The sequence below is a fragment of the Ichthyophthirius multifiliis genome (genome assembly GCF_000220395.1).
Source record: "Ichthyophthirius multifiliis unplaced genomic scaffold scaff_1120509251175, whole genome shotgun sequence".
Taxonomy (NCBI): Eukaryota; Ciliophora; class Oligohymenophorea; order Hymenostomatida; genus Ichthyophthirius; species Ichthyophthirius multifiliis.
The window spans coordinates 1-140173 of NW_004086132.1; the positions used below are offsets into that span (position 1 = coordinate 1).

The 140173-nt window shown below is 17.4% G+C and overlaps 19 protein-coding genes across 19 annotated transcripts, besides 157 other annotated features; 8 read left to right on the forward strand and 11 right to left on the reverse strand. All coding sequences in view use genetic code 6, as the record gives it.

Moving 5' to 3' along the window:
* The first annotated feature begins 10 nt into the window (after nucleotides 1-10).
* Nucleotides 11-48: a microsatellite.
* A 13-nt stretch (nucleotides 49-61) lies between these two features.
* IMG5_154020 (PAS domain S-box family protein) lies at nucleotides 62-5087 on the reverse strand (the record flags this gene model as incomplete). Its single annotated transcript, XM_004030702.1, has 4 exons — nucleotides 62-450; nucleotides 497-2700; nucleotides 2756-4307; nucleotides 4391-5087. 4 exons carry the CDS (start codon nucleotides 5085-5087, stop codon nucleotides 62-64), a joined length of 4842 nt encoding a protein of 1613 aa, XP_004030750.1.
* Nucleotides 271-312: a microsatellite.
* Nucleotides 1072-1129: a microsatellite.
* Nucleotides 1561-1609: a microsatellite.
* Nucleotides 1574-1606: a microsatellite.
* Nucleotides 4313-4362: a microsatellite.
* Nucleotides 4315-4385: a microsatellite.
* Nucleotides 4335-4394: a microsatellite.
* A 911-nt stretch (nucleotides 5088-5998) lies between the features above and the next one.
* Nucleotides 5999-6037: a microsatellite.
* A 555-nt stretch (nucleotides 6038-6592) lies between these two features.
* Nucleotides 6593-11738, forward strand: IMG5_154030 (hypothetical protein; the record flags this gene model as incomplete). The annotated part of the gene is made up of 7 exons (XM_004030703.1): nucleotides 6593-8053; nucleotides 8096-8705; nucleotides 8756-9387; nucleotides 9430-9838; nucleotides 9905-10880; nucleotides 10942-11434; nucleotides 11481-11738. 7 exons carry the CDS (start codon nucleotides 6593-6595, stop codon nucleotides 11736-11738), a joined length of 4839 nt encoding a protein of 1612 aa, XP_004030751.1.
* Nucleotides 8049-8080: a microsatellite.
* Nucleotides 11739-11772: a microsatellite.
* Nucleotides 11739-11786: a microsatellite.
* Nucleotides 11780-11817: a microsatellite.
* Nucleotides 11818-11922: 105 nt separating this feature from the next.
* Nucleotides 11923-11947: a microsatellite.
* Nucleotides 11923-11956: a microsatellite.
* Nucleotides 11957-12005: 49 nt separating this feature from the next.
* IMG5_154040 (oxoglutarate malate translocator protein, putative) lies at nucleotides 12006-13254 on the reverse strand (the record flags this gene model as incomplete). Its single annotated transcript, XM_004030704.1, has 4 exons — nucleotides 12006-12017; nucleotides 12064-12375; nucleotides 12489-13122; nucleotides 13175-13254. 4 exons carry the CDS (start codon nucleotides 13252-13254, stop codon nucleotides 12006-12008), a joined length of 1038 nt encoding a protein of 345 aa, XP_004030752.1.
* Nucleotides 12390-12474: a microsatellite.
* Nucleotides 12404-12472: a microsatellite.
* Nucleotides 12445-12483: a microsatellite.
* A 52-nt stretch (nucleotides 13255-13306) lies between the features above and the next one.
* Nucleotides 13307-13350: a microsatellite.
* Nucleotides 13351-13373: 23 nt separating this feature from the next.
* Nucleotides 13374-13469: a microsatellite.
* Nucleotides 13388-13469: a microsatellite.
* Nucleotides 13470-15493: 2024 nt separating this feature from the next.
* IMG5_154050 (hypothetical protein) lies at nucleotides 15494-15904 on the reverse strand (the record flags this gene model as incomplete). The annotated part of the gene is made up of 1 exon (XM_004030705.1): nucleotides 15494-15904. The coding sequence occupies one exon, from the start codon at nucleotides 15902-15904 to the stop codon at nucleotides 15494-15496; it is 411 nt and encodes a 136-aa protein (XP_004030753.1).
* Nucleotides 15905-17165: 1261 nt separating this feature from the next.
* Nucleotides 17166-17241: a microsatellite.
* Nucleotides 17176-17233: a microsatellite.
* Nucleotides 17182-17242: a microsatellite.
* A 1340-nt stretch (nucleotides 17243-18582) lies between these two features.
* Nucleotides 18583-18644: a microsatellite.
* Nucleotides 18645-19056: 412 nt separating this feature from the next.
* IMG5_154060 (PH domain protein) lies at nucleotides 19057-30053 on the reverse strand (the record flags this gene model as incomplete). Its single annotated transcript, XM_004030706.1, has 17 exons — nucleotides 19057-19355; nucleotides 19396-19681; nucleotides 20152-20319; nucleotides 20364-20454; nucleotides 20498-20987; nucleotides 21048-21470; nucleotides 21517-21668; nucleotides 21710-22265; nucleotides 22320-22571; nucleotides 22631-23322; nucleotides 23449-23867; nucleotides 23927-25793; nucleotides 25996-26830; nucleotides 26978-28311; nucleotides 29128-29385; nucleotides 29437-29555; nucleotides 29610-30053. 17 exons carry the CDS (start codon nucleotides 30051-30053, stop codon nucleotides 19057-19059), a joined length of 8685 nt encoding a protein of 2894 aa, XP_004030754.1.
* Nucleotides 23155-23203: a microsatellite.
* Nucleotides 25366-25398: a microsatellite.
* Nucleotides 30054-31174: 1121 nt separating the features above from the next.
* Nucleotides 31175-31226: a microsatellite.
* Nucleotides 31227-33646: 2420 nt separating this feature from the next.
* Nucleotides 33647-33691: a microsatellite.
* Nucleotides 33692-37413: 3722 nt separating this feature from the next.
* Nucleotides 37414-37448: a microsatellite.
* A 1405-nt stretch (nucleotides 37449-38853) lies between these two features.
* Nucleotides 38854-38903: a microsatellite.
* Nucleotides 38891-38956: a microsatellite.
* Nucleotides 38901-38943: a microsatellite.
* Nucleotides 38957-39102: 146 nt separating the features above from the next.
* IMG5_154070 (leucine rich repeat protein) lies at nucleotides 39103-39617 on the reverse strand (the record flags this gene model as incomplete). Its single annotated transcript, XM_004030707.1, has 2 exons — nucleotides 39103-39159; nucleotides 39204-39617. The coding sequence occupies 2 exons, from the start codon at nucleotides 39615-39617 to the stop codon at nucleotides 39103-39105; spliced, it is 471 nt and encodes a 156-aa protein (XP_004030755.1).
* A 2068-nt stretch (nucleotides 39618-41685) lies between these two features.
* Nucleotides 41686-41732: a microsatellite.
* Nucleotides 41733-42061: 329 nt separating this feature from the next.
* Nucleotides 42062-42118: a microsatellite.
* Nucleotides 42092-42155: a microsatellite.
* Nucleotides 42092-42180: a microsatellite.
* Nucleotides 42096-42180: a microsatellite.
* A 640-nt stretch (nucleotides 42181-42820) lies between these two features.
* Nucleotides 42821-42925: a microsatellite.
* Nucleotides 42834-42912: a microsatellite.
* Nucleotides 42926-44231: 1306 nt separating the features above from the next.
* Nucleotides 44232-44275: a microsatellite.
* A 1260-nt stretch (nucleotides 44276-45535) lies between these two features.
* On the reverse strand, nucleotides 45536-46186 carry IMG5_154080 (n-terminal domain protein; the record flags this gene model as incomplete). Its single annotated transcript, XM_004030708.1, has 1 exon — nucleotides 45536-46186. One exon carries the CDS (start codon nucleotides 46184-46186, stop codon nucleotides 45536-45538), a length of 651 nt encoding a protein of 216 aa, XP_004030756.1.
* Nucleotides 46187-46284: 98 nt separating this feature from the next.
* Nucleotides 46285-46361: a microsatellite.
* Nucleotides 46286-46363: a microsatellite.
* Nucleotides 46307-46339: a microsatellite.
* Nucleotides 46364-47231: 868 nt separating the features above from the next.
* On the forward strand, nucleotides 47232-50624 carry IMG5_154090 (hypothetical protein; the record flags this gene model as incomplete). Its single annotated transcript, XM_004030709.1, has 10 exons — nucleotides 47232-47399; nucleotides 47685-48341; nucleotides 49146-49213; nucleotides 49457-49502; nucleotides 49599-49689; nucleotides 49789-50085; nucleotides 50132-50190; nucleotides 50236-50383; nucleotides 50431-50517; nucleotides 50587-50624. 10 exons carry the CDS (start codon nucleotides 47232-47234, stop codon nucleotides 50622-50624), a joined length of 1659 nt encoding a protein of 552 aa, XP_004030757.1.
* Nucleotides 48497-48554: a microsatellite.
* Nucleotides 49387-49426: a microsatellite.
* Nucleotides 50625-50908: 284 nt separating the features above from the next.
* Nucleotides 50909-50958: a microsatellite.
* A 150-nt stretch (nucleotides 50959-51108) lies between these two features.
* Nucleotides 51109-51150: a microsatellite.
* A 450-nt stretch (nucleotides 51151-51600) lies between these two features.
* Nucleotides 51601-51653: a microsatellite.
* Nucleotides 51650-51729: a microsatellite.
* Nucleotides 51730-51765: 36 nt separating this feature from the next.
* Nucleotides 51766-51807: a microsatellite.
* A 76-nt stretch (nucleotides 51808-51883) lies between these two features.
* Nucleotides 51884-51915: a microsatellite.
* A 4837-nt stretch (nucleotides 51916-56752) lies between these two features.
* Nucleotides 56753-56809: a microsatellite.
* A 946-nt stretch (nucleotides 56810-57755) lies between these two features.
* Nucleotides 57756-57803: a microsatellite.
* Nucleotides 57765-57810: a microsatellite.
* A 1272-nt stretch (nucleotides 57811-59082) lies between these two features.
* Nucleotides 59083-59135: a microsatellite.
* Nucleotides 59136-62038: 2903 nt separating this feature from the next.
* Nucleotides 62039-62086: a microsatellite.
* A 746-nt stretch (nucleotides 62087-62832) lies between these two features.
* IMG5_154100 (hypothetical protein) lies at nucleotides 62833-64617 on the reverse strand (the record flags this gene model as incomplete). Its single annotated transcript, XM_004030710.1, has 3 exons — nucleotides 62833-63101; nucleotides 63312-63426; nucleotides 64615-64617. 3 exons carry the CDS (start codon nucleotides 64615-64617, stop codon nucleotides 62833-62835), a joined length of 387 nt encoding a protein of 128 aa, XP_004030758.1.
* Nucleotides 63783-63819: a microsatellite.
* Nucleotides 64618-64956: 339 nt separating the features above from the next.
* Nucleotides 64957-70650, forward strand: IMG5_154110 (importin 9, putative; the record flags this gene model as incomplete). The annotated part of the gene is made up of 11 exons (XM_004030711.1): nucleotides 64957-64994; nucleotides 66020-66041; nucleotides 66091-66117; nucleotides 67018-67269; nucleotides 67361-67558; nucleotides 67608-68009; nucleotides 68056-69371; nucleotides 69419-69536; nucleotides 69576-70202; nucleotides 70274-70438; nucleotides 70501-70650. The coding sequence occupies 11 exons, from the start codon at nucleotides 64957-64959 to the stop codon at nucleotides 70648-70650; spliced, it is 3315 nt and encodes a 1104-aa protein (XP_004030759.1).
* Nucleotides 66063-66125: a microsatellite.
* Nucleotides 66074-66131: a microsatellite.
* Nucleotides 66859-66907: a microsatellite.
* Nucleotides 70177-70202: a microsatellite.
* Nucleotides 70238-70271: a microsatellite.
* Nucleotides 70651-72033: 1383 nt separating the features above from the next.
* Nucleotides 72034-73172, forward strand: IMG5_154120 (protein kinase domain protein; the record flags this gene model as incomplete). Its single annotated transcript, XM_004030712.1, has 2 exons — nucleotides 72034-72427; nucleotides 72794-73172. 2 exons carry the CDS (start codon nucleotides 72034-72036, stop codon nucleotides 73156-73158), a joined length of 759 nt encoding a protein of 252 aa, XP_004030760.1. The 3' UTR covers nucleotides 73159-73172.
* A 39-nt stretch (nucleotides 73173-73211) lies between these two features.
* Nucleotides 73212-73277: a microsatellite.
* Nucleotides 73278-73481: 204 nt separating this feature from the next.
* Nucleotides 73482-74839, reverse strand: IMG5_154130 (hypothetical protein; the record flags this gene model as incomplete). Its single annotated transcript, XM_004030713.1, has 5 exons — nucleotides 73482-73564; nucleotides 73838-73901; nucleotides 73952-74365; nucleotides 74502-74611; nucleotides 74650-74839. The coding sequence occupies 5 exons, from the start codon at nucleotides 74837-74839 to the stop codon at nucleotides 73482-73484; spliced, it is 861 nt and encodes a 286-aa protein (XP_004030761.1).
* A 991-nt stretch (nucleotides 74840-75830) lies between these two features.
* On the forward strand, nucleotides 75831-80309 carry IMG5_154140 (hypothetical protein; the record flags this gene model as incomplete). The annotated part of the gene is made up of 7 exons (XM_004030714.1): nucleotides 75831-75854; nucleotides 76150-76579; nucleotides 76930-77169; nucleotides 77228-77296; nucleotides 77381-77986; nucleotides 78335-78887; nucleotides 78947-80309. 7 exons carry the CDS (start codon nucleotides 75831-75833, stop codon nucleotides 80307-80309), a joined length of 3285 nt encoding a protein of 1094 aa, XP_004030762.1.
* Nucleotides 75857-75919: a microsatellite.
* Nucleotides 75860-75946: a microsatellite.
* Nucleotides 75861-75902: a microsatellite.
* Nucleotides 75867-75983: a microsatellite.
* Nucleotides 75885-75964: a microsatellite.
* Nucleotides 75960-75994: a microsatellite.
* Nucleotides 80310-80620: 311 nt separating the features above from the next.
* Nucleotides 80621-80657: a microsatellite.
* Nucleotides 80624-80661: a microsatellite.
* Nucleotides 80662-80704: 43 nt separating this feature from the next.
* On the reverse strand, nucleotides 80705-81041 carry IMG5_154150 (hypothetical protein; the record flags this gene model as incomplete). The annotated part of the gene is made up of 1 exon (XM_004030715.1): nucleotides 80705-81041. A coding segment is annotated over one exon (337 nt), but the record flags the coding sequence as incomplete, so codon positions are not given.
* A 293-nt stretch (nucleotides 81042-81334) lies between these two features.
* Nucleotides 81335-81369: a microsatellite.
* Nucleotides 81370-82005: 636 nt separating this feature from the next.
* Nucleotides 82006-82063: a microsatellite.
* Nucleotides 82064-82128: 65 nt separating this feature from the next.
* Nucleotides 82129-82160: a microsatellite.
* Nucleotides 82161-82596: 436 nt separating this feature from the next.
* Nucleotides 82597-82639: a microsatellite.
* Nucleotides 82616-82660: a microsatellite.
* A 664-nt stretch (nucleotides 82661-83324) lies between these two features.
* Nucleotides 83325-83366: a microsatellite.
* Nucleotides 83367-84465: 1099 nt separating this feature from the next.
* Nucleotides 84466-84500: a microsatellite.
* A 201-nt stretch (nucleotides 84501-84701) lies between these two features.
* Nucleotides 84702-84754: a microsatellite.
* Nucleotides 84755-85530: 776 nt separating this feature from the next.
* Nucleotides 85531-85580: a microsatellite.
* Nucleotides 85556-85595: a microsatellite.
* A 6-nt stretch (nucleotides 85596-85601) lies between these two features.
* Nucleotides 85602-86153: a microsatellite.
* Nucleotides 86115-86165: a microsatellite.
* Nucleotides 86166-86429: 264 nt separating this feature from the next.
* Nucleotides 86430-86476: a microsatellite.
* Nucleotides 86435-86484: a microsatellite.
* A 1778-nt stretch (nucleotides 86485-88262) lies between these two features.
* Nucleotides 88263-88320: a microsatellite.
* Nucleotides 88321-88610: 290 nt separating this feature from the next.
* Nucleotides 88611-88829: a microsatellite.
* Nucleotides 88640-88829: a microsatellite.
* Nucleotides 88830-88940: 111 nt separating this feature from the next.
* Nucleotides 88941-88975: a microsatellite.
* Nucleotides 88976-89368: 393 nt separating this feature from the next.
* Nucleotides 89369-89416: a microsatellite.
* Nucleotides 89374-89419: a microsatellite.
* Nucleotides 89420-94134: 4715 nt separating this feature from the next.
* Nucleotides 94135-94206: a microsatellite.
* Nucleotides 94136-94209: a microsatellite.
* Nucleotides 94144-94209: a microsatellite.
* A 3110-nt stretch (nucleotides 94210-97319) lies between these two features.
* Nucleotides 97320-97396: a microsatellite.
* Nucleotides 97397-98898: 1502 nt separating this feature from the next.
* Nucleotides 98899-98950: a microsatellite.
* Nucleotides 98951-99069: 119 nt separating this feature from the next.
* Nucleotides 99070-99108: a microsatellite.
* A 215-nt stretch (nucleotides 99109-99323) lies between these two features.
* Nucleotides 99324-99374: a microsatellite.
* Nucleotides 99327-99382: a microsatellite.
* Nucleotides 99383-99476: 94 nt separating this feature from the next.
* Nucleotides 99477-99533: a microsatellite.
* Nucleotides 99477-99534: a microsatellite.
* Nucleotides 99493-99532: a microsatellite.
* Nucleotides 99535-99634: 100 nt separating the features above from the next.
* Nucleotides 99635-99717: a microsatellite.
* Nucleotides 99649-99713: a microsatellite.
* A 770-nt stretch (nucleotides 99718-100487) lies between the features above and the next one.
* Nucleotides 100488-100522: a microsatellite.
* A 764-nt stretch (nucleotides 100523-101286) lies between these two features.
* On the forward strand, nucleotides 101287-102155 carry IMG5_154160 (short chain dehydrogenase reductase family protein, putative; the record flags this gene model as incomplete). Its single annotated transcript, XM_004030716.1, has 1 exon — nucleotides 101287-102155. A coding segment is annotated over one exon (858 nt), but the record flags the coding sequence as incomplete, so codon positions are not given.
* Nucleotides 102156-103195: 1040 nt separating this feature from the next.
* Nucleotides 103196-103229: a microsatellite.
* Nucleotides 103230-104017: 788 nt separating this feature from the next.
* Nucleotides 104018-104068: a microsatellite.
* Nucleotides 104069-104139: 71 nt separating this feature from the next.
* Nucleotides 104140-104194: a microsatellite.
* Nucleotides 104141-104202: a microsatellite.
* Nucleotides 104157-104200: a microsatellite.
* Nucleotides 104158-104196: a microsatellite.
* A 743-nt stretch (nucleotides 104203-104945) lies between the features above and the next one.
* Nucleotides 104946-104983: a microsatellite.
* A 408-nt stretch (nucleotides 104984-105391) lies between these two features.
* Nucleotides 105392-105418: a microsatellite.
* Nucleotides 105419-109483: 4065 nt separating this feature from the next.
* Nucleotides 109484-109536: a microsatellite.
* Nucleotides 109537-109718: 182 nt separating this feature from the next.
* Nucleotides 109719-109763: a microsatellite.
* Nucleotides 109738-109767: a microsatellite.
* A 1475-nt stretch (nucleotides 109768-111242) lies between these two features.
* Nucleotides 111243-111309: a microsatellite.
* Nucleotides 111267-111309: a microsatellite.
* Nucleotides 111268-111310: a microsatellite.
* A 1501-nt stretch (nucleotides 111311-112811) lies between these two features.
* Nucleotides 112812-112861: a microsatellite.
* A 65-nt stretch (nucleotides 112862-112926) lies between these two features.
* Nucleotides 112927-112965: a microsatellite.
* On the forward strand, nucleotides 112952-115375 carry IMG5_154170 (hypothetical protein; the record flags this gene model as incomplete). The annotated part of the gene is made up of 6 exons (XM_004030717.1): nucleotides 112952-113102; nucleotides 113238-113301; nucleotides 113580-114003; nucleotides 114048-114284; nucleotides 114340-115250; nucleotides 115300-115375. 6 exons carry the CDS (start codon nucleotides 112952-112954, stop codon nucleotides 115373-115375), a joined length of 1863 nt encoding a protein of 620 aa, XP_004030765.1.
* Nucleotides 113211-113251: a microsatellite.
* Nucleotides 115254-115297: a microsatellite.
* Nucleotides 115376-116178: 803 nt separating the features above from the next.
* Nucleotides 116179-116218: a microsatellite.
* A 383-nt stretch (nucleotides 116219-116601) lies between these two features.
* Nucleotides 116602-116660: a microsatellite.
* A 1430-nt stretch (nucleotides 116661-118090) lies between these two features.
* Nucleotides 118091-118208: a microsatellite.
* Nucleotides 118184-120557, reverse strand: IMG5_154180 (hypothetical protein; the record flags this gene model as incomplete). The annotated part of the gene is made up of 2 exons (XM_004030718.1): nucleotides 118184-120018; nucleotides 120122-120557. The coding sequence occupies 2 exons, from the start codon at nucleotides 120555-120557 to the stop codon at nucleotides 118184-118186; spliced, it is 2271 nt and encodes a 756-aa protein (XP_004030766.1).
* A 438-nt stretch (nucleotides 120558-120995) lies between these two features.
* Nucleotides 120996-121047: a microsatellite.
* A 356-nt stretch (nucleotides 121048-121403) lies between these two features.
* Nucleotides 121404-121465: a microsatellite.
* Nucleotides 121421-121474: a microsatellite.
* Nucleotides 121475-126999: 5525 nt separating this feature from the next.
* Nucleotides 127000-127043: a microsatellite.
* Nucleotides 127044-127368: 325 nt separating this feature from the next.
* IMG5_154190 (zinc-binding dehydrogenase family protein, putative) lies at nucleotides 127369-129676 on the reverse strand (the record flags this gene model as incomplete). Its single annotated transcript, XM_004030719.1, has 3 exons — nucleotides 127369-128124; nucleotides 128215-128234; nucleotides 129025-129676. 3 exons carry the CDS (start codon nucleotides 129674-129676, stop codon nucleotides 127369-127371), a joined length of 1428 nt encoding a protein of 475 aa, XP_004030767.1.
* Nucleotides 128386-128498: a microsatellite.
* A 467-nt stretch (nucleotides 129677-130143) lies between the features above and the next one.
* Nucleotides 130144-130248: a microsatellite.
* Nucleotides 130157-130248: a microsatellite.
* Nucleotides 130249-130496: 248 nt separating this feature from the next.
* On the forward strand, nucleotides 130497-131739 carry IMG5_154200 (protein kinase domain protein; the record flags this gene model as incomplete). The annotated part of the gene is made up of 2 exons (XM_004030720.1): nucleotides 130497-130784; nucleotides 130828-131739. Coding segments are annotated over 2 exons (1200 nt in total), but the record flags the coding sequence as incomplete, so codon positions are not given.
* Nucleotides 131609-131708: a microsatellite.
* Nucleotides 131609-131715: a microsatellite.
* Nucleotides 131740-131943: 204 nt separating the features above from the next.
* Nucleotides 131944-131984: a microsatellite.
* Nucleotides 131985-132871: 887 nt separating this feature from the next.
* Nucleotides 132872-132984: a microsatellite.
* A 180-nt stretch (nucleotides 132985-133164) lies between these two features.
* Nucleotides 133165-133210: a microsatellite.
* Nucleotides 133172-133238: a microsatellite.
* Nucleotides 133239-133476: 238 nt separating this feature from the next.
* Nucleotides 133477-133533: a microsatellite.
* Nucleotides 133478-133528: a microsatellite.
* A 508-nt stretch (nucleotides 133534-134041) lies between the features above and the next one.
* Nucleotides 134042-134066: a microsatellite.
* A 389-nt stretch (nucleotides 134067-134455) lies between these two features.
* Nucleotides 134456-134512: a microsatellite.
* A 2064-nt stretch (nucleotides 134513-136576) lies between these two features.
* Nucleotides 136577-136651: a microsatellite.
* A 391-nt stretch (nucleotides 136652-137042) lies between these two features.
* Nucleotides 137043-137079: a microsatellite.
* Nucleotides 137080-137287: 208 nt separating this feature from the next.
* Nucleotides 137288-137343: a microsatellite.
* A 491-nt stretch (nucleotides 137344-137834) lies between these two features.
* Nucleotides 137835-137880: a microsatellite.
* Nucleotides 137842-137882: a microsatellite.
* A 175-nt stretch (nucleotides 137883-138057) lies between these two features.
* Nucleotides 138058-138091: a microsatellite.
* A 497-nt stretch (nucleotides 138092-138588) lies between these two features.
* Nucleotides 138589-138638: a microsatellite.
* Nucleotides 138639-138879: 241 nt separating this feature from the next.
* Nucleotides 138880-138937: a microsatellite.
* A 414-nt stretch (nucleotides 138938-139351) lies between these two features.
* Nucleotides 139352-139406: a microsatellite.
* Nucleotides 139407-139708: 302 nt separating this feature from the next.
* Nucleotides 139709-139748: a microsatellite.
* Nucleotides 139710-139753: a microsatellite.
* Nucleotides 139724-139821: a microsatellite.
* A 214-nt stretch (nucleotides 139822-140035) lies between these two features.
* Nucleotides 140036-140148: a microsatellite.
* The last annotated feature ends 25 nt before the right edge of the window (nucleotides 140149-140173 follow it).

Consider the following 140173-nt stretch of genomic DNA (forward strand, 5'->3'; position numbering starts at 1 on the left):
TATATATATATATATATATATTTATTTATTTATATAAATATTATTTATCTAAATTTTTTTATCATTTAATAGCATTCATAATTTCTTTAGATAAAAATGCATTTTTTAAAAATGTATATTTTATTATAATATTCATTGGTATCATGTTAAGCATTCCTTTAGTTCTCCATAAAATAATTGTTAACTTTCTTATATATGGAATCCATAAATAAATAAAAATAAAAACTAAAAAAAATATGAAAGTACCAAAATATATAAAATAAGTCTCTTTATATTTTTCCAAATATAGATATGATTATTCCAAATATAGATCATTTAATTCAACCATTGAAGGAATAACGAAATACATTTCTTCTATAATCATTGTAATATCTTCATTATTCATGATATCTATTATACTTTCTAATGATTTTTACATACTATCTATTTCAGTATTATTATCTCTTAATGCTAATATAATTTTTTTTTTTTTTTAATTTCTTATTAATAAAATTACTTTCGATTATTAAAACTATTGCTGCCCTTAATCCTTTCGTTAATATATTTGATATAATTTATGTACATTATTAGATCTTATCTTTTAAAGCAATAATATTTGTACATATATCTGAAGAATCAACTAAATCAAATTTTGTAACATAATTATCAAATTACTTAGGAAATTTTTAACCGAATGTAGAAAAAACATTTCTTTCATTAGTATAAGTAAGTTAAATAAATTACAATCTTTAATCTATTCCTTAGCTATCAATTTATTTTTTCAATTAAATTATTTCTTCAAAAGAGAAGAGTAATATATTTTATAGATAGGTAGGTCTTTATGAAATAAATTTTTCATGAATTATTATTTTTTATAACGAATCAATAAATTATATCTAAAATATATAACTAGCAATAAAAAATATATTAAAAAGTGCGAAAAAAAATCCAAATTAAATAACTATCAAAGCTTTGAAATTATTTTTTTAATTTAATAATTTAATACTTCTTTGTTACTAAAATTCAGCAAAATAATCTTCTTTCATATTTTTAGAGTTAGATAATTATTAATTTTATAAAAAATTGTTATCATATTATTATTATTATTATTATTATTATTATTATTATTATTATTATTATTTTATATATTTCTCTTATAAATATAACTAGTTAAATTTCGTACATTTTATTTCTAGATTGCTTATACTTTCTAATGGAATCTATACAAAAAGAGACAACACTTTAAAGTTAGTTTATATAATTTTAAAAATAAACGGAATTACATATGATAACCATAAAAAGTATATTATTATATTCAATATTAATATAATATTATATTTAAAATAAAATCCTTTTATTAACTATTAATAAAATGTATAAAATTCTTAAGCAATCTCTTCAGAAGCTTATCTGAGTGTATAAAGTCCATTTTATTGTATATAATAAAAATATTTTTTTGTATTTTTGTCTATTATTTACATTTTTTCATCTATTTAGAAAAGAGATAGTGTTGAATTCTTTATATAAGATGCACATTGTATATATGTGAATAAAGCATCATTAAATGATTTTTAATCTGTAATTTATTATTCATTATATTATATTTATTATATATTATATTTTTTATTATCTAAATATTGCTAAGAAGTTTTTTCGTTTATTTATAATTAAAATTTAATTACTTTAAATTAAACTTCTTAAAGATTTTCAAGATAATTTTCCATTTATTCTTTATAGAATATGTGTTTTTTGATCTTTTAATTTTAAGATGATTACTTAAGTATATTATTTGATAACATCCAGATATTTGTTGAATAATAATTCACTTCGTTTAATATTTTAGGTCTTAAAAAAACTGTATATATAGCATCTATAGCTTCTTAAGCATTATTTTTATCATTTTAATTAAAGAAAAGACTAGAAATAGATAAAAAAGTGAGAGAAATAAATAATAAAATGCCAAATCTTTACAAAAAAATAACTGACTTTGGCATATTTTTTTCTGAAATTAAAGACCTAAATTCATTTAAAAGCCTCATTTACTCATTTTGTAAATTATTTTCGTCAGCAGAATTATCTACAATTTATTCATTTGAATTGTTCTCATTTTTATTATATATGGTTTTAAATGATTTTTTTTACCCTTTATCGTTTTCGTTTTCATCATCTTTTTGAAACTTTTCAAGATTTTCGTACGTATTTAATTATTTTTAATCTTTTTACATTATGCTTTTTTCTTTATTAATTTCATCTTCTTCTTATTTTATTAATTTAAACTTTATTGTGCTTACATTTATATTCTTCAAATATAATTAGTCTATTAAAAATACCATTATTTTTGATTTTGTGAATTATTTTTTTTCATATATTTTTGTTTATGAGCTACTGAATTTTTATTTTTTTCTTTCTGAATTTAATCTGCTTCTATCTTAATTTAATAAATTATTAAATTCATCATTAGATAAATTGTTTTCATTTTCATCTTCTTCCTCTTCATCTTCTTCAGTTTATTCTATCATAAAATTATTTTCTATGAATATTGTATCCAACTCAAAATCTTTCCCTGTAAAAGAATTTAATTGCCCACTTTTTTCACTATCAATTAAACCAGGAATTATTTAATCTATAAAAAGTTCGGATGATCCTCTGAAAATAGATAAAGGAATTCCTAATTCTGTTTTACATCCATTACTTATTCCTAATATGCTTCTTGTTTAACTACTATTTTTTTAAATATAATTAATTAAAAAGAGATATATTTTTTAAAAAAATTTACTTATAGGATATATAATGATAATTCTTTTCTGCTGCTTTGCTCAAAAAACCTATAAACTAAATTCCATAGTCTAAATTCGGAAATTATTTAATGATTAAATGACACATTGTTATATATCCTTCAGAATTTAAACATGAAGCAATTCTTTCATTACCTATAACTTTTTTTTATGAAGTATTTAAATAATCTTATATATATTCATCGTGAGATTCTCTATATGATTTAGGTATAATTTTACCTATATTTTAATTTAATATTTCTTTTTTTTCATAACCAAGTAAACTTAAAAATAAATAAAAAATATATATAAAGAAAAAAAAAAACTTTTTTATTTAATTATTAATTTTTGTTATTATTCCTGTCTGATCAATATTACCTGAAACTTATATAACACAAGCTTTACTATTTTCTCCATAAATATGCTTATCAACCCCATCATATTAATTTATGCTTTTTATAATATTTTCAGCTTTATCTATTAAATAAGTACTTTAATTTTACTCATTAATAATATCTTTGAGATAGTTTCCGTAAATAAGAAGACATAGCACATTATTTGAGTTAATATTTTATAATTATTTGTATTGTTTTTTAATTTATTTAACATTATTTGAAATATTTTCGCCTAATTTTAATATTTCTTTAATATCAGGAGAATCTTACATTAACATTTACCAAAATATTGTATGTAATTTGACAGAATAGCTAATATTATCTAAAAAAGGAACAAACTAATTTTAAAAAGCAATAATTTTATTAAAATCTTAATTTTTAGAATCCTAATTCCTTGAATCAAATTCCTAAAGTTCATTTTCAACAATATTTTTTTAACAATAAATAGAAAATAATAGTTAATTATTATTTTGTTTAGTTTCACAATTTATTAATTCGATTATTGAACGCATTTTATTTCCTAACTTTTCATACAAAATATAAGAAAGTAATAAATGAAAATACGCCTAACTTTTTATTTAAAATTTATCCATAGTTGTTTCAAATATACTAAATATTAATAAATACCATTTATTTATGTTTTTTTCAAAGGATTCACCTCTTTTGGATATTATTTTAATACAAAATCCTTTAGTTCTATTTTATGAATCATCTAAATGATTTTTCTAAAAGCTTAATAATTGTAAAAAATTTAAGGGCTAGTTAATATTCTAAACTAAAAATAATAGATAAATTAAATATTATTATAATTAATGCTCATGCTTAATATTATCATCCTTAAGAAAGATAATGTTATTTTAATAATTATAATATAGTCGATATAATGCATATAAAAGCAAAGGTATATATAATATTATATATATTAAATATATATTGCTATTAATAACAAATGTAATCAAACAAAAGTAAAAAGAAAACGAAAAACATATAAAGTCAAGAAATATCTAAAATATTTATAATTAAAAATCATAATATGATTAAGAGAAAAATCTCTATAATAAAATAACCATCTAAGAAATTACCAATATAATAAGAAAAGGCTTCTAAAGATATCCATCTACATCGATTATAGAATATATAGGAAGAATTATTTTATAAACTTAAAAATATATAAATATATAAAAAATATATATATTTATATATATAAATATATATATACATATATATTATTATATATTTTACTATAACGAATTAATTTTAAATTTTAAAGTGGAGATGCAAAAGGTTTTTTTGAGAATATATTTAAATCAATAAAAAAATATATTAACAATAAAGTAATTATTAAAAAGTTTATAAATCCTATTATTGATATAAAAAAATTTACTAAATGATACCCTTTATAACATTATATATCTGTGTTTTATTTACAATATATTGATCCTATGTATATTTCAACAAAAGGAATTATTCCGAAAGTGTTTGTTAGAATTCCTTTTCCAAAAAGTAAAGTTGTTAAATATTTACTTAAATTATTTATTTTATTCTAAGATATTTTATGGCTTATTTTTTATTTATATTTTTATCTTATTAAATAAATAAATATAATTAAGATTAAAATATGTAAAGTTGAAAACGAATAGAGAAATGCATAATAAATAATTTTTTGATTATTATTTTAAATTATTAAATTATAAAAAGAAAAATATCTAAAAATCGAGACAATAATATCTTTGTATTATGCTTCTCCTTAAAATTTGAATTGAGGTAAAGTGGCAAAATAAGATAATTAAAATGTTTCAATTATTAATGAAATAAAATAAAATGTTTTTGAAATTTCATTTGAATATATCATTTAATATAGTATATCAAAAATACAAATTTATATATCATTTCTAAACTTTCTCAAACCTTATTGTTAATTTTCATATTGTAGTAACATTTTTATTATTATTAGATTTTCTAATTAATTTTTAATTGTTTATATAAAATTACTTTTAAATATTTTAAATTTTTAAAATAAAATATTTAATCAAATTTATATTTTTTTATTATTAATTATTGTATTTAATGTTAATATTTCCCTTCTCCGAATTAAAAAATATTGCTATTTTATTTACTCTCGTTTAAAGTATAAAAATTATTTAAATATTTTATTATTAAAATCAAAAAAATATTATTAAAGTATACATTATTATTTAAAATATTTAGTTTAAACATTTTCTATAACTGATTTTATAAGAATCTTAATAATTTTAATTTTTTAAACCTAAAAAAACATCAAAAATTTTTTTTTTAGAGAATCAAATATCAAATAATAATGTATTATAAATAAATTTTTAACTACAAAAAACTGGCAATATAATAAAATTTTACTATATTTTTTAATATTATTTGTTATTAAATTGAATTTAAGAATATTCTTTATTTGAAATTAGTTTTAATTTTTATATATTTTTTACATATTCAAAAATTAATTATTATATAAAATAAATTTTTTATATATTGAATATAAATAGTATAGAAATTAAGGAAATATTATATTTATAATTAATAAAATAATTTTAAAAATAAAAGGATTTTATAATTATTTTTATTCACAAAAATAAACTTTTATTTCATATATAATGTATCTTTATATAAAATAAATTATTATATAATATTTTGAAAAATCATATATTTATTTGACTTATAATATAAATTATTCAACTAATATAATCAGTTAAATAGTTAACTTTCTGATTTAAAGTTAAGATTTATTAATTTAATTAAATATTTTATGTAGTTAATTATTAAATACAATCTATAAAATGATTATTTTATTACTTATGTATTTATTATTATTATATAAAATTACAACATAATTTTTCTATTTACAAAGATAATTTTTCTTCAGAAAATTGGATTTGTTTCTCGTTTTCAAATTTAAATATTTTATAAGTATTTTTACAATTTTCAATTTAAAGCTTTGATCTTTTTAATTCATTTTTTAATTACTTTTTTATTAATAAAAAAATTAAAGTAAAATATTTAGAAATTATAGTTTACATATAATTATTCATATAATTTATCTGTTTAAAGGTTATCATTTGAATTTTCTTATTATATACTTAAACTATTCTTTGTTTATAATTAATTAATTTATGTTATCATATTTAATATTATTATAATAATTGTTATTCGATATATTTTTATTAATGTAAAATGATTATAATTGTATTTGCAATTAATATAATAATATTTTATTTTAACTTTTATTTTTTCTTTAATACAAATAGTTTATATAATACATTTTATAATATTTTTTCAAATAAAGCGCGATATTTACAATAATTTATATAAAAAGAAATCAAATATATTATTTTAATATAGATATGATTTATAATAATTATAAACAAAAAAAATTAATAAAAACTAAAATATAAACAAGATTTTTTTTTTTTAAATATGAATAAATACTTAGTAAATCTTGAATAAGATGGATCTTTTCCTGATACTCATGATAAAGTATATTGCTTAAATTCAAATGATTACCTAACGATAGTTCTAAACTCAGTAAAGTTTCTTAAATTCACTCCATTACTATTGACAAATTACCCATCTATGAATCCTCACAAAAACTCATATCAACACCCAAAAGCCCCAGAAATAACTTAATTTACAACCAATGAACTAAAGAAAGAAGACTTATAGAAATAATATAAGGTGTTTTCTGGATTTTTTAACACAGAGGGTTAATGGTAAGTAGATTTGCACATATAAGATTTTGATGGCTCGCTATATTTATAAGTTATATTTTTAGAAGATAGATTTGAAGATAAAAAAGAAAATATAAAACTTGCATCTTTTGGTAAACCTGAATGGATAATGGTATAACCAATAAGCACTATGGACTCTTCTCTTTTGAAAATCGATGAATTGATAATTTAAACTGTACTTCCTTACAGTCTTGGCCCTAGCTCTAAATGGCTTGAAATTCTAAAAAATCAAACTTAATTAGGATATAATGGATTCCATTTCCCTCCAATCTAATAGTTAGGATATTCAGGTTCTTATTATTCGATTAATGACTAATTAAAAAGCAATTCTACGCTTTTTGAAGATAACGGAAGCTTTGATTAAATCAAATAAATAATATAAGATCTCCAAAAATAGACTAAAGCCGTTTGTTTTGTGGATATTTTACTTAACCATACTTCGTTTGATAGTGAATGGCTTTTAGAATGTCCTGATGCTGTTTACAGCAATTTGAATACACCATGTTTGTGCTCTGCTATTGAATTAGATGAAGCTATTGCATAATTTAGTGATGCTTTATCAAGAAAAGAAGTAAAGGAATATTACAATGGATCTAATAGAATAGAAAACGAAGATCAATTAAACGCAGTAATGGAAATTATGAAAGAAAGAATATTTTATGGATTAAAATTAGTTGAATTCTTTTTGTTTGATAATGAAGTTATTATTAAATAATTAAGAGATACACTCAATAGGCATAATATTTAAATTTTCTAAAAAGAAATAGAAGTTGATGAAGATGAAAATATATTTGCAAGATCTGGATTTGATATTATTAATAATTATATTTAATAAAATGTATTTAATATAGGCGCAAAAAGATTCGGCGTTTCAGTTGATTTTGAAAAATTAATTATTGAAAATATTAAAGAAAAACCTTAATAGTATTGCATTTAAGCATTTGTAAGATCTATTGATTTATGGAATAATTAATGGAGAGAAAAAATTTCTTCATATATAGAATAAGCTATTTCTTCTACATATGGATAAATTAGATATTGGCATATAGAATTATAGAAACATCAAGTAACTTTAAACTATACACTTGTTCCGAGATATTTTACTAAACTTAAAAATGGAACATTTGCTGCTAATAATGGATGGATTTAAGTTTTTTTTAATTTTTTTTTAATTTTTATATTAATATATTAGGATTATGATCCTTTAAAAATTTTTACAGATGATGGGGAATACCATTATTTAAGAAGAACCATTAATATTTGGGGAGATTTAGTTAAATTAAGATATGGTAATTCAAAGAAAGATTCACCTGGATTATGGAAAAGAATGAAATAATATGTATAATTAATGGCTCGAATATTCCATGGATTCAGATTAGATAATGCGCACTCAACTGCTTTAAATGTAGGAGAATATTTTATGAGAAAAGCAAGAAATTAAAATAAAAATTTGATGATTTTTGCAGAATTATTTACCGGAAATGTTACTAAAGATGCAATTTTTTGCAAAAAAATAGGTATTAATGCACTGGTAAGAGAAACAAATCATAATAAAAGCTCTTTAGATATTTTCGGATAATTTTGCTATTTATCTAGAGTATCAAAATATGGTGTAGGATCTTTAGATAAATTAATATAAATTAATTTATAAAATGGAGAAAAGAAAGAAATTTTAGTGCCTACATAACCTAAAAGTATTGTCTATGATCAAACACACGACAATTAATCTATATTATCATAATTTTCTTTGTAATAAACTTTATCTTTAATTGCTTTAACTTCTTTTTGTCCTTTTATAAAAGGTATTTGCTTGTTTATATCTTAATTAATGAATATATTTAAATAAAAAAAGGTACAGTAAGAGGATTTGATGAACTTTATCCAGAAAAATTAAGTGTAGTAGATGAAAGGAGAAAATATTTAGCATAATTAGATTGTACTGAAGTTCATTTAAAAGATTCGCCAATTGAAGTTATTTTAACGTTAAAATTACATAGCTTAACTGAAAATGCAGAAGTTAGAGGCGATTGGGATAATTGGGCAGATGGTGTAAAAATGAATTTACTTTCTTCTAATGAATGTAATTATATATATTTCGCTAAAGTTTTGGTTTCTTAATGTGATAAGGTATATGAATACAAATATAATATAAATGGAGAATGGCATGTAGATCAAAATAAAGAGATTAGAAATGGGAATAATTTTTTTTAAACAGGTGGAAAAGCAAATACTTTAAGTTACTCAGATAATTTATGTGTTGCTAGAAGAGAATTTATTAAATATAATAATGTTTTATGCGATTAATATCCTTTTACTTTCTTATCTCATCATGCTTACGGATTTGTTTGTATTATGAGGGAAAATTAAACTAAAGATAGCTTCTATTTCTTAATTTCTAGAACTGCTTATAATGAAAATGATCATAAAGTTGATGTCGAAATTGAATGTCCTGGGATTATTGAAAATATAGAAGCTATATTCTAAGTAATTATTATTTATATATATAAATATATATATCTTTTTTAGATGAATGAGTTTGTTGAAGGTCATTAAAGTGCAAATTGTTAAAAAAATTAAGAATTTTTGTAAGGATTGAAAACTAAAGTTTTTTAAGAATTCAATATTTTAAAATATGCAGAAATTAGATTCTGTTCTTTAAGAAAAAAATCAGTTTTACATTTTTTTAATGCTCCCCCTTCATTATCTGTTGTTATTAAATGCACCCTTGATAAATCTTAGAAACAAGCGATTTAAAGCTTAAATAAACTCTTAGATGAAGAAAATTAAAAGTAAGCATTTAAATTATTTTAAGATTTATCCTCTAGCGAAATAAATTTCTTATTATTTTCTTGTTAAAGTGAAGAAAGAGAAACAACTGGTTTTGGAATGTATCATATTGCTAATCAAGGAGATTTATTATTTGGAGGATTAGCAGGTATATATATATAGAAAAAAATTATAATATTTGAAAAAAGAAATATTTAATTTTTATAATAAAAAGCTATTTTCCATGAAGTCGATTAGGCGTTAATATATAATGATTTAGGAAAGAACTTGTTCCATAATTTGAGAGAAGGATATTGGTATTTAGATTATATAATAAATAGATTAGTAAAACAAGCAGGAAATCTAACCAAAGTAGCCAATTATTTTAAACAATATTTTGATTTGTTAAAAACTATTCCAAAATATTTAATACCAACATATTTTTGTAAATTTATCAATACTTTCAAATCCCATATCCATGCAAAAATTTAACACAGAATGAAAGAAAACAAAGTAAAATTAAACTCTCGTTTTCACAGCGATCTTTTATTAGCAAGCTACTAATTTTTAGCAGAGATACCCTCTTCTAGTTTTTAAAACTATAAAATTTCAATGTCTGCTGGGCTTCCTCATTTTACCACTGGATGGACACGTTGTTGGGGAAGAGACACTTTTATTTCTTTTAGAGGTCTTTTGTTAATATCTGGACTTTATGAAGATGCTAAATCGATTATCTGTATGTTTGGAAGTACTTTAAGACATGGATTAATTCCCAATTTACTTGATGGAGGAAAAAGTCCTCGATATAATTGCAGAGATGGATGCTGGTGGTGGATTAAAGCAGTTAAAGATTATGTTGAATTCACTAATGATACTGCCTTTTTGAAATAAGAAATTAATATGTAATTCCTAAGTGATGATATGCTGGAAGATTAGAAACTTAAAGCTGAACATAAAACTAAAAAAATGACTATTTAGGATATTATTCAAGAGATCTTCACTAAGCATGCTTAAGGTATAAAATTTAGAGAATGGAGAGCTGGTTGTGAAATAGACTCTAATATGGAAACTGAAGGGTTCAATATAGCATTAAAAATGGAAGAGACTAATGGGTTTATCTTTGGCGGAAACATGAAAAATTGTCTCACTTGGATGGATAAAATGGGTTCTTCAGTTAAGGCTGGTAATAAAGGTGTTCCAGGAACTAGCAGGTGAATATTTAATATAAAATCATTTATATTTTTTTAATTTTTTATTTATTCCTAAAAAAAGAGATGGAGCTCCTGTAGAAATGACTGCTTTACTAAAATGCTGCTTGAACTTTTTAATTAACTGTAAAGATTATCCTTATGCATATGTATAAATTTCAAAAGATAGAAAAATTACATTTGTTGAATGGGCATAACTTATTTAATTGAATTTCGAAAAATTTTATTGGATTCCAGAAGAAAATATTAATCCTCTTCATGAAAAATACATTCTTAGAAAAGGTATTTATATGGACACTTATAAATCTCATAATATAAGGTGTGATTATTTGTTAAGGCCTAATGCTTGTATCGCTATTGCTGTGGCTCCTGAACTTTTTGATTTAAAACATGCCGAACATTATTTAGATATTGTAGAAAAAAATCTTTTAGAATAAAACAGTATTGGAATTAAAACCTTAGATCCATTGGCTCCTGAATATGTTCCTTATTATGATAATGCTGATGATACTGTATAACCTAAAACTGCTCATGGATTTAGTTACCATAATGGTCCTGTATTATTTTATATTTTATTTGTATATTTATTTATTTTATTTTGAGGAATGGGTATGGTTGTATGGATATTTTGTTAAAGCCATTTTGGAAGTAAGAAAGAAATAAAATGGATTTACTAAATAAAAATTAATGGGTCATTTAGCTAATCATAAAAGACATATATAAACTAGTCCTTGGCTGTCTTTGCCTGAGTTAACTAATCAAAATGGAAGTTATTGCCCTTTTTCATGTTAAAGCTAAGCCTGGTCAATTGCTACTTTAATAGAAGTTTGCTTTGATAGCGAATAACTATAAAATAATTGATTTTTATTTTATTTTATTTTTTATTTATTTTATTATTAAACTTTTTTAAAAATTAAATTTTTTTTTATTAAATTAAATTATAGTTATTTATTTAAGTATTTTTATTTAAGACAAAATATTATTTTTATAAATACTAGTAATAATTTTTTTATGTTTAATTTAAAAAAAGAAAAATTAAATATCCAAAAAAAAAAAATAAAAAAAAAAAAACTAAAAAATCAAAACATACATTATTTTAATCTAATTTATAGATAATAAAAAAAAATTTCAAACGAAGGTCTTAAAAAATAAAAAAGATAAAAATAAAATAATAAATAAATTTTACATCTTCCCATGAGTTGTTACCAGCTCCGCTAAACATATCAACAACAGTATATTCAAATATACCAAATTTATCAGCTAACATTAAAGAAATGAACATAGAAGGGGCTACCTTAAAGAAATAATTAGAAAACATACCAGCAAATATATTGCTTGATAATTCATGATAGTAAATCCATACAGAAGCTTTTCTATAATTACCATTCCATGGGCAAACGCCATTTTATTTAGGCCAGAAATCAACCATTTCTCTAGCAACCATGAAAGGATATGAAGTTAAACAAGCAAATAAAGTAGATAAACTTGCGATGACTCCCTTTATATTAATACATATAAATAATATATATATATATATATATATATATTATTATAAATATATATATACATTTATTTATATATATATATTTATTTATATTTTTTTATTAATACTTTCCAAACAAGTTCAGATTATTCACCAACTCTCCAAATAAAAGACATTTTATCTTATAGAAAATCATAAGTATATAGAAGTGTATATGTCTAAAAAAAGTTTCTTAAGAAAAGAGGTGATGTATTTTTGAATAAGTAGTATGGGCCCTCCTCTAAAGGAATTCTGAAAAGGGCACTCAAGTAATTAGAATATCCTCTTTGTAATTCTTTAGGGAATGTTTTGTCAGCATAATAAGCATATCTTGCCATTTCAAAAGGAATACCTATTGGGGCTGTTAATAATGCAGCAAATATAGATCCTGGTATTTTTCTTATAAAATTATATTCGAATCCAGCAAAAGGTCTTTACCATCCATTATTTACCCATCTAAATGCTGCTAAACGAGCTCCCCAATCAAAAGTTCCTGAACATAAAGCATACATACTTCTATTTACTACTGATTTTTAGTAATTCTTTAATTTAAAAACTTCTTTTAAAAATACTCCGGCTTCTGATATATTTTTTGGTTTCTCATACTTATTTGCTAATAAACGACAGTTATCAATTAATGCTGTTATGTTCTCTTATATTAATTAACTTACAGTTCCTACTACTGCTCCACGATATGCATTGTTTAAAAATGTCGAATCTTTTCTATATTTTTATTTGTATATTTATATAGATTCTATTATTTATTTATTTTTACCTTCTCACCCAACCTTATACATTATAAATATCCCAATATTATGAATGTCTTCTTTATAAATCTTCTAGTTCAAAAAACATTTATTTTTTCTTTTTTAATATAATGATTTATTTGTATATTATTATTATTATTTTAAATATAAATTTATTTTTTAATTAATTAAAATATTTTTTTTTCTTTTATTTATATTTTTTATTTGTATATAGAAAGATTTATATATATATAAATATATATATATATATATATATATATATATATATATATATATATATATATATATATATATATATATATAAGCAATCAAATATTTATTATAATTATAAAAGTATACATATAAATTAAAATTTTAGGTTTTTAATAAGTGAGTCTAATAATCAGTACAAATATATATAACTTAAATAAATTAAATATTTTAGATTTTAATAATTAAAAATAATATATAATTTTCAATTTAAATTGAATTTTTTTTTTTAATTTTTATTAAATAATAATAATACTATATATATATATATTATTATAAAAAAATTAATTTTTTGCCTTTTTAATTTTTAATTTTCAATTATTTTTTATTTACTACTATTTTAATCACAGACAAAAAGTATAGTTTAAATTATAAATAAGTTTTATTTTATAAAATTTTAGGCATTATTCAAAGCACCTCTCTAAACATTTATTAAATTAATTAATATAATTTTATTTTATTTTAGTTTAAAAATATGGGTTTTATTTATGAGAAGGATAGATTTGAATATGAATTTAAATTTTTTGGAATATTGAGAATTTTTGTTTTTATGAAAATCTTTAATTTAAAAATTTAATCTTTTATTTTTAATTAATTTTATTACATGTTTTTTTTTTTTTTTTAACCTGAATTTGTTAAAATCTTGACATTTTTTTATTATTTTAAATTATTAAATTATTTCCACTATCACATAGTATATATTTTCTTTAATAATTTTTTTACATTATAAAGGATTTTCAATAAAATTTTTGTTTTTTATTTTAATTTATTTCTAATCATATTTTATTTTTTTAGATACGAATATATTATTTTTTTGATATATTTTTAATTATTTCGTTAATTTATTTTAAACTTAAATAATAAAATTAATAGAATCATGTTTCATTTATTAAGTTTTTAAAAAAATAAATCAAAATAAGTAATATAATTTTACTTAGCTTTCTACTTATTATGTTTCTTTGAATATTTAAACTCCTTATTTTTGTTACATTAGAAATATATTTGACTAAGGATATAAATATTATTATAAACCTATAATTTAAAATCTGCTTATTTATTGCAAATAAAATTCTAAGTCAAAAGTTTATTTTCAATTATATTAAATTGCTGTCTAATTATAAATTAATATATTAATATTAAATAAAATTTGACTATTACAATTTATTTTTGTAATTTTATTAATATAATCTTCCTATAGTTAAAATTTAATGTCAATTTTATTTTAATAATATTAAAACATTATTTTTTTAATAGTTTGTGATTTTATTTTTAAAAATATTATCTTATTTTAGAATGAATGCCTTTATTATTATTAATAATATTTTTAATTTAAAGTTAAAAAAATTTATTATACAAAGCTAATTTAAAAATGTACAAAATAGTTAAAAGCATACAAATTGAAAATTTAATAGTTAACTATATATATTAAAACATGATGTTTTTAATTACTAATCATAAAAATAATATAATTACAGTAATTATTATAAAATAATGATAATAGTTTTAATCTAATTAATCTGACTTTTTAAAAATATGCAAGATGATGGTAAATAATTAAATGAAAAGATAACTGGGAATTTCTGAAACTTTGATACTTTTTTCGGTATATTCATAAAATAAAACTAAAAAATGGGTTATAAAGATATGTATTGCAAAATGTTTAAAATATATGTTAACATCTTTGATCCTTCTAAAAATAAACTTAAGAATAGATAAAGTATTATAACTACTATTAAATTTGATTATAAATCTTTATATATTTACTTCATATTAAAATGATAGTTATCAAAAGAATTGGTTATAACGATTTTAGTTAACTATCCAAATTAAGATGCTGTTAAATAATTTTATTTTCTATTAGGATGATAGTATAATATATTAGAAATAAATTAAAGGATAAAAATATATGTAAATTATTAAAATAAAAATAATAGTATATATAACTATTTTTCTTTGCAAACAAACACAAAAAAAAATAAAAATTTAATAATTAAAATTACTTTTCTGTTTATTTTGATTTATTTTTTAAATATATTTTTTTTAAAAAAAAATTTTTAATTAATTAAAGTATAATATATTCAAATTCTAAATGCAGCCAAAGAAGATCTTCTCATTTCTTCAACTTGTTTTTTCGATTGAACTACTCTACTTCTTAAACATTCAATTTCAGTAAATAATTAAACACATAGCATTAGCAAATCATTAATTCTAACTTACAAATCATTAATGTTCACCATTTATTATTTCAATTAGCAATTTTCAGTTTCTAATTCTGTATTTTCTTATGTTAGTCTATCTATTTCTAAATTAAGGACTCTGTTTTTTTCTCTCAAAATATTTAGTTCTTATAAAAGTTGTTCTAGTTTTTAACATTTTAGTTACCATTATTGTATTTCCTCATCTCTTTTTTACAAAAGTAATCTTAATCTATCAATTTCGTTTGTTAAAAGTACTACCTTAGCTTCCCAATCTTAAATTTCTTTTTACATTTTAGATCTTTTTACTTTACTATCTTGATTTTCAGAATTAAGATCTTAATATTATTTGGTTATTATTTCTAATTATTAAGTTAATTCAAGTATTCTTTAGTTTAAAGCTCTTATTTACGCCTCTAAATTTCTACAGGTGATTTCCAATTATTAGTTTTTATTCTTCCAATCATCTATTTCATTTTATTTTTATTCACATATATGTTTTAGTCTTTCTATTTCCTAAGTATAGCTCACTTTTTTTTAATAATATTATATTTTTTAAAAGTTGACATTATATATTTATTACTTAATCTGTTTTCATATTCAATAACTTTTTGTTCAATATTTTAATATTTAATAATTTATTATTCTAATTAGGAAATACGAGTTCTATATTGTTCGTTTTCTTGATTTTTGGTTGATAAAGCTTAATTTAATCTATCAATTTCTTAAGATAAAATTACGATTTTGTTTTCATATTCTCTAATTTTAACTTCTAATAATTTCATTTATTCATACTATCTTTCCAAATTACAGTATTTTACTTTTTCTTCTTAGAAAAGTTAATTCAATTATCTTATTTAACCTTCCATATCTCTAAATTTATCTTCATATTGTCTTAAATTATTTTCATGTCTTTTACATTTATCTTGAAGTTCTTTTTATAACAAAAAATATATAATATATATATTTTTTTTAAAAAAAATACGCTAAATATCATTATTTTTAATATTAACGGCTTCATTTAATCTTTATATTTCTTAAGTAAGCAACAATACCCGATTTTCATATTCTTTAAGCCTAGATTCGTAGACTTTGATTTGAGAAACCTACAATTCAAGTTCATTAATTTTGTTTCTTTAAGTATCAGAATCAGCATACATATTTCTAATAACAGAATTTAATCTTTCCAATTCTTAGGTAAATTATCCAATTTTAATTTCCTATTCTTTACAAATATCTTAATATCTTCTTAATTCATCTATAAGTCTTTCTTATTTTTGGAATCTGGTTTTCCATTCTTCAATATTTTGGACTAAAATAAGAATCTATGTATCTTTTTCTTATATTAATGGTTCTAATTTTTTAATTTCAAGTATTTAACTTTCAAGTTATTAATGAGATCTTTTTAATGTCTCTATATCATTGTTTTTTTAACCTATCATTTAGCGCAAACGTTCATTTTCTACTGCTAAGTTTGCACATTTTTCTTCTAATTCACTTATTTTTTAATCTTTTAGACGATTTGATTCATTAAAACTATTTTTTTGTTTTGTATTTTTTAGATATTTATATTTTAATTTTTAATTTTTAATTTTTAAATTTTAATTTAAATTTTAAATTTTATATATTTTTTTTTTATTCACCTTCTTTTTAAAGATTCATTTTCGTATTCTTTTTAAGTTAATACTTATCTTAATTAATAATATTCTTATTCAAACTAATTCTTTTGTTCTGAAATTATTTCTAATTAAGATATTTAAATTTCTTATTAACTACACATCTGCTTCCAGTATTCTATTTCTTCATCCTTTGCTGCAAATATCTCTTTTAGAGTGTCTGTTCCTGATTTCCAATCCTTTTTAGAAGCAGGATTAGCTACTTTTGATGTATCAACTTTGCTAGATATTACGTTTGTTGAGCGTTATATGTAGATATTGCTGTTTTAGTTAAAGTTACTTGAGGAGTTTTTCATTTGGATTTTTTTTTTTTAATTATTAATTTTTTTTTTTTTAATATAAAGCATTATTTTTATGCAGATTTTTTTTAAATATTCAAAAAATTATATGTTTTTATAAAAATACTATTATTACTTTTATAAAAATACACAATTTGGTTTTTTTAGAATTTTAATTTTTTTTTTTTTTATATAAACTAACGCATAATTGGTTAATCTGAAAACAATGTATTTTTAATTAATTTTTTAAAATATAATTTTTTTCCCTAATAGTATCTCTTTATTCATTATCTCATGTACTATTTGGATTTTATTATTTAAAATTATTTTAAATAAAGACTTTATTTAATTTTGATAATTTGATTTTAAAAATTTAAATTCTCAAAATCACTAACTGAATTATTTCCTAGAAAGAAACTATCTAACATACCTAAAAATTTATTTATTAAAGTATTGAGTGTACTTTAAAAAAAAAATTGCAAAGAAAATGTTTCTATTTAATTTAAAATAAGAAATAATTCAAGAAGAAAACAAATTATGATTATATAATAAAAATAAAGTGTTTTTTGTAGTTTTCTTTAATATTTTCATCTATTTCTATATTATTAAGATATTTAAATATCAGAAAAATTAAAATAATAGTTATAAATATTATTTATTCTGATGTTTTTATATTTTTTAAAAAACTCTCCTAAAAAAAAGCAGTATTTAAATATTTTTTTTGCTCTTTTTTTTATTGTATTTCTAAAAATAAAAAAAATATTTAATCAAATAATTCATTTAACCATAAAATAAATTAATCCAAATATATAATAGTCTTAATAAAAATAATTTCAAAGCTAATAAATTATTTTAAATAATGATAAATTCTAATAATATTAAAGTATTAGAGGAATAATTGATATTATTAAAAGTATAAAAAACAGTATATAATATTTACCCATATGTTTTTTGTTATTTTGATATATTATATATGTTCTGTATATATTAAATGTTATAATTTTTATAAATAATATTAATTATGTATGAGATAATTATATTATATATCATTATGTATAGTATAAATATTAATTTCATTATATATTTATAATAGAAATTATATAGGCTAAATAATTTAATCTATCATCAAAACATAATGAAATTAATAATTTAAAATGAAAGTCTTTTTATTCTTGTAGTTTTTGAATCCAAAGTATATAATAATTATTAAAAATATGTTTTCAATTATACTTCCAATAAAAATTATTATTTAATAATTAATAATAAAGTGTTTAAATTCTTAATTAATTTTTAAATATGTTTATTTTACATTTATATAAATAGAGTTTTTATTAATTATAATTAACATTTATTTCTTATAATATTTAACATATAAAGTTTATAAAATTAAATTTGCTATTATTCTAAAATTATAAAAAAGGAATATAATATTTAGTAAAAAAATGATTAAAATTTAATATGTAAATAAAAAAATATTTTTATATAAATGTAATCAATTTTTGCTTAAATTGTTTTAATTTTTAGTTCTAGTTTTCTAAACACTATCAGCTCTAATATTTTCATCATTATTATCATTATTTTAATAATAATCTTCTTCTTCTTCTTCATCATTTAAATTCTACTTAACAGTCCAAATAAAAATGCATCTATCCCTTTCACTAGAAGTAACTAAAAATTATCCATTAGGCGATAAGACGCATTAATTAATATTATTTAAATGATCAGGATAGCACATCATATATCCGTTTCCAGTTCCGCTTTCGCAAGGATAGTTAAATATTCTTATAGTACCTAAATAAATAATTGAATAAAAATTATAAAAATACAATACCCATTTCATCTGTAACAGCAATACAATTTTTAATAGGAGTGATTTTAAGTATTTTATTTTCATCATTATAATAGCTATGAACACCTTTAGTTTTTTCACTAATTTTAATGCCATCAGAACACCATTCAACATCATGTTCAATATATATAGTATTTATTTTTTTATGATTAGTAAGATCTATAATAGATACTTCTTCGAAATTATCTTTATAGAGTAAATAAGAGTTATCAATTGTAAAATCTACAAATTCGACTGAGGTTGACAAATTATCTATACTGCATAAAAGCTTGAATTTGTTTTCATTATTTGTATTATAAATTTCTATTTTTGCTTATTTATCTTTGCTTTATGTTAATGCAACTGCCAAAAATTATTCATTATTACTTAATTTCATATCTGATATACTACTTTCCATTTTATGATTATTACTAAATATGTAATTTGGATAATTTAAATTTTGAACTGATTGACTAAATTTGCCTTAGGGTACTAAATTTAGCCTTTCCTATTCTTCTTAATTTATTAATATAACTATTTCAGATTCAAACGCTATAAATATTTTTGGTGAAGTTTTACATACTATTAATGATTATGTTTCTTTATTAAAAAACTAATAATGCACTCTTTATAAATTTTTTAAATCCCATACACTAAAAAATCCTTTTTATGTTATTGAATATAAAAATTTCGAATCAGCAGAAAAGCTCTTTTTAAAATTTTTAATTATATAACCTTCTTTTATATTTTATTTTTTACTAATGAACGTGGTATTTCTTAATCATGGCAATTTAAACGAAGATTAATTTGTTGTTATTTTTATTGCTTTTGTACATTCACTTGTTATTGTTACTACTATTATTCGTATTCCTCATCATCAGACTATTATTATTTTTCTGCATATTATTAATTTTACTCTAATTCATTCTTTTTTATATAATATTATAATTTATTTGAAAATTTAAAATTACTTAAATATTTAATTTATTAGCTTCTTCCTCTGTATATTAAGGAAGCATTAATTCATAAATATCACCACTTTTTGTTCCAACTAAAATATATCTATTTTTAATAAATAATAAAATCTATTTTTATTTTCTTTTACTTTTGTCCTATACAAACTGATTAAATATTATATTCAGCAGATTTAACAGCTTCTGAAACAGGTAAATTAGTAATTGAATATTCTTAAACTTTATTAATAATATAATTGTATTCAGAAGGAATTATTTCCCATAAATTAACTCTGCCATCAAGTCCTCCAGAAACAAATAAATTGCTTTCTTTTTTAGCAAATAAACTAGTAATAGGAATTTTTTAATGAGCAAGTTATTTTTAAATAATTTTATTTCCTTCCCAGACATATAAGAATCCATCTTCTGCTGAAGTAATAATAACATCCTAAACAAAAATAATACATAAGAAAGTAGCTCTAAGTTCTTGTTCATCATCTTCTTCTTCATTTTACTATTCTTAATCCTTTTCAGGAAATTCATCTTTGTTTCCATCATCCCTTACAAAATCTGCATTATTTTTTACATTCTCTTTATCTTTTGGGTTTTCAATTTCTAAAGGCTAAAATGATAAAATAGAGCCTTTTTTTGAAAAACATATATATCTGTATATTATATATATATATATAAGTATTAATATACCATTGAATTTCCACAATGACATATGTTAAATACCACAGGTTATAAATTTATTAATAGAATTTGGCAAAAAAGATAAATCTTTAATTTTATACGGTAAAGTATAAGGAAAATTGCAACATCCAAGTATTTAAGGAGCTCCTGAATCAACTAAATAAACACACATAGTATAATCATTGGTTAATGCTACTACACATATATGTCTATTATTATGAGCAAATTTTGCCTTTAAAATCATAGGGCTATTTGTTAGTCGCATTGTTCTAATACATGTTCTACTACATATATCCCATATTAGTATTTTAGCTTGTATTTCTACTGTTCCAGCAACCAAGAATTTCTTATTATCTGATAAACTAAAACAAGATATTTAAGGGAATGTACTATTTTGCGAAGCATCTAATTTAATGAATTCTTATTTTAAAGCTTTATTTGTTGTTTTTTTAATTTTAATGTATTTTATATATTTTACTTAAAAATTATTCATCGTCAGTAAAATTATTTTTAAAAGCTGGGACAGTTTTTTAATTTTGATCATCAAATTAATCTCCTTTAAAAACAACTAAATTACATCCTGCTATATATAATATATTTTCATCATAGTCATAAAAAAGATTATTATATCTTTAAAATATATAAATAAACTTATTTTTTTAAATAAAAACCTATTATAAGCTTTTCTTCCAATAGCATTAGATAGTTATAATTCTATAGAACTTTCTTTAGTGTCTTCTATTTAAGAACAAACTTCCGCTATTTCTCCTCTTTAAGGAAGCACTTCATTAATAAGATTATTAAATTTATCTTTGGTAACAAGTTCAGCAAAAATATCAGGTTAATCTAATCTATGGTTAATATTATCCAAATCCCACAATTGCTCTTCGCTTTTAAGTTTCCATTTCATCACGCATTCATCTGTAATTCCTGATGTGAATAAATATTCGAAAGTTCCTGGCGAGTTTTCGCATTAATTTACAAAAGAAACATGAGCTGAGTAACTTTTTGCTAAGCACATATAATTAGGCTTGTTTTATTGATTTTAGAAATCCTTATCCGAATATAGGCATTATTATTTAACTAAATGTAAATCTCCTTTTATACTTCCACATATTAATGTATTACCTGAGCTTAACATTACTGACATATAAGGAGGCTGTGTATTATGGCCTACTAATTAGTTGTTATTATTTGAAGAACTTCCTTGTTAAGTATTTCCAAATCCTAAATTATTGTTTGCATTTGAATTAATATAATTTCCAAAAATATCTTTTATACCTTCATCAGGAATCAATAATTAAGAATAATATTAGTACTATGCTACTAAAGAATTTGGGAAATTAAATATTTACCATTAAATACTTTTTATGCTATCCCATAATTTTACTGCTTAATTATTTTTAATGTCCCATACCATATAATGTCCTTATTAATCATGATTTATTCTCACTAAATAATTATCAACCAATTAATAATATATGAGAAGGAAATCTTCATCTTTTGAAAATGTCATAAAATAAACGGCACAACCTTTAATATTTTTAATAATATTAAAGCTAAAATTTATTTAAAAACAATAAAAGATTTACCATATGCATTTGAATCTGTTCTATAACTTTCATATACACTGGGACATCTTATATCAATAAGCTTTTAATAAGTATTTTTTTCGTTTCGTCCTTTGTTTTTATGACTAGCTCTATTTGTATAAATTGAAATATATGAGCCTTCCTTTTCAAACTTGCTTTCAAATTCTTTAGACTGCCTTGAATTGTCAAAAGAAGCTGCCATAAAGTCACCTTTTTAAGTAAATTAAATATTTAAAACTGCTGTTTTTCCATCATTCATTATATTTAAGCAATCTAAAGAAGGAGGTTCATATTTCTCTGCTAATTTTCCCATTTTATTTTTACTTATTTTTGAATCGAAAATTCTTATTGTTCCACATACAAAACCTATTACTAGTAGAGAGCCGTCTGGAGAAAATTTAATTGCGGAAGGAGTTTTACTCAAAAATTATTAAATTAAAGATTTGTTAGTTTTTATATCAAACATAAACAAATTTCCGTCTTCTCCTACTGTAACCATTATAGGTTCTTCAGGATGTAAGGTAAAATAAATCTGTTTTTTTTATTTTATAAATAAATATTTTTATTTATTTTTTGTTTTTTACTTTTTTATTAAAAATGTTTTCATATAAATTAGTTTTTGTTTATGTATTTTATTATTAACTACTATGGAAGCTTAAGTATTCTGAAATTGTAAATTTAAAGTATTTACTCTACCCATATAAACTTAATTAATTTACTTCATCATCATCTTCACTTTCTTCACTATCATCATCTTTTAAACCTCCTCTTTATGTTTATTTATTTTCAAATTAATTATATTTTAAAAATAATATTACCTTATTATAGCACCTGGCTTTGTATGATAGTCATCCGAAGAAGCTTTTTTAAGAACAGACTAATCTAATTCGAAAGTTGCTTCTAGAATAGAACCGTTTCTAGTTCCAATTAAAATTGTTGGCCACTATTTTTTTTATTATTCGTCTATTTTATTTGATTTAGAAATAGATTTTAATGCTTAAGATGTACTTTTTTTATTATTTAAGTTATTTTTTTATTATCTCATATTACAAAAATAAACATCTATAGATTAAGCGGATAGATTTTTCATTTCTTAAAGAGTTTTATTTTTAGTAAAGTAATCAAATTAAGCTAGTTTCTTTGTTGATATTTCATTTATTTAATTAAATTTAGTATCCCATATTTTTATAAGTTCATCTTCTCCAGCAGTAATAATAAGTACATATTCTTCAAAAGCCTTTATTTTAAAAATAAAAAATAAATAAAATATATTTATAAAAAAAAATAAAAAATTACAGTAAAAATTTTAATGCAATTGATCATTTTAGAATGGGCCCTTTCTTTAACAGGAATATATTTATTACAAGTAATAAGAATTAAATCTCCGTAGTTATTAGCAGCAATAATATCAGTTTCAATTTTTTCATTGAGCCAATAACTTAAATAATCGACACAAGTAATACAACAATTAGCTCCATGAACACTCTCATTAGAAGCATTCACTACAAGTTTTCTTAATAAATTTCTACCATTTAATTCCCAAACCGTAATATTTTAAGTTCCACAAGTAACTAGTTCATATTTATTATAAGGATTAAAACAAACATCGAAAATATGGTATTATCCGCTATTTCTAAGAGCTATTATTTCTTCAGTTTTCCAATTAGTGACTTAAATAGAAAAATTAATATCCATTCCAATAGAAACTATTATACTCGAATTTTACGAGAAAGCAATTGTTACAATCCCATTTTTATGAAAAGTTGGAAGTATTTTAAGAGGCTCACAATTTAATACATTCCAAATATGAATACTAGGTTTTGAAGCTGCTTCTCCTGTTGCAACTATAAATTTTAATTATTAAACTACCATACAAGTGATTTTTGATTTATGACCTTCATAAAAAATTTGTTTATTTTTAGCAGGATTATATACTATTCCAACTCTAGAAGTAAAATAAACGAAATTTCTTTCACAATTATCATGAGATTAGTCATAATTTAATTCGTTTGAAACTCCTTAGTCAGCAGAAGTCAAACAAACACTTTTATTTTATTAATAGGCTAGAATATTTCGATGTTTACTAAGTTTTTTCAAAATATCTTCTCTATCGAATTTTTTACCTTTCTTTTTTTTACTTACATTTATATTATTATTGTCTTGTTCTTTGTAATTTTTATCATAATATATATGGGCATAATATAAAGTTCTTCTTTTATCAAAAGCTTAAAATCCATATATAAAATCTAATTCAAGACTTGCTTAAGGAGGCCTTTTGTGCAAATGATTCTAGTCTTGTAGATTCGGGATTTAGTTTTATAAATGCAAATTTAATGTTTTTTAGTTTGTTCCTCTGAAAAGTAAAAAAGTATCTCTAAAAGCATCTGAAATATAATTATTCTTCCCAATATAACTGTAGGCTAGTTCTCGTATTAGTACATCATCTTTTATTTATGCTACTTTGTTTTCTGTTAATTAACTGGAAGGAAGAAAATTCTTCTCCTCTTGGAATGGCTTAGAAAAATCATTGTAATCATTTATGAAATCTACTTGCCATTCTATTATAGTATTATCTTGTGATCCTAACGAAAAAAATATATCTTGACTTTTTGTCATTAGTAATCTCGATATTTATGAGGCGTGTCCTTTCAAGAAACCTCCACAATTTGATTCTAATTATTCATGATCTCTCCAAAAAAATAAATATCCAGATTCTCCTGCAGCTAAGAATACCTTTTTTTTATATATATTTTTTTATTAATTTTTTTTCATTACTTTTATATCTCCTCCAATTATAATAGGTAGCAAAGAATCAGCATAATTTTTAGTATGTAAAGGATACCTCATATTCCATATAGTGCAGTTTATTTTTTCGTTTTCTTGTTAAATATTTTTGCTTTTAAGATCCGGTAATTCCACTTTATATTAGTTTCTCATATTTGTTCCTATTAAAAAACTCTTATTATCATCTAAGAAGTCAATAGAAATAGGAACTTCTTCAAGTTATAGTTTTTTCGGGTTTACTTAAAAATAACTATTATTACTTAAACTAAAAAGATAAACTTGACAATCTTAGCAGGCAGCAATTAAATAATATGTATCACTAGAAAATTTTAAATCCATAATCATTTATTTGCAATCATAAGATCTTGGAGATTCCTCCCTTTATTTTTATTTTTAATATAATATATAAATATATATCAATTATTTTTATGTTTTTTTATTTTTTCTGTAATTTCTTTTTAAAAACTCAATTAAAAAAAAAAAAGGCAGTATCCTTTTTTTTTTCGCCTTATATTTTTGTAGATTGAGTTCATAAAAATAAATAAAAATAAATAATATATTCTATATATTATTTAAAATACCAATCAATCCTCATATAGATATGCCCATTATTGCATCCAACAGCAAATACTGTGCCTCCGTCTTCAAAATTAACACAATCCATAGCAGTAATAGGTTTTTCTTGTCCAATAGTCCAAATATCAACTATTTCATGCGTTTCAAGGGAGAATCCGTAAACAACTCCCGATTATCCAGCTACGAATAATATTTTATCATCATTTTCTGGTCTTTCAAGGATACACATAGCATTTAGATTACCATTTAATTTAGTGATAAAGTTAAGCCTATTAGCATGCATTTTCTAAATGAATTTATTTGAAGTCCATTCTTGTTTCTAATTAAGTTTAATTTCTATAATATCACCATAAGTCGTTGATACTAGTAATTTATCATCTGCAATTAGAATATCTGCAATATTATAATTAAAAAGTTTAAACGCAAAGGTAGTTAGATCTATATTTTTAATATTAATTTTCATATTTAAATCCCAAAAATGTATAGTAGAAGCTTCTGTAGCTATAATTATCCCATATTAATAAGTAATTATACATAAAATAGCATTTTAGTTCTTATACATGCTTTCTTTTTAGTCTTAATCCATATTCCACCACATATATACAGATCCATCTACATGCCCTGTTATTAATACTATACATGCTTCTGATTATTATTAGAATGCTTTCAAATAAGGTTGATTGTTGTTCATTCGGACTGCTGCAGCGCATGTTATTTCACTTATTTGAGAATTTTCACGGGTGTTTAATGATATTTCTGCTTGTTAAAAATGACCATTTTGATAATGTAACATTAAAATTTTTCGAGACGTTACAACTATAAATGAATTTTAATAATCTTCTATCATACTTTCGTATAATGGTTATTAGCTTTCTAAGTGAATTAAATATTAATTTACTTCCATTCGATCATGATTACTTTCGTTTTACCTTTTAGAATTTTCTTTGTATATTTTTTTATTTTACTTTATTGATTTTTTTTTTTTACTTTTTGTTATTGTCTTGTAATTTTAGTTTGATTTTTTATCTAGCTTTTCAAATGATCCTATGTAATTTCTTATTGTTAGAAGCTCAATCGTAGGTTCTTCAACAAAAGTACTTAAAGTTAAAGTATAATCCTTTACACTATAAATAAGTATAGGAGAATCTAATCTTAAACCACAACTAGCTATAAATTCGTCATCCCTAAAAAAAGTTATAAATGATATTCCTTTTTAATGAATTCCCTTTATTACCCCTAAGTTTTATAAAGTATCTGGATCCCAAACATGAATATGTGGTTTATCACCTAATTCTCCGCTAGCAACTAAACGATTTTTTTTCGAAACCGCTAAACAAATAACTTCTCTATCATGTTCTAAATAATGCTATTAGACTTTAATCTAAAAATATTTATATTAATATCTTTTTTTTTAAAAATAAAAAATTACTTAAGGATAAAAAATAACAACAATACAGGCTGTAAAATAGAGTATTCTTTCTGACTTTTAATTATTATTAGGCCGAATATATTCGATAGGATGATTTACATCTTATGAACGGAATCCATAAACCCAATTTATTTTGCAATAAGTATCTTTTTGGCTTGTACTATTAGTATTAGACCTGTTTAAATAAAAAAGTTTTTTCGATAATGCACTCAACCAATCAATTTTTTATTAATATTTTTTCGAATTTATTATTTAACCTAAAGATTTTACTTCAAAGCGGCCTTTTTTATCATCAAAAAGCATATTTCCGACTTGCTATTATTTCGAATTTTTACTTTCAGGCAATTACTTGTCTATTGCATTCATAAATTAGTTTATTTCGTCCACTTTTGCACACCATTTTAACATTTGAGATATATTTACACGCGAATCATCATTAAAATGTTTGCCTAAGAAATCTGATATTTCTTCTTCATTCACTTCTGAGTCTACTCCATACATTTTAAAAGCTGCGTTGCAACACGAAATCATCATGAATTCCAAATCTATAATACTTAAGCTATTTAATTCATTGAAATCGAATATATCAAATAAAAATCTAAGCTTGTCTTCAAATTTTCCATCCGAAAATATTATTAAACCCGAGAATAGCTCTAAAGCATCTATTAATCCGTTTTTGTCTGTATCCCAAATACTGAATAATTTATCACTTTTATCTGGCTGTCCTAAAATTTAATCAAATTCAGATTATTCTATGGCAAATGTATCACAAACACTTTTAAATGAACCATGATATTCTCTTAATTTACTTAAAGCGGTATTTGTTAATGGGTTTTTTAATGGTTAAGAAGGAATGGAACTTTTAAGTTATTGTATAAAATTTCCCATTTTTCTGTATATTTTTGTGTTTTTTTTATTTTTAAAAAAGTATTTTCTAAAAATTTATTAATTTTCTTATTTTTTTATTATTATTATTTTAAATTTATCTAATTTAAACTAGATTTTTTATAAATTTTTTAAAAATGATTTTAACTAATTTATGAATTAAACTATTAAAAATAGCTTTATAAAGTTAAAATATTTATTTATATTTATATTAGAAATATAAGAAAGTGATGAATTTATAGTTATGTGTATTAAATACTAAAATAAATATAATTAAATTTTTTGCCTTTACTTTACTTTTATTTAATTTTATTTTTTATAAAAATTAAATAAGTTAATTATGTTGAATATAAATTAATATAATATATAATATAATTTTTTATTAAATATTAAAGATTATGAAAAAAAAAAAAATTACAAATATATTTTTTCATATATCTTACAAAGCATTTAAATAATAATTAAAATAGTTTTAAATATTTTAGCAATATTTATAGCTTTTTATATATACATAAACTTTTAAGTCCTAATAGAAATAAAAAATAATAAAGAAAAGTAAAATAATAAATTAAAATTTACATTAATATATTTATTTTCTGCATTAAGTAATATATTAATTCCTTTTTCGATAATTTTAACTCCTTTAATATCAGCAGAATTTATAATCCAAATTCTTTCCCTGTTTTTAACATTAATTAAAATAACTTAATTTCTAAGGAAAATTAAAGCTTCCTACTTTCTATATTTATTAAGTAAAATGTAAGACTTAAAAAAAATTTAATCTTTAAATTTTCCTCTTTTTAGTCTAAATATTTCAGCTTACATTTCGCTATCAATTTCATTATATTCTTAAAAAAACTATTCGTATTCATAAAAAACTCTTATTTATCTTAATCTTTAATCATTTGGCTTAGAGTCAAAATACATAGCTGTATTTTTAAAACCTTCAGCAGTTTTCGAAATAGCGTCTAATATTCCTGATACAGGCTTTATTATTACTCCAGAAATACCTTACCAAGTTCCTTTAATAAATCCTTTAATACCATTTTCTTTAGACCCTTATATTGGTTTTTATACTGTACTATATTTATTTTTAAATATTTATTTATTTGAGATAATTTTTTTTATTTACTCTATAACACCACTTTTTACACCATTATATATACAAATTAAACTTTATTCAATCCCTTCAAATGCATCTTTTGGTTTTTTAGATTTTTTTTCATGCCTTTATTAAATAAAATCATCATCCTTTATACAATTAATTTTTTTAATATAAATTATAAAAAAAATAAAAATATTTACAATACATAAATGGGTAATTCCATTTGAAAAAGACCCTGCAATTTTATCAATAGAATTAAATGTTCCACACATAACATTTTTTAATAAACTAGTAGCCCCATATCCTAATCCCATTCCAGCTTCAATGGGTCCTTAAACTAATCCTTAAATAGGTTTTTGTATAAAATCTTTTACACCTGTAGAAACATTACTAAATAGTTTTATCGGATTTCCAATTATATTTAAACTTCCTAATAGATTCAAAATTTAAGGTATTATTTATTGTTTATAATTATCTATTAATTTTTATGATATTCCTTATGTTGTGTCAAATATATTAAGTAATTCTATCCCTTTTAATGTAACAATGGCATCTTCTATATTTGTTAATGATATTCCTACTGCACTTGCAAATTATTTTACGAATTCAAAAGAATTTTCCACTTTCTATATATTTGGAATCATTTTAAAATTAAAAGATATGTTAATGTTTATTGGAGATATTAGAATTTTCTTTATATAAATAGGAAGGTTAATAGAATTTTCATTTTATTTTATTATTTATTTTTCTTAATCTTATAAATTTTATATTTCTTATATTAATGTTTCTTTTTATATTTCCTCTGTATCTTAAAAAAACTATAATAATTCTTATATTATATCTAGTTCTACCCTTAACATAATAGGCTAATTTATATATAATTATTAAATAAGAATTAAAAAAAAATACTTCAATATCAAAAACTAATTAATCTATATGATGAGGTTATTTCTTTAATAAAATATTAAGAAATGGTTTTTTTTTGTTTTTTTTTAAGGTGTAAATAAAACAGGATATTCCGAAATTTAATTAACATTATTATCAATATTAATATATTTTACTTATATCTAAATAACATTTTCCATATTATCTTGACATAAATATACTATTTCAGTTTATTCAAATTATAAATAAATCAATTCTATACATTTTTTATTCACTTATTTTATATTATTGTTAATTATAGAAATTCCCATTTTATTAATTGAAAGATTGAAATAATTTTATATTTATTTTTCTTTTTAAACTATTTATTTTTAATTTATATTTTATACATTTTCTTCATCATCTTCGAATATAATTATTTTTGTCCCTTAATATATACTAATTGTATATTTAATATAAAATTCTTCAAAATCTCCTTTTATTAGTATTTTTTTCGACTCTAAAATATCAGGATAAACAGTAATAAATCCATCATTATATTTTTAATTTTCTAAAACTCTTAATACTACATCAAATTCTTTATTATTTTCTAATTAATTCCAAGCAAAATATATACTTTCTCCTTTATTCAAAACTGCAGGAATATAAAGAGTATCTACAATGATTTTATTTGAATTATTTATAAGTTTATAAGGTGCATTTTCTTCTGGAATTTCTTTAATTATTAATACATGTGAAAGAATCCTTTAAATATTTATAATTTTTTTTATTTCTTTTTTAGAATTTCTCATACTTAAATAAACATTATCATTTATACTAGATAAATTTATTTCATAAGTTTAAATCTCTTCTTTATCATCGTCTTATTATTTTATATGATTTTATTATTCATTTTGTAATTCTTTATTTTCGTTTTATTAATTCTTTTTTTTTTATTCATAATTTATATTTTAGTTATTACTAAGATTTAAATTTTTATTTTATTCTAATTGCTAATATGTTGATATTATTATGTTTTCATTTTCATTTTAAATAAAATATAAAGCACATGTTTCTTCTGGATTTAATCTTTCTTAATGAATCTTTTATTTTATTTATATAGAAAATTAGCATTTATTCATTATTTTAATACTAGGAGATAATATTATTTGTTTTATGTATAAATGATTCTATATGTTTTTTATTTATACATCTATATATAATGGAAAATTTATTTCTATTTCATTTTTATTTAAATCTACTTATATGTAATCTTATTTTATTCCCAATATATCTATTTATTTATTATTTATACTTCCTATTATTATATTATTAATATTTTCACTTAATATTATATTTTCTTTATCTAATATTTCGTCTTCGTAAATAGGTTATTATCCTGGAATTTTTTTTATTTATTTATTTATCTTTGTAAACAATTCAAGTTGGTATCCACTTTTATTTATTACTATAGATTTTGAATATATGAAATATTCTCTAGCTAATTTTGACGGATTTTAATATACACATAAGTAAGTATAAGAATCTTCATCTTATTCTTTTTTTATTTTATATTTATAAATATTTATAAAATATATTTTAATAAAAACCTATTCCTTTTATTTTTATTTTTTCTAAAGATTATCCCTCATATAACAATTCTTCTTAACTCCAAAAAAATCCCTCACAACGAAATTTTAAATATAATTTTTAATGTAAGGGAACATCGTAAAATTCAAGAAATTCTCCTTAATTAATTTATTAGCTTAAAAGTGTTTCCTTATTTTATCCTAGTAATTAAATATAAGAACTTTTAGGTAAAAAGTTCCAAAACTTATAAGGAGGTTAAAAGACACACATGAATTTTTAAGAATCGAAATAAATATCTAAAATAAAGAATATATTATCTCCAATTTAAATACTAAATTTACTTTCATTATCATTATTATTAATGCTAAAATTTTAATTATCTTAACTATTAATTTAAAAGCTTTAACTTTTTAAATTAAAATCTTTTATATTAATTTATATTTCGGCATAAAGATAATCAATAGGTAAAGGTTCGGAATTTTATGGTGAAATATTTAAAACATAATAATGATTTTAGTAATTTAAATGGATGACAAGATTGTATTTTGTTTAATTTTGAAAAATATAAGGAGATGTAAATGTAAGTATTTTAAAATTAGAGTTATGTAAAATATCGACTTAATAAAATAAAAAAAGTTACTTATAATCACTGCTTAAATTTATTTTTTTAACATTTTTTATTTTACGAACATCCAATTATTTTATTCTATTTAGAGAAAATATATCATTTTTTATAACTAAATTAATACTACTTTTTTAATTTTTTTCATTTTAAATCTCTTATTTTTAAATTAAATACTCCTTTTCTTCATTGCTTTTTGCTAGAACGTAATTTTTTTGGTTATCCGCATTTACTTTTATAGTATGTCCAGTAAAATTCTTTATAATAAATCCAACTTATTATTATGAATAATACAAAGGTTTAATTTCATTTTCAAATTTTTTATTTATTTCTTCATTTTTAATTTAATTCAAAATTTAAAATATTATCCTTAAAAACTATGTCGAGATATTTATAAAAATTCCTTCTTATGATCCTAATTATACATTAAAAATATTCATTTTATTTTCAAAGCTAAATATCATAGATGTTTTTTCAACAAATGGTTCCCATTTAGCACAACACGAATTAAAATAAAATGCTTATATTAAAAACTCAGAAGAACTTTTAAAATCCATATATTAATCAAATAATGCATTCAGAAAAGAATTTTCAATCAAAATTTTTATTATTTAACTACACTAACTATCTGTGTCATCCAAAAAAATTAATTAGAGTAAAGAAATTTGAAAACTTATTTATAAAAAAACATTATTTTCATCTATTTCTTTTATTATTTATTTTTAATCCTCTATATTATTATTTTTTTCTTATTAAAATATTTCATTTAATTAATTCTAATAGAAATTGGCTAAGTCAGAAATAAATAAAATAAATGGATAAGAAATGTTTATAAAAGAATTATGTTTTAAAGAGATTCTTATATTATCTGAATTTTTTATGTTTATTTAAAAACTTAAATCTGTAATTTATCTTTTGTTTATTTTATTAAAATTAATATTCTAATATAGACTTTCAATAATAAGGAAATAAAAAGCAAATTCATTAAACTATAATTATAACTTAAATTATTAATTTAATTCAATATCTCCTTCGCAATAAATTCTTAAAGATAAGACTCTTTTATCGTTTTCATTCAAAAATTAATGAAAAAGAAAATTACTTATATTAAACTTTATTTTTTAATTTTCTTAAATTTCATTTTTTGTCTCTAAATTATTCTCTTCATTATTATAATTTTCTTTATTATTATTATTTTCTTAATTAATTTGAATATCTTTTATTAAAAATTAATATAAATCTAAAATTTATAAAAGAAAATCATTATTAAGTTCTAAATTATTTAATCTAATATATATATTATCTTATTTTTTTAGATTTTAGTGAATTTCTATTTAATTTTAAGTGCATATTTATGCGTTTCCTTTTTTAATAATTTAATTTAAATAGTCGAAATGATCAAATATTAGATTTTATTAACAATTATTCATTAAATTTCCGATAAATGTTTTATATAAATAAAACTTCTTTGTAACATCATAGTAAAAAAAGCCACTATGTAAGCTTCCAAAGCATATTCTGTATTCATTTTCAGGTGTAAAATCTAATTGAAAATTCATTATACTAAAATTAAAAGTCCCTTATTTATTTAAATTCTCGCAAAATATTATCATATTATTTAATTTTATTTAAAAATCTATATTTTAACTTTAACTTTCTACTTGTTATTATTATACTTTTAGATTTTGATAATATTCATTACACTTATCATCGTATAAAATATTTTACTTATAAATTTTATTTAATAGGTTTAAAGTTTTTTATTGTAAATGAAAAATTATTTGGTTTATAACACATTAGATTTTTACTTAATCAGAAAGTATTTATAATTATACTTAAATATTAAATGGTTTTACTATATTAAGAATTGTTTTTTCATCCTCACCATCTATAGTTATGTTTTCTAAATTTATTTCATATTATTCACTATTTAATTCGTTTTGCATTGCTATTTGTTTTATTTATAAACAAATAAAATCTTCATTTTTTTGTATACATTTCATTTATAATCTAGTATTTTTTATTTATAATTGCAAATGAAATTAAATAAATTATTGTTATAATATTTCAATTGATTATTATTACATTATAATTTCATTTTTTTTTTCTAATTATTATTAAAAAATGAATAACACTTGATTTTATAAGTAATCTAATAATCTTAAAAATTATTATTAGTAATAATTTATAGTAATATTATTTATTATTGCTGTTAAATTAATAGAATATTAATTACACATTTGAAATTGGGCTTAAAGTACGTTCATATTTTCTTCTTGTTATTAATTTATTTAATTATTATGAATTAAATAGATTTTTTGAACATTTTATAATTCTAAATTATTTTACTATTAAAGATTAAATGAATTTGTTAAGTCTGATAAAATAATATTTTCAAGATTCAAATTTATGTTTTACTCTTCATTAAGTTTTTAAATATATTATAAAGAAAATTTCTTAAATGTTAATTAATTTTAGCATAAATTAATTTTTTCGTTAATTAGTCTAATTTTAATTTTTTATAAATTAAAATGAACCAAAATTAAAACAATATCATTTTTTTAATTTTAACAAAGAGAATAAATAGAATTATTTTCGTCGTAGTTATTACTATATTTACTATTCTGAATTTTTTTTTATTTTGAATTTTGTTATTCAAATTTTTAAAAGAATAAAAATATTTAATTAACGACACTAGGTTTATAATTAAAAACAAGACATCCGACTTCAAAATTAATACAAACATCAATATTATTATATTTAAGATAGTTTCTATCATGCATATATACATTTACCTAAATAAATTAGTCTTTACATTTGGAAAAGATAATAAAATCTTATTATTTTTATTAATCACTAATAAAATTAAAGTCAATAAAATTTTGATTCGCATATAAATTTTTTAACTAAAAACATACTGTTTAAAAGAAGGTTTATTCTGAATATGTACAGGACAAATCTTAGGCCAATAGATTTAAAATATTATAATCATTTGATTAATTTTATAAATAAATATTAATAAATTCGCAATCAATTTAAGCAAATATTTACTAAATATTTAATTCTTATTCTGTTGAAGATTTTTTTTTTTTTATTTATTATTCAATATTTTATTACTTGGATGTTTCTCTAAGAATCCTAATCCAATCATTAGTTTCTTCTAAATTTTCACAGACTAAATAAATACTTTCGTTTTAACTTATTAACACAAATGCATTTTTAAATTCAACATATATACTTACTTAAGTATCATATTTTATTCTTATATATTATTAGCATTTTTTTTATGCTCGATTTTCATAAAAATACATACAGTTTTTGCTTATTGTTGCCCATTGTTTTTGCCATTTTTTTATATGTTTACCTCTTTTGTATATATATCCTTCTTTAATAATCTTGTCTTCTACTCCAAATATCATTGAATTTCTCTTTTTAAATTACATATTTTTATTTTAATTGATGTTATTATTGTTTTTTCTTTATTAAATTCATAATTATTTTCTTCATTTTCAAGAATTGTTAATAAAGTATAATATATACTTTCATTAAAAGTGGCTTTTATACCAGAAATTTTTACTTTTATGTTAATTTTGGGTTCATTAATATAAGTTTTTTCTGGTAATTTTCCAATAATAATTTCCGAATAAATTGTAAAATCTTAAATAATATTGTTTGTAATACATTATTAATTGATATATTTCATGTTAATATTTTCTAATGAGACAATATATTTTTCTTTAAATAATTATTCCATTCTAGACTAAAGAATATCTTATATTTTTTCATTTTTAATAGATTTTTTTTTCTATAAATTATCACTTTTTACAATTAAATTTCCGACTTGTAAAATAAGAGAATTATTAAAAATTAAAATAGGACTTTTAATGAAAATATTTAATTTTAACACGTTTGTATTTTTATCTAAATTTTGTAATAAATTTTCCATTTATTCTTAAGTTTTGGCTTAAAAATCTTCTATTTTTTTTATTGCTTATTCTTTTAATACTTCATCATCTACAGTAATTCCTTCAATGTAATTTTATAAGGTTTAAAAAAATTCATAATTATATTTTATTTCTATTTAACCAATTTATAATTGAATATCTTATTCTTCTAAATTTATTACTGAAGATTCATTTTATTGGTCTGTTTTTATTGCTTCGTTTTCATGGTTTTTTTTTGTTTCTATTTTTATATATAGAAGGGAATTTTGTATATATTCTTAATTTATTTCTTCGTTGTTTCGTTTTTAGATTATATTAATATATTTATCTTCTTTTTCTTATTATTATTAAATCATTTATATTTAAAAATCTTTTAAATTTCCTTTTATTAACATACCATCATTTTTTATATTTATAGTAGCTTTTAATATATAATAAATATATATTAAAATAATAAATAAATACCATATAAATCATATAAATTAAACTAAACCCCTTTTTTAAGATTTTTTTAACTTTCATTTAATAAAATAGAAAGTCCTTCAAATTTAAACTTTATTTTTAACCAAATGAAATCTGACGGGGCATCCATTTTTTAAGTTTAAATTTCTAAATAATTGTCATCTTCTTTAACAAATTATTAAAATAAGCTTTCTATGTATTCCTTTTCTTATTTTGTTATGAGTTGAAGTTTTTTTGAAGTTGAAAAGCCAAAGAGACGCTTTAGAATTCCTTTTTTTTCTTTTTTGGTTACGTTTTTCATCTAATCTTTTTTGAACTTTTCTGCTACTACGTTTTTAACACATTCAAATAAGTTTTTTAATGAAAGATTTTATACTGTGTATAGGAATAATTTTTTTCTTTCTGCACTTAAATATTCGAAGTTTTTATTCAAAACATAATAATATTCCTCAAACTGTTCTGAGAAAATTTATTTAAGTTATTTTTAAACATCTTCAGTAAATTTGGCTTGATTTTCTTTTTATTGAATTAATTTTAAATTGAATTAGTTTAAAATTTCTATTAAAAAAATAATATTTTATAACTAATTTTATTCTTATTTAAAATCTAATTTATCAATATTAAAAATAATATTATAAGATTATTATTTATATTTGCCTTTTTTTAATTATATTTAATAAAAATATATTTATTTTTCAAAATTTTTTTTCTTTTTAAAAAAAAAAATACTTTAGTTTTATGTTAATCTTATAGTAAAATTAATCAAGAATAAATATTTAACTAAATTATTTGTTCCTTAACCTTATTTCATTATGCAATATTGAAGGTACTATTAAATATAATTTTCGGTTTAATTTTTAAGAATATTCTATTCATCTGGACATACATAAAATCCTAAATTGAATAAAATTAATTTTTTAATAATTGGTAGATTCTAGTTTTGCTTATTTGTTCTATCAATAAATGTTTATTCATCATTTTCGTTTACAGTGAAAATTTTTAATTCTTATAAGCAAATTCCATAAGAATTTTATATATATTTATATTAATTATTATCTTCATATTCTATTCTTATATGAATATTAGAAATTTTTAAATAAATATTGTCTAAAATTCTTATTACTAATCTATCTATGTAACATTAATTGATTATACTTGATTATTTTTAATTTATTTAAGATAGCTTTGTTAGCTTGTCTAATAATTATAATGCGTAAATGTTTAATTATTCAATTTTATTTTCTAATTTATCATATTAATTAAAATTCCATTTTTCATTTTTTTATAAATTCAAGACTAAAAATAAACCATCTAATTCCATTTTCACTGCAGATTTGCTTAAATTGTAAAATGGGATTTTTAATGAAAGTTTATTTATGTTAGAATATATTAAATCAAAAGGCAAATCTTATAATATTTTTTGACTTAATTTAAGATTTTCTATTGATATTTAACCTGTAAGTATGCCTACTTCTAAGTTTTTTGTATCTAATTATTCAATATATTATCCTATTGTTTAGTTTATTATTTTTAATATTAATTTATCAATCATTTTTTAACTTTTTATATTAATTAAAATAAATATATTTTTTTTATATAGAAACTAAAATATTGAAGTGAGTGTATTTTATTTTTAAAAAATAAAAAATATTGAATATATATTTACCCGAAAAATAATTAAAAAAAAAAACATATATATAAAAATTATTATAAAAATTTTAATATTATATTATCTGAATATGAAACTTACCAAAATCAAATAATAAATAAATAAAAAATAGAATTTTTTATATACTGTCTAAAATTAAAAAAATAGCGTTTAAATTGATAATTTTACATTTAATTTTTTTTTATAAAAAAAAATTAGATGTATATAATAAAAAAAAAAATTAAAATAGCAAAATATATAAAGATAATAAAGCTAAATAAAATAAATAATGAATAATAAATTAAAAGAAATGAAATTAATATAGAAAATACAAAAATAGTATTTATATAAAAATATAAAAATATAAATATATATATATATATATATATATTTATATATATATAAAAATATAAATATTTATTCATCATTTTTTTAAAATATACTATTTTATAATTTAAAAATAATAAGAAATGATTATTTGTTAATTATTATATATTTTTTTATATTATAAAAAAAAATAAGTATCTTTTAATAATTTAATAAAAACTTAAATCAAAACTATATCACTTAGTGTTATCTACTCCACAAAAAAAGCATATCAAATCACTTTCTGTGTTTCCCTTTTAAAAATATATATTTAATATTATTTTAATTAATATAATACATAAACAATTGCATCTTTTAATTTATATAAAGGAATTTCATCTTCTATATCAACATCTAAACTTGCAAATAGTAACTTTGTAAAATATTCAACTAAATCTTAAACCATATAGTCATCATCACCTTACTTAGGTAGAATTTTATCCAAGCATATTTCACATAATTCACTTATTTCTTCTTTAGCAAGGGTTCCACTTTTATCAGTATCAGCCACTTTGATAAAAATATCAACTTTAGATTCTAGTGTTTTTCCTGAAACTCCATTAAGAATGTCAACAAATTAATTCCAATTAATAAAGCTTTCATAATTACACATTCTTCGAATAATTTCTTCACTTTAAGATGATATTTTATCTATACCGTGTTCAAAAGTTTTAAAATCAATTCCATTTTTGTATACATCTTTCCAATTCATTCTTTATATAGAAACAGTTAAAAGTGCTTTATATAAAATATAAATAGAATGTAAATCATGTCTTGAAAGTTCATATCTTGTTAATATCCTTGGAATATTTTTTATAAATAATTCTCTGTTTATTGATTATATTTATTTCATTGCTTATTCTGTTGTATAATATCTTTTTTGTTTTAATTTTTGTTAATTTTTTTTTTTATTATATATATAATGTTTTTTACTTTTTAATATTTTCCTGTATATAATTTCTGCCTTTTTAAACGGGTTTTTTCATCATGTCTAAAATGCAATTATATTCATCAAGCTTTTCCTTAATAATTTTTTCTTCTTATTTAAAATTATTTTTTTCTAAAAATATATCTACATAATGGGCTATTTATTTAAGATCTGATTTTTTGTTATTTCAAAACAAAAATAAAATATTAACTATAATATATTTTTAAAAAAATACTTTTAGTAATCTTATTTTCTGGATTATTTCCAAAAGAAGATGAAGCTTCTACTTCAAGAATTTATTTTTAAAATTAATTAAGTTATTTGTCATATTAATCTTCTATGTTTTATAACTTTTTTATTTTAGGAGAGTTTAAACTATCTGCAAATCCTTTTATTATATATTCGGGATTTCGATTATATGTAAGAACATTAGCTATTTTTTAGACATATTTTTTATTTTTTTCATATTGGTGTTATTCTTTTGTTTATATTTTCTCTCTTTTATATTATATTTGATTTGTAAATTCATATTATTTTTAGATTTTTTTGCTTATTATTTCATTTATTACTCTCCTTATATCATTTTTTGCTTTTTATGAACAATTAACTCTATCAATTCCACAAAAACCTCCGCTAACTCCTACAAAAATAGGTTATTTTGTACTATCAGGTTGTTTTATTATATCCATATGGTCATGTATTGGTTATCCATTTTCTAGAAATAAATATATATCTTTAGAGTTAATACCGAATTAAAATTTAATGTAACTTTTGAATTTTTTGAAGTCTTTTTTTAATTATTTTTCGCTAATCATATGTTCAATATGAGGTAATTCTAAAAATATATAGATAAGATTATTTTTCCTTTTAACTTATTCAAGGTTGCTTATAAAAACTATCAAATATTCATTTAGTTAATTTGGATAATAATAATCTTAAACACTTTTATATTTATTTTCTTATTATATAATTGGGATTACTTTTTTATTTTATTCTTATAGATTTGCTTTTTTGATTTCTTGAAATAATGATTTTTATTACTTTTATATATTATTATTTGTAGATGCAGTTTAAAAATTTTAATCAAGACTCGCACTTCCTATACTTTAAAACATTTTCTAAGCTGAATTATCCGTTTATGTTTCCAAATATTCCTTTTATATTTATTATGTATTAATATACTATTTATTCAAATAACTTGTAAACTATTAGTTTTTATTTATTTTAGTAATAAAAAAATCCTTTTTTTTATATTCTAAAGGCTTTAGTTTATTAATCTCGTACATTTTTTCATCTTACTCAGAATTAATTTAAACTTTATTCAAAGTGAATTTATCGTACATTGATTTTACGAAATTCTATATGTTTTCTTTAGTAGAGACTAAACCGGAACATGTATGGTATTTAATTTTTTATTCTTTTTATAAATTCATTTTTTGTTAATTTTAATATATTAATCTTGTCATAAATACATTTTATGAATTAAAATTCGATTAAGCATTTTAAGCATAAATTTAATTTAAATCTGAGAAACGTTTTTTTTTGAAATCAATATAAAAATTTTTATTTGTCTTGCTTAAAAAATTTATATTAGTTTAAGCTTAAGTATTTTTATCTAAATTCTAAATAGCTTTATTTATTTTATTTTCAAATTATTCCTCTTATGTTTTTTATTTTAATAATGCAGAGGTTGGATATTTTATTTACTTTTCACTTTTTTATTCTAATTATTTTCTTATAGATAATTATGATTTTACGTTTCTCATAGAGTTTTTTTATTTAAACAAAAAAAATGAAATGGTAAAAATAAAAAATTTAATATTATTTTAAATAAATAAAAATTTTTTTCATATAAATTTTTTTTTGTTATTTATTTTAAATTTTTTTTGTTAATTTATTCTTATTAAAAATTTTTTAAATAGGTAATATATTTAATACTAGTAATATTTATCAACAAAAATATTAATATTAACAGAAAAAATAAAATTATAAAATATAATTTATAACTTAAAATAAGGATAGTATTAAATAATAAAAAAGAACAAATACAATATAATAAAAAACGTTAAAAAAACATAAAAAAAAATCAGGATTAAGGAGGCTCTTTATAAGTTTTATTAACAATATTTATTTATTGTTAAAATTAATAAAAACAGTCTTTAAATTTACTTACATTTTTATTTAAAATAAAATTATTTATATATTATATGGTTAATTTTCATTTTTTGATAATATATAATAAAATACAAGAATAACTTAAATATAATAAAATAAAAATAAAAATAACATAATTAAATATAATTAAATAAAAATAAATAAAAAAAAACATAATAAAAAAATTAATAAATTAGGATTTTAAAAAAATTATGAAAAACATCATATCTTTGAAATTTAAAACTCGTACAAATTCATTTCAAATAAATAAAAAAAACTTATCAGAAATTCGTTAATCATCTAATTCCTTGAATTAAAACGATAATATTTCTCTCCGTTAACATTAGAAATCCATAATGCATTATCGTTTTATGAATTCTCCTATAAATTATTCTCCAATTCATGCGCCCTTAATAAACGAAAGCTAAAAGAAACCTCCACCTTTTCTAATAAAATAGCGAAGCATAAGTTATAAACGAGCTAAAAGTACAGAAAAACACTATATAATTGTAAACTAAAGGCTTAATTATAAAACACCTGAAAATTCATTAACGCAATATCAAAACTAGAAAACCCGAACTCCTTTAAAGAAAAGACTGCTTTATAATTTAGAATCATTAAAAATGAAAAATACTGGAGTATAATAAACAAATAAAATACAATAATTTTTATAAACTTAAGAATAAAAATATTAAAAATCGGAAGAAGTAGAAGTAATATAATCAATGAGAACGAATATAAACATAATTCGAAATCATTCATATTTAAAAATTCAAAACTCAACTCCAATTCCTTAATAGTATTCATAATAAAGACGAAATTCTGAATTAAGGAAAAAAGAATATGAATAAATACAATAAATAAAAAAATAAGATGAATAAATTCAATAAATAAAAAAAGAAGATGAATAAATTCAATAAATAAAAAAAGACGATGAAGAGAAAGAAAAAGAAAAAGATTCGATTTTAGAATTAACTTTTCATTTCTAAAATAATTACCAAAAAATTATAAAGGAAGAACTTTCTAAAAAATCTTATAAAAATATTACTTTTTTTTTCGAAAATGATAATGTTTAACTTAAAGATTCTACTCTTTTTGAAAATCAATTGATATCTTTAGAATATCTTAATATTACTTTTGGAGGAAATTAATAAGTTTTTACTGAATAAACATTAGAAAGTATAAAAAAAATTAAATTTTAGAATTTAAAAAAAGTCTTTATTACTCTCCTTAAAGCTAAATAAATAAAACATATAGCTAATTTTGACGTGTTTGATTTTACATATATTGAAGAAATGGTTTTTTCATTTAATAATAATACAGAATAGATATCTTTCATCAAAAAAAAAAATGAATAAATAATTTTAAATTTTACAAAGTTTCCTAATTTTTCAGAATTACATATATATTTATTATAACATAAATTAATCTTTTTTTCAACTAAAAATCTCAAGTTAGATTTCTAAGATAATGATTAACTTTTTTAGCATTAAAATTAAAAGGAAATCATATTATATAATTTAGGAAAAAGCATAAACTCAGTTTCATAATTAAGTATCAATTTAGCAAGAAATAATCTTTCTTAAAAAGATGTCAAAAATATACTTTTAGGAATGATAAAAGGCAATAATATAATATGTTTAGAATTAAATTTAGTAGGAAATGGCTAATTAAAAGAACAGTTTTTTACTTGTTTTCATCAAGAAAACTTTAAATTTTTACAAAAGCTAAGCTTCATTATTGAAAAAGATCTTTAAATAATTAAATAATATGGTGAAAGTAGCTTATTTAGATTTATTTTTTATTTAAAACACATTAACGAATGCTCATTTTATATAAAAGATTAATAATAATCAATTTATTATCATAATTTTACCAATAAATAAGTACTTTTAAATTTAAATAATTGTGATATTTCTCCTTTTTAAATGTGTGATATTTTAAGGTGCTTGAATACTTTTTCGAGCATAAACGTTTTGAATATAGATTTTTCTACAAATTATAAACTTAATTTTATTAATATAATAAACTTCTTTTAAGAAATATCTTATTTTTCAGGAGGAATTCAAGATGTATCCTTAAATTTTGGAAAAACAAATATTTTATTTTTTGATATAATTATACTTTCTTTAATTTTGTAAAAAAGTGTCAAAAACCTATAAATTTAAAAGGGTAAATATGAAATTGGAAGTTTCCTAAAATCCCAAAATAATACTCTTTTTGTAAACCTCATCTAAGAAAATTTAAAAAAAGAAGATTATATATAAAAAATGAATACTATAATAAAATAAATAGCATTATAATTTAATAATTTAACCCATATACATATGTAGTTTTATTATAATTATTACTTTTAAATGGGAATTTTTAATGATCTTTTTTCATAAGGGATTTTTTAAATATATAAAAAATTGGAATTTGTACATTTAGATTTTAATTTTTGTTGTTTAAGTTCATAAACTGTCTTTGATATTTCTGTCTTTTTCTCCTAAATGTATAAACTTAAAATTCTAAAACTGTTTTTTATTAATAATGAATAAATTCATTATGATTAACTTATTTATATTGCTAGAAAACTCTTTAAATAAAATAATAGTTTAACATAATTTTAGCATGTTACTGATAAATATTAACTTGTTTTTTCTAATAAAAAAATTTAGCTTACTAGTTTATATGCTCTAGTATTGCAAATACATGAATTTTTGGGGGAGCTCAAACTATCGACTCCTATTAAATAAAATGAAAGTATTGATTTAACTGAAGAACCTTTAAATTATAATTAATTTGATAGTAATTTTTAATATAAAGATGTTTTGCTTGTTTATTTAGAAGATGTTTAGCTAAAAAATTTATAGAAAAATGTGTAAGAATTAGCTGATTATGAATAATATTCGGAAATTCATGTTCTAAGTGATTTTTTTTAATTTGAATTAGAATAATATTATAATTAAATTAAAAAGATTTGAATATAAAATGAGTAATGATTTACTATAATTAATATATAAATAAATTGTATGTGTAGGTATTAATTAATAAGATTATTTATTAAAAAGTATTATAGATACATACTATAATTTAAATATAATATTAATAAATCTTAATATAAGATATTTTTTATTTAAGTATAGTAAAAGTAATATTTTTATTAAACTGTTTCTAAAGTTTTAATTATTTAGGCTAAAACAGATTTATTTTTTAAATTTAGTTAATAATTATATAAATTCATTAATTTTATTAATTGTTATTATATGTGTTATTTAACTAAAACTAATATTTTTTAAAAAATTATCTTAATATATTTTTTTTTATTTTTCTAATAATTAAAAGAAACTTTGAGTTTTTTATTTATTTTTTTCCATATTAAAATAAACATATATACTAATCAAGAGAAAAATAAAAAATCAAATATTAAATTATTTATAATTAATTATAAAAAAATATATAAAAAGTTTCTATATATTCATTTAAAAAAGTACATAAAAAAATAAAAATAATAATTCTTTTTAAATATATTTTTCAATATAACTAATAATTAAATAAAAATAAACTCAAACTTAAAGAGTTGCATTCGGTCTTTTTAATTATTTTTCATTATATGTTAATGAGAAGCTTTTAGCTTTTTCTTTCTCATTTTATTGTACTTATTAAGATCTCAATTCTAATTTTTATGCTTCATCAACATCCAAAGGTGTTAAAGGGAATTCCTATTCATTTTTAAAGAGAGCTCTTAATTCGAAATAATATTTAGCATAAAGAGCACTTTTTACTGTCACATTGTATTACAATAATTCAAGGAATCTTTATTCTAATTAATTTATTTCATCAGTAACAAAAAAGGGATAAATAAATGCAAAATCAGCATTAGATAAATATTTATCATCCCATACTTTCTAAGCTACAAGTAAAGAGCATAAAATTAATGGTCTCCAGTTTGTTGGATATAATGGCATTCCTGTAAAAGCTATTAATCTATTAATGTATACAAGGCATATAATGCAACATTCTGGTGAAAACTTAGAACATTCATATAAAGCTTTCATAAATTCATAAATATTGTCTACTGAAGGAGTTTCTCTCAATAAAGCTCTTCTGGCTTCATCAAATTCTTCAGGCTTCTCTTCTATATATTTCTCTTCGCTGAAAAAATATAGATCAGATCCTTTTGGTACTTCTTTTCCTGATTGCTAATCTTCTAACATTTAGGAATGTAAAATTGTTGCTACTGCTTATATTATTGATTTTACGTTTGGAGATGATATTGTATGTCTAATATATAATGAGTTAGTTGTACTTGATCTTTATTAATTCATTTTTTTTTATTATTATTATTTATTTTTATAATTATTTATTTTAATTTTTATTATATATATTTTTTTATACTATCAATATTTTTTTCCTTTTTTAATGATGTATTTTATATATTTTATTTAATATTTTTTAAGTCAATAATTTTTAATTTTTTAAAAAATAAACAAATTAAATAAATAGTGTAGAAAATCATACAGCAAATAATCTTATAATCTAATTTAAAAATAAAATATTATAAAATTAAATTTTTTTTAGAACTAAAACATTTTATTTTAAATAAAAAAAATATTATTAAATGTGAAATTAATTATTTAATTTTAAAAAAATTGTTTTATATATGGATTTATTAATTTTATAGTAAAATAAGTAAAATTTACTTGAGTACTTTTTATAAATTTATCCGTGCTACATATAATTTACTTTTTTTATTACATTACAGCTTAAAAAAAAAATCTTTTTAATATTAAAAAAGAAATAAATAATATAAAAATTAATTATAAATATATGATATTAAAATTTACTTATTTTAAAATGTATTTAAATCTAAAATTAAATATAAATTATTAAAGCTATGATATAAAAATATGATTTTTAAAATCCAAGAAAATTATTCTAAAGAAACAAAAATTGTTATAAATAAATTAATTAAAAAATATTCTAAAATAGTTTGAAAAAAATAAAAAAAGATCATAAATATTACTAAAAAGTTTAAAGAATGTATTTACAAATACATATAAAATTATAATAATATCAAAAACAAATATAAATTTAAAATATATAAAAAAATTCAAATTTGAATAATAAATATCAACATTTATCAATTAAAACTATTAACATATTTAAAAAATTATATTATTATTTTTTTTATTTTTTAAATAAAAAATTTAAATAATAAATAGAAAATAAAATTAAAAAACATAAAAACAATAATAACAAATGAGTGATTATAACTTAAACAGTTTTTGTTCTGATCATGAAAACGAACAATAAGAAGAAAATATAAAGGACTATTTAAATGACCCGAAAAATCCGCCTGATCATCGTTTAAGAATATCAATAGACATCCGTTCATTAAAAGATTAAGACTTTCGAGGAAATATATATGTAAAATACTCTTCAAAAAATTAATTAAATATAAAATAATTTAAATCAACTCCTGTAATATAAGTAACAAAGCCAAAAGTAGAAGAAACTTTTGAAAATGCATTTAGATCATATATATTTGATTCAAATCAGAAAGATCTAAAAAACAGAATGTCTGAAATATTAGAATTCGAAATATGGCATTAAGATAGATTAAAAAAAGATATTTTAATAGGAATTGCATTTTTAAAATTAGAAGTAAAATTAAAATAAATAAATAAAAAAAAATTGAATATAAATAAATAGAATTTACTTTAAGCTCAAGTTAAAAAGACAAGTTAAAGTTATGCAAGAGTATATGATGTTTATTTACCAGTAGATGAATTAGATGAAGAGAGAAACCCAATAAAAAAAATAGCTGAACTAAGAGTTATTTTATACTTAGAAGATTTAGGTCCAAAAGACTAATTAAATTAAAAAGAAAAAGAATTAGGTTTGGATGAAAATGAGGAATATAACAATTTAGAATAATAATAATAGCCTTTAGTTTTAAATGATAAAAATTCAGATTTTGTTGGAGATTTGGAATATAAAATAATTTGGGAATTAGAAAATTGGAAAAAAGCAGAAGAATAAAAATTCAAGATTTATTTAAAATAAAAGGAAGTGGATTTTTTACAAAAACTAAATGAAGAATATAAACGAAAAGAAATCGAAAAAGACAAAGTTTTCAAAAAAACTGAATGCTCTATTAATTTATTACATAAAAAAATAAAAGAAAAAGCTAATGATTTATAAAAAAGAGAATAGAAAATTGTACTTTTAGAAGAAGAATTAAAAACTAAAATTTAAGATGTTTCTAGATAAGTTTCTATTAAGGAAGATTTAATAGTTGATCTTAAAAAAAAACTTAAAGACGAAAAAGGTAACTCTGAAAAAGAAAAAACTGTTCTTAAAGCTTAAGTATTTATAATTTTATGTTATTTTATTTATTTATTTTTTTAACAAAAAACAAAAAAAAACACTTTATAAATTCATATCTTTTTTTTTTTTTTAAATAAAAAATACAAATTATTAATATATTTTAAAATAAATTAAATAAAAAAAAAAGAACGAAGAATTAAAATAAGAATATAATTAATTAAGAAAAGAATATGAATTATTTAAAAAAGAATAGGAAAATTCTCCTATAAGTTTAGTTAAGAATGAATTAAAAGATAAGCTTTTAGAAATAAAAGAATTAAAGAAAGATATAGTAAAGGCAAACGAAATAAAGGAATAATATAAAAATTATTATGAAAAATTAAGAAACGAATTAATTAAATGTAAAAAATAACTTGAAATGATAAAAGAAGAAAATAATTTCAAAAATAATTCAGAAATTTAAAATCTAAAAAATGAAATTAATTAACTTAAATAATAAAAGGAAAACATATTTATAGGTAATCTATCAAAAAATAATAATAACTCGTAAAACTTAGATAAAAATAACACTATTAAATAAAATCTTCCATTTATAAATAATAATGAAAGTAATGCATTTAGTCATTTTCCTGATTATAATTGGGATAATTAAAATATTGGAGAACTCGAAAGGCTTGTTTAAGAAAGAGATTATTTATTAGTTTCTGGGGATTATATTGATAGTGATCCTTTAATTGTTGAATTAAATAATTAAATTAAAGCACTCGCTTACTGATTATGTTTATCTATATTTTTAATAAAGAGAAATAAAAAAACATAATAACATTTATTTTTTATAAAAAGTATATTATATTACTTATTATCTTCATATGTGTTTCTATATTTTATAGCCCTTCTATTTTTTATGTTTTGTTTTTATTTTATTTTAATTATTATCAAATAATTTTTTGTTATAAAAAGATAATTTAATATATTTATTTAAAAATTTTATTTTAAAATAAATAAAAATATCGTAATTACTGCATTAAAAAAAATAATATATATATATATTTACATTTGTTTTTTACATTGGGCATATATTTATATAAAAAAAATATAATAAAGAAAAATATAAAAAAAAAAATGTTCAAATAATTTTTTTATTTATAATAAAGAATTTCTATCAATTCAAGATTCTGCTTTTCTACTTAAGAAGCTAAAGTAATAAAAAATTATTAAATAGGAGAATATTTTCTAATTAATGAAATAAATTCAAATAAAAAAAAAAAACTTATCTTTTTTGTTTTATTATAAAAGTACAAAATAGTTTTAATGAGACATGGAGAATCAATTTGGAATTAAGAAAATCGTTTCACAGGTTGGAAAGATGTTTAATTATCTGCAAAAGGTAAATTATTTTATTTCATATTTATTTTAAGTCTTTATTATAAAAAAAAAAATTATTAATAATAATATAACTAAAACAATAAAAAATTAAAAAATATAGGTATTTAAGAAGCCAGATCAGCCGGAAAAACATTAAAATAGAATGGATATGAATTTGACATCGTATTTACATCAGTTCTATAAAGAGCTATTTAAACATACAATAATGTCGCTGATGAATTAGAATGTCATCATTTACCAGTCATTAAACATTGGAGACTAAACGAGAGGCATTATGGCTCACTTCAAGGATTAAATAAATCTGAAACTGCATAATTACATGGAGAAGATTAAGTTAAAATTTGGAGAAGGTCTTATTCTATTCCCCCTCCACCTATGACTGAAAACGATGAAAGATGTATTTTTTAATAAAAAATGTATTTTTTATTTTATTTTTTAAATAGTCCCGGGAAAAGACAAAAGATATGCTTAGGTTCCTGCCCATGCTTTACCGAAAACTGAAGTACTATTTTTTTATTTTTTTAAATTTAACTTTTTTTACGTAAAGGCTTTGGCAGATTGTGTTGTTAGAGTTATTCCTTTCTGGTATGATGCTATTGTACCTCAAGTTCTTTCTGGAAAAAAAGTTATGGTAGTTGCTCATGGAAATTCATTAAGATCAATAGTTAAGCATTTAGATAATGTATCTGAAAAAGGTATTATATTTATTTTATTATTAAATTTAAATGTAAAATAAAAAAAGATATTACTGAAATTAATATTCCTACTAGTGTACCCTTAGTTTATGAATTTGATGAAGAATTTAAACCTATAAGACATTTCTATTTAGGTAAGCATTTTTTATTTTATTTTTTAATTTTCCTTTTTTATTAAAGCCGATCCTGAAGAATTAAAAAAGAAATAAGAAGCAGTTTCTAACTAAGGAAAAAAAAATGAAATTTTGGAAATAAAATATTGTTTAATTACTAATAGTTTTATAATATATAATTATTAAAAAAATATTTTTATATTTTTTTATTATTTAGATATTAGAAAATTCTTGGGAAAAAAAAAAAAATCATAATATATATTTATTTATATATAATAAATAACTTTATAATTTAAAAAAATTAATTATAAATAATTTATATATTATTAATATTTTATTCAGTATTGAATAAAGTTATCTATTCCCGTTATTTTTCTTTCAGCGAAGACAAAATAAATATTAGTGAAAAAAAAAAAATATAAATATACAAAATAAAAAATAAGAATAAAAATATAACAATAATTATTAAAATTAATAAAATATTAAAATATTGTAGAAGAATAGTAATAAAAAATTTAATAAAGGGGTAAAAAAAATTAAAAACAAGATTACTATTTTTATAATAAAAACATATTAAATTAATAATTATGAAAAAAAATTAGAGCAAATGTAATATATATATAAATTAAAATATATATATGAAAAATAAAAATAAAAATACTATTAAAATGATATCTATATATTCTTTATTCATTTTTTATTTTAACAATTTAAAATTAAATATAAAATTTATATTAATAATTATGTTTATTAAATTTATAGTCTCATTAGTTTTTATTATATTTAATACAATTATTATATAAATTATAATTTAAAAATTATAAATAATCTATTAAATAAACAAACATATAAATATTTAAAATTCAAGTTTCATTTATCTTTGTGTTAAATATAATTAACTTTTTATTGAAAAATATACCATATACATATTTGTAAAATATAGAAATAATTTTTTTTTTTATCAATATAACCAAATAAATAATATATATATATATTTAAATATAATTTTAAAATAATTATTACTAAAAATAATTATACATTGATATAAATTTATTTTAACAAAAAAAGAAGATATATATATTATTAATAAAAATTATTTGCATATAAATATATTAAATATATTAAATATATTAAATATATTAAATAATATTAAATATTTATTATTATATATTTATATATTTATTTATTTATATATTTATATATTTATATATTTATATATTTATATACTTATATTACTTAACTTTTTTTATTTTATAATAAATATTTGCATATATTTTTTTTTTATATTAATTATTTATTATATTATTATTTTTAAATCTATTTTATAAAAAAATTAATTATTTATATCTTTCTTAATTTTTTACAACCTTTTAAAAAATTTTTAATTTATCATATATTTATATCATCATATTTAATATCTTTTAATCAATATAATTTTTATCATTTTTTATTAATTATTTAATTTAGAAATATATTCAATTTTAATTAAAATGCAAAGTTATAATAATATAATTTAATTAGATAATCTAAGTGTTATTTCAGTATAAACTTATGCAGACGAACGAAAGGACCATATTCCATTAATAAAAAATCAAATTCTAATTTCTTAATTACTCTAACAAAGATAAATTATAATTGCATAGATGAAAGAGCATATTAACTAATAATCTAAAGACTGTTTAAAAGAAGAATATATTTGCTTTGACAATCATTTTAAACTTACTGATTTATCAATAAATAAAGATTATTTATGGACAAAGTGTAAATAAGGAGTATAACTTAATAAATAAATGTTCTAATTAGCTAAAAAATTATTAAAATATAAATATGTAGATAGACCTGAAAAAATAGAAGTATATTATATATTTGCTTGAATTATACTTATTTTGAATAAAATTAAATTAAAAATTCATTTTTTAAATAATTAATATAATTGAAAGAATATACAAATAGTTAATATGCGTTTTTTTTATTATCTGAGTATATATTTGTATAACTCTAAATTTAAAATAATTAAAAATGTATATTCATATTAGGAGTTATAATATTAAATGTTAATTAATTGTAGTGCATATATATATATTGAATAAAATATATTAAATATAAAATTGTTAATATATATTGTTAAAAATTGAGAATATGAAACTAAAAAATATTATTATTGATTATTAAATAATCATTATAAATAATTTTAAATATAAAAAAAGTACAAATCTAATAATTATATATTTGAATATACAAATATAAAATAATTAAATTAATATTTAAACTAATTTACATTATATTAAAAATTAAAAAAATGATTTCATAACTAAGTGATTAAGTATCTTTTTATTTATTTTTATTATTAAATAAGAATATTTATTTTAAATAAAAAAAATTAATTTATATTTATTCAAATCCTATTTTTGATTTTTTGATTTTTCAATTAATATAATGTTTAATTTTTTATTTATTTTTTACCTATGTAATTTTTAAAAAATTCTATCAACTAAAATAAGAAGATAAGAATGGATATTTGTCTTTTTATAGATGAATTTTTTAAAAAAATAACGGTTATTAAAAAACCTATAAGCTTATAATATATAAATTATTTTAACAATCAATAAATTTAAATATACATTATAATTTGTTAATTTAATAAAAATTATATTATTTTTAATATATTATAAATTGTAATATTTATTATTATATATACTATTAATTATATTTATGATAATTTTTTATTTTTATAATATCAATATTTAACATATTTAGAATTTTTTAAAAATTGGTATTTATTATAATCTTATTTTATAAATTGAAAAAATATATTCTTATTTAAACTCTATTAATAATTTTACTAATTTACTTATTTTTATTTGTAAAATGTAATATTAAATAAAATATGGCTTAAATTTTTTTAAATAACATATTTTTATTTTTTTTCATTTATTTATTATAATAAAATTTATTATATATTTATATTTTGATTTATATAAATTAGATTGAAAAGAAAATAGTACTATATTAAATGCATGGTATATACTTTATATAAAACGATTTATTTAAATTTATGTATTATTAAATACAATAAAATATTTTTCTTTTTCTATTTAAAAAATAATTTAAATTAATAAAATTTAAGTCTTTTATTTAAAATTACTCTATTTAAATAATAATAAATTTTAGGATTATTATTAATTAATGACTAATTATATACCAAATAAAAACAAAAACATTTATATATTATATATAACAAAAACATAAGAAATTAAAAAATATTTATCCAATTTAATATTTTTAAATATATAAAAAGAATTAATATAATAAATATAATTATGTTATAATATTTTAAGCAAGTATTTAATAAAAACATTAAAAGTGAGAAAAACGGAACTCTTAATAAAACCCTTTTAAAAATAGTTTAAAATTCATAATTATTGAATCAAAATTAATAAAGATTAGATTTTAATGATTTATAAAATTTATAAAATTAATTATATCCTAAATTTGAAAACACATAAAAACATGAATAATTCTTAAATTAATTTTTTTAAATTATAAATAATTAACAAACAGGCTCAGTTTTTGATTGTCTTAGAATATGTACTTGCTTGCATTATTTTTTGATTAATATTGGGGAAACATTTACAAATGTATTTTTAGAAAATAAATTGCACAAATTTTCGAATGAAAATATTATGAAAATAAATCTAAATGAATTGCAAAAAGAAAATCATATCATTTACGATAAAATAGCTGTTCCTTACTATAATTACTTATTAAGATTATGCAAAAATTATTAAATATATAAAATATGTATAGATGTAATTTTTTTTTTTTGTAATGCTTTCAAAAAAATAAAAATAGGAAGATAGATTACCATTTACCGAAGAACAAATACATTGTTAAAGTTTTAAATTTATATGGCTATTTAAAATATAGAATTAATTATCATATTTAGTTAATATAATATATAATTTCGAATTAATTTTAAAAGATTTTTCATCAATATAATTTTTGCATGATACATTATACTTTTTGTTAAATGACTCAATGTGTTTTTATTCAGTTTTAAAATAAGAAATATCAAACTTATTAGAAACATATCATTTGTTACCGTCTTTAGATTTATTATAATATTACCAATTATACTAAGAGTTAATCTTAAATACATATAAGTTAAAAAGCTTTTATTAAATAATATAAAAATATGTAAATTGTAAAGATATAATGAAACAAATGATTAAAGAAAATATTTGGTTTTCTGTTCCTTAAAATATAGCAAAAGAATTAAATGATTATGCCCAAAAAATATAAGTCCTGAATGGTGCAGCTATTGAAATGAGATCAATGCTAAAAGCAGCAAATAATACTTCTCCAGATTTTAAATATACTATAAATTTTACTGAAAATCTCAATATTAATATTAAAGATAAATTTAGATCTAAAAGTACAGTTCCCAATTATTTTTTAGATAGAGATTTCAGAAAAGATGAAATTATTGATAGAATTAAAAATAAAAATAATAAAAACTTAAATAATAATAAGAATTATGAAATGTAAGAAGAAGATAAAATAGATAAACTTCCTTCCATTTAAGAAGTAAATGAATTTTAATAAGAAGATTTTAAAGATAGAATGACTGAATAATAAAAACAAGAAATCTTATAATATGAATAATTGATATAATAATAAAAGAAATTAGATATTGAGGAAAAATTATATTGAGGAAATTTCATAAAAAAAATCCCATTTTATTTAATTAAAAATATATTTTAAATAAAAAAAAAATATATAATATATTAAATCTTAAATTATTTAAAAATTTTTATATAAAATATATTTATTTTTGATATTATTATAATTTTAACTTTTTAAATGTGTGATATCAAAATTATATATATCTTAAATTAAGTAAAAATGTAATTATGATTAAAATTTTTTCATATATAAAATTGTATTGAAAATAAAATAATAATCACCTCAAATTATTATAATACAAAAAAACAAAAATATAATATATATATTTTGTCAATAGTCCCTTGAAACTTATTTCCATTTTTCGGCATACATTTATCCCATATTTTTTATTACTTTTTTATCTACTTTCCACAAAGCATTTCCACTCTAACTTTAATCAACAAATAATCCAAGAGGCTTACCTTAATTAAATATAATTTTATCCACAACAGGAGCATCAAAAGATGGATAAAGGAAATAAACTAAACTATTTCTAATATTTTAAGGTATATTTACCCTATGCCAAGGTGATTTAATAACTCCATTAGTTTAAGAGGACAAATAATCTCCAAAATTACAAATAAGAGCACCATTATTATATTCTTTGGCATAAACATCAGTAAACTAATTTTCGTTTTAAAAAATTTACAAACCAGGCTAATCTGCCCAAACAAGTGTAATTAAATTCCAATCAGTATGCAATGAGTTTCCCGTCTAACTAGCATTACTATTATGATTTAAAAATGAAGTAGGATAATATCGAAAACTTCTTACAAAACTTTCATATTTACAATATACATTGGCTTCTTATTTTAAACCTTAGAAAGCTTCATTTAATAAATTTAAAATTTACAAAGAGGTTTTGTAAAAATTTTCGTGGATTTAATTAAATTCATTTTTTTTGAAAAATGAAGGCCATATATTACTTGCTACAAGACTTGATTATTTCATAAAGTCTTCCGGAATTTCTTCACTGCCAAATGAAAACGATTCCTTTAATTCTATTAGGTCTTTGCTTCCACTTTCTGATCCTATTTTAAAGTATCCACGGGTTGCTCCTTTACCTTATATATTTCCTATTTTATCTTTTTCTTGTTATGGTAAAGTGTAGAGTTTATCTAATTAGGACATTATAGATTTTTAAGTATTCATTACTTTACTAAATTCTGAATTTTCAATTATAAAGCAACCTGTTGTTAATGCTGCTTCTTTTATATTTTTTATTTATTTTTAATGAGAGTCTAGCAGGTTTAAGGTTTAAATTTTGGAAAATTAATATATTAATTTTTTCATTTTTTTTATTTTATAGCTTGTAAATCCGTGTATGTACTTTAAATTTATAATATATTTAATTTCTATTATATTACTTTATTTTTTAATAGCTTTTTATTTTGTTTTTTATAAAAAATAAACTTAATCTAAAAAAAAAAAAATCTATTTAGTCTTTTTGTTTGCTTTTGTTAGGTTTTTAAAAAAAAAGTTATATAAAAAAAATATTAAAAAGTAATATAATTAATTTTAGTTATAATAATTTTTTGTTAAAAAATAAAATATTTATTTTTTTGTATAAACCATGAAAATATTATTTAAATAAATATATTTATTATAACTAAAATCAATTTTTCAATCCGTTTTTTTATTAAGAAAATAACAATAATTACTTTTAAGATTTGTTTTAGAATATATTTTTATTTGGAGTAGAAACATTTCTATTAGAAGATAAAGATGTAGTTTTGTTATATTATTTTTGGTTAAAGTTATTTTTCTTGAGAAAATTATTGTCATTTTATATTTGAAATGTTTTTTATTCTAAAATAAAATTGTTTTAGATTAATTTTTATAGGATATTATCCAAACTTTTTTACTATTAAAAACTTTAAGAATTATTGTAATTAAATATTTCATTTTAAATAGTTTTTTAAGTTACAACTTTACAATTACTATTATGTGAAAAGTTTAATTATTTATCTACTTATTTATTAATAACATTATTTTAAGATTTTTAATAAAGTTATGAATTTTAAATACTTTTTTATAAACAAATTTTATTAATTTTTTCACCACTGCTTTATTTTTTACACTTCTAAGTTTTAAGTGACACTTCTATTTAATTTTTTTATTTTCCTTTTTTTAATGAAAAATTATCTTTAGTTAAATTCGAATATAATGCTTTAAAAAAGCTAATAGGTTTTGAAAAATCCTTTTGATTATTAATATATTTTATTTCGTTTTTTTTCATTTCACTATTTTAATTTACCACTTATTATAATTATTATATCATATTATTTGTTTATTCTTTTTTTTATGTTTAAAAACAATTTATTATACTGCTTTAATAATTGCTTATCATTGTATTTTATTTTTTTTGATTTTCTTTACTTATACTTTCTTAATTTTTTGTTTAGTAATTCTTAAATTCTGTATTTGGAACATAATAATGAGTTGGACTTAATGAATTTTTAGTATTTTTAAGGGTTTAATTATTATTCATTATTTAAGATAAATTAGTATTTTTTGAATGAAATCTATTTTTAAAAAATTAAATATATATATATATAAAAATATAAATATATATATATATATATATATTTTATACATTTCTTTTTTTTTAGAATTTTTTAAGTCTATCCATATGTTTTTAGCACTTTGAAAGGCTTATGCTGAAGCTGAATTTTTCATATTATTATTTTCATTTAAACCAAGTAAATTTTATTTTTGTTTTTTAATATTTTAATTATTAATAATGCGATTGTTTTGACAAGATTGCACTTGCGAATAATTATTATCATTAGTAAATATTTTTTTATTACTTTTAATTTTTTTCAAACTTTATAAATTACAAGAAGAAAAGTTATTTTTAATATTAATGTGATTTTTATTATTATATTTTGTGAATATTTATGATTAACTAAAAGAATTTAATTGTAAATTTTTATCGTTAACTTTATAAGAATCTTATTTTTTATTATTTTATTTTTATATAATTTGCTGATTTTTTTAAAGTTGAATTAGATATTACTTTAATTAAGGTTATTATTAAAAGTTATCTTTGATATATATTTAATTATTTTAAAGAGAACTTTTATTTAGAAAATTAATTTACTTTAATATAGAATATTATTAGTTTTATTTGGCTTTATTTTCTTCATTTTATTTATTAAAAAATTATCCCTTATCATTATTTATAGTACTTTTAATGATTTTATTAGTAAAATACTATTATTATAAGTTTAGAATTTTATTTTTTAACATTTCTTTATTATTTTGCATGTTTGGTATATATACATGTTTTTTAATTGGAGTCATCGAATTTTAATTTTATTATGATATTCCTTCATTTTTCGATTGTTTAGATATTTATGTTGATTCACTTTTTATATCACTTTTTACCCCTTTTTAAGGGGGTGAAATATTATATAAATAATTTTCGGTATAAAATATATTAGGGGCAATTTTTGAAATTTAATTATTTTATTATTTAATTACCTTTTTTGTTTTCTTTTTTTTGGTATTTTAACCTTATAAATCATAAAAATCTAAATCCAATGATGAATTTAAACTTTCTTCATCTTTTAAAGTATCTTAATTTTTTTACGAGGAAACGTATAAGTTTAATTTGGCTTTGACTATTTAAACTTTTTTCAATGTCTATTACTGTTTCGTTTTTTGATGCTTCTAACATTAATTGTTCGGATGGATTATGTTCGTATTCATCTATTAATTTACTTAGTTATTACTTTTTTTATATTTCGCGTAATATATGCTCTTTTTAATGTTTAGCTTTACTTGAATGGTCAATGTATAAATCCAATTCCATTTAAAATTGTTCTTTGTATTTTTTTTTTTAAATAAATGTTTATTTATATATATATATATATATATATATATATATATATATTTATAATATATAATATTAACTATTAATTAACTAAACATTTAATTTATATTTGAAAAATTATGTATTTTGTATTTAAATTGAAAATAAAAAATTCATATATTATTTTCTTCATAATAATTTTTATTTTTTTAATATTTTTTAAAATAAAAATTTCATTTTTAATTTCTTTATTAACTTCCGTAAATTTTAAATAATTATTTAAGCTAAAATTTTATGTTTTAATCTTCACTTATTCTTTAATATGAAATTAATTAAATTGCCTTTTTTATTTAAAAAAATCTCTCCTATACTCTAAATGCAATATACCTATATAATATTATAAAAATAATACTAACACAAATATTTCCTATTATTCCCAAAAAATTAATTATTGGCATTTGTCATTTGTTATATTTAATACTTCTTCCATTATTACTTTTTATATTTATTATTATATTTTTAAAAGAACAACAAGTAATTGTATATTTTCAAAATATTGTTAAGTTTATATGTAATTATATGATTTTTAAATATCTTATTTTCCATATTCTTATAAAAGTATTTCATTTATTATTTATGTTATGGCATATAAAAAACCTAAATTTGCTACTCCTTTGTAAGCTCTTAGGCATAATAAATAATATTACTCATTAATTTAAGTGTCTTTTAGATATTTACAACTACCTGTACTATTAATTTCATTTATACACTATTTTGTTTCAGATTTAAAATCACTTAATTAGACTTTTTCAAAAAGATTTTAAAATATAGTTTTACACATATTTGCTCCCTTTTTTTTTAAGTTTCAAGTTAAACTTTGTCAACAAAAAAATAAATAAAGTTAGGATTTTATTATTAATATATTAAAATTGTATTTTGTATTAATTATGTATTAGCAGAATTTATTGTTTCACTAAAATATATTTAAGAATTGTTTATTTATTGATATATATTTGTTATATTATTTAGTGTATTTAATAATTATTATATTTATAAGAAATCCTTTTTTATTTTATTTTTTAAAAAATAAATATTTATTTTAATTTATTTTTTGATTTTATTTTTATTACAAAAAATTTACTAACTAACATAGTGTTAGTATAAAAATAAAATAAAGAAAAAACTTGTTTGAGCTTTTATTATTTTTTATTCTGTCAAATAAATATACATTTTGAAAATTAGTAACTTCCATTTTTATTTCTTTATTTTAAATTACGTTTCTTTATTTTCTATTTGTTTAAAGTTTAAATTTTCAAAGACAAGATATTCTAAAAAATATATTTAATTTAATTTTAAATAAATATAATACCTTAATTTTCTTTTTATAACATTTAATTTGTGTATTTTATACTTTAAATTTGTTTTAATAGCTTCATCTTGTGTAATTCTAGAAATAATCATAATTGACTTTATTAATGAATTATTTATAAGATTTATATTATAGTATAGAAAAGTAGAAAAAGGCAATAAAAAGTACCCAAATAATACTAATAAAAATAATATTTAAAGTTTAGATTTAAGACAAAATATTAACATTTTATTCAATTTATAATTTTTGGATATCTAAAAATTTTTGAAAGATTTCATTCATATTTAATTTTAAAAAGGCAAGAAATTGATTATTTAATTAAATATAAATATTATCAAACAAAAATTAGTGTTAAGTATTTAAAACTTTTTAAACTAACTCAAAAATAGAATATTTTCTTTAAAAATAAAGATTTTATTTTGAATACATAGCATTAAGAAGTATATTTTATTCAAAAAGAATTTATTAGTAATTAAATTAAGAATATAAAGTATTATTTTCTTGGAATTATTTATATATATAAGTGTAATTTTCTTACATTATTTAAATAAAAAGGATTGATCTTAATTTACTTTGAGAATTTTTAAATTTTATAACCCAATAAAATTACTACAAAGATTAAGTAAACTAAAATATGAAGTAATTTCAGTAGTATAGTTTAATTATTTTATCAAAAATTAAAAATCACTTATATTTAAATATAATAAATTTAATATTAAAAGCCCTAAAATAATTTATAAAAACCATTAACTAATGAATATTCTATATGTAATATACATAAATTAAGGTATTTTTTTGTAATTAGCTACATTATAAATTAGGTTAATCTAATTTTTAGCTTTAAATTTTTCCTTATTTTAATAAATTTCTTCACTATATTGAAAAAAAAAAAAAATATATAGATAAATATATTTATATATATATAAGATAATTAATTATTTATAAAAAAAAAAACTTATAATAGTGATTTGAATTTTAAATATCGCTTTTTATATTAATTATTTTTTATATACTATGTGTATCATCATTACTAACATTTCCTTATTCACTTTCATATTCACAAATATCATTTTTTTAGAAAATTTGTTTGATTCTTTAATTCATGTTTTTTGAACTCGAACATTAACTTGCATTATCTATTGTGCTTTATCTTTGTATTTAAATAATTTTTCTCTTGAAGTATTTTTGTAGATGTTATATATTTTTTATTTTAAAAAGAAGATAGTACACTTTAATTACAAGAAGAATAAGAAGTCTTAGTGATTCTTTTTGGAATATTTTATTCAGTAATATCATTTAAATTTTCTTATGAAATATTTTCTTATTAAAATTAAACTGCAGTTTTTCGTTACCTTACAGATTATTTTTTAATAACTTGTTGATGCATTAAATCCGAAACAATAAAAGATTAACTTAATTAAATATTAGAATTTTATGTTTAATTAGTTTAAGAAGAAAAAGAATTTGCATTTATAATTTTTTAATTTAATAATAAGTTATTTTAATCGCCATCTATTTTTTTATTTTAACTTTAATTTCCTAAATCATTAATAAAATTTTCTTCTAAAAAATAATTTTTATTTTAATTTATTTCTTAAATACTATTTTATTTCATTAATTATTAATTAAAAATTATTATTATTATTATTATTATTATTATTATTATTATTATTATTATTTATAATATTATGTTTTTTTTATCTTTTTTTACTAATTTAAAATTTCTTATTTTTATTTTTAATCATCATTTATTATATTTATTTTCAATTCTTTGAATAAAGAATTTTTTAATTATTATTTTTGAATAGAATATTTTGATTAATTTGTATATGAATTTATTTCCTCTTTAATATATTTGTATTTAGTTATTTCTACTATATAAAATATTAGCTATGTACCTTCTATTAAATCTATTTATTCTTTAGCCACACTTAATTCACAAATAAATGATATTTTATTATTTTTTTATTATTCTATAAATCCTGGGGATATTTTTTATTTATTTAATTAATGATATTTAGCATTTTTAAAATACATTCCGAATTCTTTTTTTATGTATTTTTTATTTTTTTTGAAAAAGAAAATATGAATTTTTACTTTTCGGTATATTTATTTCATATTATATGTTTTTATATATATTATTATTTTCACATTTTTTAAATAAATTTTATATTCCTGGAATTAGATAAGATAAATGAGTTTCTAATAGAAGGTTTGCATCAAAACTATTTTTTGATATTTAATTAATAAATTTGTAAAAATTCTATGAAAACTCCTTTACTTTTCCATATTAGTCCGCTAATATTATTTAAGAATTTGAATTTAATTTTAATAATAAAGCTGAAAAACAAAAACTATTATTTATATTCCAAAAATAATTTACATATAAATTAATTTTGAAAATAAACCCTCCTTAAAATAAAAATCAAAATAATAACAATATAATAAATATACCATTACATTTAGCAACAATGTTTCTATATTTTCTCATAATTTTAGTTTTTCCTGTTTCAATTAATCTTAAGATAAATTTATCATGCCAAATACTAATATAATCAGGAATAAGTTCATTTAAAGAAGAAATATTTTAGAAATGTTCTTTTTTATATCCAAAAAAGTTAGGAGTGTTTTCTGAAAATTATTAAATTTTTGCAAAAGATGTATTAAAATTACTTACTATTGTAGATACGTTACCTTTTTTATTATAAAATAGAAGAAATAAATAATTTTTTTAAAAATAAACAAATATACCTTCTAAAATATTTAAAACATTAATTACTTATTCTTTAGTATTTGAGAATTAAAAAGATATATTTGATAATTATTAAGAAATGCTTTTAAAATAAATAATATCATTATATATAATAAGCCTAAAAATAGAATATATCTTTTTAAAATGAATACTTGATTAGTAGTACTCCAAGTGGTCTTTAATTTGTTTTTCAAATTAATCACTTTGTAACATTAAATTTAAAACTTAATCTTCTAGATCATCTATAGAGTCATAACCATTTATAAGCTATTGAATTAATTTTTATTTATATTAAAAAATTTTTAATAAATTTTTAATTGTATCTTCGATTTATAAATCTGAAAGTACCATTTTTTCAAATAATTCTATTTATTAAGAAAATTAAATATCTTTTTGTCTTAAAATTTATAAATTTAATATAAAATAAAATAATAAATATATATTTTTATAAATAAATAAAATTAAAATAATGTATTATAATATACTAAAATAAAATATGCAATTTTTTAATAGTTAATATTTATAAATATAAATTAATTTTTTAATTTATAAATTAATAATAATAAAAAAATAATTTATAATATCTAATTTTACATTATATAATATAAATTAATATTTTAATTTATATAAATATATATATATATATATATATATATATATTTTATTTATTTATTTTAAATACATTATTTTATATATATATTACAAGCTTGAATATTTCATTGATTTGTCTAACTATTTTACATAATTTTTAATTATTTGAAAACAAGATTTTTCTATCATTTAAAAAATAAATTATTTTCTATGATAATTATTGTTCTCTTTTCTTAAATAATATAAAGCTTTTACATAATTATTTTATTCCTTAATGGAAAAAATCCAATATTTCATTTATAAATCTTACAATATCTTTAGTTTTTTTTTTTGATAATAATTTTTTTTCATAGTTTTTTATTTATTTAAATTATACCAAATAATTTTTTTGTTAATCTTTCTTTAAATTAAATATCATTTTTCTAAAATGGTAATCAACAAATCTATTTATCCATTATCTGAATTCTTTTAAGATAAATAAAAAATTAAAATTAAAATATATTATATTTTTTTATATAAAAAAATTATTTTATTTATAATGTTTTATTATATTATCAATATTTTTATTTTTCTCTGTTTTTTTTTTAAAAAAAAAAAAACCAAATCAATAAAAATAAAAATATTATAACAATATCTAATAGATTTTAATTATAATAAAATATAAAATAAAACTATCAACAAATAATTATATTTATAAAATCTTTGTTTATAATTTTTTTCTATAATTATTATATTAAAAACTCAATTAATATAAAAAATGGAATAAAAATTTTAATTAACCTATTTTTATTGTTAATTAGTTTTTAAAATAAAATTACAGAAAATATAAAATAATCTATAATTATTTTTATATTTAATATTTACCATTATACTATAATTATATAATTTAAGAAATATCATTTTTAGTAAATTCAAAATTTTAGAAATTATTATTGTCTTATTATTAATTTTATAAGTTATATTGAAAATTGCACGGACAAATATTATCACTACAATATAATTTATGAAATTCGAGAATGCCTAGAATTTTAATTTCATTTTTTTAACTAATTTCAATTTTTTTAGATAATTTTATAATAACATCAAAATAAAAAAGTGTATAATAAGGTTTTTTATGTGAATCTTTGATATTCATTTAATATAATTTATTAATTCTTTTTTAAACAAAACTTTTTTCTACAGTAATCAGGAATGTTCCTAAAATAAATGAATAAAGTAAACATGATTTCTCTTTAAAATGAGAAGTAAAATAATCAATAGTTTAAAGAATGCAAATATACAAATAAAATATAATAACTTATGTATATCTTTGCAAATAATACTTATTCATAAAAGGAAATTAAATAAATTATTCACAATAATAATAAATGCCAATTAAAAAGTTAAAAATTAATATATTTATATTTTCCATAAATTCTAAATGAATAAAGCAATTAAAAATAAATAAAAATAATAATTCAATGATTTTTTTAATTGAAAATTAAACTTTGAAAGGATTTTATGGTTACATATCAACATTATTATATACAAAAGTATATATAAAACTAATCAATAATAATAATATAAAATGAATTATTGATAAAATTCCTATTATAGTTTTCATAGTTTAATTAAATTTTTAAAAAAAGGATATTTCTAATCCTTATTCGAAAAAAACGCATATAAAAGTGCTCAAAATAAAATCAGATTTTATTATAAAAAGTATCCATTTAAAATATTATATGTACAAATGCAAAAAATAAATTTATTTATAATTCTATTATATTATTTAAAATAAATCATCTGGATTTTTATTCACTAATTATAAAAATAAAATAAGAAACAATATATCTATTAATATAAATATTATTTGTAATGCTAAGTATATATTTTCATGGTTATTTGCATTTTATAATAATATTGGAATTAATCGCGATGATTTCAAAGTAAATTTTAAGATTATTACAAATATATTAGTATCATTCTTAAATATTTATGTACTTGATAGACTGAAAATTTATAAGAAAAATATTATCATTAAAATCGTGTTAAGTATTTTAGATTATTTGTAATTTTGTTCAATAAAATATAAAAGATTCCATAAATTTGATAGTTTTTTTTTAAAAAGTTACTTATATAATTGTAATGAAGAGGATTTTGCATTTTTTTTGTTAATTTATTATAATTTTTATTTATTTTTGTATTAATTATTTCTATTTAAATAGCAAAATTATTATAAAATTTATTCGTATTTGTGTGAAATATATTAAATACATATTATTTTATATAGTTTATTTTATTTATTTTATACAGTAAAGATAAATTTTTAAATTTATATTTTAATTTTTTTTAATCATATAGTATATATATAATTTTTTTAATAATATAGTATATATAATTTTATAGATTGCTTTAAAACAAAGGATTTTATTATAATTTATAAATAATTATTATATTTAATTTTAAATTTTTTAAAAAAATATAATTATAAATGGGTTTTTTTTAATTATAAAGATTTAAATATTAAATAATATATATATATATATATTATAAAATATACTTTTTATAGTTTATTTTAATATTAAAAAATATTAGAGATGCATTATTAATTTAATTTTTCTTAGTTTACTAAAAACAAATATAGTAAATAAAATTTTAAAAATAAATTAATTTAAAATTAATCAGATATAATAAAACTTTTTAAATATAAAAAATTTCAAATAATTAATATGTAAATATAATAAAAATAATTAATTATATTATAGTTTATTTTATATGTTAATTTTTTCTTCCTTTATAAAAACATAAAGAAATTAAAAAATATATATTTTTTATTTATTATTAATTATTTTAATTTAAGGACTTATACCTTTTAAATGAGCGAAACATAATTTGTGTTTGAAATTTATCAAAATATTATTAATAATAAAGATTAATTATTAGTAAAAGGAGATTAATATCTATTAGATTTAATATAATAAAAAGAAGAGTTTGCTTATTAATCCATAAAATTATTAGTCTGCTAAGATTATGAAGAATAATTTAGAGCCTACATTGGCATATTAATAAAAAATATTCTTAAAGATAATTGGATGAAAGACAAGCAATTATAGAAATAAAAAAAAGTAAAAATTAAATATAAATCTAAATATAAATAAAATAATAAAATAGTAAATTAGAGAATTATTATTAAACGGAATAGTAATGAATGTCGAAAATTTAAAAATAATAGAAATAATAGTTAAAACAAAAAAAAAAAATATTTTAAATAAATATAATTAAAAAAAGGCATTAATAATATCAGATTTAATATTTTTCGATGGTGTTTAATTATGGACTAATTCTTTAATAGAAATAATTTAATGGATTCCTACTTAGGAAATACAATTAGTTGATACTGGATTAGAGTTTTTCAGTACTTTATTTTCCTCAATTAATGAAAAATACATCCAAGAAAAAATATTACCTGAATAATTTTCATTAGCTCCAATAATACCTTCATTGCTTTTATCTCTTTTCCATATTTTTGCTAATCCTGAAGTAATATAATGTACTTATATATAAAAATACATATACATATTATTTATTTTAATTACACATATAAACAAAATAATTAAAAATAAATAAATAGTTAAATGAAGATTAAAGAGTAAAACTTATTGTATTATTATATATGATTGTAGGTTCTTTTGCTTGGGCTGATGATTTAAATAATTAGTTGGTTTCTTAATGTTTTGATGATACTTTTGAAGCTTGGATTAACTTATTTATGAGTGCTTTAAAAACAAACCCGAAGTCTCATATAAAAATGAAAATTTATATTTTAAAAGTACTTATTTTAAATAAATTTAAAGCTATTTTTTAATTAAAAATAATAGATTTTAAATATAATTTATAGAGACTTTACTTATTATTCAAGAAAATCTATAAGCTCGAAATTAATTCCTATTTGGAGCTTCTTTAATTCTATATTACCTTTATATATGTGGAATTGTGTTTATAATGTACCTTTAAAATTTTTAAATGAAAATATTTAGCCAATAGATGAGTTTTGGAAATAAAAAGAACAAAAAGATGAAGAAAATATATCTTTAGGAAGCCATTATTTAGATGAAGAGGATGAATAGTTATATTAAAATGATATATATAGACTTACTTTAAACTGCATATAGTTAATAAGTACTTTAGCAATCAAAGAAACATTTTATTAAATTATAAAAATTGCAGTCTATCCTTTAATAAATGCCCTTTCAAATTTTATTTTTATAACAAAAGATATTGTAAGTAAAAAAAAATATGTAAATATATTTATATTTATTAAAAAAGGAATAATTATATATATATGAACCTACATCTGCAATAATAGTAAATGAAGAAGATGAATATACTAAAAATAGTATAAGAAACTAGTGCATATAATTATTATTTTCATTAATTGATAAATATAAAGATGAAACTGTATTGGCAATATTTTAAATTTGTGAAAATTTTATAATGGGTAAAGATAGTAATAAAAACTAAAATCAAGAATTAATTAATGCTTTCGATAGAGCTTTGAAAATAAAAAAAGATAAAAAAACAAGTATAGAATTATCAAAAGAAAAGTTTTCCGAAATAATAAAAAACTCCGGATTTTAAAATAATTCTGAAAAACACTTATTAAAATAACAAGAAGCCGCTTTATATATTTTGGGAAGCTTTTCAGATGATATTATTGTATTTTGCTATCGAAATAAATAATATGATATATTACAGTTAATAAAATACTTAATAAAAACATTCAATAAATAGGAAAATTCGATTTTAATTTCGAGAGCATTATGGTGTATTTCACGATATTCTGAAATTATAGGGGCTAAAGATGTAACTCTGTTTTTAGAAGCTTTCAAAATTACACAGGAGTGTATTTTTAATTAAAATAATTAAGCTTTTGTTTTGCTTGTTGCAATTAAAAGCTTAGGAATTATCTCACATAAAATACACTTTTTCAAAAATTAATTAATGAATTCTACCTAATTTTCTTATTATGGAATTGGAAATGTAGACATTATTCATTATTTTATTCAAATTTTGGATATTTTTTAAGATTAGGATACTGTTCTTATGGTTTTAGATAGTCTTTAAAATTTAATCAAATTAGAAAATAATAATTATTCGGTTGAATTGGCTAGTGTAGGAGCTAATTATATCCTCAAAATTTTTACACTTTTAAATGATCATCCTGGAATTAATAAATGTGTAATGAATTTACTTGTTTTATTAGTGGAAAATCCTATGGCTTTTAGGGTTGTATTTGAAGGAATTTCGCCTTTTATTTTAGACAGTTTTTAACTTTTCTAAAATTATTTGGAAGTTAATCCAAGTTTGCAATAAATTAAATAATATGATATTAATTTGATGATTGTAAATAATTATTTATATTTTTTATGTTATAATTTTTTTAAATAAATAAAGAGTATTTTAGAGATAATAAATATTTTTATTAATTATTGCAAAAATAATTCTGATGCAAATTCCTTAATGTAATTGTTAAATCCTTTAATTTAACTAATGATTTTAAACGAAGAAAATACACTTTAATAAAATGCAACAATTTGTCTTAAAAGCTTTTTAAAAATAGGAAATGAATACATATTTTAAAAGTAAATATAAAATGTTCTGTATTTTAAAAATATAAAAAAATATAAAGTAATTTAATATAAGATATGATGAAAGTAATAATGAAACTTTTATAAATTCCTTTAAATTCTCAAAGCGAAGTTTCGTCTACTTATTCAGGAAATTTGTGTATAATAGCTTTTCATAAAGTAAAATTATAAAAAATAAAAAAACTAAAAATTAAAAAGCTTCTTGGAGGAAATGGTGATCCAGATATATTAAGGCAAATAGTTTATAAAATATTCCGTTCAAAGTTAGCTACCACTGTTTAAGGTTTAGTATTAGTTTGGGCCAGGTTAATAAATAATAATGCTTTGGAAGCTGTAAATTTCCTAAGTTCGTTTAGTATAGAAAATAGACCTGCGATAAAAGTTTTAATTGATAAATGGCTTTTATAATAGCCTGTATTTAGAGGAAGGTTGACCAAAAACACAACTTTTTTGGCTTTAAGTAAACTCTTTTTGTTAAAAGATAAAAGAATAGAAAATTTATTGGCTATTGCATATAATCCATCTCATTCAAATGTGGGAAATGATGTAATTGCGCCATATAAGATTTTAAGTACTTTGATAAGAGGATTAGATAATGAAATGGGACCTTAATAAAAAAAAGAAAAGAAAAAAGAAAAAAATTAATTATTTAATTAATATGATAAAGATAGGTTAGAAGTATAAGATGATGATTAATTCGAAGAAGAAGAAGATGAAGATGAAGATAATTTGGTTTATGAAAAATTAGATAATGAAGAAAAAATCGAAGTTGATTTGAATATTATTTAAGATGAAGAAGATAATAATAATAATAATAATAATAATGTTGATATTTAGAAAAAATTTAATGTTTTTAATATTTTTTTTTATTTTGTTTACTTTTTTTTATTTTTTAGACTGGAGAAAATAAAACTGGAGGATTGGGAGAATTTGAAATCGGATCTACTAATTATATGACTGAAGGATTTGCTTTCGGATATGATGATGGGGAAGAATGTGATGAAACTACTGAAGAAGATTTAATTTATTTAAATGATGAATTTATAGATATTGAATGCAGTGTATTCCTTTTTTTTTATTTTATTTATATTTATCTATATTTTTTTGTTTTTTTTAAATATAGGAAATGTTAAAAAAAATATTTAATTAGCTCACAGCTTAAAATAATATTAAATATTTTACTGAATGTCTTAGAAAATTATTAAGGGAAGATATTATGTTGTTAAAAAAACATGTGATGATCAAAAATTTAGATTAATTATAGTTAAATTGATAGTTATTAAAAGATAAAAAATTATATTTATTTATTAAAAATTAAATTGGTTTTTATTTTATTTTTGGCTTTTTTGATTTTTTTTTTTATATGAAAATTTTTCAGAATTATTAAAATATTAAAAAATAGTAATTTTAATATATAATATCTTAAATATTTAAATTTTTTTTTTATTCTTTTAATTTAAAAAATTGAGAGAAAAAAATATAATTTTAAATTAAAAATTATAATAATTTATATATATTACGGATTAATTTTTAAATTATATCAATTAAATAAGTTATAAATAAATATTTTAATATTTTTGGAGAATATTTAATAATTTATTACAAGCAAATTAATATGTATTTTTTTTAATAATGTAATTATAATAAACTATAGTCTTTAGAAATCTATAATAATTTCATATAAGAAGTTATAATTTATATTCAATTTTATATAAGAATAAATTATTCATTTATTCTTTTTTTCTTGTTCATATTATTAATTACAAAGCAAAAGTTAAACAATTTTTTAATTTAATATTATAAATATTTGTTTAAGTGTTTAAAATTAATAAACTTTCAAATATGATTTATTAATATATATATAAAAATTTATTATTCAAATGACGAAAAAAAAATTTTAATGCTTAATAATAAAATATAACAATAATAATAGATTTTTTTAAAAAAAAAACATTATTAAAATGTCTATAAATAAAATAAAACCTTAAAATGATAATAATGCAGTTTAAATAAATTAATAAATATATTTTAATAGTGATACAAAAATATAAGACTATTATACGAAAGAAGGTACAATAGATTATTCTAAATTTTAATATGAATATAGAATAGTTAAACATAATATAATACTACCAGATAAAATAAAATATGTATATATGGTAGATGAATTTTTAATTATTTGTAATGTAATAATAAAAAAAATTAAATTTTTATTTACATTTAAAATTCAAGGAACGATTTTAAAAGTTTCCAGAAAAAATAATTGAACTAAAGCCAAATACACATATAAAATGGATATATTAGAAAAATAAGCATAATAATTAATAAGTAATGTATGGTTTAATAATAAAATAAAAAAAATAGACATTCTAATATTTTTCAGAATAAATAGTTTTGACAAAGCTTAAATAAATATTAAGTTAAAAAGTAATATAATCTCGTTTTTAAGATGAATATAAAATAAAAGCATAAATAGGAAAGGGGAATTATGCTATTGTAAAATAAGATCATATTTTCGTTTAATTAACATAAAAATATTTATAAATAGGTATATTCTGCAATAAACAAAATAACTAAACAAAAAGTAGCGGTAAAATGCTTTGAAAAATAAAAAATATTAAGCCAAAATAAAGGAATGCTTTCCATATATAATGAAATGAAAGTAATGAGAAGTATAACAGATAATTAGAATGTAATAAAATTATATGAAGTTTATGAAGGCGAAAATACAATATATTTTGTAATGGAAATAATAGATGGGATCTCCTTATATGAAGAAATTAAAAGACACTCATAATAACCTTTTAATGAAAACAAAATAACATTAATAATGAAAATGCTTATAGAAGGTATACAATACTATACTTCTAAAAATATAATGCATAGAGATTTGAAACCTGAGAATATTCTTTTTACATAAAAAGGGATTCTTAAAATAATAGATTTTGGTTTAGGAGCTTTCGAAAATGAATTCCCATATATATTTCCTAAATGTGGAACTCCTGGATTTGTAGCTCCTGAAGTAGCTAATTTAGTTGATTAAACTAAAGGTTATTAGTCTATATGTGATATTTTTTCAGCAGGAGTTATATTTTATATATTGTAAAAAAAAAGTTATTTTATAATTAATTATATTTACTTTTTTTTGTATTAATATTTTATTTTTTTGGATAGAATTACTGGAGAAGCAGTATTTCCAGGAAACAAATTTAATGAAGTTTTGAAAAAAAATAAATATTGCATAATAGATTTTAATAAAAAAGAAATTGAATAAAGTTCTAAACATTGTAAAGATTTACTTGTAAAAATGTTAGAAAAATATCCTGAAAAACGAATAAAAATATAAGATATTTTAAAACACGAATACTTTAATTAAGTAATAAAAAAATCACCTTCTTAAGAAAACCTTAAATTAGATGAACCTGCTAATAGCGTAAGAGAAAAAACAAAATCTCTATTTGTTATGCCTTTAAGAATTCCTTACCTTAGTAAAGATATTGAACAAATCGATAATAATTTAAGCTCTTTTGTTATTAAAGATTCTCTTTTTACAGGATGCAATTCTAGACAAAAATCTGACGCTTCAAAAAATGCTTATTATACTATAGGGTCTATTGACGAAAAATAATAAAGTAGGAGTAACAGTAGAAGATAAAACTCTTAATAGAAATACAAAGCATCAAATATTTATGAGAAATCCAAGTTGAAATTAAAAATGGCTATTAATGAAGAAGAGGAAGAAGATGATCATTAAAAAGTCCGTATTCATAAAAAAAGATGAGGAAGAAAAGTTTGATCAAAAAGTTGAGAACTTTTGTTTTTAAATAATTTGAGATATATATATATGTATATATATATATATATATATATATATATATATATATATATATATGTATATATTATTATTTTGTGATTGTATTTATTTTTATTAGTTTTTAACATATTTTATGTTTATATATTTTAATTATATGTTTATATACTTAATTTTTTTTTTTGTTTTGTTATTTTTTTTAAAAAAAAAAAAAAATTGTTTAGAATATAAAACTTAAAAAAATAAATGAACTTATTTACTTTTAAGATATTATATTTCTTTTTATTTTCAATTCAATCATTATTAGCAGCTATTTATAATTCTGTTTTTTTTCTCATATATTAAATAATCGGATAATCATTAGATTTTCTATATTCTGTTTTATTATTATTAATTTCAATTTAATTAACTTAATTTTATTCTTTTTAAGATAATTATTATATCACACCAATTTTAGCCTCTTATCCATTATTATTCAAATTTTCTTCATTATTTTTAACTCCGATTTATTTAGTTGAAATAAATTCTAAATGACAAGAAACATTAGATTTTTCTTAATTTTTTTTATAACTTTCTACTATTCTAGATAGGTTTTATAAATTTTCTTCTCTTTTATTATCTGGTATTTTTTCTATTAAATTTATTTTACCATCTACCATTTTAATGACTCTATTTGCGTAATTCTTTAAAGCAACATCATGTGTAACCATAATCTATTCATTTATTTTTTATTTTATTTTTAATCAAAAAAATAAAAAAATACCATAGTAATATTATTATCTTTATTTAAATCTAGTAATATTTTCATTACTTAATCAGTAGATTTTGTATCTAAATCGCCTGTAGGTTCATCCAAAAGTAAAATTCTGGGATTATTTGATAGCGAGCGACTTACTGTTACTCTTTATTATTCTCCTCCTGAAAGTTAATTTGGGAAATGATTTATTCTCTCCTTTAAACCGACCTATGTTAATAATTAAATGGCTCTTTTTCTGATTTAATCTTTGCTTAATTCTCCTCTTAAAATCATGGGAAGTTCCACATTTTCTAATGCTGTTAAACTTTAAATTAGATTAAAGGTTTAGAATACAAAACCTAGTTTTGTAAGACGTAAACTAGCTAGAAATTTATCATCTGTATTATTTTTTATTTTTTAACCACATATATATACATCCCCCTTTTTTTTATATATATATTTTATTGTTATTTTTTTATTTTTAAAATTATTTGTATTTATTTATATATATATACATATATATTATTTTTTTATAAAATTTGAAATAGAATAATATATTATATGAATTTTTTTTTACTTTTGTCGGCTTATCAATAGTGCCCATTATATTTAATAAAGTAGTTTTTCCTCCTCCTGATGTACCTAATATAGTTACAAATTCCCCTTCTTTTATATCTACAGTTACACCTTTTTAAATAATTATTAGTTTTTATTATTTTATTTACCTCTTAATGCAGTTACTCCCTCAACTCCTAAAATATAAGTTTTATGGACATTTTTGATAGAAATAATTTTATTTGGGTCATAAAATGACTATTATTTTACTTAGTAATTTTCATTAGTTTTATCATTAGTATTTTAAACTTTATTTAAGTCGCTTTAAAAATGTTATTATAATTCCAAGTTTTCATTCATGTTTATTTTATTTAAATTATTTGTCTTCGTTTATTTTGTTTATCTATTTTTTAATTTTATTTTTAATTTTAGAAAACATAATAATAATCATTCGAAAAAGTTAAATAATTTAGAGAATTTTATTTTTTATTTTTTAATAAAAAATAAACTTAAATCTAAAAATAATATATTTGGTTTTTAATTCATTTTTAAAAAATATACTGAAAAAAAAAAAATGTAAAATTAATAATATCCTAACGATATTTCTTCTTCAGAAGATTACAATTTATTTTTTACTTAACTAACTAGTTTAATATAAGAAACTGAAGAAAAATATAATAGTTTTTAATGCTAAATTCAGAATGAAGATTTGTAGAAATATACAACATAAACTACCTAAATCCGATAAACAATAGAAGAATTAGAAAATTATATAAGAAATAACCCTTAACATTTCCAAAATACAGTCCACTTTAATCTAAATAAACTTTTTTTGCATATGACTGGAAAGTACTTGTTTATGGGGCTTTTAATGAGTTTATTTTAAAATATGCTAAATTGTATAAGTATATATGTTCTTGATAAAATAACCTATTTATTTAATAGGACGAAAACTTAATAAAATAAATTAATTATAACAATTTTAATTTTATCATTAATTTTTATGTATTTTATTAGAAGTATATTTTTAGCATAATATAATTGGTTTAATGCGAAATGGTAAGCGAAATGCAAAACAACTTTATAATATATCATTTTTAAAAAAGCCTTAAAAAGTCAGGTTTTTTAAGAAGAAATTGATTAAAAAAATAAGGAAAAAAATAAAAATATTCCTGATATTAATAATGCCATGACTGTTGATATTGATTAAATTCTTTAACTATTTTGGGGACTAATAGAAGCTATAAGTGGAACATTTACAACTGTTATTTTAATGATTCTAATTTATATAATGCTATAAAACTCAATTAGTTAGGGCTTATATTTTTTAATAGGAGCAGTTTTATTTAATATGTTGGCTATAACTATTGAAACTGTATATAATATAATAAAAAAATATAATTATAAAAATTAATATAAAAAAAAAAAAATTAATATAATTAAATATAAAAAAATAAATATATAATATTTAATAAAATAAATATATATATTATATATATATATATATAAATATATTTTTTTTTATTTATATAACTTTACAAATGTTGAAAATTACTTTTTTTTTATATTTTTAATTTTTAAACACAATATTAAACACAATTTTATATAAAAATATCGATTTAAATAATATTTTTTATTATTTATTATAAGAATATTTTTTTTTACATTAGTGTATAGTTTGTAAATAATATAAATACAAAGATGATAGAATTTCTCTTAGTTAAGACATTTATGAAGGCATAAAAAGTATAAAATAATTTGGATGGGAAGAACATTTTAAAAAAAAAATTGATTAAATAAGAAAATTAGAACTAAAATGTTTGCTACAAATGTCCATGTTCGATATTATCTAGTTAGTATTTTGGAATGGTTTAAGCTATTTTTTGCTATTCTTTTTTTTATAATAATCTTATGATTCATATTAGGATAAAAGTAAATTTTAGAAAAATGTTAATGTATTTTCTATTATTGCAGTTTCCAATTTTATTATTTATCCTATGGGAATTATACCATTTTCTTTAAGTATGGTTATTAAATCTTTTGTTTCTTTAAGAAGAATTTAAATTTTAATGAATTAGAAAGAAATTTAGAAAGAAAACAGTAAATATTATAATTGTAATATAATATTACTATTTTTATTAACAAAATAAATAAAGAAATTAGTTTGAAAGAATTATAAAAAAATTTAGAAAATAACTAAATAAATAGTAATGAAATTAAATAATAGAATTTTATTAATTCGCCAAAATAAGATTTATAATAATTAAATGAAAAGTATTATAAAGTGGATATTTAATTAAGAGCATCTTTTTTCAAATGGCCTTAATAATAAATAACTGGATAAAAAATAAATAAATATGATATTGATAAAAACTAAGTAGTTTTAGAAAAACTTTTCGCATATAAAAATACTAAGCCTTAAGATTAAAAAAGTAATTTTTCTTCTATAGCTGAAGAAAAAGCACACGAAAGTATTGATAATTTCCTTTGTAAGCCTATATTATATAATGTTTAAAATATTGATGAAGATGATGATGATGAGGAAAATGATGAAAGCAAAGAGAATGAAAATAATTATGAAGATGAAGTAAATTCTAAAAATAAGAAAAATAATAATTCTACTTTCGAATTAAAAATTAGTACTTTAACAATCCATTAAGGAACTTTAAATGTAATTATAGGGTTAATAGGTTTTTTTTTTTAAAAAAAAAAATATTAATATTAAAAAATATTCATTAAATGTATTAGGAAGTGGCAAAAGTGCATTAATGAATGCTATTTTAAATGAAATGGAGTAATAAATAGATAGGAAATAAAGTAAAATTTTACTATTAATGGATGAAAAAAGGAAAAGTTAATAAAAAGTAGTAAATGAATAAAATGAATAAAAAGAATAAATAGAGAAAATATTTAAAAACACTAATAAAATATTAGTAAATGGAACAATAAGTTACGTATCGCAAAATCATTGGTTATAAAATAAATCAGTGAAAGAAAATATCCTTTTTGGTAAAGAATATGATGAAAATTGGTATAAAAAATGTTTTGAGGCTTGTGAATTGAAATAAGATTTTGATTTATAATATTAAGAAGACTAAAGAAATGTGGGGCCATAAGGTAATAATTTAAGTGGGGGATAAAAATAGAGAATTTGCCTATGTAGGGCTATTTATTAAGGTAATGATATTTATCTTTTAGATGATGTTTTTAGTAATCTGGACTATAGTGTAGCTTAGAAAATATATGAAAATGCTATTTTATAACTTTTAATCAAATAAAAATAAAAGACAGTAATTTTGATAACTTCATAATATGGTTTATTGAATAAAAAAGAGGAAATAAGTAAGATTATTTATGTGAAAAACGGAAAAATAGAAAAAGATAATTAAAAAATTAAATAGTTTATAAACGGATAATTATAAAAGGAAAATTTTCAAAAAACAAAAATTATTTCAAATGATGATTATATGGAATACGCGAGTTCTTTAATTGATTATGATTTAAATAGTCTAGAAATTGATAATAATAATTAAGAAGTTTTATATTTTTTTGATAATAATGATGAACATAATTAACCTGAGAGTTATCTAGGTTCAAATATTCATTAATAAAGTTAAATTGCACATGATAGAGATTGCATGATTAATAGTTATAGAGTTGATAATTCTTAAAAGTCGAATATGTATTATTAAAATTTAAAGGCTTTGAATCAAAAAGCTTAATAATAGAATGTTTACTAGTAGTATTCGTATTCAATGTCAAAAATTTCATCAAATCAACTATTAGAAATTAATTCAAATAATTAATTACAGTATAGTGGAATTTCTACGAAATAATAATTGCTTAATCAATAAGGTTAAGCATAAACTGAATAATAAATAAAAGACAATTAGATTATTATTAAGCTAAGTAATAATAATGAAGAAAAAAGGGAAAAAGGAGATGTAAAATTATCTACTATTATACTTTATTTATAATCTATGACTTTCATTTTAGGATTTCTATATTTTATTTCAAGCTTTTTTAGTTAAGGTTCAATGATGTTAATTGATTTTTGGTTAAAGTATTATTTTTAGCCTAAAGAAGATTAAAAAAAGAATAATTTTTCTTTTCAAAATATTAATAAATATTTCAAAGGAGATTTCAAAGATTTGTTTTTGTCTTTTATTTATATATTTTTAGCTATAACATTTTTAAGAAGTTTTCTTTATTGCATTTGTAATATTTTAACTTCAAAAAAACTATTTTGTAGACTTAATAAAAGTATTATGTATTCAAAAATGAAGTTTTTTGATTGTAATCCTGTAGGAAGAATCATTAATAGAGTTTCGGATGATATTGTTAATATTGATGAATTATTACCTGCTTCAGTTAATAGATTTACTAAATTTTTAGCTATTGTTGTAGGGTATATATTTTTTTTTTTTACCAATATATGTTATTCATAAAAAAAAAAAAGATGCTTAGTTGGAATTATTATATAATTATATTGGCTTATAGCTTTTGTTTTATAGCAATTTTCGCAGTAAATAGATTATAGAAACTTTTTAGAATTTCAAATAGAGAAATTAAAAGATTAAATTCGGTAAATGCAGGGAAATTATTAAATATAATAAACGAAACTTGTAAAGGTTTATCTATAATAAGAGCTTTTGGAAAAGAAGATTTTATTTTAAAATAATACATAAGCTCACTAAATGAAAATATAAATAGCTTTTTGATTTCTTAAGCAATTTAAATATGGATGTTGATTAGACTTTAATCTATTATGAATGCTTTTTTTTTAGTAGTGGGAATATCAAGTATTATAGCAGTTTATTAGAAGGAGTTTTTTTAATTTTTAGGTATTAATAATGCAGTTATTTCTATGTGTTTGACTTATGTTTTGCTTTTGTCTGGAAAATTTTCTGATGTAATATTTTAATTTTGTACTGTGGAATAATAGATTATTAGTGTAGAAAGAATAGGGTAGTATTTATAAAACGAATAGGAAAGTATAACTACGCTTTTAAAAGATTAATAATAATAAGATTAGTAAATATACGAATTAAGTTAAAGCGAAATCGATTAAAACTATTCTATTATATTCAAAAATGTTTGTTTTGCATATAACAATAATTTAGCAGAAAATGGATAATATGTGATTTCGAACTTTTCACTAAAAATAAAAAAGGGAGAAAAAATTGCTATTTGTGGAAGAACAGGGTCAGGTAAAACTTCGATATTTAATATACTTTTTGGAATGTATCCTATTTAGAAAGGATAAATATTTGTAAATAATAAAAGTTTGTAAGATTTTAGCTTAAAATATTTAAGGTCTTAAATTTCTATTATACCTTAATTTGGATTCCTTTATAAAGCTTGCTTATAAGATAATTTAGATCCTACTGGAATTTATGAAAAGGAATATATTTAGTAAAAAATTAATAATACAGGCTTACAAATAAGAAATAATTAACAAAAATTTGATAACAATAATAATTATAATGATTTAGATTTCCAAATTAATTAAGGTGGAGAAAATCTCTCTAATGGGGAAAAATAAATCATTAATTTTCTCAGAATAATACTTAGGGATAGCGAAATTATCTGTTTGGATGAGGCCACATCAAATATGGATCCTTATACTGATTACCTTTTGAATAAATAAATTTTCTAGTTTGCAGAGGGGAAAACTCTTATTGTTATTACACATAGATTAGAAAATATTGAAAAGTTTGATAGAATTGTTGTGCTTGAAAAGGGAAGAATTGTAGAATGTGATAACCATAAAAAACTTAGATAAATACATAATGGATTTTTTAATAGATTATAATAAAAAAAAATATGATTTTTAATTTTATTTAAATCTATAATGCTTTTTATTTTAATAAACTAATATTATATATCTAATTATTATTATTTATTTATACTTTTATTTAATTTAGTAATTATATAATATTATTATAATATATTTATTATTTAAAGTTATTTATCTTTTTAATTCCAACAAAAAATATAAATATCTACATATGTTATTAATATAAAAATCTAAGTGAAGGGAATTAAAAATCTAATATAAAGAAGTTTAAGAAATTATAAATTGTTATTATATAAACTATTTAACTGTAAAAATTTTTTTTTTTTTTTTTTTGAACAAAAAAAATAAAAAAATATATATAAAATAAATATATATATAAATATGGTATTATTATATTTATCTATAAAAAAAAAAACAATCTTTTCTCATTCTATAGAAATACCATAATTATATCTAATATTTGACATAAGTAAATTAATAACTTATTCATAAGTATTAGTTTTTCTACCTAAACCAACTAAATCTGAATGATCACATTCAAAATTTAGAAGATGAGTTCCCCATTAAATTTCTTCATGGCAAAAAACTCCATCATTATCAGTTGGTGGTCCATAACTTTTATTAAGCCCGTTATAAAGAACATTAGAAGTAACTTTAAATAAATCAGAACAATGAGCTTATAAAGTTTCAGCTCCTACAGAATAATATGAAACATTTTAATCATTACAAATTGAAAGGTTAAAACTTCTCATATTCTCAGGTCTAAAAAATAAAAACGATTAAAAATCTAAACCTAAAAACCTTTAAATACCATTAATTTCTTAATTATTAATAATCCTTTTTTCAAATGCAGTTATTATTTATGCACCTCTATTTACAATATGTATATATATATATAAATATTTTGTTTTATACTTATGAGGAGTTGCTATTGTGGATAATGATTATACTTAATTTTTTCCTTCTAATTAAGATATGAAATATCTTATATCTATTCCCGAAGTGCTATATGATATTAAATGGGCTTTTTAAGCTTTTTCTTTTTCTAATATCTATATTATTATTTTTATTATTTTTTTTTTATTTTTTTTTAACTTATTATATTTTTTGTTAGGCTTGCTTTGCTCTGTTTTCTACCGAATCTTCTTTATATTGAATTATTGGTAATAAGTATGTTTTTGCATTAGATTATTTTTATAATATTTTTTATATTTGTTCAAAGTGTACTGTTCCAAAATAATCATATACGTTTTTTAAAACGTTATATGTGAAAATAACTGGTTAGTCGATTTTTTTTGTTACTTTTTTCATTTTTTATTTAATTGAAATAAAATATATAAAAGATATATTTTGAAAAAATATAAATATATATATATATATTTAAATCAAATTTTTTTTTATTCTTTAAAAAAAAAAAATTAATTAATAATAAAATAATTAAAAACCATAAAACTATATTTTATATTATATATGTTCTTATAAATATTTAATTTATTATTTAATAAAGAAAATAAACTTTTATGTTTATATTATATAAGAAGTAATTTTAGAAATATAATATATTTAATTAATTATAAACTTTGATGATATAAATTACAAGCATATGTCTAAATTAATGTATGTAGACAAATTTTATAACTGACTAAATATATTTTTTTATTCAATATTATGATTAAAATATTTTCATTTTTTGTTATTACATTTAAATAAATTTGTTATGTTAATTTATAAAATTAATATATTAATAATATAAATAAGATTAATTTATTAATAAAATAATATAATAAAAAAGTGTTTATATTATTTTTTATTTTAAATAATTGTATAGAAAAAAAAAAAAAAAAATTTAATAATATTTTTATTTTTATAATTTTTTTTTTTTTTTTTTTTTGACATTTGAAAAAAATAAATAATAAATTATAAAATTTTAAAATTAAATATTTTAATATATTTTAAAATTATATAATTATATTTATGTAATTCATTAAAAGATACTTAATATTTTTAATAATTTACTTTTGCTAAATATATCTTATCATATAAATTGACTTTAATTAATGTTAAAAATGGTTTTATTATTTAATTTCTATAAATTTAATAGTCTTTTTATCTATTTAAATCAAAATAAAATTTAGAATTATAAAAAATATATTATAAAATTCTTTTATATGCTTTTAATTTAAATTTTGAATTTTACACATAACTAAAATAATAATATGTTTTATTTATATATAAATTTCCTTAATTTGAAATAAAAAAATACACCAAATTATTATTTTTATGAAAAACAAAGTTATTTTAAGCAAGAAATTAATAAAAAAAATACAAAAGAAAAAATAAAAAAGACATAAATTAAAAAAATGGACTAAATTATAAAAAATATAAATAAATATAAACTTTTACAAACTAAAAAATAAAGTTTTGACAATAAAAACAACGAAAACAACCATATTTAAGTATTAGAAAAAAATCCATTTTTCGAAGAAGAGCAAATGCTTCTTCATCGAAGAAACTAAACAAACTTAGAAAACACAACAAAACCTAAATTTGTATTTGAATAGTTAAATAAACAGCAATAAAAATAAATCCATAATAATACAATAAAGCAAAAAATACAATCTAATTTAAAACAATAAATAATACATGAAATAAATACTTAAAATATATAACCGAAAAGTAGGTAAACATTATCTCCGAATATACACATTCCCCAATAATAAGAAAACAGTAAAAAAAGAACTTAAATATAAGCAACTCTTTGATAAAAAAATAATTAAATAAATAAAGAAATAAAAGCGAAACTGTAATAAAAACTATGAATAAAACAAACTTAGTTAAAAAGAATAGTCCTAAACATAAAGATATATAAAAATGTCTTGCTGAAATTTAAAGATAGTTATCATAAAAAGATCGAAAAAATTCTAATGTTTCTTAGAATAATAAAGACTAGTTAATGTCTTTTAGAAATAATTAGTACTCTGAATTTTGTTAAAATTTTGTTTCCCCTACTTTAAGAAGCAATAGTAATAGTAAAGAGCCGAATAGAAGATATGATAATTAATTTAAAGATATATAATAAGATATAAATAAAAAAATAAAAGCTCTTTTAGACGCAAATTAATAAAGAAATATCAATGTAATTAATACTCCTTCAACTAATGCTAAAGGAAATTATACTAGTTAAAGTGCTTATAACAATTAGAATACTTCAAGTTGTAATAAATAATAATAATAATAATAAAAATAATATGATATAGCCCCTAATAGATTATAATTATATAATTTAAACTCTTAAAATAATAATAATAATAATTAAATAAGTATTATAAATTAATAAAAAGTTATTTCTGTTTCACCTAAACCTAATATCGTTGCTGAAAATATAGACGAAGAAGATAAAATAAAAATTATTTATCAATCTATTTTAAGTCCTAAAAAAGAAATAAATATAAATACATAGTTTTATTAAAAAATTAATATGTTATAACAATAAATGGATTATATTTAATAAAAATGTGAAAATTTAGAAAATTAAAATAATAATTTGGTCAAAAACTTATTAGAAATTACTAAAAAAAATAATAATTTGATGGAAGTAATTTATTATTTAATATGTTTTTTTATTTTTTCTCTCTCTATATATATATATATATATATTATTATTATTTATTCTATTTTTTTCTATTTATATATTAGGAAAACAAATAACAATATACAAAAATTAATTAATTAGAGTTAGTTAATAAAAATCAAAATAATTAGATTAATCTTTTAATTTATAATATTAACTAAAAAATTTAATAATTAGCTAAACTTAATAATGAAAAATAAAATGAATACAAAAGCGAATATTATTTAGCGTAAAAAAATAAATAATAAAATTTAATTTAAAACAAAAAAAGGACTGAAAACTCAACTATTGAATGTTCTGAAAATATATAAGAATCTATTTATAATAAATTAAAACTTCAAGATATTACAAAAAACGCTTTGTAAAGTGAAAAAGATGAAATTTAAAAAAATAATAAAAAAGGCAATTTAAATGATAGCAGTTAATTACAAAAAAAGCTTGCTTGACATTTAAAGTAAATAAAAAATATTTATTTATTATTAATTAAAGTTATTTTATTTATTATTTTTAGGGATATTTTAATGAAAGCAATAACAAATAATATAATTAAACTTTAAATAAAATTAATAAACAAATAAATATTAAATAAAATATAAAAGAAGAGTTATAAAAAACTCATTATTTTAATGACTATTATGTATCTAAAAAATAAAGTATTTAAAATTATCAAAAAAATTGAAAAATTTAAATATTTTCTTAAAAAATTTTATTATTTAAATATAAAATAAAATACGTATATATATTTGTTTTAAATTATAGTATTTAAAATATTATTTTTGTTAATAAATATATTTTTATTTATATATATTTAGATTTTTTTTTTAATATATATTTCCTTTTTTTAGAATCATTTGTTTATATTAATCAAATAAAAGAATTTGATATTAGTATTAATTTAAAATATTTATTTAAAAAAAAATTATATACTTTATAATTGTAATATTACGAAGAGATATGTTTAAATATATAAAGTATAAAATTTATAAAACTAATTTTAATAATAATGCATTGCAAAAATTTAAAATGTTTTCAAACATTTAAATTTAAAATAAATTCTTTATATATATATATATTTTTTTAAACCAATAATACTTTATTTATATTTTTTTAATATTTTTTTAAAAAAAAAGTTAAATATTAAAAATAAAAAATGATTTAATAGGATCATCTTTAATAGTTTACAAATACAATAGATAAAAAAATATTTACTTGTTAAATTTATATAAAATTATTTAACTTTTTTAATATTTAAAATAATAAAAGCATAAAGTAAGCAAATAGTTGAAAATTAAGAAAATTTATAAAACAATAAAAACCATATTAATTTAATTGAGATTAGTGAATTAGATATTCATAAAAATAAAAATAATTTAATAAATTAATATAATTATGATAAATAAATTGATGGCAAAAATAATAATATTTTAAATAAAAATATCAAGCAGAACTAATATTATAATTCTTAAAATTCAATTTTAAAAGGAGAATAGATTTAAAAAAATTTAAATGAAAGTAGTGAAAAAAATATAGTAAGCGAAGATGAAATAAAAAACTTTTAAAATTTAAATATAGAAGAAGTATTAACAGATGAAAAAATAATCAATTCTAATTTGTTAAATTAAGAATAAAATATATAATAAATGCAAAAAATATAATAATAAAAAGAAAAATAGGTAAAATAAAAATAAGAAGAAAATGAGAATGAAAATGAAAATGAAAATGAGATTGAAAATGAAAATTAAAATTAAAATTAAAACCAAAATGAAAAATGAATAAAATAAAGAAAACGGAAATGAAAATTAAAAAGAAAATGTAAATGTAAATAAAAATGACAATGAAAATGAAAATGAAAAGGAAGACGAAAATATAAATGAATATTAAAATGAAAATGAAAATGAAAATGAAAATGAAAACGAAAAATAAAAATAAAAATAAAATTAAAATTAAAATTAAAATTAAAATTAAATATAAAATTAAAATTAAAATTAAAACCAAAATGAAAATGACAATGAAAATGCAAATGCAAATGAGAACAAAAATGAGAATGATAATGAAAACGATAATTAAAATTAAAACCAAAACCAAAATTTAAATTAAAACCAAAATTAAAATTAAAACCAAAATGAAAATGAAAACGAAAATGTAAATGTAAATGAAAACGAAAATGTAAATGAAAAAGAATAAGAAAATGTAAATATTAATATAAATGAAAATTAAAATGAAGACCAAAATGAAAATGAAAACGAAGAAAAAAAAAAAATATATTAAAATGCAGAAAATCTAAAAAAATAAAAATTTAAAGAAAAATAAAAAAATTATGAAAAAATATAAAAAAAAGAAAACTAAATAATAATAGAAAAAAACGAAATAGAAACCGAAGAGATGTCAAAATTAAAATTATATTAAAATGCTATAAGGGAAACATAAGCATATTTCGACAAACTATTTTTATATGTATTAGATTAAAAAACACACTTAATTAAGTAAAGAAATTTTTAGACTAGAAAGTTAATTCAATGAATATATAATAATATATAATAAATAATAAATTATAAAAAAATAAATAAAATTAAAGGATTTAACCTCTAAAAGAAATATTAAACACATAAATTAATAATCAAAAAACAATTCAAATAAGTAAAAATGTGCAAAATATATAAGAATTTATAAAAGTCTCATTAGAAAATGTAAAATTCGGTATTGTTTTTCCTGGAAATGTCTTAGAAGTAGAAGTAGAAGTGTAAAATTTGACAGATTTTAATGTAGAAATAAAAATAATAGTATAATGTTTAAACGCAGAATTCGATAGTCAAAATGAATACGTTTATTCTGTTAGAAAAACCACAAACTATGATTATTATGAAAAGCTAATTTTTTTAATAAAACCTCGTTAAAGTATTAAAGCATTTTTGGCTTTAAAAGCTCCTAATATTTATTAAAGCTCATAAATAAAAGGTTAAGTTAATTTTTATGTAAAAAAAATAATGTTTTTAACCTCTTTGTTTCTAAAACAGTTACTTCTTCTTTAGAAATACCTTCTATTATTTGTACAAGGTAGCTTTTTGATACTTAGAGTAGTATTAAAATTATAAAATTGGCGATTCGAAAAGGAAAAAAAAGCGATTGTAAAATTCCATTTAAAAATAATTACGAAAATTCAATATAAGTTGAAACATTTTTAATGACCGATTAAACTTAATAGGATTATTTTACTAATATTGAAATGCCTTGTCCTTTTTAGATACTATTAAGTCCTTAAGTTGTTTATATATAACCATAGAGTCTTTTCATTATTAATTGTGCTTTGAAACCTAATTAACATTATAAATAATATTAGGAAAAGAGAAACTTAGAAAACATTAAAATACCTCTTATAATTAAAAATGTTTTAATTATTCGAATTTCCAATTCTTCGTTAATGTATTATTTTCCTTTATCTTTGGAAGTTTATTGAATTCGGTTTATTTTAATAGGAAATTAAATTATTTAAAAAAAAAAAGAAGAAGAGATTTAAATATTTATTTAATTAATATATATATATTTTTTTCTATTATAAATATGTAATATTAAATATATATATATTTATACATGTTTATGAAAAAAATATAAAAATAATAATAATATTTTTTATGTACATTATTTTTTTACATATAATAAAAACGTTTTTCTATAAATAAAAAAAAAAACACAGGTATAAAATATATAATAAAAACATTATTTTTATTATATACATATATTTAAATAAATATGTATGAAATCAATAAAAAAAGTTAGAAATTCAATTATTTTACTAGCCACCCTTATTCAAGCTGTTTATTAATTATTTTAATTTAGGATACTCGGAAAATATAGCTTAAATTCTCTTATAGGTTCTTGGATCGCTTTTGTTTTTTTACAATTATCTTAATTCCTCTACTTTTTCATTTATAATCGCTCTTTCTTCTGCTGTTAAATCTATAGGCAATTTTATTTGTTATTACAATTGCTTTTGTTATTACTAGACCTAAAATGACTAATTTTATGAATTTGGTTAACTTTGTGGAGATAATACTTATTATTAATCTAAAGGAGATTACATATAAGAGTTTTATTGCATATGAGAATGTTATGGATTCTAAATATTTTGATGATATAAATTCATTTATCTGCTTTAGCTTTACTAATTATATTAGTAATTTTACTGATTATTGTTTTAATATTATTATTGACGATAAGAATATTGTTAATGCTAATTTTATTATTAATATTATTACCTTTATATATTCATACTATAATTGCTTTGTTATGCCGGTTAATACTATTATTAACTAGTTTATTATGACTAGAAATTATTAGAATTATAATCTATATAAAAAATTACATAAATATATATTTAATTTATAAAATTATTTAAATATATTTTATTTTATATACCATTTTATAGACTCTGGGTATTTTAATAGTTACTATATTATTATTATTAACTTTTATTTTAGTTTTAAGATTGATAAATACCAGAATTATTTTTTGATAATTATTGATTATATTTATTTTGGCTTTAGCTTTGGTTTTGAGATTAATTTTAAGGCTAACTTTGTATATACACATTAGGTGGTTATTATGCTTAATTTTAAAAATGCTATTGATTAGGTAGGAACTGCTATTAATTCGGATAATTTTAAATAGGCGGAGCTTGTGTTTGAGGATAATATTATTGTTACTATTATTATTAATAGTTTTATACTTAAGTTTATTATTATTATTAATAGGTTACTTATTATTATAATTATTATTAGGATAGTTATTATTACTACTATATCTATTATTATTATTATTATTATTATTATTATTATTATTATTATTATTATTATTATTATTATTATTATTATTATTATTATTATATTTATTATGGTTATTATGTTTATTATTATTAGTATTATGTGTGTTAATTTTGATATTATTAATTCTATGTTTAAATTTATTATGTTTATTCATTAAAATTTTATTGCTACTACTATGGTTAATTTTATATTTAAAAAGTCTATTGTTGTTTTTATTATTATTAATTTTTTTAATATTAATTTTAATCATTTTTATAATATTTTTATCCTTTTAATTAGTTTTAGTATATTTTCTCTTCTGAACTTACTTGCAATAAGTTATTTTGATTTTCCTATTATTTATTTTATTTTAATAAATATGATATTTTTTATTTTTACATTTTTATTGGTTACGTTTCCCATATTACTTTATTAAACCTCGAATTTATGAATTCTTTTTATATTTTAATTACTTTCAATTTGCTAAACATTCTACTAGTAATTATTTTAATTATTTTTATCAAAATTTTATTAAATAATATTATTTTCTATCTATTCTTATTATAATTACTTTTCTTAGTTTTATGCTGATTACACTTATTAATTATTTTATGTATAATTGGAAGGAGCTTATATTTATGTTAATATTTAAGGTTCATTTTACTATTAATTATTTTCTTATTATTATTATTCTCTTTATTATTATTCTTTGAACTATAATTAATTTGTTTATTGCATATTTTAGTTTACTATGTTAATTTATTTTTAACCTTTTGCTTAATTATTATTACCTTAATTTTAATTTAAATTATTATTTTTATTTATTTTTATTAAATTTTAATTAGATAAATTAAACTTTTGAAGACTAACATTATCAAGAATATGTTTTTAAACTAAAGCTTATTTATCTAAGTTTTTTTTAAATATTTTCCCTTTTTATATTATAAAAAATTATTATATTATTTATAATATTCAGTTAAAATAAATTACATTTATTTAAAGAGATTATTTCATTTTTATTAGTTTAGTCTACAATTATTTTACCATGTTAAGCATATTTACATTAAGATGGGTTATTATCATATTAATTAACATAAATTAGACTTTTTTATTTTCCATATTAAATAATATCATTTTTAGAAATATAGATATCTGCAAAAGTATTTATATCGTTATTATTTTAAGTTATTTTATTATAATAATTTATATAAAAATCAACAATATTGTTATTATTATCTGCATTCCAAATATCTTAAAAAGCCAAAATATTTTCATCTTATTAATTATTTAAAATTTTTGAAGAAGTAAATTCATAAAAATATTTAAATACAATTTAAAATCTATTTTATTGCCATAAATTTAAGCTTTTTTATTTCTCAGAATCTGCTATTATATTTTAACTAAATGAATGTATATGTTTGAAAATGTTTCTTATAAATTCTAAATTACCTTTATATTAATTTTTTTAATCTTTTAATAAATAAATTCTATTTTATTTTAATTAAACAAAGTATTCTTCTGTAGTTCTTAATTTAGAAGGTAATTCAGGATTTTTTTCATTTGCTTTTTTTTATTTTTCTTCTGTAATATTATTCGAATTAATTAAATAATTTTTTAAATAACCAATCATTAATTTACTTTTTTAAATTCCTATAATAATTTTATTTAACATTTCTTAATTATTCAAATCGTTTTTTTATTTTAAGATTTCTAATTCAAACAAGTCTAGATTTTCACTTAATTTATCAAAATAAACTTTCAAAATCATTCCACTATTTATATTTTCAGTTTTATGTAAACTTTCGTTAATGAATTAATTATCATCAAGAATAAAAGACTATTTATATATAATTATTATTATTTATATATTGTTTTATATAAATATTTACCCTTATTGCATTTTTTCTTTTTTCAGAATAAAAATATTATTAATTTTAAGGATTTATAGTAAACTAAACAATTAAATTTAAATAAACTTAAAATATTTCAATTAATAATTCCAAATTATTTGATATACTATAACTTTTTTATCCGAATAAATTATCTATGAAAATAGTTGATAGACTTTATATTTTTATTATAGGATTAGATTTATAAGCATAATTTACATACTCCTTATATAATATTATGTGTTATCCTATAATATTTTTCGCTGAAACAGCTAATATATTAAGACTATTTTTAACTAAAATCAAGCTTTCCTAGACTATTATAGGATTCGAATATAATAGAGACTTGTGAATTTTTTCCTCTTCTTCATCTTCTATTTATTCAAAATCAGGTTCTTCAACATATTCTTCTTCTAATTCTTTATTATTTATTCCATTATTATTCTAATTTTGGCTTTTTAGAACTTTTTATAATACTTCTTGGGGTATATTAATGTAGTTATTCTAAGAAAATATTTAAAATAGTTATTATTATTAAGAAATTTAAGGAATTCCTTCCAAAACATTTTATATTTTGTAATCTAAAGTACTTTTATCATTATTATTATTAACAAAATTACTTATTTCATAATCTGTTAGATATATGAATATTTTTAAAATACTATTTTTGCAAATTAGTATTTATTCTTATATTTATTTCCCTTAATTATAATTTACAAACGCTTAGGATTCATTTAAAAGTTATATTAATTTAATTAAATCATTATCTAAATTTATTTATAACATAATATATTTAAAACCATGGTTTTGGGAACAAAAAGATAAACAATTAAAAAGCTAAGTCAAGTTTAATAATTTTTCAATTACTATTTCATTTTCTTTTCTTTATTCAAATTTTTATTGCTATTTTTTAAATTTTTTTTTTTTATATATATATATATATTTTTTATACATTTTTATCTCCTTTAATAAACATTTCTTATAGTTAATTATATAAAGATTTAATATTGTTCGTTAAATAATCACATAGGACATTTGTAAAATTAAAATTATTAAAACTTAAAGTGATAGTGAAAAAATTAAAAAGCTCTTTTTACATAATTTTGGAATTGTATTAAATATAAAATTTAATAATTGTATTTAACAAATTCTCTTAACAAATATCACTTTAAAATTCTAGTAACTTATAATATTCATATTATTAACAAATACATTAAAATATGTAATTTTAGCTGTTATTGCAATTCGATAATCCAATAACTAAGCTTAGTAAATTTAATAAAGGGGCTCTATTTTCTAATTTATAATTAATTTGATATTAGAAAGTATATAAAGTCTTTTCTATTCTTTAAATATATTTGTCATTAATTTAATTTTGCCCTTATAGTAATTCTGAAGGTGGATATTCAAGAATAGTCTTAAAGAAATTCAAAACATATTCAAATATATCGATCCAACTACTTTTATCAAATGTGGATTAGTTTATATCTATATTATTTTATATAAAATTATATCCTATTATATATATTTATATCATATATTCTATTTGCTCTATATAAAATTAATCATATCTATATAAAAATTCTTTTTCAATATTCTATTATTATTATATTAGTTAAGGATTTTATATTCCCCCAGATATGTTTGGAGGTGCTATTTATTAAAGAACAGATAAATGTTAAGTTGGATTATATTATTTTTAGTTTAAAACTTTTAAATCTTTTGGATTAAACGATTATTTATATTAGAATCTTATTTAAATTATATTTAATAATTTTTTTAGAACTCTCCCATATTAATTTATTATTTGAATTTTATTATTTTGCTAATTTAGTAATAATTCTATCTTGTATGCCTTTTTGTTTTTTTGTTAATATATAAATAATTTTTTTTTTTAGTTTTACTTTTTAAGTAAAAAATTATAATAAGTTTATCATGTTTTTAGCTAAATTATCTAAAACAGATATTAAACCGTTTTCAAAAAAAGTCACGAATATATTTTAATTATAAGAAATCTATTTTAATTGTAAATATATTGATAAAATAAAATTATATTAATTAATATATTAATTTTTTTTTTAAAAAAATTCTAAATAAACTAATATATTTTTGTCTGTAAAAAAAAAAAAAAAAAAAAAAAGAAAGATTGAAAAAAAAAATGTGGAAAAAAAAAAAAAAAAAACATAAAAATTATTTATTTTTTTATAATAAATTAATCTTCAATTATTTAATTTGATAATTTATTTCATAAAATAAATTTAGTTGTTTTAGTATATTTATATAATAATAATAATTTATTAATACAAGTAGATTGAAAATTTTTAATGAAACTTCGATAAAAATAAGATTCTGATCTGGATCATCAAAACATCCATATTTAAAATAACAATCTCTAAAATCATTTAAGTTATTAACTAAATAGATATTTATTTTTTTGTAATTAAAGAAAATAATAAAAAAAATATAATGGAAATTAATTAAAAAGAAAAAGTTACCCTTTTCAGTATATTTTTCGTATGAAAGTTTTAACATTTTCTCTTCTTCTTCATTATATTAAATTTTAAGCTTTAACTCATTAATTAAACCTGTTAATCCTTTTTGATTTTCGTCCATAAAAATTTCCATTGGAAAAATAAAATTTATTAATAATCTTGCATATTTCTATATATTTTTATTTTATTTTTTTGTAATAAAAATTACTCTAAGTTCTCTATTATCTTCAAACTTTTAATAATTTTCAGAAATAATTTAATTTATTTTAACTAAATTTTTAAAAATTTATTAGGAATAAATAATTGTTAATGTTCCATTATCAAATAATAAAGCTATTTTTTATATATATGTAAATATATATATATATTCTAATAATAAAAAAAGAAGCTTACTATAATATAAAATTTCACAAATAATACTAACTTCTACTTATCTCTAAACTAAATGATCGACTTCTGAAACATTAAAAAGCGTAAAGAAAGCATCCATTACGAAATTATTTAAAAAAAAATGGTTCAGAGCGATTTAAGAAAGGTTAGATTTGGAAACAATAATAGAAAAGTCAGATAAAATTTGAACCTATTCAATATCATTTTCTGTCGCCATAATTTTAACGTACATTTAATTAATAGTATTAACCATTTAAATATAATATTTAAGTATATAAGTAATCTATTTCGAATAAAGCCCTATTTATATTTAATTAATTTCATTTTTTTTTAAATTTGATAAATGCTAAGAAATAAAAAAATCATTATTAATAATATTCTTATAATCCAAATATTAATTATTTTCTTTAAAATGACTAGAGAAATTATTTTCATTTAAAAAAAAATCGCTAAAATTATATTTGTTTTAGAATTCTTTTAATGAGATTTATAAATGCTCTAAAACATGAATTAAAGCTTTTAGTGACTCTTTATTTTTACAAAAAATAAGTATATTTCCTCTACAATTAAATAAATGAACTATTAAATTATAAAAATTTAAAAATATATTATCAAATTCTTAACATTTTCTTAATAAAGGATTACTCTATTATTAATAAATAAATATATAAATATATATATAAATATATATATAAATATATATATATATATATATATATATATATATATTTACTAATGCAATTAAAAGAGAAGGTATTAACTTCATTTAAGTCAAGAAATGAACCAATTCATTACTTAAAGAGGGAATATCTGAATTAATAATATCTTTTAAATTACTAAATTTATTTATTTAAACTTTCTTTTCTTATTAGTAATATTTAGAATTAATATCAGAAAAAGATGAGCCTGAGAATAATCTTCCATTAATAAGGGTTTATTCTTTGAATATCTTTAAAAAAGAAGAAAGATTAAAAGAAATATCTAATGCTATTTTTTGAATTTTAATCATAAAATGTTCATAAAAATCGCTACTTTTAATGCCTTATTACATATGCAGTAGTGATGAATTATTCTAAATGGTTTATTCTAGATTTCTTAAGTAATAATACATAAGAGATTTATGCAAAATCTGTTTAGAAGCTCTTAAAATTTGATCATTATTTGAATTTTAGTGTATTTAATTTAAGATAATTTAATATCCTTTTTCTAATACAAATGTAATAGGAAATTCTATTTCTTATTTTTCTAAAGGAGTTTAATTTGATTATTTTTTTTCTGGTATCTATTGAGTTTTTATTGGACTTTTTTTATCTTTTTTAGGCGATTTTTTATTATTTTTATTATTATGATAAGAAGATTTTTTATCTTTTTTTTTTTTTATAGCTTTTTATCTACTTTGAGATTCGGAAGATGATCTCGATGAAGAATGAGAATGATATTTTTTTTTATTTTTTTTATTATGGGAAGAATCTTCTCTTTTTTTATCTTTTTTTTCTCTTTCGGAACTTTTATGATATTTTTTGTCGTGTTTTTTTCTGTCTTTTTTTCTGGATTTTGAACGACTTCTACTTTGTTGCTTTTTGTCTTTTTTTTTTTCTTAATTTTCTTGCTTTTCTTACTTTTCGAATATATTCTATTCCTATTTTTAAACCCATATATTCGTATTGATTTTTTATATACTCTGAAATTCTTAAATGCAATAATTTATGAAATTATTCGCCCCTATCTAGTAACTTATTGAAGCGTTTATAACTTCTAAAGCTTTTATTTTTGTACTTGAGAATATAAAATTACTTATATAAGAATTGTTTTCCATAAATATTTAGTATATTTTTGTCATTCCTTAATTTTCGATAAATTCTATTGCATGGTCGTAAGAACTCATTAACTATATGGCTAAATCTAATCCTCTTATATAATCACTTGGTTAATCATTTAATGCTTACAAACATATTTATACTATTGAAGGAGGAATATCTCTTTATATTGGAGTGCTTCCCATAAAATGTGCTTGATCGTGTAATAATTCCCCATTTTATTATAATAACTTATATTTTTAATTATATGTATATGTTTTTTTTTATATAAGAAAAAATATTACTTGGTATATTTTTTATTATAATAATTCAATTTTTTGTCTATATGAATGTAATTAATATTAATAATTTTCTTAATTATTTGAAAAGTCTATTTTATTAATTTCTCCTACTATAATATTTATTTAAGATGAAACTGTTTCTTCTTCTGAATCTTTAAGAAATTCTTAATTGAGAAAATTTGGTTAGATTTAATCATATGATATATGGTAATTGTTTTTTTGGAAAACATTTGATTTAATTTTTATTTAAGATTCTAATCTATTTATGATTACTTATTCGTTTTTTTTATTATTTCTTTCTTTTTTTATTCCTAATTATCTTTTTATTGTTTTTCTCTTTTTTTATTAAAAAAAAATAATAATAATGTATATATATATATATGTTTTTATACAATAAATCGTCTAGTTCTGCGGGTTTTTCATATAAAGCACAGCTTTCTTAAATTTATTTTTCAGTTAATAAATTTCCATATATGCATAAAGTTAATTTATTATATTCGCCTCTCAAAACGAGTTTATTTGTGTAAATCTTTAATATATATATATATATAAAAGATAATTATGGTATATATATATATAGTTATTTATTATTTTAATATACTCCGTGTTAAATTGGAATTAAAACGTCTTAATTTAAATTTTTGATTCTGAAATTTACTTAGAATTTAAAAGCAATCCATATTTAGAGCTTGGAATTTGCAAATTTTTAAAGTATATTTCAAGGCTCTTGAATTATCCATCTTTGTCTGTAATTGTTTTAAATTGTTTAAATTGCTGATATATTTCACAATTGGGCTTTACTATTCTAATTAACTATATTTTTACTGGACTTTTAAATTCTATTTCATCATATTGTTTTTTTATTATATTTGCTTTTATTTTATTATAATAAATGTTATTTATATTATTATTTTTATTTTATTTTTTACTTTTAGCCTATTCATTTTTATTATGGATTACTTTTTATAGAGTATGCTCGATATTATCAAAAAATAATAATTGGACTTTATTATTTTCTATATTTATTTAATATTATGGTGTTTTTTACCTTTAGTATCAATTTCTTGTTCCATTTTATTTTTTTATTTATTGAGACAATAATTTATATTTTTATTTATGCTTTGATTTATTATTATTTTAGATTTTTTTTTTTTTCTTTAACTTAAAAAAAAGAAAAAAAAAGTATAAAATGATTATATATATATATTTTTTTAAATATAAAATTTTATTTTAAAAAAAAGTTAAATATACATCCATAAACGCATAAAATAATTAGTTCTAAAAATTTTAAATAATATAAAAATATAGTTAGAAAATTATTTTAATATAAATATAAAAATTTTCCTTGGAAAATTATTTGCTTTATTATTATTATTTGTTAATAACTAATTTATTGTATTATTATTTTGATAGACATTTGTTTTAATTTTAAAATTTTAAAATTTTTTGATATAAGTAGCCAATATATTATCTTATTTTGCTTTTATTAATATTTTTTTTAAATATTTAAAATTAAAATAAAACATAATATTTATATTTTAAATTCATAAATTTTTAAATGTTTGATTTTTCTATGAAAAAACATTGCTATACTTTTAATTAAAAATATTTCTAATTATTATTCTATATTTTAAATAATTTTTTAGCTAAATTTATTATAAAAATTAATATTATCACTAAATAAAAATATGATTTTATATTTTAATGTTATTTGAATATAAGTAATTATAAAACATAAATTATTTAATTTAATTTTAAATTAAATTTATTAGAATTTGTAATTATATTTAATAAAAATTAAATATAATTTAATTTAATCTAATTATTAATTTTTTAACTAAATATGAGCTTTTTACAGTTTATATTAATAATATAAAATAATTTAAATTTTATAATTAAGTTATATTAAATTTATTTTAAATATTTTTTATAATTTTTTCAAAAATTAAAAATTATTTTTAATCACTATCTAATAAAAATATGAAAATTAAAAGTTAGCAAAAATAAAAATTACAAAAAATAAACTAAATATCAAAAAAAAATAAAAAGGAAAAATAATTAAAATATTTTCATAAATGTTTAATGCGATTTGTAAAAATAACTAGAATCTTTTAAATTAATAAGAAAATAACAATTATTAAAATATGAAATTATAACCTAATTAATAGATATATATAAAGCAATATTTATAAAATAAATAAAGTGCCATTCCAGTATAAATTATTTCTAATTAAAAAAATATTAGAAATTAAAATAACTTTTAATCTCTCTATTAATTATAAAATTAACAAAAGTAAACTTTAATAAAATAATAAGCAAGCTAAAATTTTAACGGATAATAATAAAATTAAAATAATTAATATAATTTATATTCTTTTCAAAATATAAAAAATTAGGAAATTAATTAATATAAAGCTTTAAATATTAATTATTAACAAAATAATTAAAATAATAAAAACATATTTAAATTAACCAATATAGAAGAAAATTAATTTGCTAATATTAATAAAATAAATTAATAATATATTATAAATGATAAATAAATAAGTTTATAATAAGAATATTACAAATTTAATTAAATTTAACAAAATCCATAAACAATTAATAATTTAAAAACTCATCATTAAAGATCAATATCAACAAACGAATTATAATGCAGAAATTATTCACCAACTAAAAAAGTACAATTTAATATTTAGAAAAACACATATACAAATATAGAATAAATTGATAAAAATATATAAAATAAATAAACTTAAAGTACACATAAAAGGTATTATTCAGCTAATAAATTAATGATTCCAAATATATATAATAATTCAAATATTCCAGTTAAATCAAGCTTAAAGCAATCATAATATTTATAAAATTCTTAAAACTTATAAAATATTAATAATATATAGGAATAATCTAATGTAAATGAGAATAATAATGTGTTCATAACATTTAATAATAATAGTTTAGATTAATCTTCTAGTCAATAACAAGATTAATCTGTTTGTAAAAAAATTTATTATCAAAACGGTTATTATTATGAAGGATAAGTTGTAAATGATATAAGAAATGGATTTGGTAAACTTTATAATTAAAAAAATAACGAAATATATATAGGTGAATGGGAAAATGATGAATTTAATGGATAAGGATATTTATATAATACTTAATAATTATTATAAACTAAAAATAATTTTAATTATAAAGAAATTGATTTAGCTATCTAAATTAATTGGTAATATTATAATGGGTAATTCAAAAACGGACTAAAGGATGGATATGGTACAGTTTATTTATGTAATGGCGAAAAGTATATTGGATTTTTCAAAAATGGATTATTAATAAAATAAAAATGAATTCTTATAATATAAATAATGATCTTAAAATATTAAAAAAATAAAAATAAAATTCTAGAAAAAATTTGAATTAATAAATTTTAAAAAAATAATAGTTTATGTATATTATTTTATAATATTCATATATTGTATTTTTAAAAGATTTATTTAAAATATTATTTATTTAAATAATATTTATTTTTATTTTCAAATAAACTTAATTTAATTTAAAAACTTAAGTAAAAATAAAATTAAATAGATTATAATATTTTATATAAAAAAATATGATATAAAATTACGAAATTATTAATAATATATATCAGATTATATAATTTATAATATAGATTTATAAAATATAACACACTTAAAAATAATGTAGATATAATTAAATATGAAAAATAGTTGATTTTTATTTAAATTTAAAAATAAATAGATAATATATAATTTAAAAATAAATAGAAAATATAATAAAAATTAATTTACATGTATAAAATAAAAATAAAAATTGTAAAATAAAATAAGTTAAGATATTTATAATTGAAAAATATTTATTAGTTAAAAATAGATTTAATAAAAAATAATAAAAATAAAGAAATAAAAAAAATTAATAAATATATAAAAAAAAATTATATATAATTTAATATATTTAAAAAATATATATAGGATATAATGAGAAAATATTATGAAAATAAATAAAAAAAAAAAAATTTTAAAATATTAAATAATTATAAAATAAAATAGTAAATAATAAAATAAATAATATAAATAAAAAATTTATATATATATGATTATATAAATAATATAAAAATATCATTATATATCCATATATATATTTATATATATAATTGTATTCATTTTTATTTTTTAGTTGTCTCTTTAATAATACTTTATTTTCTTCATATATTATATAATAAATTTTTGTTTTTCATTTAAATATAAATATATCTTCTTTAAATATTTTTATCAATTTTTTTCAATATTAAAATTTTTTGGTTATCTTTATATAATTTTTTTTGTTTTTAAATTTTAATTATACTATATCACTAATTATATATTTTTTTTTTGTGTATATTCATTTTTTAATTTTTATTTAAACATTGTCTTTTTATGGTAATGATTATAATTAATTTTTTATCATCTTCTATATTCTTATTTTTAAAATACTCATATAAAATTTATGATTTTTTATATAAATAATCAATTATAATAGTTCAAAAATAATAAATTTTATATAATATTTTATTATGAAAATATTCTAATCTATGTTTTAAATATATTTTTTTTATTTTTAATGGAATAAAATTAACATAACTGTAAACAAAAGTATTATATTTATAAATTTATAAGTAATATAATCTTATTTAATCTAAAATAAATGAAAAATAATAAATTTATAAGAATTAGAAATTAATTAAAATATAGATATAAATGATAAAAGAAAATATTTAGATAGAAACTAATAAATTTATCTGAAAAATTCGCATTAAAATAATATTTATTTATAGTTTTAAAATTTTCTTTTTTAATTTTGTTTTAAATTTTTAATGGAAACAACTTGATTAATAATTTGTTCAAAAATAATAAATCAAAATATTTATAAATCGAACATATTTATTTTTTATATAAAAAGTTAATTGAAAGTATAAAAAATTAATTAATGTTTTTAAAAATAAAAAAACTAATTTAGCACAAACATATATTTAAATAATTTGCTATTTACTCAAGGAAATTAATATAATAACTTGTTGTATATTTTTAGTAAATAAAAAAATTTGCAAAAAAAATTGTTTAAAATTTTATTTAATATAATTTTAATTACTTTAAAAGTTATAAAATTATAACATAAAAGATTTTTTTAAGAAATTATTTAGAGAAAGGTTAATCACTTTTTATTATAATTTAGAAGATACATTGAACGATATTTAATATTAAAAGTAAAATTAAGATTTGGTAAAAAATATTTCAAATATCTAATTTAAATTCTATATAGTATTCTTATGTATACTTAATTAATAGATTAATATAAATATATTAATGATATTAATATTAATAGTATTAATTAATATCTTCTAGAAGATATAATAATATAATTTTTTTATTGAATTAAAAGTATTAATTAACTTTATTAATTATTTTATTAAACAAAAAAATATTATGACTAAAAATTAAATAATCTTATTTAATATATCTTTTATTTTATTTAATTTAAATAAAAAAAAAGAATGGATTTTAATACATTTAGTTTTATTAGCTTTAATAATATATATGTTAATATATCTTTAGTATTAATAGCTGTAATATTACTAAAATAATACATAAATGGAGGTGTATGTAGAATAAAAAAAGATTTAGCAGGCTAAATAGTAATAATAACAGGTTCAAATACAGGAATAGGTTTAGAAACAGCAAAAGCACTAGCCAAATAAGGAGCGAAAATAATACTAGCTTGTAGAGACGAAAATAGAGGGAAAAACGCAGAATTGTTGGTCAATTAAATAAGAGAGAAATCCGCTCATTTTATGAAATTAGATCTTTCTGATTTATCATAAATTCGATTATTTGTAAATGAATTTAAATAAAAATATGATAGATTAGATGTTTTATTAAATAACGCAGGACTAATGAGCCCTTCGGAAAGACTTTTAACAAAAGACGGTTTTGAAATTTAATTTGGAACAAATCATTTAGGTCATTTTCTTTTGACAAATTTGCTTTTAGATTTACTTAAAAAGACTTAAAATTCTAGAGTTGTTAATGTTTCCTCAATGGCTCATTTCAATAAATTTCCCTGTTATTCTAAAATACACTTGGATGATTATAATTTTGAGAAAAAATATTGTATGTATTAAACTTATGGTTAGAGTAAATTAGCTAATGTTCTTTTTACAAAATAATTGTAAAGAATTTTTGATAAAGAAAATTTAAAAATAAAAGCTGTTTGTTTACATCCAGGTGTTGTTAGAACTGAATTATTTAGGTATTATAATAAAGGTTATATGAATTATATTAATTCTCTAGTTTATCCTTTAATAAATTTCTTTTTAAAAGTCCTTTATAAGGCGCTTAAACTAATATTTATTGTTCTATTGAGGATTTTGATAAATTATAAGCAGGTGAGTATTATTCTGACTGTAAAGTTAAAAAAAGTTCTAAAGAAAGCTACGATGAAAATATTGCTTAGAAATTATGGGATTTATCTTTTAAGTTGGTTAAACTTTGAAATATTTTATATTATTTGAAAATTATAGTTTTAAGTTTTATTTTTTTTAGGTATAAGTAATAAAAATATGCAGTAAATTTTATATTTATATTAATAATATCAATTTTTTTTTGATTTATTAATTAAAGAATAAGTCTAAATATAAGTTTAATATATTTAAATATATAAAAATTATAAATATTTAGAAATAATATATTTCGGAATTAGTTTAAAACAATAATAAATAATATTATAAATATATAATATTTTACTTTAATATATTAATTTTTTTTAGTTTTATTAATATATATATTTTTTTTATATATATGTGTATTTTTGTAGATATTTACATAATTTTTTATAGTACAAAAATTTTCAATAACAAATTATTTTAATTTAATATTGCTTGAATTATTTTAAAAAACAATATAAATTATAAATATATTTAATACAAATTAAATTTTTTTTATTATTAAAGAATCACTCACCTAGACGCAAAGTACTTTTAGATATATATATCTATTAAAATTAATGAATTATTTAACTTCATTTTGGCTTTTGAATCTATTAATGTAATCAATCATTTAATCTAACTTAGCAAGATAAACATGTTAATATATTATAAAAGTTCATAGAATAAGAAATCATCTGTCGATAATATTTGAACTAAGAAGTCTTTATTTCTTAAATATTAACTAATTTTTTTTAATCTTAAATCAAATTTTTCATTCTAATAAGTTTCTTTAACTTCATTATTGTATTAAACTATGGAAGGAATCAAAATTATTTGGTGTGATTTTTTAAATCACCCAAATACTTATAAAATTTTGATTTTTCTTTCATTTAAACATATATTATAATTTTATTCTATAAGTTCTAATCTGATACTTTTTTTAATTATATAATAAGTAATAGAATTAAATTCTGTTAATTTTAAATCTCTATCAATTAAATATGGGAGATTAGCAAAATTTAAAACAAATGTTTATTTATTTTAAGAAATCTTAGGTATATTAAATAGAGTTTTTAAGTAATCTAAAATAGTACCAATTAGTTTATTAGCAACTCTTATTTGTCAATATCAAAGTCAATTTTTTTATTTTTAATAATTTTTTTTTTTTAAAAAAAAAAATTTTTAGTTTTATGTAGAAAATATAAGGAAAATCTGATTGGATTATTATATTTTATATTTCTTTAATATATTAATTATATAAAATACTTTTAAATAGATAATAATTAAAAATATCTTTTTTTCACTTAAATTAATAATAATTAAGTATAAAAATATTTAAATTAAAATAGAATAGTAAAAAAAAAGATTTTTCTTTTTAAATTCTAGAATTTGTTAATTTTAAATATAATAAAATCATATATTAAAGTTATATAAAATAAAATAAATTTATACTCCTTTTAATTTTTTAAAAACTTCTATATATATTTTTTTTATTATTATTATTTTGCTTTATACCTAAATACGTATTATTTAAACAATAGTAAATAAAAAAAAATAGAAAAAAAACGAAATTAATTATTAAAATGTTAGTTAAAAAATACATATAATTTTTAGATAATATAATATTTAATTTAAGAAAGCTTATTTTATATAGTAAAAAAATAAATTATTAAATAAAATTTTTAAAATATTATTTTAATATATAATTATATATTATATAGCTAATCATTTTTTTAAAATATATACAATATTATTTTAATTATTGTCAATTAATTTTTAATAAATAATCACTCCAATAATATTAGGATATAAATTAAAATATTTAAATTTAATTATTCTTTTTATCGAATAATTGATAGAATAAATTATTTTTAAATTAAATATAACTTAAATATTATTCTAGGAAAATTTATTTTTAAAAAATATATTTTTTTTATTTATAAAAAATATGATTATAAATAAATAAAAATTTATTAAATTTAAAAATATATAAATAAAAAAATATAAATCGAATCTTTTTATTTTTTTAATTATTAAAATTAATATATTAATCTTTTTCATTTAATAATAATAAATATTTTTATTTAATATTATTTAATATATATTTATATATTTATATATTTATATATTTATATATATATTTTTTTTTCTTTCTGAAAACTTTATTATTATAGCTTTTTTTTTTTTATAAAAGAATTAAATAATAAATATTCAATAAAATGACTATATACTATATCCTAATATTATTATTATATAATTTAATATTACATATAAATTAAAAAAAAATATATTCTATTTTACATTATTTAAGAAATTTTGTTATTAAACTAGTAATTAAATACTATTTAAGTTTTGACTAAGAATCCTTTGTTTTTCTTAAATATTTTGTATATTATATAAATATTATCTTAGTGATTTTTTTTCATTAAAATAAGCTTTCTTTAACTATATTAAAATTAGGTCTCCTAATGAATTTTATAAACATATATATAATTATAAAATTTTGATTTATTTTTGAATGAAAGATCAGATTAAACAGTGTTTATCCTATAAAATCTATATATGTTCCACTTATTTTAATTTTATAATGAGTAATTGCAGGAATATAAATTCAGAATCACCATCAACTAAATAAAGGAGATTCAGAAAACCTAAACCCAAAGATTTTTAATCTTAAACATTTTACATTGTATATAATTTTCTAAATGATTAATTAATAAATAGAATTTTTATTGTTATAAGAGTATTTTTGTTAACATTTTTAATCAATGCATTATTTTGTTTTTATACTTTTTTGATTATATAACCAAAATTTGAAATTCGAAGCAGAATATCAAAAATAATATTTTTTTTATGAAAAAGTATATAATTTAAAATATAATCAACGTATATTTTATTGTATTTTTTTTTATATTTTTTGTATAAAAAATGAACTTTATAGTTAAAATAATAGAAAATTAACGATTATTTATTTGTTGCTTTTAAATTTTAGAGGATTGAAATATATTCTAATTAAAAACTTTATTAAAATATATTTATAACATTAAATTTAAAAAATATAAGTAATTTATTTTTGATAAAATATTTTTGTATTCATTTATATTAAATTTATTTTATAATATTATAATTAGAAAATTTTAAAACATAGATAATAAACATCATCACTTCCAAAATTATTTTATAAAATAAAGAGTTAATCTTTAATTAAATGTATTATTATTATTTTATCCTAAAAAATGTATTCTTGATATATATATTAGTCTAATTATAGTTTTTTTTTTTAAAAAAAAAAATATAATATTTTAGTATATTAAAATTGAAGAAAATTATTTAAAGTTTATAAAAGAAAGTTTATAAAAATATTAAAAAAGTCATTTTTAAAATAAAAAATTTATTAATTAATTCTTTTTTTTAAATTAAATATTATAAATCAAATTATTGATTTCTTTTTAAACTTTTAATTATTCAAATTAGCATTTTAAATTATTTAATTATATTTAACAATTTTTTTCTTTTATTTCTCAATATTAATTTCGTATACTAAAGGTGTAACTTAAATTTATTTAATTAATCCTGACCAAAACCCTTCAATTAAATCAAGAGTATTATTATTATTATTATTTTAATTATCCTAAGAGTTATTTTCGCAAAATAATTTAAACTAAACATAATTTTCCTATAAAAACTAAAGACTTTATACCCAAGATTCAATGTCTTTAATTTTCTAATCAATATTAGTAATTTTTATATAAATTTAATCATTAAATTATGATGATTTAATTTAAAAAATACATTCATAATAATTTTTTAAATTAACCAAAACATAAGAAATATTAGAAATAATTAAAGTATTAAAAAAAGGTTCAAAAACAAAAGTTAAGTCCTTCACATTATCTATAGTTTCATTCATTTTTTTTTATATTTATAAAATTTATTCCGCTTTATCATGAATTTCAATCATCTTTTCTTTAAAATGATTTAAACCTAAATCAATTAATGTTTTTAAAGACATATCGTCATCAGGTTCTATTTCTTATAAACAACATTCATTTAATAATATTTTTATATACTAAGGTCTTTTTTAAAATGCTTCACTTGTTAAATATTATATCATCTAAGAATGTTCCTTTTTTGTTATTTATTTTAATTTATTTTTATATATTGTTACTTTTTGTTTATTAAGTTCTTTTTATATATCTTCAAGCACTTTTTTTGCATTTTTGCTATCTTAAGCTTCTAATTATTACTAGATATTATCTTTATTTGTCTAATAATATTATAGTCTTTCTGTAAAATTTTAATAGTTTACTTTTAATAAAGGACCTATCATCCATTTACAAATATCTATTTATAATTCATATGCTATTTCCCACATATTTACATAAGGTTAAGCTTTTATATTAATTTCTATTAACAATTCATAAGAAGTAGGTTTTAAATTTAATAAGATTTCTCTTTTATTGAAATTATTTACCTAATAAATTGCATCTTTTATATGTTCACTTAAAGATTAAGTGTCTAAATTAATATCTTTAGCCATTTAGAAATTATTAAGGCTTTATATAAATAATAAATCTTGATTCAATTTTCTTATTTTTTACTATATGATATTTTTTTCTTTATCTAAATTATCCTTTATTTATTTTTCTTTTTAATCTATTATTTAAATACAAGATTATATTGATGATTAAATTTTTGCTGGCCACATATATAAAAGCCAGTATTTTTAAAGTATTTCTCCTTAAATTTCAAAATAAAGATTTTATAGGATTTATATATATTATTTTATGTTTTTAACCTTATTTTTTGTTTAATATTTTTAAAATATATATCAATATTTTTGTTATTATTACTTTTTAAGTAAGTACATATAAATCATTATCACTTTAGTTGATTGTTTATTTTAAAAAAGCTAATTATTCTTCATTTTTTGGTTATTCTTTTATTTTATGGTCTATATTTTAATAAGTTAATTATACTTCATCTATTTGTTATTTGAGTATTTCTAAAATTAAATTAATTACCTAATCTAATATTAATTAACAAGAGTCTTATAATTCCTTTTTTAATTAATAAGTTTCAATAAAAAAGATCTCTCCAATAACATTATTATTAGACGTCGATTTAATTTAGAAAATAATTTATTTGAATTAAATAAGAAAAGACTCTATTTTTTCAATAGAAAGTAGAGAATATTAAGTTTAGTGATTTTCTTAAGAAAGTATAAAAATGTCATTTTTAATATTATCGAATAAAATGAATTTAAGGAAAATAGAATATTAATTAATTAAAGGGGAAACATATTTATTTCATTCTTTTAATAATAATTATGATATTTTTTCGGAAACATAATTAGTATTAATTTCATAATATTATTTTCCTTTATAAAACTCAATTAAAGGGACAAATGTTTTTTCGAAAATTTCAAAAGAATTAACTAGTTATTCTAAATGGATAGATATAACAGAATTTAATTTATTTATTAAGTCCTCAAATAAAGGAAAACTTATTATTTTATTTTAAAAAAAACTCAATTTTATTTTAATGAGATTCTTTTCTTTTTTTTTCCATATTAAGTCTTCGTTTTATGGAAAAGAATATGATTTTAAAAAATTAAACCATTTATCGGCTTATAAAGTAAATATTTATTCCTATAAAAAATATTTTATTTAAAATTCAATTCTTTTAAGGAATATTTTCAATTCAGATTTTTCATAATTATCCATATTTAATTCAAAAAAGAAGATATCTTATCTTAATTAATCTTAAATTTCACAAATTATATTTTCTCTGAAATTTATTAATAGATTTCTCTCCATTTTTTTAATTTAAGTTTTTTATATATCAATTAAAGTGTTCACTTCTAAAGGCGTTTTTTCCAAAAATTCATTCAGAAATTAATTTTAGGTATAAATTTCACAATTTTTAGCAAATATTTATAAAGTCTTTATGCATTTTTATGAAAAAATTTTATATTTTTTGGCTAGAATTTAAGAAACAATACTAGTATTATTTTCTAAACCTTTAAAAATACACCCATATGTTTAAAATTTAGGCAAATTAAAATACCGGATTTCTATTTATAATTCTTAAGTAAAAAAATCAGGTGTTTTTTCCATTTATTTAAATGCATATAATTACTTTAGAGTTTTTTGATGAATTAAATCAACCTCCTATATTAATTCTCCCAACATTTTTTCCGAAACAATCTTTTATTGGATTTTAAAAAAGTGAAAATTTATCAAACATTTGCGAAAAATACTTGTTTTGACATCATTAGAGATTCCTTGGGCTATATTATTATCTAAAGAGTCTATATATTGATAGAATTTGAGGTCTTAATTAAATTATTTATTAATTTTATTGATTTAAATTATTCTTTATTTTAAATTTTCGATTTTTTCGAATCTAAAAATTATTGCTTTTCTATCAATCCATTTTTTTTCAGGTTTTTTTTCCAAAATGGTTTCTACTAAATATTTATCTATTTTCTCATTATAGTCTTTAACTTTTATTTTTTCCCATCTATATTCCCCTTATCTATAAAATAAAGACCTTCCATGGTATTTATTGGGCATTTTTTATACTTGTTTTAGCCATTCTTGTCCATTTAAATCATTTGGAATAATTTCGTTTTATTAATAATAATAATTTTTATTTATTTCTTTTATTTTTATCCCATTTTTCGATAAATTTCTCAATTCTTCATCTTCTTCATTAAAGGGTTAAAAATCATTATATTATTAAAAATTAGGCTTTTTTCTGGCCTCTTCTAATTCTAGTTAGTATTTTGTATTATATGAAGAATCTCTTCTCAAAGTAGTACTTCTACAAAGTTTTTATTCATCATCATCTGCTACTATTATTAGGTTTTTTACTTTGTCTAAAAACTCTAGCTCACTTATATCACTGTCGAGATCAGATTCAGAAGAATTAGAAACGCTTTTCCTATTATTTTTATTATTATATTTAGTCTTTTTTTAGATATTAAAAAAGGTTTTTAAAAGTTCTTATTGAGACTTTATTTTAGTTTATGAAACTTATGAAAGACGCTTTTATATTTATGATTAGGAGTTTTCTAAACTACTATTATTTACGATATGATTTTTGGGAAAGTTTTATCCTTCTTTTACAAATTTAAAATTAAAAAAATTACCTTTTTTTTAATTTTCGGGAAGTTTTTTTTTTACTTGATTTTCTACATATTCTTCTTCTTCTTTGTGGTTTAGATTAGTTATTTCAGTTATAAAATAAGATTAATTTGTTACATTTATTCTATTTTCTTGAATTTATAATTACTATTGCCTTTTTGTTTACAATGATTTTCCTAAAGGTTAATAAGGAATAGTTTTTATTTAATTTTTTTTTGTATTTATTTATATTGGTTCGTTTCTTTTAGTATTTTTTTTATTTGAATAGGATTAATTTTTAGGAGAATATTATTAGTTTTAGCAAGAATTTTATTTATTTTAAGGAGTATTTTCATGAAATTATTTATTTTTTTCTAAATGTAAAGTGAATAAATTTGGTGAAAGATTTTTATTTAAATATTTATTATTTTCTAATTATTTTATGGGGCTTTTTGATAAGGATTATTATGAAAAAATTGATTGTTTATTAAATGAACTATTTCTTTCTAAGCTTCTTTTCCTAATTATTATATTTTTTTTTTTGATGATTTTAATATTTTTTTTTTTAAATTTTTTTTAAATAAATATTTGATTTTTACAATTTTATTGTAAATATATGTTTTTATTTTATAAAAAAAATAAAATATTATTATATATATATATATATGTATGAATTTTTATTTGATCTTTAGATGATTATTAAAAATTAATTGTTTTTTTTTTTTAAAGTACATTATTTTATTTATTTTCAAGTTAGGACTATTATATATTTATTTAATTAGTATGTTTGGTAGTTTTATCTTTTTTATTAGCACTAATATTTTTATAATTTTTATATTAAAGTCAAATATATATATTTGAAAAATACATTCTTTAGTATTCATTTTTATTAATTTTGAATTTAACAACAGATTTATTTTTTTAAAAAATAAATAAATATTAATTTTAAATATTTCATATAAAAAATAAATAATCAAATTATTTTTGAAAAATAATTATATTAAATAAATATCCTATATTATATAAATTATTGATATTAATATGTGAATAAATTATATTATTAAAATGTCAATTATATTTAAATATCTGATTTATAAATATTAATATATATATATAACAAATTAAAAATATATTCAATCTATAATACTTCGAAATTTACTTAATAATTGATGCCTTATAAAAAAAAACATTCAGCAATATCTTTTTAACAAAAAATAAAAGAAAAAGAAGAAAATTTACAATTACAAATTTTTCATTAAGAAAATTAAAACAAAAGTTAAAATAAATAATAATAATAACAATATAATAATAAAAGGCATAAAAAAATTCATTAATATTAAGATTCTAAAATATAAATTTTAAAAGATATTTAAAAAAATATATAAATTATTTAAGAAAACAATTCTAACACGTCATAGTAATCGAATAAAAAAATAAATTCTCTATTTTAATATGAGAAGTATATTTTATTCTTTAATATAATTATTGTATTAATAATATTTCTATAGTGTACTTAATTATTATTTTATTTATATTTAAAAACATATTTAAAAAAAAAGATTATGTTATATGTGTCTAATTATATAATTTTTCCTTATATGATAAAATGAAAACTTAAATATAAAATCAAAGTTAGTAAATAAAAAATAATTAAAAATATAATTATTTTAATTTATAGATAAAGAAAATTAAAATTTGAAAGGAGAAATAAACAAGATAAAAAATTAACTATATTTATGCAAAAATACAAAATCTTATTATAAGATAAATCAAAATATACATGCTATAAATAAAGAATATTTAAATAAAGATAAAAATTAAAGAAAATTTATAGATTAAATAAAATTTAATTAGTTTATAGAAGAAAATAAAGTTTTTTTATATATATTTGAAATAAAAATAATATTATAAAAGAAAAAAATTTCATTAATAGAATAATTTGATTATGATAATAGGCTTATATCTTTAAAAATAGAAGAGTAAAAAAATAAAATAAAATAAATAGAATAGAAAATCATATAAAAAATAATAAAATTATTAGTTTTAAAATGAAATAAAAAATAAATATTTAAATAAAATATATATATATATATATATATTATATATAAATATATATATATTTATTTTTATTATTTATTCATATAGTTTTAATAAAATAAATGATGATGAATTAACGAAAATTATTTTAGGACTTTATAATTTCTAATTTATTTAATTACTTGAAATAAATTTTAAGTATATATTTATCTTATTCTTTTTATAAATAAATAATTAGAAAAAATAAGCTTATAACCGATATTGGACTAACTGAAATTTCTTAATATATTTAAAATATGCAATATTTATAATATATTGATCTTAATTTTGAGTAAATAAATACGAATATATTTTATTTTTTTTAATCAATACAGTTAAAATGATTAATTTACAGATGTTAGTTTTGTCAATTTATCAAAATCTTTAAAAAATTTAAATAATCTTTAAAATTTAAACCTTAGCTTTTAGTATCATATTATTTGATTTTTTTATTTTTTTTATAATATAAGTAATAATAATGATTTTACAGATAACGGATTAAAATAACTATCTAATACTTTAATAAATTTTAAAAATATTTTAGCTTTAAACCTTAATTTCAAGTAATATTATATGTATAAATATAAAAATTATAATTTTATATTAGTTGGAATGAGAAGTTCACTGATAAAGGATTAATTGATTTATCTTAATCTTTAAGTTATTAATAGACTTTAAAAAATATTACTTTGAATATTTAGTAAACAATTATTATATTAATTTAATTAATTTTTTATAATTAGTTATAATGAAAATTTTGAAGATGAAAGTCTGATTGTTTTATCTAAAAATTTAATTAAATTATTAAATTTAGAATATCTAAATTTGAACTTTTTGTATAATTATATATTTTTTTTTTTTGTATATAAAAACAAAAAAGCTGGAATAAAAAGTTTACAGATAAAGCTTTAATCGAATTTTCAAATAGTGTGTCTTAATTGTATAATTTAAAGAGCATAATTATAAACTTTACGTAAATAAATATAATCGTTAATTATATATAACTTTTTATAATATTTATATAAAAATAAACAGAAGTAATAATAATTTCAGTGACTTTGGTCTAATTAAATTTTTTAATGGACTAAATAAATTAAAAAACATAATAAATTTAAATATTGAAATGGGGTAATTTTTGTTTTATTATATTTATTTAAATTTAAAATAAAAGAAATAATAAGCAATTTACAGACTAATTATTAATAAAAATAAATGAAACTATTTAAAGTTTAAAATAATTAAATTGCTTAAAATTGAATTTTATGTAACAAAAAATTATTTAAAATTTATTAAAATTAATAGATAAAATAAAAATTTTTCTAATGAAGCTTTAAGATAATTTATAAAAATAATCAAAACTTTTAATTAAATAAACTAAATTAATTTGAATTTTTCGTAAAATAAAAATATTATAAGTATTTAAAATTTTTAATTTATTAAATATTTTTTTGTTTTTTTTTTTTTTATAAAAAAAAGTCTTTTATAAATATATAGCAAAGATTAATTAGCTAAATATACTTGATTAATATAAAAATATAAATTAAAAATTTATTAAATATATTTTTATCTAAATAATTATTATTTATCAAATATATTTTACTCTTTTTATAAACATATATATTTATTTATATATTTATTATTTGTATCTGCTACAATAATTAAAAATAAAATCAGAAATAAAATAAAATGTCAGAAATAAATCCCTTTGATTTTTTTAGAGATGAAATGGAAAGCGATGAAATATAAATAAGAGTAAATGCAATTCATCGTTTGAAAATTATAGCAACATTAATTGGCGATGATTAAATAAAAACAAGTCTATTACCATATTTAGAGCGTAAATTTAATATATATTTATTATTTTCGAATTTTAATTTAATTTATATTTAATAAAATATTTTAAATAAATAAAAATGAATTAAACTTAATAATATATATTTATTTAAAAAAATTACATTTAATTATAAAATAGATTTAATTAAAAAAGAAGCTGATGAGGTATTATTTGCATTAGCAGAAGAACTATATAATATAGCGTAAAAAAAAAAAATTAATAAAAATCATTTATTGATATTCTATTTTTTCTTGTCATTTATTTAAAAAAAAATCAATCAATTAAAAAAAAAAGAAAAGCTCTTTACCAATCTCTTTTTTAATTTAAAAAAACAAAAAAAAATTAAATTAAAAAATGATTAATTAATAGCCTTTTTTATTTTGTTTGGTTAACTTTTTTTAAAAAAAAATTATAAAAAATTTTTTTAATTAATAAAATAAAAAAAACGTCATGAACAACTAATATTTAAAAAAATAAAAGTTTAATATTATAAGGAAATTAAATAGTTTTACTTTCTCATCTTGAATATTTAGCCTAAGAAGAAGAAACTTTAGTTAGAGAAATGGTATAATAAAATAAAATTGTATATAATATAAATTAAAAGGCTGTAAAATCTTTAATTAATATATCAAATTAACTTAGTGAATATGAAATATTAAACTTTTATATTCCATTAATTTTTAGACTAGCAAATAATGAATAAAGTTACATAAGTAAAATTTCCTCTATTAGCCTAATGTGTAATATTTACCCAAAAGCTGGATAATATTAAGAAAAAATAAGAAAGTTATTTTATTTTTTTATAAAACAATAATATAATTTTTAACCTAAAAAAAGCAAGTTTTAATAATTATGTACTGACCAAACTGAAATTGTTAGAAGAGCAGCATCTTAAAAAATTGGAGTAAAAAACAATAATTTAATTTTATTATTTTGATTGTAAATAAGTAATTTTCCACTGTAATTGAAAAAGAGAATTTCTTATTAAACATAAGCAAATCTTTAAAAAATTTAATGCAAGATGAATAGGATATTATTAGGATTTATATTTTAGATTAACTAAAATTAATTGTGAAGATATTAAAAAAAGAAGAGAATGAATAAATAATACTTCCTCTTTTAAAACAAGCAAGTTTTGATTAATTATGGAAAGTTCGTTTAAATTTATCGAAAGTAATTGTTGAAGTAAACAAATATAAAAAAACGGCAATAAAAAATAAATAAATTATTTATAATAAAGATTTTTGAACTATTTTAGGAACAATAAATAAATAATTAAATTATTAATATACAAATAAGTTTATTAAAAGATCCAGAAAATGATGTAAGAATTACTGCTGTAAATTAAATGTGTAAATTTGTCCAAAAAATAGAATATGAGCAAATACTTTCTTTAATTCCTTTAATTTAATAATTAGCAAAAGATACTGCTTATTAAGTTAGATAAGGAATAACGGAAATTATAGGTATTATTTTGATTAAGTTTTAAAATGTAGAATTTTCGAATAAATTAATAAGTCTTATTGTTGAACTGTTTGAAGATGAAAATAAAGAAGTTAAAATTTTAGCTTTAAATTATGCTTGCAAATATTTAGTTTCTAATTAAGGAAACAATATTTAGACTTTTATTCCGTTATTTTAAAAAGCAGTAGATGATTAAAAATGGAAAGTTAGATTGGAAGGGTATAATTGTTTAGTGGAAGTTTCTTAAGTTATAAATGTAAAAAAAAAATTAGATTTTTTTTTTTTAGTTTTTATTATTTTATAGAATCCTACAATATTTTTAAATTAATTAGAACCTTTTTTTATTGGATATTTAAAAGATAAAATTGCTTTCATAAGAGAAAATGGGGTTTAAAAACTTCCTAAAATTATATAAATCTATAAAAATTGGGCTTTTGATAAATTTTATAAAATATTAATTGATTAACTTGATGTTTCGAATGGTTATTTATTTAGAGGTACAGCTTTAAGTTCCTTAAAAATGTTAGGATTAAATGGAAGTGAAGAAATATTAATAGTAAAAATATTGCCTTTACTTTATTAAAATTTAAATGATAGTGTTTCAAATTTAAAACTAATTATACTGAAAATACTAAAAGAAATAATCTAAAAAACTTCTAATTAATATATTAAATTGGAAATTAAAAAGTATTTTTGTTTTTTTATTTTTTTGTTAATTTTATTTTTTTATTAATAGTAATATTAAAAATATTACAAACGATAGTGATAATGATGTAAAATATTTCGCAATTGAAATTATTGAGAATATGTGATTTTAATTGTATTTAAAATATTTATTTTTTTTTAAAAAAAAAATACTCTAATATATTTTTTTTATAATTTTTATAGTAATAAAATAATAAAAATAAAAAATAACATTTTTTAAAATCATCTTTTGTTTTTGTTTTTTTTCATTAATTTGGTGCAACTTTTAAACTTTAAAATTTTAAAATAAATTTGATTCTATAAATTAATGAAAAATATATTATTATATTATCTAATACTGCTAAATCTATTAAAAAGTAAATAAAAGGTACATAAAAGATACTTATTTCAGTTTTCTAAACTTAAGCATAATTAATTGCAACAATGATTAAATTAATAATATAAAAAAAGAAAATAACAACATATTTTTTAAATCCGTTTTCCATTTTATTTTATTTGTAATTAAAAAGCATAAAAAAAGCATATATTATAAACATATACATGTAAACTAAAACCCAAGTTACAGCCAATGCAGCACAGAATCTATTTATATAATTATCAAATTATACTTTTTTTTAAAAATAAATTGTATAAATTGTTTAAAAGATGGAAATTTATAAAAAGACAACAAAAAGTCTCATCCATCTGGGAGTATTCAAAACTTAATAAGAAAAAGCATTATAAATATTGAGATGTATATATTCTTAGCATTTCTATTATAATTCTATACTATTATTATTAACTATTTAGGATTGTATAATATTATCAATTTAAACTACATTTTATTAATTAATATTTTAAAAGTTAATTTCGTTGTTACCATTTCTAATTACTTAATCGTTATTTGTATTAATATCGTTATCCGCGTTAAATTATATTATTTAATTATTATTATTATTATTATTATTATTGTTCCATTAATTTTAATTATAATTTTACAAAGCATTATTTTCCTCACTATTATTAGCTACTTTTATATTACAAGAATTTTTATATGTTGTATATATATAATCTTTTTCATCTTATTATTATGCAAAATAAATAACAATATGTGATAAAAATACTAATCCAACTAAATTTCCAATTCCATGCTTAAACTATTTGTAATTAAATGAATTATAAGAGTCTTCATTTTTATTTTGGATTTAACTTTATTATATATTTAACTATTCTGTTTATTAGTTTTCTATTATTAATTAATTATAAATTTATATATTAGTTACCATTTAATTAATCTAGAGATGTAAGTACACCGCCTATAAATAATATATACCAATAAGATGTTATGTAACTTTTTTTAAATATTATCATATTTTTTTATTTTAAATTATTAACTCAAATTTTTTTTTTTTTTTTTTTTTCTATTATAATAATATATAAATGTAAATAAGAAATTAAATATTATATAAATTCTTTATAGATTATTATAAATTAATCTCTTAAAAATAAGTTTTTTTCATACTTTTTTATATTTTAAGATTTCTGTTATATTTATAAAAATATATAAGTTTTTATTTATTCGACTAAAATCAAGTTAATCAAATAATATATATTTATTTTAAATTAAAAAATAATTATTTTATCATCATAAATTATTTTATATTTTATCATATTCTTAATTGTTTTAAATTAATTTTTTTTAATAATCGTCTTTTAATTGTTTTATTTCTTATTTATGCTTATTCATCATATTCTATATTACTGGTTCTAAGCTTTTTATAGTCTGTTCTTTTATTTTCTATGTTTGCTATTCTTGCCAATTTTTATTATTTTATTTATTTTTTGCATTTATATATTTAATTTTATTTTCAAACTTTATAGTTGATTGTTCTAATTAATTATTTAATTCTTTTTTATCTTATACTAATTCATTTATTGTACATAAGTTTTTTTCTATTAATTAATTTAATTGATTTAACTCTTATTTATGTATTTTAGATTATGTTTAACCGAAATTTTTTAAATCTTAGATTGCGATTTAAGATACTTCATTTAAATGTTTATATATTTAACTCTATTAAATTTATTTTATTATTAAATCTTCATCAAATGATTATATTTATTATGCTAAATATTATTATTTTTATTTTTGCATATTTAATTATTTCTACCATTCAATATTTAATTATTCATTATCGAAAAATTATTAATCGTTCATTTTTTATTTTTATTTTATTTTTTTAAAAAAGTTGATTTAAAAAAAATATATATAAATAATTAGAATAAATATAAAATATTTATGCATATTATTTTAGTTTTCATTAAGTGTTTTTAAAAGCATTATTCATTTGCATTTTTTTTACAGGAGAAACACATTTTTTAGTTCTTTTGATTTATTTTCTTTTATTATTTAAATTTTATTTTAGTAAGTTAAGTTTTTAATTTTATTCATCTTTTATTCTTTATAAATATTTCATGTTTTTATCGTAATTTTTTTTAATTTAATTTATAACATTATTAATATTGTTATTAGGAAAATATATTTTATAAATTTTAAATTTATCAAATTGAAGAATATCATAGAATTCTTTATTATTTTAGACTAGTTATAAAGATTAAATATAATTTGGTTAATTAATATGAATATTGTCTAAAGTTATATCTTTTTACGTTTCCGAAAAACTATGATGTCTTAAATTTTATTATTTATTTAAATTTTTACTATCAAAAATTATACTATTATCTAAAATATAACGATTCAATATTTAGCTAACTTTGATATCAAAAGATTCGTTAGTTTTTTAAAAAAATACTTTCTTTGATTATTTTCTTAAATTAGGATAATTATTATTACTATTATTATTATTATTATTATTATTATCTTATTATTATTATTATTATTTTTACTATTATTATTTTCACTATAATTATTTGTATCATTATAATAATTATTATTTATTAATGTTTTTCCTTAAAAACTATAAGATATTTTTTTTAGTAAACTTTTTATTAGTTAATTATTTTTCGTTTTATTTTAAATAAATGTTTGTTTTTTAAACTTAAATACACTAATGCAATTCTTTTATTTCAGGTTCACTGTAAATTTCTTAACTATTTGCATTTTTTTATAATTAGCCTTAAGGTGTTTATTATTCTTTTATAACGTTATCGTTATTATCTTATTCCAATTAAAGAATTTTGTTCTATAAGTGTTCATTATAATTCGATATATTATTAATATATTCATACAAATAATTTAAATCTAATTTTAAAGGATTATACTCTAAAATATAATCTAATATAGATTCCTGAATTTCTTTTTTTTATAACAAAGCATTAAATCTTGTTTAATCCTCTAATATAAATGTATTTAAGCATTCTACTTTTTTTCTTACAAAAGATTATCGTTTTTATGATTCGTTTTACATTAATTTAAATGCTATTTTATCCCTATTAGTATGAAAATTTACTTACGGGCATTAATTATAACAATGAGTAAATTAACCACAAATTTCACATTTAGAATCTAATTTTGAAAACATTCCTAAGTTTTTCACTTAGTCCTTTATTTTAAAGTACATTTCATTATCTTACTCATATTTTTAAAGCACTTGTAAGAAATCGTTTTTTGATAACATCACTAATGTACTTATACATGTGGAAATATATTAAATATCCTCGTTTTGGTCTGTAAGGAAAACCTTTTCATTAAAAAAATCACCTTCTTCTTTATTTTAAATGAATATATTATTATTAATTTATTGACTAATTTAACCTCTTATAATAAAAAACAGAACTCCTTAATTGTTCGAGTAGAAATCTTTACTTTCCCAAACAATGTCGTCTGGACGGAATGTTTTTTCTTTCATATTAAGGGCTAGTTCATTTAAAAAAGGTTTAGAAAAATTCAAAAGGAAAATTTTATAATGGGCCAAAATTTAATAATTAAGTTCTGTCAAAACTTCATTTTTTAAATTTAAATTTAAATCATTCAACATTTCTTGTCCTTTTTCTGAATAATCATGTTTTTCTTAATGCAAATACTCGAAATATCTTTTCACTTTTGTCTAAGTATTTACACTAAGGTTTCTTTTTTTCATATATTATTATAAATCCCCAAAATTTTATCTAAATTCTTAATCTTATTACACTATTTCCTAAACTAACTACCCTATTCTATTTAATGCATAAGCATATATTCCACATGAAAATATAGTTATGAAAATTACAATTATTCTTTCTTTTATATTATAAGGTCTTATATCTCCATAACCCACAGTCAGCATTGTTATTACAGCCCAATATAAAGAGCATATATATTTTCCCTAAAATAAAGATTCTGATAGTTAGTTTTCCTCAATCCAATTAATTTCGTTGTTTAAATATGTTTAATTGCCCACATAAAAATATAAACATCCGCAAAAATGAGCTATATATAGAACTAAAACTGAAAGTTTTATTAATTAGTAAATTGATTGTTGTTTTCTTTGTAAATTTACTGCTTGCTCTATTTCAGATAGTATTATTGATATTCTATATATTAAACATAATTCTATAAGTAATAGGGTATTTGAATCATTTGTTTATATGAATCCGAATAGTAATAAAATAAACAAATCAAAAGCAAATTAATTTTTTAAATAATTTTTACATATCTAATAACGAGATGTTTCTACTAAACCTTTTTTATAATAAGCTGTGTTAAATTTGATTAATATATCTTACAAAAAGATTAATATAGGTAATTATGTTACTGATTTATCTATTAAATCTGTAGAAAAGTTATCAAATCTTATTTTTTATTTTTATTTTGTTATAAAAAAATGCTTTTTTAGTCTAAAAGTTTTTTTTTTTTTTTTTAAATTACTCTTGACCAAATGTAACATATAATGGAATTAAATAAGTTAGCCAAATAATAAATGTAATTAAAAGAATATTCCATATTATTTTAAAATTAGAGTCTGGAAAAATAACTTTATTATGGTTTTTGATAAATTAAACTAAATGTTTTATGATTGCGTATTTTTAAAAATTAATATTTTTACATTTTTAATTTAACATTTTTTGAAAAAATTGACTTTCGTATATATAACTGAATACTGTTTTATCATTAATAACTTTTAATTGATGGTTTGTTAAACTATTATATCTTCTTATAAATGATAAACTTAAAATTCTTATAATGAATCTCTTTACATTTACTAAAATTAAAAATTGCTTTTATTTCCATGCACCTTTAAAACCTAATTATTGCTCAGATTTACATTCGCTTTAAAATTTATTGGATTTTTATTCAATATTTTAGGACATTCTATTTGGGGAAAAATCTAATTAATTGTATATTAAAGAAAATTATTCGTTCTAAAACACTATAGATTATGAGTTTTTACATGATATATCATTTTCACCTGGTACTTGTTTTATGCTTTTATTTAATGTAAATAAATTTTTTCGAGTTTTGTCTCCTTAACGCAAAGAATTTGAATTAATAGTATTATTTTATTATTAAAACATTTATTTATTATATTTAATTTTTTGTAATCTTTTTATTTGATAATATATTTTATATTAATATAAATATAATCTATATTAAAGAATATACAAAATATTACAAAATAATAACTAAATTTATAAGGTTTTAAAATATTTTTAATAAATTTACAAATAAAATTAAATCTAAAATATTATTAGATATATATTTTTATTTAATCTTAAAATAAAATTTTAATTTTTAATAAATAACTATTAAATTTAATTTATTAAATCAATTAATTTGATTTTTAAATCAACTAATTATAATAAAAAATGCATTTTATTATTTTAATATATAAATTTAAAATGATAATTTAATTAAATTTTTTAATTCAATATATATTTACTCTTAATTTATTGTTCAATTCATTTTTAATAATATCATTTTATATTATATATGTTTTTTTTTTTAAAAAAAAAAATCATTATTATATGAATTAAATAAAAACATATCTAAATTCATATTTAAAATATGTTAAATAAAATTCATATTTTGACTAATTTCAAAATTATGAAATTAATAATTTTAAATGCTTTTAATAATGTATTTTTTTTCTTATTTAGATAACTAAATATAATAAGTTTTTAAAAATATTAAATTAATTTATTTTATAGAAAATTAATTATTAAATAATTTATAGATATTAATTAATATATACATATTAAATTAATTAAATAATATTAAAATTAATAAAATTAATAAAACTTTTATTTATATTGAAAAAATGAACATTTATTAAAAAAAGTACTAATTAATTAAATTTAATAATAATCTTTTATTTTATATATCAAAATCAATAATATATATATATATACATATTTTAGTTTATAAAAAATTTAATTAATCTTTTTTATAATAAAAAAAATAATTAAATATATAAGTATTATTTACATATTTATATAATAAATAAATGGATATACATATATTTTAAATGGATATACATAAAACTAAAACATTAAATTAAAATACATTAAAAATAAGCAGGAATATATTTTTTTTTATAATATACTATTTTTTCTAAAAAGTATAAACATAATAAAAATATTTAAATTTTAATACAGTTCCTGATAAAATATAAGCAACTTAAAATTTCGGCGAATTATTTACACAAGTATAATCTCATGAAAGGTACAAAAATACTCTTTTTTTGGTTTTTAAGGAAGAAAGAATAGTAGTATTAAACAAAAATAATTTCTTTACAGAAAAAATTTATGATATCAAAATTTAAGAAATGTAAATTACAGATAAATATATCTATGCAAATATCCTATAATCAATTTAAATATTAGATTACATATCATTAACTTAAGATTTTTAAATTATAAAAGAATTAAAACCCCCAAATAATATTATAGTATAATCTTTTAGAGTTTCAGATTAAGATTAATATATATTTATTACAAATAAAGGTAATTTATTAATAATCCAAATTTAGGAAAATAAAGTTTTTCTGCCACAAATCCGTCAATAATAAAATCATTTTGCAACTTCAATGCATATATTTTTGGCAGAAAAAGAACGCAAATACGCCTTTTTAAGTTCTGATGTTGGAGGAATAAATATCTATAATATATGCAATGTGGAATTGGTTACATTTGTACGACGATTATTTGATATCGGAAAAGAAACAATATAAACATATGTATTTTAAAATGAAAAAATAATGTATGTCTTAACAAAATATAATGGTATTCACATATTAGATATAAATAAACTTTATAAAAATGAGGAAGAATTTAAAATCGAAGAAGAAGGTTCATTATTTTTAACAAATTTAGAATTTGAAAATACTGTCAATTATATGTGGATTTGGGAAGAAAAAAAATAATTATTTGTTTCTTTAAGGACTTTTGGAATCTAAATTTATTCGCTTAATAATATTAAAAATCCTTCTATTTTTTAGAAAATTCCTAATTAAGGACTTAGTTTGTATTTATATGTTGAGCAGAGTATTTATTTAGCTGATGGATATGAATTAAAGGTCTTTGAGTTAATCAACTATATTCAAAATGATGATATTATTAACATTTATAATCACTAATAGTGTTAGTTTGTTCCTTTATAGTAACTTAGAGGAAATCAGATTCTTTTTAACCCTTTAAATTCAAATGTTATTTATGTTACTTTGGGATATGGGGGTTTGGAAGTGTTTTTGGTTGAAAAAATTTTAAATAATATATAAATTAAATATAAAAGTTAATTTTTTAATGGAATGAATTATAGGAGTTTAATGTATATAAAAAGAGATGAATTATTAGCTGTTTCAATAGAAAATGTGGGTATTGCCTTTTTTAATTTCGAGTAAAATTCCTAAATAGAACCTAAATTTTTTTTTAGTTTTTCTTTAACATCTGGTTTGAATAGTTGTTTGGGGTTCTACAAAGAAAAAGATGAGAATTTTTTAGGATGTGCAAATGAGAGTTAGGGCTTTTATATTTTGGATATAAAAAATTTGAAAAATAATAAAAATGTGTAAATTTATGCAATTTATAATTTAGAAAAAAGCAATAAAAAATATGAAAGTGTGACAAGTGTTGTTTTTGATGATTATATGAAATTCGGATTTTTTACTATAAAGGAATAAGGGGTGGGTTATTTTAAATTTTTGAGCAATAAATAAATTTAAGTTTTATAGTTTTTTAAAAGCTTTGGAAGCGAATTTCTTAATTTTGATATTTTTAATTAGAATTACCTTTATTTAGCAGATGGATTTTAAGGAATTACTATTTTTAATTGCAAAGGAGAAAAACCACTTGTTTAAGCAAGAGTAAAAGTAAATGGATGGGCTTTAAAATTTATATAAATTTAAAAAAATCCCAATAATTTAATTGTAGTTTAAGATGGGAAAGGAATAATTTCTATTGTTAATATTTAAAATAGAAAAAGTCCTTCAAAAATAAGCTAGTTTTAATTTGGAGATGAAAACGGGTATGCTATTGATGTTGATTAGTAAAATAATTATATTGCCTTTATTACTTAAAGAGGCTTTAGGAGATGTAGAATTGGATTTGATATATAATTATATATGAATGCTTAAAATTAGAATACTAAAGTGGGATAGAAAGCTACTTTTAGTCCTATTTCGTTATATTATGACAGAGATATTAGATTTTAGAATATTTATTTTTAAATGAACTATGAGCTTTAAGAAATTGAAGGATATTCATATTTTTACAGATAAATGAATTCTGTAGAAATTTATATTGATAAAAATTTTATATATGATAATGGAATTAATCTTTTATTTTTCCAAATTTAAACTTAAATTTTTTAAAATGATTTTTTATTTGATAATTTTGATTAGTAATTAGCTTAGTTCATTTATAGGTTTTTAATTTAAAATTAATTTATTGATTAAGAAGGTTTTGTTATAAAACAATTTTATACTAAAATTGATTTAAGTGATTATTTTTAAGGAGATAGAAGAGATTAATAAAATTAAGTTAATCTTTAAAAAAATATAAACGATTTTATTAAAGATGTTTTAGCATAATCTGTTTAAATTCATCCTATAAAGTTTATTACATAATCATCACTTTTTTTTAGACCTTAAAATATAAAATAAATAATAGAAAGTGTTTCTGAATATATATAAGTATAATTAGAAATTATTCCTTCTTAATAAATATATAATATATAACAATAGTTTATTATGTGTAAGTAGTTTTAAAACGAATTTGTTATGTAAACTTTAATTAATAATAATAGAAAAATTATTATGTAGGGAAAAATTTATAATATTAATTTGTTTTTGGAAAATTGCATTTATATTTCATTTTATGATTCAGAAATTAATATAAAAGTTGATATTTAAGATTAAATAAATTTCGATTTTTTAGAAAAGTATACTTTGGAATAGTTATTAAGTTTTATTTAAATTAAGCCTGATATTTAAATAAAAAAATCTTTCTAAAATTAATATAATGAATAATATCCATCTGAATTAACAGTAGAAAAGGAATAATAAATATATTTTTAAAAAGAAAGCATAGTTTATTTTAATGCATTAGAAATCAAATTAAGTGTTTTTATAATAGAAGATAATCATTATAAATGGGAATAAATATAAATAAATGAAGATGATAAATATTATATAATAAGCATTTTCAAAGAATTAAGTTCTTTTAAAAAGGTATATAAAATTAAGATTATTTTAGATGATTCTTATAGTTAATAAGAGGAAATAATTATAATTAAATTTGAAAACATCGGTTTAGGTTTAATTATGAAGTTTTGTTCTATTTTAATTACTTTGGTTGTTATTTTATTATTTATTTATATTTTTAGATATAAATTACATAATTTACTCTTCAAAAAATATTTCGTTTATTCAACTTTTGTTATTGATAATTTAATTTTATTTCGAAAAAAAATTGATATATAGCCAAATGGATTTTTAAAAGCTTCCTAAATTTTCGAAGATTTAGTAAAATAGAAATATTTCTAAAATTATAAACTTCCTCTATTAAAATAAGATGTTTTATAAATTAGCTAAAATCTTTATATTTAAAACCCAAAGAAGTATTCTAATTTAGGCTAAAAGGATTTTGAATGTATTGACCTTTAGTTTAGTTTGCCTTTATTCTATTTTGTTGCTCGATATGTTTTAAAATAAAATAAAAATTTAATTATTGTTTACGGATTTCTAAAAAAATAAGCTTAATAATAAATTAAATAAAAAGATTGGTATAAAGTATATTTGTTATTTAATAAAATATAAAAAATATATAAATATATTTATTTATGAAAAAATATAGATTTATATTTAATAAGAAATAATAAGTAATTAATTAATTGTAAATGATACTATTTTGAAATAATAATTAGAATTATTAACATAGAAATTTCCTAATTTATAAGTAGATTCTTTATAATAAGATTTATTAATTGAGGTTTTAAAAGCTGATTTTTATGGGTTTGATTTTTAGAATAAACCTAAATTTTATAAACCTGCTATTGGTGAATTAATATAAACAAATTCTTCTGATATAAATACTATTAAAGTTAGGTAGAAAATTTAGAATATAAAATTAAAATAAGGAATTATTAAGAAAATTTATAAATTATTTTTTAATAATTATGTTTACATTTTGGATGAAAAAATTAAAAAAACTCCAGACTGGATTGACTATGAAATCAGTAATGATGAAATCCTATTTGAGTTTCGTATTTAAAATATTAAGAAAGGTATTTTCGTGGTTGAAATTTATAATAAAGGATATATTTGCTATTAATTTAAATTAAAAATCGAATTTTTGAAAGAAAATTGGAAAAAATCTTAGACTTTATTAGAAGATAACTATAATATGTTTAAAGATAAAAAATATACAGATGAAATATGTTAAATAAACTCTAATAAAAATCTTTAATATTGATTTTAATATATATTATTTTTTACATATATTAAAAAATATATTTTTTTAACAAAAAATTATTAAATTATAAATACATACATAAATATATTATTATATATAAAATAATTTTAATTATATTAATTTATAAATTATTAATATTTGTTATTAAGTTCTTAAATTTTATAATCAAACCTTTTTTATTTAATTTTTGATATTATTTAAATATATTTTAAACTATATTTAATATAATAAAGACTTATAAAAAATTGTGCAAAAATGTTTAATTTTATATTAAATAAAATTTGTTTTAATTATATAAAGAAACAAGAAACAAAAAAATTTATTAATAAGTGTATATATTTAAAATTTTCTAATAAAAAATATATCAAAACTTAAATATTTTTCTAAATTCAATAAAAAATTGTGATCATTTGCTTCTTAATATTATAAAAAATTCTAATCACAAAATAATTTTTAAATAAAATATATAAGTTAATCCTTATTATTTAATAAAATTTTATAATTAACTCTACCCTCTTCTCACCCCCCCCCATATATAAATTAAATATTTACTCTTATTAATGATAAGCTTAATAAATGGCTTTAATAAGATTGAGCCTTTAATTATAATTTGGAATAGATTTTTATTTCTTGGATAGCTAATTTATTCTCTCTATCTATTTCAAATTTATATTCTTATATAAAATGAACAAAATTAATCTGATAATTTATATAAAATGATTGAAATATAAAGTAAATATATCAAAATAATGTATTATATTTATTATATAAGCTAATATGTTATTTTATTTTTTTCAAATAAATATATTAGGGTTTAAATTTATTCTATTCATTGTTAATATTGAAAATAATTAGAATATAAATAAAAATATTTAAGATATAAAAAAATAGTGATTTAAATTTAAAGAAGATAAATTATATATTAAAGAGAGTTTAAATAACTATTGTTTAAAAATTTACCTTATTATGATTAAAACGAATTTTCTAAAATAATATTATATAAACAGCTTATTATAATATAATTTAGAAATTATTTATATTTATATATATATATAAATTTGTTTATAACTTTTTTCTTAAAATCGATTAGATTCTTTTATAAATAATATAAAAATTTAATTTTTATAATAATATTAATAACATTCTATACATATTAAATATTTTTTATACAAAATATAATAAATACAAAAATATTATTATTTATTTTATTATTTCATAATGAATTGTTTCTTTTAATTGAGTTTTTAATTATTAAATTTTGTATTTCGTTTTCTAGGTTGTTTTTCTTAATTTTTTGCCATTTAATTTCGTTTAATAATTCCGTCTTGAAATAAATAGAGTCTAAAATTTCTTAAGTAGAAGGCCTCATTTCAGGATCCGAATGCATCATTTATTTAATAATATGAACTAATTCTTTATTTTAGTTTTTTAATTTTTAATCGATAATGTTTCCATTAATATTTCCTCTCAACTCAATCCATTCTTCCCCATTTAAAGGCAAATTTTCTCCTATAAGTAATTAGTAAATAGATATTCCTAAAGAATAAATATCAGCTTTTTTAAGGTCGATTTCAGCCTAATAATTAAGTAATTCTTGTGCAATATAACGTGAATCGCCTTCTTGAATATTCGAATACAATTAATCTTTATGAGAAACTAATGTAAGACCGAAATCCGCGATTTTAAATTTATTTTATTTTGAGTGATAAAGCATATTTTCAGGCTTCAACTGAGTCTAGATGCACTAGATTTTAAGAATGCAGATAATGGAGTCCTTTAAGAATATCTAAAAAAATATGCTTTATTTATAAACTGGTATATTTTTAGATATATCAGATAAATTATGATCACAGTATTCCATAACTAAGTATAATTAACGATCTTCTATCCATGCATTATGTTATCTGACTATATTTTAAATTTCTTCTCGGGCGGTTAAGGCTGAAATTGCTAATGTCTCTTTTATAGTCTTTTTATAATTTAAACTGCTTTGGATTTGTTCTTTTGTTACTTTTATTGCATATGTATTGTTGTCTAATTTGTTTATACATTTATATACTTTACCGAAATAACCTTGTCCTAATAATTTTTCTATTTAATAGTCTTGAGAAAATCGCTCGAATTTTTATTAGCAATTTTCGGATTCGGAAGAATTAGAGGAAAATGAATTTTCGGATTTTCTGTTTTTGCGTTTTTTGTCAGGAGATTGGAATTATATTTCTTGATAGTTTTTTCTAGGAGATTGAAATTGAGGAGAGTTATTTTTCTTTTCAGGAGATTGAAATTGGAGAGAGTTCTTTTTGTTTTCAGGAGATTAAATTAGGGGAGAGTTCTTTTTGTTTTTTGTGTATTGTAGTATATCTATTTTGTCTTTTGTCGGAGTTTACAGTTTGTAGTTTTTTGAAGATTGAAATTTGGGGGAATTCGTATTTTTATTCGCAGAATACTATAATTGGAATTTAGGAGAATTAGTTTTTTTGTTTTTAGGCGATTAGTATTTTGGATAATTCATTATTTTATTTTATTTTATTTTAATAGATAAAATATGAATTATCTCTTATTTATATTTAGCACTATTATTTTTTATTTTAATTTTTTTATTAAAAATTCGATTGATATAAAAAAAAAACTGCAAAAAAAAAATGGATTATGAGTTTTTTTTTTTTTTTTCTATATATAAACAGAAAAAATAAATAAAATACAATAATAAAAATTAATATATATATTTTTTTTATATACAAAATTTATTTTATTAAAGGATTATTAAAATTAGAAATATCAATTATTAAAATTATAATAATAATACCTAAAAATTATTAAATATAATAATTATATAATTAACTTCAAGGTTTTAAAATAATTTTTTAACCGCCTCCAATTTTAATACATTCTTAAATTGCATCTTAAACATCATTGAAAGAATAAGCTTTATAAATTTTTGTCTTGAAAATAGTATCTAAATTATTTTTAATAAACTCTTTAGCTTTTTCCAAATCCTATTCTCTTTATTCATTCATCCAATTAATAACCGTTAGTCCTTCTAATCTTTTTTAACCCCATCTAACTTACACTCCATTTATTCCTTCAATATCTTTTCCACTTAAAGATCCGTAAATAATAACTACACTTTTTTATGGCAAATTGTTAAATACTTGTCCTGTAATACTTCCTCCTATAGGATCAAAACAGATATTGATACTTAATTACTCAGAAAGTTATTTTATTTGATTTGAAAAGTCCTAGGAATCTTATGAAATTACGAATTCATTTTCGAATTATTTTTTCATTTCATCAACACGATTTTAGTTTCCTCTAATTACATTCAAACAGTTTAGTCCAAAATATTTACTTAATTTATTCACCATATGTCCTAATGAACTATTAGCAGCTAAATTTAATACACCTTTACTTTTATAGGATAAAGCTCTTTATATTAAAGCGTAAGAAGTAAATGGATTCACAAAAGCGCAAGCGCCTTATTCTGCACAAAAATTAGGAGGTAAAACAAGCAAATTTTTCATATCTATTATTTAATATTCACGCCAGGATCCAATATTGAAATTTATAAAACTTACATATGAATTTATTAAATTCTTGTCAGTACAATCAACTATAATTCCAAAACCTTCGCTTCCAGGAGTAAATGGTAGTTTAATGCCAGGAATAGTACCTTTAAGTATTTAGAGGTCAATAGGATTTATGGGACAAGCTAATAACTTTATTAAAGCAGTACTGCTAGCTAATTAATTTTTTAAAATTTCAAGGTCAAATTTTTATTCAATTGATATTTTTAATGAAGATAAGTTAAATTCATTAACGACAATTTATTTGTATAATTATTGCATTTATGAAAAGAAATTAAATGATTTTATTAAAATATTATATAAAAAATGAATTTAAAAAAATAAATCTTTCTTTATTTTATAAAAATGTATTTAAAAATATTTATCTTTTAAAAATAGATAAAAATATCTTTATATAATTAAAGTAAATATTATTAAATATATAATATATATTTTATAATATATTATATAATATATATTTATAAATATATATATATGTATATATATACATATATATTTATATTATATATTATTTATTTAAATAAGCAATTTTTTATTCAATTATTATAAAAAAACATTACTATTTATAAAAATTAAAATATTATATATAACTTTTATATATATTCATTTATACTTATTTTATTTATTCATATTTTATATTAAATTTGCATTTATATATTAATATATATTTAAAAATAAAAATATGAATTCATTATTAGAATGCTCATATATTTCTAGTTAAAGATAAAGCAACGAAAATTATTTTTCTTTGAATAGAATGTAATATAAATATAAAAATATTTAAATAAATTTAATATTTTTTAAAAGTACTAAATGTCAATCATTGACTTTATAATTAAATAATAGTACATTTCAAGACAGTTTTAAGTCTAACACAACTTCTTCGACAATTAAATAAACATAAAACAATTCTAGTTTTAAAAAATCTATAAATGATTATTAATTTATTGATGAATAAAATTCTCCTATCTTAGGTAAAGGTACATACGGAACAGTAAAATTAGCATTAGACAAGCATTCTAACGACAAATATGCAATTAAAATAGTTATTAAAAATATATTAAAAAAATAATAAATAAATATTTTAGATATAAAAATAAAAAATACTACAATCAAAAACTGTGGAAAATTTAAAGAAGGAAATAAAAATTCAGAAAATGTTAAATCATCCAAATATTTGTAAATTACACGAATATTTTGAAGACTAAGAAAATGTTTATTTAGTACTAGAATATGCAAAATAAGGAAACCTATATTAAAATATGATAAAAATAAAAAAGTTTCCTGAATAAATAGCTTTCCGTTTTTTCTTTTAAACATGTTTGGGTATAGATTATTTACATAGAAATGGAATTATACACAGAGATTTAAAACCAGAAAACCTTCTTGTTGATAATAAAGGGGATATTAAGTTGTGTGATTTTGGTTGGAGTTCAGAGGTGTATACTAATGATACAAAAACGACTTTTTGTGGTACAGTGGATTATTTAGCACCAGAAATGATATAAGGTCTTCCTCATGATTGCAAGATTGATGTATGGTGTTTAGGTATTTTTCTATATGAAATTTTACATGGGTTTCCACCTTTTGAAGGTAATAATGATATGGAGAAAATATAAAAAATTTAAAATTAAAAATATATTAAATTTGGTGAATATATAGGAAAAGATTTATAAGATTTAATTAAATAAATGCTTACAAAAAAACCTAGTAAAAGAATTAATATGATATAGATTTTTTAAAATTAATGGATGATAAAATACTATTAAATTCTGAATATTAATATAAAAGAAGTTTTAGAATAATAAGACAAAAATGCTAAATAATAAGAAATATTAGGAGTAAATAAAAAAATTGTAAATTAATAGAAATAATAACAAAAATAATAATAGTAAGAATAAAAATAATAATAAATATAAAAAAAAAGTAATAATAATAATAATAATAATAATAATAATAATAATAATAACAATAATTTAGTTTTACAAATAATAGTAATCGTTCAAGTTTTAAATAAAATATTATTTAAAAAAATGTTATATAGATTTTTTTATAAGAAGCTTAGAAAAATAATATTAATATTGTTGAATAATAATTATAATAAATATAACCAGTTAATAAAAATAATAGTATCAAATAAAATAAATCTGAATCGTTTTTAAATAAGATATTTATTGCATTCGGGTGTACAGCTAGGACAAAATAAAATTGATATTTTATAAAAAAATTTGATTTTTTATGAAAATAATATTTTTTTTTTTTTTAATATATCATTAAAAAAATAATTCCTTAATTTAAATATATATATACATATAATCAAATATTTATTTTTAGGATATATTATTTTTATTTTATTTATTTTTTATAGTAAACGAAAAAAATATAAAATTTCTTATATAAAGAAAAACTAATATTTTTTTTAAAAAAAGTATAAATAATATAAAAAAAATGCCAAAATTTTATTGTGAATATTGTGGAGTTTATTTAACACACAGTTCTCCTTCAGGAAGAAGTTAACATTCTAAAGGAAGAAAACACATAAATAATAGAATAGAATATTACAAACAAGTAATAGAAGACCTGAATAAGGAAAACTAAGATAAAATAAAAAATATTTAAATATCTTAAATATTTAACCCTACAACATAATTGAATTTTCCTAATACATTAAGTGGGCCTTTAGCTGTTCCTATGATTTAATTGACATAATTATAAAGTGGAGGAATATAACATGTCCAAATAAATAATAATAATGCAATCAAAACAACTTAACCATTAATTAATCCTATGATGTAGCCACCAATGAATCCATTTATGAATATTAAATCTTAAGTACCTTCTACAATGCCTCCTGTTTAGTTAATGAATTAATAAAATATTACATAAAGATTAATGGCTCCACCTATGAATATGGGTTAATTGCCACCTATGTAATAGTTAAATCCACTAATGAAGTAATTATAACCTCCTTTAATGGGAGGAATGGGTTAAATGGGAGTTGGGTAAATTGGATAATAATAAGGGTAAAATCCAAATGTTTAAAATAATGGATTACTTGGGCTTGGTTTATTATAAAGTCTTTCAACAGGAGAAAATAATCATAACGGAATGGAAAAATTATAATAGTTATAGTAATAATAATAATAATAATAATAACAATAATAATAATAATAGTAATAATAATAATAATAATAATAATAATAATAATAATAATAATAGTAATAATAATGATAAAATATTAATAAAAAAATAAATACTATATATTATTATTTTCTATATATTTTTGAAATGAAATATATATTTTATTAATATTTAATAATATATAAGTTTATTATTTATTTTTTATTATGATACTTAATTATTTATAAAAATATGGAGAATTTATAGAGCAATGTAATAAATTAATTTTCAAAGTTAAAAAAAAAATATTTATATATATTTATATATATATATATATATATATATATATATTATTTTTTATTTTATTTATTTATTATTTTTTAAAAATAGGATTTTATTATAAGTTTTTATTTTTATATTTAAATTAATTAATTTTTTATCATCCTCATTAATATATATTTTTTATTTTTTTATTGATAATTTTTATTTATATTTAATATAAAAAAAATTAGTTAAATTTTTTTTTTTATTTTTATATTTAAATATTAATATATTTTATATCTTATTTACTAAAAACTAATATTTTAACTTTTTAATAGTATTTATATATTAATTTGATATATATAAATATAAATAAATATATATTATAAATAAATAAAATAAAATATAAATAATTATTTTAATTTATAAATATTTAATACATTTATTAACATTGTATTAATATAAATTTTCCTATTTAATTATAATTATATAAGCAATTGAAATTTATTTTTAGCTTTTTGTTTATTTCTTTTTTTAATATTATAATATTTATATTTTCATATATCTTCACTAAAGAAGTAGCAATATTACCAAATATTTTATTAGAAAAAATATCTATTGATTATAGCGACTTTATTTTAATAATCAATTATATTATATTCATAGCCATTGATTTGAAAGTTTAGTATGGTCATTGTCATATTTTTTTTAACTTTAGTTATCTATTTCCTTCATGTTTATTTAAATTTCTTTATATATTAAATATTCTAGAAATTTACTTTTTCATATAAAAAATAATATGTTTTAATTAATAAATAAATTTCAATTTTAAATAAATTATAGTAAAGTATTTTCTTTTCTTAAGTAGACTTTTTAATTTCTAAGAATTATATTAATACCAATTTTCGGGATATAAAAAAATTTTATATTAATTTTTTATATTAATAAACATTTATTAACTTTTATTATATAATATTATTTAAACTGATTTAATAATTAATTTTTAATTAATATTTTTTAAAAAATATAGCAAAAAAAATATTTAAATATATATAAACTGATTAATTATTAAGAATTTTTTATTAGATGCTTTCATTTAATTTAATTTAATATAAAAAGTAATAATTTTTAACGTTTATTATTATTATTTTTTATATTATTTTTTTCTTTGTTTTTTATTTTATTTTCTTTAATAATTTTTTTTGATTTAATCTAAGTATTATTATTAAATTAAACCAACCTTTAATTATTAAATATTCTCAATAAAAACAACAACATAAATTATATTATAGAAAAATCTTTATATATAAACTTTATTTTCATAAAATAACAAAAAAATGTAATAAAATATAGAAATGTAATAATAAATAGAAATATAAAAATAAAGAGAAACTTAATAAGAAAAAACAACTTAACAAGATTAAAGTATTTTCAAATACAAAAGATAATTTGATCAAAATTTTAAATGTAAATTTCAGTTTCCTCCAAAAAATATATTTGATCCAATAACACCTGCATACGGTTATGGTTATGGTCTATATTATGATTTATTATATTAATTTTTCTAAATATTTATACTGCTTTCAATTATAACAATAGCTTAATGGTATTTAAATATAAAAGGAAAAGGGCTTTATGGAAAAATAAAGTTTTTAACAACTACGTGGTCAATAGCGAATCAACCTTTAAGTATAGAAGCAAATTCTGAAGATGAAGATTTTTAATTAATAATGAGTTTATATTTTTTATGTGATTTTGTTTATTCTACAGTAATATTTGTTTATTTCTATTTTTCTAGATCAAGAAGCTATAAAAAGTTATACAAAGTAAAATAAAATTCTAATTCAATTAAAGATTATACAATAGAAGTAAAAAAAACAAAAAACAAAAAATAATAAAAAAAAGGTAACTGGATTTCCTAAAAATATAAATAATGCAATTGATCTTAAATTTCATTTCGAATAATTAGGAGAGTTTAAATTTTAAGTAAGCGAATGTATATTAGTCAGAAATTACGAGAATATTCTTTTACCTTAAAAATAAAAGTTAAGAATTTAGCGGCTTTTGGAAATTTAACTTAATCGAAGTGACATTTTATAGGATAAAAACGAAAAAGAAATATAAATTCGGTAAAAAAGACTGGATTTAATAAAAGAATAGCTCGAACAAATCGAAAATAATATAAATTAATAAATAAAAGCCAAAATGGGTTAAAAAAATATTTAAACTGTAAAAGCTTTTGTATCTTTCTAAACTAGAGGTTAAAGAGATAAAGCTGCTTTATTGTATAAATAAAATCCTATTTTAGGTTTAATAAAAAAACAAAATATTAATCTTTAATTTTAATAATAATTTCCTTTATAAATTATTAAAGCTTAAGATCCTTAAAGTTATTAAGTAAAAATAAAGATATATGTATAACTGTATAACAATTATTAAATAAAGCATATACAAATATATATATATATATATATATTATTTATTATAATAGTGGGAGAATTAAGAATTTAACTCTTATAAAAGAAAGTTAATAACAACAAGTGTTGGTATAGCATTAAGTTTACCTGTTATAATAGCTATTTTGTTATATCATAGTTATTATTATTGGATTATTGATAAATTCAGTTGTTTGACTCAATCGTTTACCATAAACAGCTCTGAATATAAAGAATGTTACTGCATATATCGTATAAATCCACAAAACATAAAAAACATTAATTGCGAAAAAGACTATTATGACTATTATTGGGTAGCTACACATGGAAACAGTACATTTGCATTAATCGTGAATATAATAATGTACTTAATTAGAGTTTTATTGGAATATTTTGTTTAATAGGAAAGAAATAGTACAAAATATATTCAAAACAGAGTAACTTTTCGAATAATATTTCTGTGGTTATTTTTAAATGGAATTTTTTTCGTTTTTTTTTTCAATTTCGTTTTAGATGATACTTTAAGCTTTTCGAATTACATATCATATATTTTTGGCTCTTTATCAGTAAAAGAAAACGAAATAAAAGATAGATTACCAAAAGATATAGGCAGAAATTGGTCCATGAATGTAGGGTAGAAATATATTTATATAGCAAAATTTAATGTGGTTTTTCCGTATATTGCTAGCGGTATTTATTTTTTATATTAAATCAAAAAATGTCCCGATGCAAAAGAAAAGATTAAAATAGATAAAATTATTGATGAACTTTAAATCTAAATTAGAAAAGATGATCCAGACATTAATCATAATTATTATTTTACTTTAGGATAAAGATATGCACTTTTTGGCATAGTAATATATATGGGAATTATATTTTCTGGACCTTTACCGTTCCTTGTACTAATAGCGGCCGGAGAAATTGGGACTATTTTATTATACGATAGGTTTTTATAAAATATAAATATAAAAAAATTTCAATAAATTTTTATAATATATCTGAATAAATATATAAAATTTAAATATATATATATATATATAAATATATATATATATATTATATATATATTTACATATAAATATATTTATTTATATATTTTCTAAATATATCGTTTTTATTTAGAATTGTTTTAAGTAAATATAATTGCGTTAATTTAGTTGAATGTTATAGATTAGAAGAGGAAAATGTTAAATTAGGAATTTATTTTTAAAAGTTTTTACCTTTAGCTGTTTTATTGCATTTATGTGTATCTATTTATTGTTATTCATCTGATGAAATATTTCCTAATATTTAAGCTGTAGGATATATTAGGGATTAGTATTTGGGAAGCTTGCCTTTTTATTAGAGACTTTCTAAATCTTTGATTTTGACTTTACTATTTTTCATTTTTTTGGCTTTTTATATTATAGTGGATGTTTTAGGTTTCAATAGATTTTTAAAAAATGGATAAATTAAAAAAGAAATTGATATAATTGAAGAATAATTAAAATAAGATTAAAAATAATAAAATTAATAATAATAAGAAGACGAGAATTAAAAAAAAAAAAATTATAAAATTTTAAGCTTTGATTAAAATTTGGATCTCGCAAAAAGTTAAAGTCGACTTATTTCTTACGATTTAAGTATTAATAATAATTATTCCTATGTTATAGATTTGATTAATGCTTAAACAGGAAAATAAGTAGAGTAGTTTAGAAATCCTAAATCAATCTAAATTAGTACTTAAATTGAAAATAATGAATAAAATAATGATAATAATATTAATTATAAATATAATAATAATAAAATGGATGATATTTAAAATAAGTCTTTAAGTTATGCTTATAAATTATATAATATAAATAACTTTTCATTTGTTAGTGCTAATAATATGTCTCTTTTAAGTCCTTTTAATCCTTCAAATATAGTTGTATAGGAAGATGATAGGATTGCAAAAATTTATTAGGAAGAAAATAAAAATGGCAGATAATGATTAATTATAAAATTAATGATTGACATGTTAAAATTTACGAATTCATAAAAATATGTAATTATTGAGAAAGATAATTATTTAAAAATTTATATATGATACTTTTTATTTAAATAAAAACTTAGTTAAAAATAAAATAAATACATTTTTATAATTTAAGTTATTAATAAAAAAAATAAAATAAAAAAAAAATCAAAATTAATAAATAAAATAATTACTTTTAATATTTATATTTGTCTATAAATAAATAATATTATTTATATTTATTTTATTTTTCTTTAAAATTTATTTATAGAAAAAAAAAATTGTTTTATATTTAATTATTTTAATATTATATAATTTTTTTAATAGTATATAAAAATTAATTATATTAAATTAAATTTTTTATAATTATTATTAATATTAAATAATATAACTTACCTTTTTATTAAAGTAATAGAAAAATCTTTCGTTTATTTTTCCTTTTATTTAATTAATGTTAAAAATAATAATATTGATATATTTATAGATATTCGAAAAATTTAATTATATAAATAAATAATAAATTAAATAAAAATATAAATAAAATATTCTCTAAAATTTTTTTTTTGTTATAAAATAAAAAATTATCTAAAATTTTTAAATGAAACCTATTAAAAAATATAAAATTTGTAAATAAAATATAATTAATTTTATGGTTAAAAATAATAAAATATTTCAAAATATATTTAGATTATTATATTTTTAAATAAAAAAATAAGAAAATAAAATAATGAATTCGAAAAAGGAAAAAACAAAAAACATAAATAAACATAAAAAAAAAAAAAATGATACCGAATCAATAACTTAATTATAGAATAATAATAAAAATTATAAAGATGAATTATAACATAAAAATGATTAAATAATTACTCATAAAAAAAAATCAATAATCAATTAATATTAATCATCATAAGAAATAAAATAAACAGAAAAGGAAGATAATTTAGACGAAATTTTTTAATCAAAATATAATATTTAAAACTTTTAATATAAAAAAATTAATTTTTAATCTTCAGTAAAAAATAAAATAAATATATAAAAATAAATAAAAAGGATGAAGAAGAATAAAAATAAAAAATAAAGAACAATAAAATGATTATGATTAATGTAAAAATATAGTTTAAAATAAAATTTATTTTTTAATACATTTCTATATAAAAAAATAATAAAAATTTATAAATTAATATAAAATAAAAAAAAGAGAATGTAAAATAAAATGAAAATAACAATATTATAATTTATGAAAATTAGTTACAATCTATATAAGTATAAAAATACAAAATATAAATAAAAATAATAAATAATTAATTATTATATTAATAATATAAAGATAAATATATATATTAATATAATATATATATATTTTATATATTTATAAATATATATTTATATTTTTTTTTAGACTTATGATAACATTTCGTCTATTTAATAATAAGATAATTCTTAATTTTATTAAAATTATTCTTTATAATAATAATAACTATAATTATTATAAATTGAATAGATTTTATTGTAAAATTAAATTTTTACCAATAATAATTATAATTTTTAACAAAATTCAATTTTATATAATATAAATGATGTTCATAAAATTCATAATAATTTTTAAATTGATCAATATTATCTATAATATAAAAATAATAATTATTAAGAAATTATATATTAAGAAAGTGATTAGAAACAAATTTCAAATTAAAGTTTAATTAATCAAAATAATGATAAATAATAAACATAAGAAACAAACATATAACCATTATAATATTTAACAAATATATAAAAAAAATAAGATTAATATTAATAATATAATTAAGTAAAATAATAAACAGAAAATATTTAAGAAAATTATTAAAGGAGAAAATATATGCCAAGAAGTGAATAAAATGCTATAAAAAATTAATAAATTAACAAAAATTAATAATAAGATATATATTAAACAGAAGAATAAACAAAAGAAAATTAAGAATAAACTGAAAATTAATAAACAGTCAGATATTAATAAAGTAACTAAGATAAATAATAATAAAAAAAATATATGAATATAAGTTAGTAACAATCTAAAAAATACCAATAAATAGAGGGAGAAAAATAAGATATATATTAAAGAAAGAAATATAATGCAAGAAGTGAATAAAAAGAAAATAAATAATATTTGTCTGAAAATGAATAAAAATAATATTATAAAAATAATAATTAAAAAGAATAAGTAAATAATTATAAATATTAATATAAAAAATATAATGAAAATTAAAAATATTAAATTTAAAAAAAAATGTAAACAAAATATAAAAAAGAAAAAAAAATAAATGATAAAAATTATGATAATAGTAATTTTAATAGTGATAATGATAGTAATAAAGATGGTAAAATAATTTTAAAATTAAATTTGTAAAAATATAAAAAAAAAAAGATAGTGAAATAAATAATAATTATAATAGTGACAATTATTTTAAAAATTATGTAAATGATTAAAATAAAAAAATAAAAATTATGATAATAATAATTATAATAAAAATGATAATATTAATGAAAATAATAATAATAATAATAATAATAATAATAATAATAATAATAATAATAATAATAATAATAATAATAATAATAATTATTTTATACTAATTTTAATTATTT